We start from the raw sequence: 137,846 nt of genomic DNA on the forward strand, positions 1-137,846 counted from the left end.
GGGGGGGACCTGTCAGGCTTGATCTTTGTGGGTTTGTTTTTGACTTTCTGCTGAGTCTGGAAATGGACTGACAGGGGTTGGGGTGAGAAAGAGGCAGGAAGGCGAGGGAAGCTTTCAAAGCTGTAGCCATGGGAAATGTTTTTATTTTCTGCTTGAAAGAAAAATGCCAAAGAAGGATTAAAAAAAAAAGGAGGGAGGGGGTGAAGAGAGTGAGAGAGGCTCGTGTGTGACTGACACACACACACACACACACACACACACACGCATGCACATCCTGGAAGCCTGTGGGGGTGGGAGGCTCCTGGGAGGCCTGGGAAGCAGGGTTTGGTCCTGCCGTGCCCTCCCTAGAGAGGCCACCACTGGCCTCGGAGGACCGGTGAGGAGCACGAAGACGCAGAGCTGGGTTGAAACCTGTCTGGCTTGCTGGTTGTCACCCAGACTGGGTGGTCTTAGGAAGGCATCTCGCCTCTGTGGCTCCCAGGGACCCTTTGGGTGAGTGTGTCTCTAACAGGGGGACAGACGTGTGCAACAGAAGGTATATGTAAGTAGCAGAACGAATATCTGGAGGAATGCCCAGACTGGGGTGGTGTGTCAGACCAGGAGACCCCTAGGGAGACGGGAGGTGGGAATCTCCAAGGACGTGCTGAGTCCGAGCTCCTCTAGGTAAAGGGAGCCCCAGGGCCCCTGAACTCCTGGGGAGACGGGAGGTGGGAATCTCCAAGGACGTGCTGAGTCCGAGCTCCTCTAGGTAAAGGGAGCCCCAGGGCCCCTGAACTCCTGACCAAAGAGCCCTCCCAGCCGGGAATGGGGACCAGGCTTCTTCAGTCAGCCTGACCTTACCCTGCCCCTACCAGGCCCAGGCCAAAGGGGCTCCCATTAACCTCTGACCCCTGTTGCCTCCCCGTCCCAGGCGAGGGCAGGAGAGGGGCCCCAGGAGAAGGTGGAGAGGGTGGACAAGGTAAGGCAGGAGTGGGGTGGCAGGCTGGGTTAGTGCAGTCGGCTGTGAACCTTTTCTCAGCTAGCTGTGGTCAGGCTTGGGGCTCCCGGGGTGCTGGGACTCCCTGTTGGTATTCCCCACTGCCCCGCGCCCGTGTGGGTCCACCGCTGCTTTCTGCACCTCGGGTTTCTGGTCTGTTAAATGCGCCAGACAGCACCCATATCAGAGGGCAGTCCAAGCCTGCACGGAGTAGAGGTTCGCAGCAGAAGGAATTTTCAGACGGGAGAGCAAGCCTGAGCATCCTGCTGTGGATGCAGGTGGGCTGGGCTGGGTGTGCAGGGGCCACGTGGGGCAGGGCGGTGGGCAGGGGCGGAGACGCCTCTGGGGGGCCAGGCTGCCCGCGGAATTTACTCCAGAGCTCTCAGCATGCACAGGCCTGCCGGGTGGGGGTTCAGAGGCCCAAATGGAGCTGCCAGCCGGCAGCAGAAGAGGACCTGGAGGAGACGGGCAGGCAGCCCCTGGGGGGCACTGACTCCCCATCGAGAGGTGCAGCACCGCCCCCCCCCCTCAAGCACACAGGCTGCCAAGCCCTCCATTAGTCACCCTGGCCGCTGACATACATAAATCCCATTAGTCATAGGCGCACACACAGGCTTGTGGAACACACCCAGGCACACCCAGACAAAGAAGGCCCCCACAGAGGCCTTGCCTGTGCCCGGTGTCCCTTCCCTGGGTGCCTAGAACAGTGTGGGGACCCTAGGCGCTCAATGGACACGTGGTCAGCCTTACCCTCCAAATACTGCCAGCCCCCCACCCCCCCTGCAAATAACCACAGCTGTCCCATCCCCTGGGCACACTAGTCCCCAATAAGTGCCCCTGAATGCTCTTGGCCAGTCCTTCTTCTGCTCCTCTGCGGAGTGGGAGGGGGCTCGGCTGGTAAGCGGGGCCCCTCCCCGTGCCTGTCCCCCAACGGGTCTAGCAGAAGATCCAGTCCCCAAGGTCAGCAGAGCTCCTTAGCAGGCGGCCCCTAGGCTGATTTATTGGCGGTTTATTTGGAGAAACACTATCGCTCTTGGATTCTGGGGGGAAACACACACACACACACACACACACGACGAACACACACACACACACGACGAACACACACACACACACACACGACGAACACACACACACACACACACGACGAACACACACACACACACACGACGAACACACACACACACACACACACACACGACGAACACACACACACACACACACGACGAACACACACACACACGACGAACACACACACACACGACGAACACACACACACACACACACACGCACACACGCACACACACACACACACGACGCTCGCGGTGGACTTTAACCTTGGGCTGAAACCGCAGCCCTTTGTTTTCCGAGGCGCTTCCTGAGGCGCCGCAGGGCTGGGGCCGGGGGAGGCGCGGCCGGAATGCGGCTCAGCCGCCTCTCCACTCCCAGGCTGCGTTCCCACCGCCAAGGGGAGCGCTCAAATTCTTCTGGGCTCGGCCCGGAGGCCTCGTTCCCTTCACTTGTGCTTTTAGAAATTCTAGGAAGGAGCCGAAGCTCCCTGGGTGAGTATTTCGCAGCGAGGTTTCCAAACCCTCCGCCTCCGGCATCTTCCACGTGCCAGTTTGCTGTCGTGTCACTGGCACAGGGAGGATCCCAGGAGGCACGGTGAGTGTGTAAGTGGTGTGTGTGTGTGTGTGTGAACGCCTCCCCCTTCGGCGGCTGTCCCCACCAAAGTCCAGGAGGCTGTCCAGAGGCGGCTGTCCTGATGAATAGAGTGCTCTGCCTGCTGGTCGGCTGCAGAGCACTGTGCGAAGGCCTGTTCCCCGCCCCTCTGGCAAAGAGACAGACAAAGCTGGTGACATTAAGCGTTATTATTGCAAATCCACCCCATCTGGATCGGGCCCCCTCTACCCGCCCTGCTCCTGCCTGGGGTGGAAAGACTGCCGCCCCTGCCGGCTGCCTCCAGCGCGGACCCATTCCTGCTTTCCCGCTGGTTCGCCTGTTTTCGACAAAGAGGGTGGCTGACGAGGGGGCCGAACTGGGTCCAGACAGGGAATAGCAAAGAGGAGATGGGGCTGGCACTGGCTGGGGAACCAGATGAGCCCTTTGCCTACAGGCGAGGCGCCTGCAGACCCCTTTTGGTCCTCGATGCACACAAAAAGTCCCCCTCCCCACATGGTGCACCCAGAGAGCGCTCCAAGGGCAGAAGGGTGGCCCAGAATGGCCGCAGAGTCCGCGCTGGGAGGCTGAGTTCTGAGAAGCCACTGTGACCCAGTCATCGCCCCAGGATGGCACGCACAGAGCCCGAACTGGGCTCAGGCAGGCGCGCCAGCGGGTGGCGGTGCGCGCCCACCGCAGCCTCACCTCGCCTCCCAAGTAGTAAGCGCGTCGCTGGGCGCCCCTACCCCAGGGAGCGGTCAGGGGACGCCCAGGCCCCCTCAGAGTCCCGCGGCCGCAGGGATGGAAGCTGGTGGTGCCCAGTGGACAAGGCTGTTCGTTCCCTCTCTGGCCAACAGGGAAATTTCTGACTTGACTCCCTGCTTAATCTCAGGGCCCCCAGGCCCTGACCTGGAGGACAGGGTGTCCGGTGCGGTCCAGACGCCGGCCTCACCGGGAATACCGGCCCAGGCAGTGGGAAGGAGGCCCCCCTCCCCCCCGCGCCCAGATTTATGGCCCCAGCCGGCCCCCCGCGCCGGAGACTGTCTCCGTCCCCTTAAAGCCAAGCAGTCGAGTGGAAGACCCGACCCGGCCTGGGGAAGAGGCCAGGGCTGGAGGCGGAGCCGAGCGCCGCAGGGATCCGCGGGACCCGGTCGGCCGGCCAGACGCTCTGGGGTCCCGGCTCTGTGTGCAGTTCGTCCCGACCCCTGCGGCTTTCCGGGCTCTGGCGAGGCATCCTTAGGTTTCCGGCGGGTCGGGACTGATTTCGGCGGGACTGGTCGAAGCTCGGCTCGGCGCCGAGTCGTGACTGGGCCAGTCCCGGCAAGGGGATGGTGAGCCTGGCTTTCCCGGGCGGGGCCTCTCCGGGTTTTAGCAGTACCCGGGCCAGGAGCTCCCTGGTCGTCGGATCTGGAACCTGGAAACAGGCGCTTAAAAGACTGCGACACGGCTTCCCAAGCGGGCAGCGGAGGCCGGCGAATTCCCGGGGCTGCCTTCATGGAGAGGCTGGTGGAGCGCGGGGAGTTCGGTCCCACTGCCCAAAGCGGCTTGGGGGAAGTGGTGGAGGTGGCTCGGGTGTCCTCGCCTAGGAAACGATGGTTTCTTTTCGTGGGGGGTGGGGTGGGGAAAGAGGTCGGGGGAGAATGCCGTCCCTGCGGCCAGCCACACCAGCATTCCGGGGAGCGCAGGGTTTGACCCTGAATTGGGCAGGATTGCCCCAAAGCGCGGAACGCTCAGTCCGCGCCGCGACAAAGGAGCGGCCAGGGAGCGCTGAGTCCAAGGTTGGCCTGTCCTTTGGTTTTAAAACAAAGCGAAAGAATATTGTCAGTCGGGCTGCGTCCACCGAACTGGAGACCCGGGAACGTACAAAAGGCCTCGGCTCTGGCGGTCCCGGGGATAACCGCGGACAACAGCGCGGGCCTGGGCGGGTCCTCCGGGGGACTGAGGTTTGGGGTTGCGAGGAGGTTCCCCGCTTCAGCCGATTTTCCGCCCAGCCAGTACAAAACACACGCGCGCACACACACTGCGTCAACACACTCTTTTTTGGCCACGGATCCTGCCAAGTAAACACAAGTATGCGGGGGGGAGGGGTGGAAGATGGCGGCTGGACCCGGGAGGACTGCGGGGCCCGCGCGCTCTGACCCGCTCCACGCGGGGCGTCCAGGCCCGGGTTTATGTTGAGTGTGGCCACCAGAGCGGGAAGCGTGTTACCCCAGACCGCGAGCGCCGGCCGGGGGTGCCCCCGAGGCCCCCTACGAATGGCGGGGGGTCTTGAAAGCAGTTTGGACTGCGCCCACCTCTCTATCTGGGATCCGTCCGCCGCCCTTAAGATGGCTCCCAGCCGCCTGTTTACCCGGCGAGTGCGGGCGGCGGGGCGCCGGCGGAGAGGGGCAAAGATCCGGGCGCACGCAGGTCGGCCCGGCCGGCCCGCACCCCGACCCGCGCTGTAGCTCGGAGACCCGGCACTGCCCCGCACGATCTGTCCGGCGAGCCAGAAGCCGCCGCTGCCACCTCTGGGTTCCCAGGCCCTACACCCGGGCAGCTCTGGCCAGGGGCTCTGCGGGCCGCGGGTATGCGCGGGGAGGGCGGCACAAGGGGGCTGCAGCCCACAACGGTCCGGGGTATGGGGAGGGGAGGGGGCTTACGCTTGCCCCCCGAACCTCGGCCCTAATGAAATGCAGGCTTGGTTCGCCACGCCGACCAGGCGCACACTTGGAGAATGCAGACGCCATTGGCAAATCCAGGGCAAACAGGCACAATTTTTATTAGCAACTAAATGATTTATGGCACACATACCGCGCCGGCACAATTACGGCGTCTTGGAGCATCCAGGGGTGAAAACATTAAACATTTATAAAAATAGGCTTTTGTTTTTTTCCACCCCCGCAAGCCCTTTGTAATCCCTACCCCAACTCTCTCGACATTTTTTTTTTTTCTTGAGCTATATTAAAACAAAGAAAAACATTCCAGATCCCGGGTGGGGGTATTGGGATGGAGGATAAGTGTTTGGGGTCTGAACACTGAGCGATGGGGGCTCGGGAGTGGGAGGGTTTACCAGGAACCCACAAAGGCCTCTGGATAAGACTGGAGACACTCGGCGCCCACCCGGGCTGCGCCCCCACGCAGGGCCCCTTCCCCGGCTTTGGCTTCCAGCAGCCTCGCGCAGCTCAGCTGCATTTACTTTACTTCTGCAGTCACCCCCCTCCCCCAAGGCACACAACACAATACCTCCTTTCTCTAACCCCCCTCTCCTCTCGGTCTGTGCTCCCGGCCGTCCCGGGGCTGCAGTGGGAGCCTCCGGCCGCCCCGGCCGCCACTGAGACCTGCTTGCCCTGCTCCGCCACTCCTTCCCCTCGGCTCCCGCTATTTTCGAGGCTTTCTTTCCTTCTCTCCCCTCCTCCCCGCCCCCCCTCCCCCCAGCACGCAGAGCTCCAGCTTCCAAAAGAGGGCAGCCTAGAAACCAGCGCAGGAGGCTCCAGGAAGGGCAACTTGAAACTGCCCTCAAGAGGCTGAACTTTTTTTTTCCCCCAAAATTTATACTGGAATTAAATTAAGACACCCCCAGTTCGCTCTCCAAGCCTACCCCCTTCTTTTTCTAAAAGTGGAGTAAAGAAAATAGAACGAATGGGCGCGAACTAGCTCATTATCCCCCTCCTCCAGAAAAGTTGCCTTAAAAATGGATTGGGGGAAAAAAAAAAAACGAACAAACGATGCAAAAACGCTGAGTCCGCAGCGAGGGGCGAAAGAGCGGGCTTCTCTTGTTTTAATTAAAATCTAATCACCACGGTCGGTCTCTGAGGCAGGATCGGAAAGGATTTCTGCCCCTCCAAGCTTCCTTTCGAGGGTACGTAATGCCTAGCTGGGCACGGGTTCCTGCGGAGCTGCGGAGGGTGCGGGCGCCCAGGACGGCCCCTACGACCGCGTCCGCACTCCTCGCGCCCGCAGCCAAGTAGGTTGCCGCGGGCAGCTCCCGGCTACTCAACCCAGAAAGGATTTTGCTGAAAGCGCAAAATAAAAGTACAAAGTCTGGGGGATTGGGGCTCCCCTCCCCCTCCGGCCGCTGCGGCCAGCCAAGCACTTTTTGGGCTTGGCTGCTGCTTCCTCTGAGCTCAACAGATTTTTTTTTCCCGGTCTCCCTGGAGGGGGCGCGGCGGATGGAAGGCGAGAGAGGCCCCCAGCCAAGAGGTTTTTAATATTACACTTTAATAGGTTTCAGAAGGCCCCGTGGAGAAATGCTAATAGGCTGAAATGTCAGAATCGAGAGGGAGTCAGTTCGCGCTCAGCCGATCTAATCCTTTTTTCTGCTCTGATTTTTTTTTTTTTTTTTTTGGTCGGGGGGAGAGAGAAAGGGAGGAGAGCGCCCACGCAAAGAGAGCCTTTGGGGAGGGGCGCGAGGCAAAGCGCCGCAATCCCGGCCGGGGCGAGCGGGGGGCGCGCCCTGGCCCGCGTTTCTATAGGAACCCCCTTTTAGAAGATTAGAAACTCACCCGCTGCCCGCCGCCGCGGCCTCTCCAAAATATTAATCAGTAACCATCTGACACCGCGTTTCAGGGAGGAACCCGCAGACCAGGGCTAGGAAAACGGCCTTCTCGCCAGCCCATCCCACCCAACCGCGCTGTTCGGGGAGAGGGAATGAATCGCTGCTTTGTTTTAAAGCGAGGTGGGGGGAGGAGGGAAAAAGCCGCCCTTGTCCGTTTTGGCGTCTTCCACCGCGCGTTCTAGAAGGCGCGCCTCGGGGGAGGTGGGGAGCCGGGGGGCCCCGGGCGCGGGGCGCAGCCCGCCGGGCCCCCGGCCCTTGCCGGCTCGCTCGGCTTGTCACCTCCTCCCGCGAGCAGGAAGCTGACAGGCGGCCCATTAAACCGCGCCTTGCAAAGCCCAGGATTGCGGCGACAACCATCTTCCTCTATTCTGATCACTCAGCCCAGACGCTGGGGGAGGGGGGAGGAAAAGGGAGGAGGAGGAAAGGGGGGGGTCCGAGCTGGTGGAGGGGGAGGGCTGCCTAGAAACGGCCCGGAAAAATTCTCACCACCAGTTTTGATCATTCAGCCCCGCTGAGGGGAGCCTGGAAACTGCTGGAGCCCCTTGGTCCGTAATTGGTTTTATAGGAATGGCCGAGGGCCAGGGTGTTTACATGCGCGTGATGGGCGGCGCGCGCGGCCAATGGATGGCGGCCGGGGGCCGGCCTGCGGGGAGGCGGGCACCCGGGAACAATGCGTGTTTCTTTGCCGGAGAGTGTTCCCCTCCCCCAGTCACCCCCCCCCCCCCCCCCCCGCTGGTTTTTTTTTTTTTTTTTTTTTAGATCCAGCGAGAGGAACTTGAAAGGGGGGTTGTGTAATGTACCTTTTCCAATCCCGGGCTGTATATGGAGATTTGGGATTCTTTAAACCGGCGCTACCTGGATTTTATTAAAAAGCGGGGAGCTCGGCGGGAGGAAAGCTGGCTTTTCCGGGGGCTGCGGGAGCCCGGCCGCGGGAGGGCGGAGGAGTTGGCGCGCCGAGCGCTCGGCCCGGGGAGCGGTTTTCTACCAAAAAAAGGAAAGGCGGGCAAAAAGTGTGAGGCGGCTGCGGGTGGCGAAGGGGAGCTGCGGCCGCAGGATGGCGGGCAGCACGGGCGCTTAGCCGCGCCGGGAGCCGGGGCCGCCACCGGAGTCACCGTCGCCGGAGCCCGGATCTGGAAGCCCCGCCGCGCCAGGTACGCCGCCGGGCCGTCCGCCTGCCCCCTGGCCGGGCACGATGGTCTCCAAACTTCTCCAGATGGCCCCCACCCCACCTCTCCCTCGGGGTGCGCCGGGGATTCCCGCAGCTCTCCAGCTCTGGAGAACAGAATCGGGGGGAACCAGGGCTGGCATGGTGGGGCGCCCTGGGAGGGGTGGGGGCGAGTCCCTGAACCCTGGGCACCCGCCTGAGCCCCCAGCCTTGCTCTAGCCCGCCCAGCCCGGCCGAGGGGCGTCGGTTCTCTTCTCGGTTCCCGGCAGGCGGCGGGGGAGCCAGGGACGCCTAGACGTTTTCGATTATAGGCTGTTTTTAATTAAAAGCCGGAATTCAGCCATTTTAACTGCATTTAAGAGGGGGAGAAAAGTAGGGAGAACGCAGCAGAGCCCGCAGATGGCCGAACGAGCTTCTCTACCAGAGCAAGGGTGTTGCGGGGGGCTTCACCCCGACTTCCCCAAAGTGGGGCGCTGGGGTATGCCCCGAAGCGCTGGCTTTTAAACGAAAGCTACACAAAGAACATTTTTAAAAAATCACGGAAAGCTCATCGCCTCCTTAAGACATGTATCTTCGGATGTGGCGATCTTAGATTTTTTCCAAAGTAAACGCGGATCTGGTAACCAGAACCTGATGGGAGGCAGCGAGGGAGGGAGCGGGTGTTTGTAACCAAGACCGGGTTAAAATAAGCACCCTTAGCAAACTTGGGGAGGGAGTCTGGAGGACCCCTGGGTGGGGGTGGGGGTTGTGGCTGAGAGGGTCTGCAGGTCCGGGGCCTGGGAGGCAGCCTGTCGCGGGGCGCAGGGCGGTTAGCCGTGAGCCCGGTGGCTTTGGCGAGATCGGCGGCTCTAGGAGCGTCCCGGCCTCTTGCAATCAGGAATCCGAGCTGCCGCGGGCAGACGGAGGGCGAGGGCAGGGTTGGCTCCCAGACCCCCCTCCCGCCCCCTCGGGAATCGGCAAATCTTTTAAACAAACAGCTTTAAACTGGAACTACGCGGGGATTTGCCCAACGCTGGGGGAGGCGCCCCTCGGTCGGCCGGCGCCGCCAAGGTTTTCTTTGTAGGTTATTTTTGGGGTCGGGGGCAAGCTAGGGTAGGAGCGAGACCCCTGAGTGCCTCCCTTCCTCTCTGACGCCCCCCAAATCCCCCGCGCTAGGCCACGTCCTCGGGCCGCAAGATTCCCAGGCCAGGGCGTTGGAAAATGAAACCAAAGCTTGTTTTGAAGGATTCTTTCCAGTCCTCAGGCGAGAATGCCACGTCTCGGGTCCTCGGACTTAGACTGTACGACTCATAGTGGCCCGAGGCGGGTGGCGAGAGGGGGCGATGAATCTCTTTAAAAATGAGAAACCCACTTAGTACTCTCTGTCGTGAAAAAAACTAATTCCGCGGCTCGGGGCGAGCTTAGGGAAGCCAAACTCAGAAAAGGAAGACAAGGGCCCCCAAAGGTTAAATATTAAACTTTTCGGATCAGATAGTGACATAGTGTTTAGGGAGAGATTTCGCACCGCTCACGGGAAGGTTTCACGATTTGAAACCCTGGAGCATGTGACGCCCAGGAATCCAACACACTTCGGAGGTTTGTATTGAGGCGCTCCGGGCGCGGCCGAGGGGCCTTCCTCAGTTTCGGGAGCACCCGTGAGCAGCCGAAGCAGAGTCCAGGCTGGCCACTTTTTGAGCCGGGTGCGCAGGAGCCTGAAGCCGCCGAAGGGAGGAGCATGGAATTGAACTTTTTATGGAAAAGGGGTTCCTCCTGGTTTGATTTCTGGCCTCTTCGGCAGCCCCCGGTCCCGAACGGCAAGACGACTTTCTGAACTTTGTTTCTCTTTTCCCCCCTCCTTTTCTTTTCTCCTCCCTTCTGCTTCTAACGCGGCCCGTCTCCTCTCCCCGCCAAGACGCCTTGTGCGCCGCCTCGCGCCGCTCCGCCTGGCCGCCCGGAGGGGCCCCACCGCCGGCCGGCCGTGCGCCTCGGGCCGCGGGCCCGCAGCCGAGCGCAAGCCCCGCTGGCCGCCGCCGCCGCCATGCACGCCGCGGAGCCCCCGCCGCCAGAGGACTCTGGGACTACGCCGACGCCGAACTTTTAGGTCCCACTGAACGAGGCCCGCGGGCCGGGTGGGGGGCTGGCCGCGGCACTCCCGCGGAGGATGGATGGCCGAGACTTCGGGCCCCCGCGGTCCGTGCACGGCCCCCCGCCGCCGCTGCTGTCCGGCCTGGCCATGGACAGCCACCGCGTGGGCGCGGCCACGGCCGGACGCCTGCCCGCTTCAGGCTTGCCCGGCCCGCTGCCGCCCGGAAAGTACATGGCCGGCCTCAACCTGCACCCGCACCCGGGTAAGTGCCCTGCGCAGTGCCCGCCCCCTCTTGTCCCCTCGGGATCCTGCGGGGGAGGCCGGCCCCGGGGAAACTACCAGGTCTGTTCCCCCATCCCCGAGTTCGCACTGGGGATTCGGCCCCTCCTTCTCCCCCGACCGATATACTGGGTGCCCGCGAGGTACGGTCAGGCCCAGGGGGTCTCTCCGCGGGGGGCAGAGGCCAGTCTGGAAGCCCTGACGGACATGGGCGGTCCACTCTGTAGCCTTCCCCGGCGCGTCCGGCTCTCCCGAGGCGCTCCAGTCGGCAGAAATGGGAGCCACCAGGGGCGATTCCAAACCCGGGGCTCCTGCAGTTGGAGCCTGGGCTGGAGTTTTCAAAATCTGGGCGAGAAAAGAACAAACCCCGCTCCACACCCTTTGGAGACGTCTGCACCAGAGCTGCAATGCTTTTCTTGGCAAATGTCCTTTCAGGCGCCGGGCGTCCGGAGTCGGTCCTTAGCTTCTAGTCTCGTGTGGGGTCTCCAGCTAGTCCCGGCGCCTGGTGTGTGTGTGGGGGTGGGTGGTGGGCAAGAGAACAGAGACCCCCAACACTGGGAACTCGGCCTTCAGCGGGCGGCCGGCTGCCCTTGAGAAGACCCCACGTCCCCGGGGAACCGTGGCAGGACCCGTAGCCCGGGAGGAAGGCAGCACCACGGCCCTGGAGACCCCTTATTCTCCGGCAGCAAAGCCGGCGGGCCCCGCCGCAGGGATGCAGACACTGGGCGGCCGCCATCCCGAAGCTTGGGGACGGAAGCGGCGCGGGAGCCGATCGGCCGGGCACGATCCGCGGCGGGAACACCCTGAATCTGACATGGAAGCGCGGGCGGAGAAAGCTCGCTGGATCCTGCCGTTTCCCCAGCGGAGCTGCCCAGGCTCGGTGGGGACCGCGCGGGAGAGGGGGAAGCCTGCCTGGGCCGCTGCGGTCTGGCGGGGGCACTCCCTGACACCGGGACCCCAGACCTGCCTTTAGCTGCTGCGGGAAACCCAGCCCCTGCTCTCCGGCTGCCTCCAGCCTCTGTGCCTGGCGTCCCACCTTCGGCTTTTAAATAAAAAAAAAAGAACAACCCACCTCTCCCACCACCAAGTGTAGTCTAGGACTCTTGTGAGTTCTCCGGGACCCCCTGACGCTCCCTTGGCCTTGGGGTCTTGGAAGGAACACCTCCGGCTGCAGCCGCCGCCGTGGCCTTGCCCCACCGACCCTGCCCGCTTTGCTGCTCTCGCTTTTTTTTTTTTTTTGCCTCTTTCTTTGATTTTTCTCTTGAAACTTTTCAGGAACCTGAGTTCCAGGGCTCGGCGGGACAAAGGGCCTTTGTGAGGCACCGGGCGGGGGAGGGGCGCGCGCGCAAAGATCCCTGTCTGCGGGGGGCGTGTGTGTGTTGGGGGGGGCAAAGAAACGGGTCGTGGCCTTGGGGCGCGCGTGTCCCCCAAGAGCTGCCACAATGAGGGCCAGGGTTTTCTCCCAAGTGCTGCACTGCGGACCAGGGAGGGGTGCCGGAGACCCTAGCCAGAGGAAGGACCGGGGCTATCCTTTTCACGCGCCCCCAGAAGCCGCGGTCATTTTTGTGTGTACGCTCCGGGAGTCTCTTGGCCCAGCTCGGGGAGGTGGCAGGGTGCTGCAATCAGACCTCGGGGTCTTTCTGACGGGCGGGGCCTTCCCTCGCTTTCCAAGAGGCTTGGGAAAGGGCGCCGCAAGCCTCTGGTCTCCTGTCTAGGCCTGGCCCGGCAGCCGCCAAGTCTTCTAACCAGAAGCCGGGGGAAAACAGCCGCTGCTCCAGGGGGCCCCTGCGTGCGCACACCAGGCCGGCGCGCTGAGCCCAGCAGCAGCCAGACCCGTTGGGTGCCCATTAGGTAGACGGGGAGACTGAGGCACGGGGCGAAGAGGCTTGGTGAAGGGGCAGGCAGGACGGGGAAGTCCAGCGGGAGGTGGCTGCAGAGGCCTGTGCCGGCGCCTTGTAAGTTAGGAGCGGCCTGAGTTCTGCGTGCTCGGCGGCTGAGGTCATGGAGGAAACAGAGCCGGGCTCGGGAAGCGCTACCCCGGCAGGGCGCGGAGGCCGCCGCTCAGGCCGGTGCAGCCGCGGAGGGAAGGCTGGCTGGCACTGGCTCTCGCTCCCTGCACCTTCTCAGTACGGTGGCCATACTGAGACCTAGGGACCCCAGAAACCTAGGGACCCCAGGCCAACACCCAGAGCGAGCCCAGGGCTAATCCCATTAGCCAGGCGGTGGGGAGCGGCTCCCCATTCACTGTTTGGGGTGGGGCTGGATTACAAATTCCTTCACCGGAACGTCCCGCCCTTCTTGCGGGGTGCAGGTGCTAAATTTTCTCTTTCAACGGGCGCATCACCTTCTTGGCTGTCAGCTCTCTAAGTCTCGCCAGTGTTATCTGCCTCATCTTTATTTGTTTATTTTTGTACTGGGAAGCCTGGAGAGGCTCAGCTATTTGCCCGGGGTCACACAGCCAGAGAGGCCCAATTACCTCTGGACTCCAGTGTGGGCGGGAACTCCGGGTAGATCCAGCTTTCCAAGGCAAGAGGGAGCTGGCCCAGTGGGGAGAGCTCAGAGCTGTAAGGGCCCCCTGGCTGGGGAGGTGGTGGTGGCTGGGACCCCATTCAGGCAGGTAGTGACAGGGATTGTGGCGAGTGAGGGTCTTCAGGGAGGAGATGAGGTCTGGGCGGAGAGGGGTGACTCCTTGTTCTGCTCAGGAGGAGGTGAAATCAGGTATAGATGGGGCTTGGAATGAAGAGTCCCAGTTCTCTTCCCCATATGCTTGAGTATTGTGAGGTGTGTGAGCCCTGAAATGTTCACAGCAGTGGGTGAAATGGACAAGTAAGTGACAAGCACCTGGTCCGCCAGCCCCTCTGCTCTGGGTTTGGGAGGCCTGGATTCAGTCCTCCTCACCATTGCAATTAAAGAGCTGTTAGCAGGATTTTGTGTTTGGATGTTTATTCTCCCTGCCCCCGACACCCGGGCCTGGCCCCTGGAGGCTGTGTGAATGTAAAGGTAGGAACCCAGGATCAGGTCCCGCACTTTGGACTGACCGGTGGACAATAGCTGGCTGTGGGCCTTCTCCAGGGTCTGATCAGCTCTGTCTCTGGAATCCAGCCTGTCGGCCTACTGGGATTGATTTAAAAAGCTTAATCAGTGGGACTGGCTGGTGGAGTGATGCGATCCCCAAGATAAGGGAGATTTGCTAGGTGCATCCTCCTCTGGGCAGAGGCCCAAGGGAGGCCTGAGGGAGGTTCTAGAATCTGGAAGGGCCTCTGCAGCCCTCCCCTCCTGCTCTCTGAGCCTCCTGGTTCTTTAGCTCTCAACCCCACGCTTTCTTCTTTCCGCACTTGTTCATTTGTTCTGCAGAGGGATTTCCAAGGGCCTCCTGCGTGCCAGGCACTGCTCTAGCTCTGGGGCTCCGTGGTGACCAAACACAGAAGTCTTTGCTGTCACTGGATCTCCCGTCTTAGTGTGCAGGGGGCCAGGCAGTAAACATAAGTCCAGCAAGGAAGTCATTTTAATGAGAGATAGAGGCTGTGAAGAAAGGGAAATGCCGAGGGTCTCTATTTGGCCAAGTGGTGACTGGCTGGAGCCCTGAGAATAGCCGGAGCTTGGTGGGGTGGGGAGGGGGGATGAGAGGAGGGGAAGGGGAGTAGATGGGACCCTGCAGGTCCCTGAAGGCCAGTAATGAGGTCTTGGAATTTCAAACTGTGAGGAGTGAGAAGGCAGTGGAGGGTTTTAAATGGAGGGAGTGACTCAAATTGAGGGACATTTTATGGAACCAGTCTGGACTCTTAAACAAAACATGTCGTGGAAGGCAAGATGAAGGCTAAGGACTGTTCCTGGTTAGAGGAGACGGAAAAACAGACAGCAGGAGGCCCTGTGTGGCCCTCAATTGGATCTTGGATCCGGGAAGAAATTGCTCTAAAGGACATCACTGGGGCAATTGACGAAATTGGAATATGAACTGTAGATTAGCCGATAGCACCCAGTCAGGATCACGTTTCATGAAGTCGTACTGTGATTATGTAAGAGCGGCCTTGCTCTTCTGACGAGAGACTTTCAGGGGCAGGGGGTGTGAGGGCTGCAGCTTAGGCTCAGGAATGGCTCAGGAAGAGGAAAAAAAAACCCATCTAAAATGTTCAGATGTGGCAGACAATGATAAGTCAGATGACTTCAGATAACACGTCGGGTGAGAAAGCGGTTCACAGTTGCTGAACCTCAGGGAGGTCATAGGGCAGTTGGACTGTTTGTTCGATGTACTAGTTCAGACTTTCCTTTGAAATTATTTCCAGGGAGGTGTTTAACAAAGTTAGTCTGGATTGCTGGAGGCTGGTAGACGGGAGAGAAGCTGGGGACTTGTCAGTGATGAGGAGGCTATCAGGATGATGTTGGAGACCCGGGAGGGGAGCTGGAGGGGAAGGCTGGGGTGTGGTTCCTTGGGAGGGTGGGGCCTTGGAGATAGATGTGGAGGGGCTGATAAGGAGGACAACAGGCGGGGTTTTTGGTTGGTGCTGCTTTTGCAGGAATGGGGAGGAGCGGATTTGAGGAGATGGTGGTGATGGAGCCTTCTTGATTTGAACGTGGCCAGCTCGGGGCATGCTTGGTTCCTGGCGTGGACCAGTCTGATCTTAGTGACCTGCCACCAGGTCCCTTAAGCCCTCTCTTTGGTCACATGGGGTCCTGTCATGAACCTCCCCTGTCCTTCACTTCCCAGCCCAACTTTGGAGGGCATAGGCCTTAGGCCTGCCCAGGGGCTTCGGGGAAGGGGGACCCTAACAGGGCCCCCCCAGGGCTAGGGTCCTTGTTGCACCAGCTGCCCGCAGAGGCCTGGCATTTAACTTTGGAGGACGTCAAGGCCATTTAGTGGGGATCATAAAAGCTCACTGCCTCTGCAGGCTGCAAATGTATTTACCGTCTGCATCCCAGGTAACGAAGAGATGGACCCTCAGCCCAGAGTGAAAAACCTGCTTTGCACACTTGTCATGAATAATTGTGTATGGGCTGGGTCTCCATACACCAGCTGGGGCTCTGTCTGCAATCTCCAGATAACTGCTGAAGGCTGGAGGGCCTAGGACTGAGGTTGGATTGCTGGAGTTTTGATGTTTTCCTCCTCGCCTTGCTGGGTGATGACTCTACACCTCGGTTTTCTTATCTATGAAATGGGTTCATTTAGTGGCCCTGAAGTGCCTAGCACACAAATAGCCCTCTGCAGAAGTGGCAGTAGAAGTGATTGCTGCAGTTAAAATATGTCATTCACCGTGAATCCCTGGCTCTAGTCTGGTCCTCTCCGAGGGCCTCTAGGATGCTGTTGGCCCCTCTGGATGGTCCATAGGCTCCTTAGACTCCAGGGTCCCATCTGGAACCCATCATTTTTATTATTCTCATTTTTGGGTGTAGTGAACATTCTGTAAAACGCTTCAGTCTCGAATGTTCAGTAGTTGCCCTTTCACAAATCCTACAAATGGGTGTGTAGAACACACCACGTCACCACCAGCCAGCACAAGGTCATGACATTTCCTATATCCAGAGGGTTCCCTCTGCGCTCTTCCGGTCACTACCCACCCCCACCCCCAGGCTCATTTCTGTACCTTGGTTTTGCCTGTGTTTGAACTTTCTGTAAATGAAATCGTGCGACCTGTCCTTCTTGATCTCTGGCTGTTTTCACTCACACTGGGTGTGTAAGATTCGCCCATATCTGCAGCGTGAGGCAGTCATCGATTTCTGGTTGTTATATAGTATTCCACTACGTGAATACAGCCAAGCTCACTCGGTCCTTCGTTGATGGACATTTAGTTTCTTTGCAGGATTTACTATGAATAGTGCTGGTATGAGCGTGGCCTTTTAGCCCATACAGGTGCACATTTCTTTGGAGAGAGAGAGAGAGAGAGAGAGAGAGAGAGAGAGATATGTATATATATAGTATCTAGAACTGGAATTGGTGAGTCAGAGTGTGTAGCTTCAGCTTTTGTATTGGTGGGCTTTCCAGTGGTTGCACCGTTGTACAATCCATTCCCTGTCTTCCCAGCCCATGAAATTGTCAGTTGCTTTAAATTCTATTCATTCTGGTGAATCAGTAGTAGTATCTTGTGCATGTATCTTAAATTGTTCTTTTTTTTTTTTCCTGTATTTGTATTGAGGAATACTTTGCATCCTATAAAATTCACCCAGTAAGAAGCATATGCTTCTGCATTATGCTTGGTATACGCTTTAGAGTAAAGTTAGGTATCATTTTAAAAGTCAGATGGGGGGACTTCCGTGGTGGTCCAGCGGCTAAGACTTTGTGCTCCCCATGCAGGGGGCCGGGGTTTGATCCCTGTTCAGGGAACTAAGATCCTGTGTTGCGCAACTAGGAATTGGCATGACGAAACTAGAAAGATCCCTCATGCCCCAGAGAAGAGCGAAGATCCTGAGAGCTGCAGCTAAGACCTGGTGCAGCCAAATAAATAAATATTAAAAAAAAAAAAAAAGTCATATAGTGCTGTTAGGATTATAAAGAGAACCAGCAATCTCTTGTCTCCTGTCTCTCCGTTCCTGGTGCCCCTTTTAATTCTCTTGGCTGTTTCTTTTGGCCTTTTCATCCATATTTCTGTGTAATAACCTGCTTCTACTGCCGGTTACTTTTTAGAGTTTGAGATTCTTTACTGACTTCTATGGAAGATGAGGATTTTGCATAGACTGTCTAAAGTTTCTTTTCAGACTCCCATTTATTAATATTGGCATGAGACCAAAGTCAAGTTTCTTTGCCTCTCCTGCCTTGGTTTTCTCATCTGTGAAATGAGGATAATAATAGTATCTGCATCATGAATCGTTAATACCTGTAAAGCATTAGAACAGTATCTGGGAAATAATAAGCACTTAGTAAATGTTTATTGTTTTGTTGCTGCATCCTCTCCCCTGCCTCCATTTCCACTTCCTTTCTCCTTCCAATATTTGTGAAATACAATTTTGTTTAAACCAGTGTTATTATTCGGAGAAGGCAATGGCACCCCACTCCAGTACTCCTGCCTGGAAAATCCCATGGACGGAGGAGCCTGGTAGGCTGCAGTCCAAGGGGTCGCTAGGACTTGGACATGACTGAGCGACTTCACTTTCACTTTTCACTTTCATGCATTGGAGGAGGAAAAGGCAACCCACTCCAGTATTCTGCCTGGAGAATCCCAGGGATGGGGGAGCCTAGTGGGCGGCCGTCTGGTCGCACAGAGTCGGACACGACTGAAGCGACTTAGCAGCAGCAGCAGCAGTGTTATTATTACGGCTTTGGGTTTGTAAATATTGTTGATATTTGAGTCAAGCGGTATAATAAAATTCATTTCTTTATTTCCTTGAGTTATTAATTGCATCTGCCCCCCCCCCCCCCTCATTTGCAAGGATTTCTTAGAATCTCTGTCTTCTCATTTCTTGGTGTACTTTTCATTTGGTTAAATCTGTTGGATGAACTGCCTCTTTCTTTTCATGGGGATTTCCTTTCTGCACTTTTTCTTCCTGCTCTAGTCTGGTTTGCCTGGTGCTTAGGTCTGTTCAAACTCATTGTTCCTTTGTGCTGTGTTGCATCTCCTGCTTCCTGATTTTCATCCCTCCCTTTTTTCTGCTTTACTTCCTTGTTTTGCTGGAGCGTATCTTGCAGTAGCATTCTATGAAAGGGTACACGGAACGCACATTTTATTGAGGCCTCATATACCTGAAAATGCCTTTACTCTACCTTCACACTTGACTGGCAGTTTGGAAATGATTTGAAGGAATTACAATGCCACCTCCTAAATTCCAGTGCAGCTTTTTGAGGGTGTGATGTTATTTTGATTCTTGTCCTTTGTATGTGAACTTTCAGTCTTCCCTTTTACAAGTACTTAACCTCTTCTAGAACCACAGAATAGTCAAGCACACGGGCTCCAGACTTCCCTGGTGGCCCACTGGTTAACACGCTGAGCTCCCAATGCAGGGGGTCTGGGTTTGATCCCCGGTCAGGGGACTAGATCCTGCATGGCACAATGAAGATAGACGATTCTGGTAACTAAGTCCCGGAACAGCCACAGAAATAAATATTTTAGAAAGCGTACATCTTTAAAAAAAAAAACAAAAAGGAAGCAATGCTAACAAGCTGATGGACTGGGATCCAAGTGTGGGACTTGTTGACCTTTGTGGAACTTTCTGATGGAGTCTTCGGGTCTTCCTTGCTGTCTTTCTCAGTCTCCCAGGCAGGAGTCCTAACTGGTTGCAGGGAATTTAACCCTGGCCGCCCCCTTCCAAGAACTGAGTGTACATTTCAAGGGTGAAGAGTTGTACTCTGGTTGCATTTGCGTTTTGGTCCCCACACCAGCCCTGAGAATCTAGCCAAGCCCCTCAAGCGCTCCCTAGTGATCAACACGTTCCCTTTTTAAACCGTGTTAGTGTTATTTTTGTGACCTTCCAGCATCCGGGAGGGGATATTTTTTTTTTTTTTTTTTGGTGGTGGGAGCGCTGTTCTGTGCAGCTTGAGGGATCTCGGTTCCCCAACCTGATACTGAATCCCTGCCTACTGCTGGAGAAGCGCGGGAGTCCTAACCACTTGACGGCCAGGGAAGAGCCTGGGACAGAATTTGTCCTGCTCGGTCTTTGTGGGAGCCACCCCCCTGTCCTGGGGTCCCTCTCTTTCTCCGCCTTCCCCGCTGGGACAGACGCCCCCACGGTTCCTAGAACGCCCTCCCTCTATTCCTGCCTCTACTTCCTCTTGGCTGGGACCCCCGTTGGCGGGGGAAGAGAAATCAATGGGGAAATCCTCTGTAATTGCTTTCGAATTGGGAACGTCTGGAGCCCTGGGGCGAGGCTGGGGTGGATGCATTTGCATATCATTGGCCGGGCTGAGGCCTTGACCACTCCGGGCTGCCTGGGGATTCCCTTTATTTAGATTTGGGCCTCTACTTTTGGCGTCTGGTGGGACCTAGGCAAAGGCCTAGCCTCCGGGGGTAGGGGGCAGGTCCTGGGCTGGGGGAGGGGCTGGGGTTACACCCAGATCACCCTTCTCTTGCTGGGGAGGGGCTGGGAGGTCTAGAGTGACTAAAAGGTGCCCGTCGGGATCTGACCGTCAGGGGGTCGTGGCGGGCTCCAGCTGGAGAGGAGGGAGCTGGATGAATAAAGCCCCTCCTGCCTCCCTCAGGCCAGCCCTCAGGCCCAGCCAGACCGCTCCCCACCTAGAGGGGGCGGGGCAGGTTGATCTCGTGGCTTCTGAGCCTCTGCTTAGGTTAGAGGAGAAACACGATTCTCAGCCGGTTACTGTAGGGATGGGAGCCTGGGGACGTCGATCGTGGCCACAGGTCCTGTGGGCCAGTCACAGGGGCGAGAATGTGCAAGGTAAGCCCCCCTCCCCACCCCTCCGCTCGCTCTGACCCTAGCCTTGCTGGTCTGTCTGGGGTCACCTTCCTCCAGGAAAGGGGAATGACGCCAAATAGAGGAGACAGGCATGGCCCCAGTCACAGATTCCTTCCTTTCTTGCCTGCCCTTCAGTTCGCTTTATTTTTAATTTCATGTTTTAAAGGGGAGAGCTTTGCATGATTATTACTAACACACTGTACAACTTGCGGGATCTGTGTCCCGACCGGGGATTGAACCCAGGCCGTGGCAGTGAACGCCTGGAGCCACTAGTCCACAGGGGACTCCCCGTTTTACTTTGGAGGAAAGTTCGGTTCAGAGAGGTTGTGTCCCCTCCCCAAGGTCACACAGCTGGGAAATATGGGATCTGGGGGCCAGACCTGAGCTCTCTGGCCAGAGAGCCAGGGGCTTAGCAGAGGTAGCAGGTATGAAAAAATTTTTTCTTTCACTTCTCCTTTTCCTTTTGGGGCTCATTTTTATTTATATATTTGTTTTGGATTTTGCAAGTTCTGTCCATGTCAGAGTTCCATGGAAATTACTCAGAGTGTAACATCTTTGCACACTTGTGTTCAGATCTGCCCTCTGCCCTCCATTTTTTAAAGGATATTTTTCTATTGGGGCTTAAGGGACACAGAAATCGGCGGAGATCATAAACGTCCAGTTCAGTTAGTTTTTTCACTGATGGAACCAGGTTAAGGAAGAAACCCAGGCGTCCAGCCCCGTCACCCTGTCCCAAGGTGACCCGTACTGTGACTGAGACCTTCAGCTCTCCGAGTTGTGTCTCGGCGCCCTTCACGTTTGTGGAAGCATGTAGTGTGTTCCCGTCTGTGTGAGGTCGTGAGCTTTATCCTGCCCTGGTCACTCTAGTGCCTTCTCTCTGAACGGGTTCCCTCCTATGACATTGTCACAGTTTATCCAGCTCATCGTTGGAATTTGAGTTATTTCCCAGTTTTGGTGATTACTAGTGGGGAAGATCTCTGAATTCCAACTTGCAATCTTTTCTCCGCATACCCGCGAGGGCGTTACTGGGTCAGAAAGGTGTCTAGAGTCTGCCAAACTGTTTGAGAATGGTTGTACTAATAATTTATGTCCTCTCTGGTTGTGTATTTTTAATATTGTCTGTCCATTTTAACTTTTCTGACATGTTAACTCTTCCGGTGGGTGTGTAGAAGTTTTCATTCACACTTCCTCCATGGTTTAAGAGGCTGAGAAGTTATTGGTAACTTTGATGTCCTTATTTGCCATCCTCTTGTTGAATCTTGCCAGTTTTTACATTGAGTTGTCTGTCTTTTGCTTATTGATTTGCAGGTGCTCTTTATATATACAAGCCCTTTCTTGGGAGCACAGGTCTTTTTTTTTTTTTTAATGTGGACAATTTTTAAAGTCTTTATGGAATTTGTTATAATAATTCATTCTGTTTTATGTCCTGGTTTTTTGGCCAAGACGCATGAGGGATCTTAGTTCCCCAACCAGGGATCGAACCTGCACCCACTGTATTGGAGGTGAGGTCTTGACCACTGGACAACAGGGGAAATCCTAGGACACAGGTCTTTTTCCACGAGGTGGTTCACGTTTTCATTCATCCAATAGTGTGATGTGACGAATAGATGTTCCTAATTTTCATATACTTCAGTATATTGGTCTTATCTTCATGGTCTGTGCTTTCTATGGGGTCTTTAAGAAATCCTTGGTTGGCCTTGATCCACTAAGGAGTTTTCCCATGTTTTCTTCTGGAAGCTTGTGCCCTTCCTATGTGGATCTGCAGTGCTCCTGGAGTGGATTTTTATGTATGGTGTGAAGGAGGGGTCCGGACTCATGGCTTTTCCCAGATGGGTGGCCGAGGGGCCCAGCAGTGTTTATTGAAAAGACCATCTTTCTCCACCTCGTGGGCCTGTTTCCTGTCGCCCTGGTCCTGTTTGTCCCTACCCACATGCCCACGGCACACCGGCTGCATTGTTGGCATCTGATAACCTAACTCTCCATGGGGTCGCAGAGTTGGACATGACTGGACGAATGAAAAACGAAAACCGAAGTCTTCCACCGTTTTCTTCATCTGGAAGGCAGCGTTGCCTTGGCTTTTCTTGACTGTGTGTTTCTGTATCACTTTCTCTTTTAACTAGTAAAACACATACAACATACGCCTAGCCTTCTAGCCATCTTCACGTGGACAGTTCGGTGGCGTTAAGTGCTTTCACACTGTTGCGTGACCATCACCCCATGCATCTCTAGGACATTCTCGTGCCAAACGGAAACTCCCCCTTAAACACTAACTCCCAGCCCCCCTCCCCCAGCGCCTGGCACCCCCCCTTCGACTTCCTGACTCTGTGGATTTGACTCCTCCTGGGATCTCCTAGACGTGCAATCATTGTAACAATATTTGCTCTTCCATGCCTGACTTATTTCGCTTAGCATCCTGTCTTCAGGGTTCATCCAAGTTGTGTCAGGTGTCAGAATTTCCCTTGTTTTTAAGGCTGAATAAAGATAGACCACATTTTTAACATTAAAAAAATTTTTAATCTGATAGACCTTTGAGTTGCTTCCACCTTTTGGCTGTTGTGAATAATGTTCCTATAAAACATGGGTACGCAGGAATCTGTACAAATTTTCAGCCTGCTTTTAATTTCTATGTCACTTTAGAGACAGGTGTTCAGTTTCCATCCTTCCCCACCCAGCACACCCCTCTTCCCCCCTGAGATTCGGATCGGGATTGCTTTACATCTCTGGGTCAATTTGGCTGCGGTGGGCATTCTCAGGAGGGACCCCCGGAAACGGGTCCAGGCTTTTGATAATCTGCTGATTTATTTCCAAAAGCTGAAGATGTTGGCTCCCTCCTTACTCCCCCTGGGTTGCTCCCCTCCACCCTCACCCTCCCCACAACTGAACCACAAATATGCTGATTTGGTAGATAAATATGATGTCATCCTGTCTCAATAGCGATACTTTTACCTGAATTTACTGTTCTTCATCTGTGAGTTGCTCGGGATTCTTACTGAATGATAAGGCTCTTTCTTTATAACACAGAGCATTAACCCTTTCTCCCGCCTACATATTCCAGAAGTCTCTTGGGGTGAATGGGAGTCTGAAGGTCATTTTATCCAGAGGGTCCTCGAACTATTTTCCGCCGCTGTCATAGAAACGGTTAAGTCACATGTCCATGCTCTGGGCTAGAATGGACTCTTTTTTTTCAGGTGATAACCTTGATCGGATTGTGCTCATAAGATGTTCTGATAGCCTTTGGTGACATCTTTAAGGGATGTAGTTTCCTTTGCGAGGCCAAAACCTTCTAAGATAGGAAGGGGGAAGAAAAACATGTTTGTTCTGTGTTTGGTTGGGGAGGGTTCTCTTGAGTAAAAAGATGAAAACAGGGTCTTGAGTCTGGGTGGTGTGGCTGAGTGGAAAAGTGTAGATTTCGGGGGACAGAGCCTACTTCTTCCTCTATGAAAGGGATAAGAACCCTCCCCACCCCCCAGAGTTCATGGTAGGGTTGGGGGGGGGTGGCTTACGGACAGAATGAAATGAAGGGTGGAAACTGTCCTCTGGCTGTAAAGTGGGACCCGAGAAAGTCTCCTCTTCGTCCTTCATTCAGTCCTAGCTTATCATGACCTTGCCCATCCCTCCCACTCATAAATATTAATTGAGCACCTACTGGGTACAGTGGGGGGGCCCGGGGGGTGGTTCCAGGATGGAGTAAACCTTCACTGTAATGGGTGGGTCTGCAAACTGCAGCCAAATGCGGCCCATCTCCTTGTTTTTGTAAATAAAGTTTTATTGGGACAAAGCCCAGTCCTTTTAAGTATTGTCAGGCAGGCAGAATAGGCCTGCGATGCCTGAAGTTTTAGTTATCTGGCCCTTTCAGGAAAAAGCCTGCTTTTCTACTCCTGTTCAGTGGGTGGAGAGGGACAATCAGCAAGGAACTCCAGTGAAGAAGGAACTAGCCTGGATTTGGTCTGATAAGTGGTGATAAGCACAGTGGAAAAAATAATTCAGGAAAGGGCGTGGGAGGTGGGGTAGGTTGCCGCATCACCTAGACTGTAAGAGAAGGGGTGAGGTATGTACCGATGGGAGCAAACAGATAACCTCTATTCTGGAGGAGTGGATTCCGGGCTGAGGTGCAAAGGCCCTGGGGCCGTGGGGCTCTGCTGGTCCAGGTTCCAGTCTAGGCCATGATAAAGTCCTCTGAGCCCATCTCTGTTTACCAGACCTCTGTACCCACTTTGATCTCATTGAGTCCCCTCCCCGCCCCCACCAGCCAGGACTTCAGGTGCCTGAATATTCACTTATATATAGTCAGCTTAGAGTCACTTATATAGTCAGAAGCTTATATAGTCAGCTTCTGGAAGGATCCCCAGGGACTCCATGAATTGCAGGGGCACGATCCCACTGGCCGGCTCAGGTGGCCTCACCGGCGTCCTCTCTGGGGACTGCCGGCAGGTGAGCACCGTGCAGCCCCTTAAGGGGTGCATCCTGGTGGTCTTGTTCCAGCCCTAAGCATCCAGGAGCTGCCCCGCCTGAGCTGTGACGGGAGGAAGGAAGCATCTTTTCAGGATTCGAGTTCTGTCTCCTGGTGACCTGGCCAGCCTTGGACTTGCAAAGCCCTGAAGCCCGTCCTGTGTTCTGGGTGTCGATAAGCGGGGGGCAGCGGTGGCGGAGAACAGGCTGGCCTACTCCCCAACACCCGTGGCTCGCTGCTGTGTCCCCACAGTGCACTGCCTGGGGTGGGAAGGGCTGGGATGGTGGTGGGTCCCAGCGAGGGGTGGGCCTGTTAGCTCAGTGCTGGAGGGGACACAGATGGGGTTGGGGCGCTGAGGCTGGGCGGAGTGCCCAGCTTCCTGCTGCTCACATTCCAGAGGGACCCTGGACCGCTTCCTCAGGCAGCGGCAGGAGCGCTTTGCCCATCGCCAGGCCTCAGTGTCTCCTTTCTCGCCCCCGGGATGTCCTTCCTCTCTCACTGGGGACAAGAGAAGACCTCCGAGGGCCAGGCCCTGCGTGTGTGTGTGGGGCTCCCTCCGTCAGGGTCCAGCTGGGTGGGGCTCCTGAGCTGAGGTCTTGGTGTGAGGTGTGCTTGCAGCATCACCCGAGGGACCTGATTGCCCAGGCTTGGTGATGCTGGGTCATCTCTCTGAGCCTTAGTTTGAGCCTTATAATGAGATTCCTGTACTATCAGGCCTGTGGGAGGGTGTGCCAGGATGGGAAGGTGCCCGTCTGGGGACCCCTGAGCCTCGAGGCATCCTGGGGAGTGGGGTCTGGGCAGTGGGGTCGGGCAGACCCGGGGGGGATTCAGAGGCAGAGAGGAGCTTGTGTGTATGTGTGTGTGTGTGTGTTTCAAAATCGAGGTGAAATTCACACAGTGTGCAGTTCACGACTTGCAAGCGTGTGGTTCAGTGGTAGCTGTGCCTGTGTGTGTTCAGTCCTTCAGTCGTTTTCGACTCTGTGACCCTGTGGACTGCAGCCCGCCGGGCTCCCCTGTCCATGGGATTCTCCAGGCAAGAATATGTAAAAGTTAAAGTGAAGTCGCTCAGTTGTATCCGACTCTTTGCGACCCCACGGACTGTAGCCTACTAGGCTCCTCTGTCCATGGGATTTTCCAGGCAATAGTACTGGAGTGGATTGCCATTTCCTTCTTCAAGGGATCTTCCCAACCCAGGGATCAAACCCAGGTCTCCCGCATTGTAGACGGACGCTGTACCGTCTGAGCCACCAGGGAAGTTAAGAATACTGGAGTGGGTTGCTATTTCCTATTCCATGGGATCTTCCTGGCCCAGGGGTTGAACGTGCATGTCTCTTGCATCCCCTGCATCGGCAGGTGGGCTCTTTACCACTGCACCACCCGGGCAGCCTTCGTGGCAGTTAGTACATTCATAATGGGCAATCACCAGTCCTCTTGAGTTTCAGAATTAAAATTTCATTTTAAGGAATGACAGATGGAATTTGGGTAGAGGTGGTGGTTCTGCTCAGACCCTGAGCTTTTTATTTTAATATTTATTTGGCTGCTCTGGGTCTTAGTTGCGGCGTGTGGGATCTAGTTACCTGACTAGGGATGGAACCTGGGGCCTTCCCGCCTTGGGAACACTGAGTCTTCACCACTGCACCATTAGGGAAGTCCCCAGACCCTGACCTTGAGCAGTTGCTGGCCTTCTCTGAACCCCAGGTTGTTGCTCCTCAGCTGCTAAGTCATGTCTGATTCTTTGTGACCCCATGGGCTGCAGCACACCAGGCTTCCATCACCAACTCCCAGAGCTTGCTCAAACTCATGTCCATTGAGTCAGTGATAACATCCAACCATCTCATCCTCTGTCGTCCCCTTCTCCTCCTCCCGCCTTCAGTCTTTCCCAGCATCAGGGTCTTTTCCAGTGAGTCAGCTCTTCGCATCAGGTGGCCAAAGCATTGGAGCTTCAGCTTCAGCATCAGTCCTTCCAATGAGTGTTCAGGACTGGTTCTTAGGATTGGCGGGTTGGATCTCCTTGAAGTCCAAGGGATTCTCAAGGGTCTTCTCCAACACCACAGTTCAAAAGCGCCACAGGTTGTGTGACTATGAATAATGAGGCGCTTCACGAAAGTATTTTGCAGACGTGAACTCATTTAGTCTGTGTGCCCCCTTGGAGGGGACGAGGTTCCTGTCACCCTGCTCTTCAGCCTGGGGAGGTAAAGGCAGAGTCCCAGAACCCTGGGTGTGCGGGCCAGGGTGCGTCTTCACTGTCTCCTGGGGGCCCCCTGTCACGCCCTGTTCTGGTGGGGGCCTGGCCTGCTCTGGTTTCCGGCAAGGAGGAAGCCTTCCACCAAGGCTGTGGCTAAATTAAGTCTAAATTAATTAAAATTTAATAAAATTGAAGATGATGTTCTTCAGTCTCATCAGTCACGTGTTTCGAGGGCTTGGTGGCTTCTGAGTGTCCAGTGAAGATCCAAAACAGGTGTGGGTCCTGCGGGTCACCGGCCGGCGGGGGGCACTGGTTGGCCGGGCCCTCGTCTGTCCACGGTGACGGGCCGGCCAGCGGGAAGGCTCTACCATGGGGGTCCTGGGGGCCACGTTTGTCTGCCCTGTAGGAGGGGGTGTGGGCTGCAGGGCTCTGGTTTGGCCCTGGCTCTGCCCCCCGGCCCAGGGCTCTCTGCCCCGCGGGAGGCCTGGGAGGAGACTCTGAGCACCTTCGTGAAACCTGGGGTCTGCTGGAGTTGGGCTGGGTTCCCCTTTCTGATTGTGAATGATGATACTTCATGATGGGTGCCCTGTGTGTTCCACAGGCCTGGAGTTAAGACGCTTGCGTGGGTGGAGAGCGGCACAGAGGCCTGTAGTCACCAGGGGGCGTCCGGGGACCAGGCAGGGGGACCAGGCCCCCCTCAACCTCACTCTGTGATGAGAGGGGTGGAGACCACCCCCAGCCCCCCACTGCAGGCTGTGCTGGAGGATTTCCAGTGGAGTCAGTGGGCTCTTGTTTGACTCTCACTAACCTTCCCTCCGGAGCCCTGGGGGGGCCCCCACCCTTTTCGGGGAACCCAGGAGGCTATGGCTGTATCCCTAGGGGGTGGGTGTGAGGAGAGCTGAAGGTAGCGCTGGGGGTGTGTGCGGAGCTCAGAGGCAGTCTGGAGACGCCCGTGGGGTTGGGGTGGGGGTCAGCTGCCCAACTTCCACCCCAGGGGTCAAGGCGGGACGCCCGGGCTGGCGGTGTGTCCTCGGGGGTCAGGGCTGTGTATGCCAACCCTGACATGTGTCCATCTGCTTTGGCCCTGAGCGGATTACATACAACGCAGCCCCTTTAGGCCAAGAGTTGATGCCTGCTCTGTGCCAGGCCTTGTGTGCCCCTGGAGAGCCCGCGGCCCCGCTCGCAGGGAGGGCATCCTCCCCTGGGCTCATGGCATCTCCATTGCCAGGTTGTCCTGGGCAGGGGGCTTCTCTGAGGCCCGGGGGAGGCCCCTGAGGTGGGAATGAGCGGAGGGTCCGAGTGGAAAAGGAGGCAGCGGCTGGGGTTATCTCCTGTGGGCTCTGAGATCTGACCCTCTGCTTCAGGGGCGTCACTGGGGAAGTGGGTGGGGACACTGAAATTGTGCAAATAAACGCCAGCGTCCTGGGGCTGGTAAGCCCGTCTTACAGACTTGCACGCTGCTCTGGGGGAGTGGGGGACACAGCCCGCCTGCGTGTCCGGGCCAGGGGCCCCCAGGGAGGCAGTTCGGGACGCCGTTGAGCCCTGTGGCAGGCGGGAGCCGTTGGTGGCATCCGGGCCCCAACGCCCTGCCAGGCCTGGGGTGCCGCTGGGCGGGTTTCACAAGCTGGGGCAGGGGCAGGCCCGGGGCAGGAAGAGCCGGGGGCTGATGTAAGCCCTTGCGCAAACCCCTTCCGGAGCCGGCCGCCCGCCTGCCTGCCGAGGAGGAAGCCGGGGCCTGGGCGCCCCGAGGCCCCACTGCCCAGGCTGGGGCCACACGGGCCGCCGGACTGGCCACCATGGCCCTGGGGCCTGAGGGCTTGGCGCTGGAGTCCGGTGAGGGGGCCAGCGGGGCTGGCACTGGGGGGCACCAACGGGGTGGTGGTGACGCCACGTGTGGCCAGAAGGTGTCCTCCGATAGCTCTGGGAGACAGGGAGAAGGCCCTGCCCCTTGCACCCTGGGGGGACGCGGTGGCCGTTCAGGGTGCCCTGTGCCCCCTGGGAGGTGCTGAGGGGGGTCTGCAGGCCCTCGGGGTGGGTTGAGGGCTCAGGTCGGGTGGGGTCTGCAGGCCCTGGGGGCTGGGCTAGGGCCCCTGGGTACCCCGAGTCTTACGTTGCCTGCGTCCCCACCGCCACTTTGCTCTGGGCCGATGTAAACAGCGGGCTTGGAGAGGTTACCTGGGGGGCACACGGGGAGCGCTCATCTCGGATGCCAGAGCTGGCGCTTGGCACCCTCCGTGGGCTGTGCTGCTGTTTATCGTTGTCACCAAGTGCACCCTTCTTGCTTCACCACACTTCTCAAGGGAGGTCTTATTCTCTCCGTTTTGTTAATGAGCAAACCAAGGCCAGGGAAGGGAAGCCACCCGCCCAGGTCTTGTAGGCATCCCCCTGGGCTGTGAGCAGGGGGCCTGCCAGGGTCTCCCCCTAAGGGCGGGTGTGGGGCAGGAAGGAGGAGGCCTCCCTGTGGGCCGGGGCGGCAGGGGCGTGGCCGGGGTGGGTGTGGTTTCCACCCTGGCAGGCTGGCTGTCCCGCCTGCCTCCCCTGGAGGGACCCCAGTGGAGGGACCCCTGGGCTCCTTTGCCTGCTGCTCTCATCCCTTCTCCGGCTCACTGGCTCATTCCTGTGGTCCTGGGTTGCCTTAAGAGTCCCTGCTCACAGGTCGTGGGGGTCAGGCATGTCCTATCTCAGCCTCAGCATTCTCATCTGTTAAATGGGCACACTGTTCCTCCCGCACGGGGTTGGCTGAGAGTTGATCCCGGCGCCTGTCCAGGGTTGCCGGGGGTCCTTGGAGGTCCTTCTCCAACTGAACCAGGGGTTCCCCCGGGTCCAGGCACTCAGAACCTGAGTCCCCTGCCACCGTGTCATTCTGTGTCCTCTGGAGGTCCCTGCTCCCACACCCGTTCCCCAGCCCCAACTTAGAGCTGCAGATGGGGAGAACCACACCCCCTCGGCTATGGGAAAGATAACGCCCATCTGCCAAGAGTGTAGGTACTCTAGAGGCACCTGGGGTCTCTTTCTCCAGCCTGGAGTCTTGCTGCGTTGACCCAGGCTGGTCCTAAAGTCCAAGGCGCTGGGGTGGGGCAGGGCGGAGGCGGGGAATTCCGGGCGGTGGGCTGGGCGGCGGGGGCCTGCTGGCTGCCTGACGGCCCCCTTCTCTCTGCAGGCGAGGCCTTCTTGGGCAGCTTTGTGGCCGGCGGGATGGGGCCGGCGGCCTCATCCCATGGGAGCCCGGTGCCCCTGCCCTCTGACCTCTCCTTCCGCTCCCCCACCCCCAGCAACCTGCCCATGGTGCAGCTGTGGGCCGCGCACGCCCACGAAGGTAAGGAGCGAGCCGGGCGGGCGGGCCCGGGCCGCTGTCCCCAGCACTCCCCAGCCTGCCCTCTCCCCTTTGCCCCACCGTCACCCCTCCACGCTGTGTGTGGCCTGCGGGGCCCAGCCCTGAGCCTCCGGCCTCCTCTCTGCGCTTCAAGTGCTCAGCGACAACTCCGGCTGCCGCAGGGCCTTCACACGTGCTGCTCCCTTGCAGCCCCTCACCCCAGCTCACGGGCTTGGCTCACCTCCCCCCGCGCGTTCTCCTACTCGCTTGTGACCACACATTTCATCTGTGTGCTTTTTCATGAAATACCTGTCTTCCCAGCCGGCCGAGCTCCTAGGGCCGGGCCTAGTTTGTTCCGCTCACCGCCGTCCCCCTGGCGCGTAGCTCGACAGTAACTGTAACTGTGGGAGCAGTGGGGCCAGGCACCACTGGGCTCTCTTGCTGCCGTTCTGCAGTGACACCCCTAAACGTGGCTGGGGGGTTTGCTGGTTGGCTTCCTGCCGGGCCTCCCTGGAGCCTCAGTTTCCCCTCTGTCACTGAAAGGATGGGCCTGGGGGTCGCCGCGTTCCTCCCTGCCCTGGGGCTTGGGTGGATTTTACACGCTGGGTGCTCACTGGCTCCTGGTGCCTCCTTGGGCATCCTGGGGTGTGCGCCCGGCTCCCAGAAGATCGGGGTCTTGGGAGCAGCTGCTGCAGGTTCAGGCTTTCCTGGGCCTTTCACCGCCCGCTGTCTCCCTGCTTTCTCCTCTGTGCCTCGTCACTGAGCACTTCCGTCACTGTCCTGACTTGTGGGTGCCCCACACAGAGGGGGCCATCCGCCTCTGGGTCTGGGACGCTGGGCAGTCCTTCCGGGCTGGGGTCCCATCTGAGCTTCCTGCTTCCACTAGCCCCGGGGGGTGGGGGTGAGTGAGGTGGGGGCTACCTCTGGTGCCTTGTGCTATCTGCTTGCCCCCCTGCTTTCCCTGGGGCTTCCCAAATGGCGCTAGGGGTAAAGAACCCGCCTGCCAATGCAGGCGACATAAGAGACGCAGGTTCAATACCTGGGTCGGGAAGATCCCTTGGAGGAGGGCATGGCAACCCACTCCAGTGTTCTTGCCTGGAGAATTTCATGGAGAGAGGAGCCTAGCAGGCTACATACAGTCCGGAGGGTTGAAAAGGGTCGGATACAACTAAAGCAACTGAGCTCTGCCTTCCCTGACTCCCTTTTCTCCTTTGCCAACAAATACCAGTAACCATAGTAATGATATCGAATGCGCAGTGTGCTTCCGCTGCACAGCGCGCGGCACAGTGGAACCCTTCATCCTCAGAACAAGCCGTGAGGGAGGGACCGTCATGCCCATTTTACAGATGCAAAAGCAGCAGGGCCAAGCGCTGTTTCAGTGATGAAATGACCCATATCATGTTCCTCATTGTTTTGTGGTGGTCGTCGGCGTCCTTGCCGTGGGGCTGCGGGAGGAGAGGCGGGCCCAGTGTGGCCAGGGATACTCTTGCCTTCCTGGCCTTGGAGGGCGTGGCAAGGGGGCGTGGGGGACCCAAGCCCCTCAGGGATTGCCCGTGGGCCCGGGGTCCTGTATCACCCACAGCCCAGGCTGAGAGGCTGCCCCCCAGGGCCTGCCTGCCTCCTGTATCACGCACAGCCCAGGCTGAGAGGCTGCCCCCCAGGGCCTGCCTGCCTCCCTGCCTTCTGGGCCTCCTTCTCTTGTGTACTCTTTTAGGCCTCTTGTTTCTTTCTCCGTGGCCACTCTTCTGTCTTCTGTGGCCTGTAACTTCCAGCCCTGGTTCTGGGCATCACAGGTGGGAGTGGAGGGGGCTTGAGAGGTTAGGAGGATCCCTGGTAGGAAGAATTCCTTCTTAGCAACACCTGCCTGGGAGACCCAGCAGCTGGAGATTATGCTGGGTAGGCTGAAGTTCAGAGAAGGCAAGCGACCTGCTTGAGTTACACAGGAGAGAAGTTAAACCAGTACACCCTTCAAACAAGGTCCATGTTGGGCTGAGGTTAAGAGCCCTGGTGACCTCAGTTCAAAGGCAGGCTCCTCTTTTAGGGGTGGAGTGGGGAGGGGGCCTTGGGCAAGTGGGCCTTTCTGAGCCTCAGTTTTCTCATCTGTAAAATGGGGACTTTAAGAGTATCTGCCTCATAGAATTTTTTTTTCCTCCCTGAAATGTGAGTGGGAATTGAACAAAGGCAAAGCAGTTGAAAGGGCTTGGCCTCTGATGAGGACTGCCGCCTGCGCCATCATCATCATCATCGCCCTCCCCTGGATCCAATTTGATTCCCTTCCCGGGGGATTCAGGAGTCCCAGGGGCTGCCTGGGACGGGAAGGAGGCCTGGCGTGCCAGGACTGGGAGGGGGCCGTCCTTGCCGTGGGGAGCTGGGGCTAAACCTCCGCTCCCAGCACCAGGGGGTGGGGCTTGGAAGGAGCCCCCTGGGGGGCACAGGGGTCTCAGCTGTGCCTTTCTCTCTTGCAGGCTTCTCCCACCTGCCCAGTGGGCTGTACCCACCCTACCTCCACCTGAGCCACCTGGAGCCCCCCAGCAGCGGGAGCCCCCTCCTCAGCCAGCTGGGTCAGCCCAGCATTTTCGATACCCAGAAAGGTCAGAGGGCAGGAGTGGTGGGGAGACTTGGGGGTGGGCTGTGGAATGGGGTTGGGGGGAACCACTACCCCAGCACTCCAGACTGCACCCTGGCTGTGTTTCCCAAGACTCCAGCCCCAGGCTCCCAGGGCCACCCATGGCCTTCTGGGACCTCCTAGCTACTGGGTCCTCATCTTATCCTATTGGGCCCTCTGCGCAGCTCTTAATTCTGGCCTCTCCCCCTTTCACAGATGAGGAGACTGAGGCTCAGAAAGGTTAGTAGGTGGCCGAGATGAGGTTTCAACTTGTTGTTCATCCATTTCTAGAGCTGTCCTGTCCCAAGCCACACTGCAAGCAGTGCATGTTCCTCCTCTGTGCCTCGGGGTCCAGGGTACCCTTCCCGGCCTCCCTTGGCTCTGGACCAGGCAGTGGGGGCATTGGCTCAGGTCTGCGCTCTTTCTTTGCAGATGGCTTCTACCTGCCCGCCCCGGGGGCTCCGGGCGCCCCGGGCACCCTGCACTCTCATGCGGCCTCCTCCAGGACCCCCGGCGGCCACTCCTCGGGCACCTCGACCAAAGGCGCTTCTCGGGAAGGTCCAGCCAAGGAGAGGACGGGCCGAAGCGGGGAGCCGCCCCCCCTGTTCGGCAAGAAGGACCCGCGGGCCCGGGAAGAGGCGGCTGGGCCGCGCGGTGTGGTGGACCTGACCCAAGAGGCAAGGGCGGAAGGCCGCCAGGACCGAGGGCCCCCACGCCTCCTCGAGCGCTTGTCCCCCTTCCTGGCCGAGCCGGGGCCCCTGCGGGCGCCGGGTTCAGCCACCGCCGAGTCGAAGGGCAAAAACCCGCCGCCGCCACTGTCGCTGAGCCTCTGCAACGGCACCGGCACGGGGGACGTGGGGCTCCCCGCACTAATAGCCGAGGGGTCCCGCGGCACCAAGGACATTGCGCGCCAGGACGAGAGCGCGCGGCTGCGGCGCGCAGAGGCCCTGCTACCTGGGCCCTGCCCGTGCCCCTCGCCACTCCCGCCGCCGCCACCGCCGCCAAGCAAGGGTCCGCCTGCGCCCTCTGCCGCCTCCGGGGCCTTCGCCGCGCCGCAACCCGCCCCCACTGGCGTCTACACCATCTTCCCCGCGGCGGCCTCGCGGGAGCCGGGCCGCGAGCACCGCGTGGTGGCACCCACCTTCGTGCCTTCCGTGGAGGCCTTCGACGAGCGCCCGGGGCCCATCCAGATCGCGTCGCAGGCGCGTGACTCCCGGGCCCGGGAGCGCGAGGTGGGCCGGCCTGGGGTCCTGCAGGGCCCGCCCGGGTCTCCGCGGCCACCCCCGGACCGGCCTGAGAGCCTCCGGGAGAAGAGCTCCGTGATCCGCTCCCTCAAGCGGCCGCCGCCCGCCGACGCCCCACCGGCGCGGGCCGCACGCGCCTCCCCGGACCCCCGGGCCTACCTCCCCGCCAAGGAGCTGCTCAAGCCCGAGGCTGAGCCCCGGCCCTGCGAGCGCGCCCTGCGTGGCCCCGCTGCCACCGCCGCCTCCCAGCAGGCCGCCAAGCTTTTCGGCCTGGAGCCCGGGCGGCCGCCCCCGCCCGCCGGCCCTGAGCATAAGTGGAAACCTTTCGAGCTGGGCAACTTCGCCACCACGCAGATGGCCGTGCTGGCCGCGCAGCACCACCACGCCAGCCGCGCCGAGGAGGAGGCCGCCGCCGCCGCCTCCAAGAAGGCCTACCTGGACCCCGGGGGTGCGCTGCCCCGCGCTGTGGCCACCTGCGCCAGGCCAGGTGCCGACATCCATGCCGCGGCCCACGGGCCTGGAGAGGCCTCCGCCATGCAGAGCCTCATCAAGTACAGCGGCAGCTTCGCCCGCGAGGCCGTGACCGTGCGCCCAGGCGGCTGTGGCAAGAAGAGCCCCTTCGGAGGCCTGGGCACCATGAAACCCGAGCCGGCGCCCACAGCTGCCCCGCGCGCCCAGACGCGCCTCCCGCACCCGGGGGGCCCTGCAGCATCCAGCGGCCGACAGCTGAAGCGTGACCCGGAGAGGCCCGAGAGCGCCAAGGCCTTCGGCCGCGAGGGCTCCGGGGCCCAGGGTGAGGCGGAAGTGCGACACCCGCCTGTGGGCATTGCTGTGGCCGTGGCCCGGCAGAAGGACAGTGGCGGCAGTGGCCGGCTGGCACCTGGGCTGGCGGACCAGGAGCGGTCCCTGTCGCTGAGCAACGTTAAAGGTGAGTCCTGGGTCCCACCCCCACCCCCTGCACCTTTAATTCCCCTTCACCTCCCCACCTCTGCGCTCCTTTCTGCTTGCCCCCCCCCGCCACACACACACACTCTTCCCTCCCAACCGGCCTGGTTCTCTATTTGTCCTTTATTCCCCTTGTGGGCTATGACTGCTATTTAGGGTTTATTGCTTCTTCTGTTACGCACGTAGAAGAATGTGTAAAATGCAGGAAAGGAGAGGGAAGTAAAGGGACCGTTAGATTTGTTTCCATGACCCTGAACACCTAGAGATCTGCCAGATTCATTTTCCCATCTGATCTGCAGAGCTCCCCTTGCACTGTGATCTTGGGTTCTGCTTTTTTTTTTTTGCCCAGGTAAGTAGGCTCTTGCTGTTGGAAACTATAAGTAGCGGTTTTGATGGCCCCTGTTGTTCTGTCCAGAGCACTCACCATAGCTACCTTTGCCATTCCCTAGTGGCGTTTCAGCTTTCGCTCTGATGTTTTTGTGTTTAGGAAGTGGCTCTGAATATTTTTGTGCATTGCGCCTCCCTGATATTTTGAGTCATTTTCTAAGAATAGATTCCGACGAATAGATTAGCTTTAAGCTTTCAATTCTAAGTCCTTGAGGGAGGTAATCGTGCCTTACTTACCTAGTTCTGTGTTCCCAATACCTAGCGTGGGGCCTGGCGCATAGTAGGTGTCTGATACGTGGGGGAATGGGTGACTGAGTGTGACCGCTGGAAGCCAGGGACCCCCGGCGTCCCTGTGGTATCGACAATGGATGCCTTTGTGACTTCTTAGGTGGTTAGAGATTTCTTTATGTTTGTTTGAACTCTTTCATTTTAGACTACTCAGAGTTGTGTTTTACTAAAAAAACAAATGTCCTTAAGCTGGGTAGGGAGTAATGGTACATTTCTCTTAATTACTGGTGAAGCTGAATATCTTGTCCGAAGGGGGTTGATTGGTTACATTTAGTTTTGTCCCTTGCATATTTTCCCAGTTGGATTCCTTCCTGGAATTTTGCATAGTTGATACTTACGGCATTTTGGTTGGAACTCTGGGCTTGGGCTGCCCAGAGAGAGCCCAAGTGAAAGTGAAGTCGCTCAGTTGTGTCCGACTCTTTGCGACCCCATGGACTGTAGCCTGCCAGGCTCCTCTGTCCATGGGATTTTCCAGACAAGGGTACTGGAGTGGGTTGCTATTTCCTTCTCCAGGGGATCTTCCCAACCCAGGGATCGTAATCAGGTCTCCCGCATTGCGGGCAGATGCTTTACCATCTGAGCCACCAGGGAAGCAAAGAGAGAGCCCAGCGTTGAGCCAAAGGCCCCACCTGCAGGTTGGGCGCCGAGGCCGCTCTGCTACCCCAGGTGCGTCAGTGTGTGGAGGTGCGGGCATGGCCGGCCGGGGCCAGAGCCCTGGAAGGCTCAGAGCCGGTGACGCTCAGGGAGCCTTTGTTAAAGGACCGACTGAAGCCGTGGATCTGCGTGGAGCACCCTGCCTGGAGCCAGAGGCTGCCCTCAGACCCCAGGAGCTCACGAGGCCTTGCCTTACTTAGTCTGCAGTCGAGAGTCTGGGTGTCATCCCTTGGCTTGGAGGTGGCTGGGTGGCTGGTGGACAAGCCCTCTTACTAGGTAGATCCTTCTGGGAGAGAAAAGACCTTTTGGGGGTCCTTTTTGTAGAAGAATGCTCATGAGAAACGATCCCTCCTGCTGGGATCACTTCCTGATACCTAGCTTGCCTGTCTCTGCCCCAGGGATCTGCGTCTATGGTTGTGACTGTGTGTGCACGAATGTGTCTGAGGGAATGTGTGTGTGTGTAAGAGTATAGGTGAGAATGTGTCAGAGAGTGTAGGTGAGAATCTGTGTGTTTAAGTGTGTGTATGTGAGAATGTTTGTGTATGAGGGAACGTGTGTGAGAGAGAGAATGTGCATGAGGAGACGTGAGTGTGAGAATGTGTATGAGGAAATGTGTGTGTGTGAGTGTATGAGGAAATGTGTGTGTGTGTGAGAATGTATGAGGGCATGTGTTTGTAAGAGAGTATAGGTGAGAATGTGTAAGAGTGTAGATGAGAATGTGCGTGTGTGTGTGTGAGAGAATGTGTATGAGGAAATGTGTGTATGTGTGAGTGTAGGTGGGAATGTGTCAGAGAGTGTAGGTGAGAATGTGTGTGTGTATGAGTGTAGGTGAGAATGTGTGTGTGTAAGAATGTGTATGAGGGAATGTGTGTGTGAGAATGCGTATGAGAGAATGTGTATGAGGGAATGTGTGTGTGAGAGTGTAGGTGAGAATGTGTGTGTGTAAGAATGTGTATGAAGAAATGTGTGTGTGAGAATGCGTATGAGAGAATGTGTATGAGGGAATGTGTATGTGAGAATGTGTATGAGGAAATGTGTGTGAGTGTAGGTGAGAATGTGTGTGTGTAAGAATGTGTATGAAGGAATGTGTGTGTGAGAATGCGTATGAGAATGTGTATGAGGGAATGTGTGTGTGAGAATGCATATGAGAATGTGTATGAGGAAATTGTGTGAGAGTGTAGGTGAGAATGTGTGTGTGTAAGAATGTGTATGAGGGAATGTGTGTGTGAGTGTGTATGTGAGAATGTGTATGAGGAAATGTGTGTGAGAGTGTAGGTGAAAATGTGTGTGTGTGAGAATGTGTATGAAGAAATGTGTGTGTGTGTAAGAGAGTGTAGGTGAGAATGTGTCAGAGTGTAGGTGAGAATGTGTGTGTGTAAGAATGTGTATGAAGGAATGTGTGTGTGAGAATGCATATGAGGGAATGTGTGTGTGAGTGTGTATGTGAGAATGTGTGTGAGGAAATGTGTGTGTGTGAGTGTATGAGGAAATGTGTGTGTGTGTGAGAATGTATGAGGGCATGTGTTTGTAAGAGAGTATAGGTGAGAATGTGTAAGAGTGTAGATGAGAATGTGCGTGTGTGTGTGTGAGAGAATGTGTATGAGGGAATGTGTGTGAGAGTGTAGGTGAGAATGTGTGTGTGTAAGAATGTATGAGGGAATGTGTGTGTGAGAATGCGTATGAGAGAATGTGTATGAGGGAATGTGTGTGTGAGTGTGTATGTGAGAATGTGTATGAGGAAATGTGTGTGAGAGTGTAGGTGAGAATGTGTGTGTGTGAGAATGTGTATGAAGAAATGTGTGTGTGTGTGTAAGAGAGTGTAGGTGAGAATGTGTCAGAGTGTAGGTGAGAATGTGTGTGTGTGAGAATGTGTATGAAGGAATGTGTATGTGAGAATGCGTATGAGAGAATGCGTATGAGAGAATGTGTATGAGGGAATGTGTGTGTGAGTGTGTATGTGAGAATGTGTATGAGGGAATGTGTGTGTGAGAATGCGTATGAGAGAATGCGTATGAGAGAATGCGTATGAGAGAATGCGTATGAAGAAAAGTGTGTGTGTGTGTAAGAGAGTGTAGGTGAGAATGTGTCAGAGAGTGTAGGTGAGAATGTGTGTGTTTAAGCGTGCGTATGAGTGTGAGAGTGAGTGGGAGCCGAGAGCAAGGAGGGGACAGTCTGGGGACGCAGCTTTCAGGAATCTTGGGGCTGAGGCTGTTTTCCTGTTTCCTGACTACAGTTGGAAAGTAGGTGATTGGAACCTTGATGTGAAAAAAGGTGAAAATGTTGATTGCTCAGTCGTGTCTGACACTTTGCGACCCCATGGACTGTATAGCCCACCAGGCTCCTCTGTCCCTAGGATTCTCCAGGCAAGAACACTGGTGTGGGTTGCCATTCCTGACCCGGGGTGGAACCAGGGTCTCCTGCATTGCAGGCAGATTTTTTTTTACTGACTGAGCCACCAACTTTCCTCAAAGAGAAGTCCCCTTAAGAAGTGGGTTTTCCCCTACTCTGGATGGCCTCAAGGGAGGAAGGAGCTGGCACCACTCTGACTGAACCGTAGTTGTCAGCCGGGCACTGCTGGGTCCTCCAGCCTCCTGGCTCCTCCTGGGGAGTGAGCCCTTTCCCTGGCAGTGGGTTCAAGTCTAGGCTCTGCCTCTTGCAGCGGTGTGCCCTTGAACCAGAGGCCTAAGCCCCCCGAGCCCTGGTGTCCACGTTCACTGCGTGGCGCTAGGAGGGCTGCCTCATTCCCTGGCGCCAGGTGGGCTGATGGGCACGCAGTAGGTGCTTCATACACGGGTCTACCTTTTCTCTGCTCATATTCAGAGTCTTCAAGGCTCAGAGTTTCTGCCCTAAGCCTGAGATCTTTTTTGAGAAATGTCCCGAGTGGGCTCATTCAGGGTCTGGTCTGGCTACTGGGATCTCGGACCCTGAGATGGATGAAGGATGGGCCTCGTGTACGCCTGTGAGCTCCAGACAGCGGGCCCGATGCTCGAGAGGCCAGCAGACCAGCACTGTCCCTGCCATTTAGCCGGGGGCGGGTGCAGGCAGGCCCACATAGCCCTGGCCAGCGTCTCCTCCCACAGCCCCCCAGCGGAGGATCTGTTCATCCCCCAGCTTCCAGACGGGAGAGCAGGGCCTGTGGAGGTGGAGTGACACACCCTGGGTCACTCGGGCTAGAACAGGCGGGCTGAGCTTGAACCTGAAGCCCAGGGCTGTGCCTCCCGCCTCTCCCCCTTGCCTGTTGTCAACTCTGTGGTGGTGTAAAACTGGGGACCAGATCTGGGGGGCTGTGATGGTGCTCCCTGAACCCTGCTCCACTGTCCATGTCACCCAGCAGAGCCGGGGTCGCACTGGCTGTAAGCTGTGGTGTTGACCCCAGACTTGAACGGGCATGGGGTCAGCCGGAGCTGTGGAAATGTGCAGATGGGAGTCCAGGAGGAGGTTGCCATGGCAACCGGGCCTCAGCCTGGGCAATAATGGCTGGGATTAGAGGCTATGACCCACGGAGAAGCTGTCACTGCTGGGGACGCGGGCCCCGGGGCGGGGCTGCAGACAGGCAATGGCTGTGGGGCTGCCGTTTCCCTGGCGCTCACCCTGTGCAGGCTCTCTGCTTGGGGGCCGTGCACCTGCATGGGGGGGCGGCCGGACAACTCACTCAGACCCCAGTGCCAGCTGGGCCCCTCCTCAGCAGTCAGGAGTGTGACCTGGGCAGTGCCTCTACCTGTCTGTGCCCGGTTTCCTCATCTGAGGTGGCTGGTGTGAGGGCTGGAAGTCCTCTCCTGGGTTGATGACTGGATAAATGTGTGCACGGAGCGGCCCTCGGACCCTGCTGGGCACAGGCGTGGCTTGAAAATCACCAGAGCTCAGGCCTCGAGGGCTGGGGAGGAGGGGGTCTTCTGTGTGTGTGGGACCTTGGGCTTGGCTCCCCTCTGCCCCACACATGTGCCTCCTGGAGGAACTGGCCCCCGCCAACCTGAGCTCAGCAGAGACAAGCCAAGGGCCCTCTTGGTTTGCTTGTTCGCAGGCGGTTTTCAAAGCCTTAGTCAGGTCACGTCTCATCCCTGCTCAGCACTTCCTCTGGCTTCTCCTTTCACCTTGGACGGAGTCTCAACCACATTCCCTTCCACGGCCCACAAGGCCCTGAGTGCGGTCTGCACCCCGCCCTTCCCCTGCCTGCTTTCTTCCTTGGCATTCCCACCCTGATGAGGCAGGCACACTCCTGCCTGAGGGCCTCTGCACCTGCTGCTTGTTCTCTCTGCATCGCCCTCTAGATGTTCTCACGAGTTCGTTCATTTGCACTCCCCATGTATATGCTGAGTGCCTTCCTGTGTCAGGCGTTGTGTAAGGGGAGAGGTAGATACCTCGGAGTGGGACTGCTCAAGCCAGAGCAGTGCACTGTCTGATGGAGGAGACGGACGATGAATAACCACCAGGCAGAGTGGCTGTGTGATGTTCTCAGTGTAGTGAGGGAGACAAATAAGGGAGCATGATAGAGGAGAGGTGGTCTGGGAGGGCTTCCTGGAGGAGGTAGCATACGAGCTGAGGTCTTCCTGGGGAGACTGAGTACTGCAGGGGCCGGGCACGAGCACTCTAGGTAGAGGGAACAGTGTGGCCCTGAGTCGGCTGGGGGTGCACTGGACAGGACAGCTGGGCGGCCTGGCACTCGGTAGGAGGGACAGGGTGAGCAGGGGTTAGAGGGAACAGTTGACGCAGGAGGTCGGGGTGGTGCCCGGGCTGCGGTGGTGGAGGGCATGTCACATTTCTTTGGACACCAGCTGAATTTGGAGGGAGCGGTCTGGGGCTCTGGCCTGAGGGACCCTGCAGGTGGTGGCTTCTCCAAGCTGGGCTGGCCTGCGTGCGGGCTTCTGGTGGGGCCTGCAGTGGGAAGCCCCTGAGGCCTGTGCAGTGACCACCAGGGCGGTGGAGAGGAGTCAGGCCTGAGGACTGAGCTCTTGGGGACAGGCCACACTCCAGGCACGTGACCCTTCTGGGAGCACCAGGAGCTCTTTGCCAAAGCCTGTCCCCCAGTGCAGCGTGGCCCCGTAGATGGAGGGCCCTTGGGGTGTCTGTGGGCCTGGGAGGCCCTCCCCTGGGAGAAGGCGTGTGCTCTGGTTTCTCAGTCCAGCCGCAGGACTCTGAGTGGCCCTGCCCAGAAGTGTGGCCGCCCTTTAGGGCCTCATTCCTGAGGTGGGGCCTGTGAGGAGGGCCCCTTCCAGCCCTTGGTGAAGGGGGTGGGCGGGAGGGTGGGCGCAGGGTACCCTTTGACTTGGGAACCGCACTGACTCTGGCGGCCTGGGTATCCTGGCTGGGTCTCACCTTCTCTCCCACCGCCCACCTTTCCCCTCTGCTTCCCGGCCTCCTGCCACGAGCTGGGCACAGTCATGGGGCCTGGGCGCTGGCACAAACAGAGGGTCTGCTCTGGCCCTGTGTGGAGTGAGGTGGTGGGCGGCCTGGGACTCGCGTCTGTGACCCACAGGGGCCAGATGGGAAAGACTTCTTCACTCATTCTCACCCCGCCTGCCTAGTGCCCCAGCTCACTGGTTCTTCTCTCCTTAACCGTGCATGCAGCTTCCTCGTTGCCCCAGGGGCTTCTGGAACCTCCTGGGCCTGCCCCTGGTCCCCCCCAGCCCGTCTCCAGCTGTCTTTTGAGGCGTATCCCTTCCCCGACCTGCTTGGTCCATCGGGCATATGGGCTCATGGCTGTTCCTCCCTGCCCACTCGCCTCCTGTTCCCAGCGGTGGGCTCCCACCTTCCTGAAAGGAAAGCTCCTCCTGGGGAACAGTTCTCAGGAGGTCTTTGGGAGTTCCTGGTGTTGAGGGTGCAGGAGGGAAGAAACGAGGGGAGAAGCCAACGGCAGTATGCCAGGTTGGATCCCTGCCCCCAGGGGCTGTGTGGGGCTGCGGGGCCTGCTGGTGGATCCTGGAGAGGGGACCGGGACACTTGTCTGCAGCAGAGTAGTAAATGACAAGGTCCACGTGCTGGCGGGCCTGAGGGCGGCTTCCTCCCTGAGCGCATCTCTGGAGCTCCAGGTGGGTGGACGCTGGCCCCAGGGCAGCTGATCCTAGGGAAGGAATTAGTCCAGCCTCAGTGGGTTTCTTTTTTATTTTTGGTTGCTGCACATGGACTTAATCTTGAGTTGTTACTACTGGGGGCTTCTCTCTAGTTGAAGCACACCGACCTCTTGCTGCTGTCGCCTCTCTTGTTGCAGAGCACGGACTCTAGTGTGCACGTGGGCTCGGTAGTTGGGGCTCTTGGGCTCTGGAGCATAAGGGCTCAGTAGCTGTGGTGCAAGGGCTTCGCTGCCTGGTGCCATGTGGGATCTGCCCGGCCCAGGGATAAAACCCATGTCCCCCGTGTTGGCAGGTGTATTCTTTACCTCTGAACCACCAGCAAAGTCCTTGGTTTCTCTTTTGAGAAAAGTCTCGGCTGCTGGCTGAGTGGTCTCTGCCGCTAGTGGCCGTACCTGCCTCCTGGGCCCTGGCCTGCCTCCGCAACTGTGCACGCTCTAAATTTTGGCTCATGGTGTAGAAGATAACCCGGGGATGAGGGGCTGGGGAAGGTGGCGAGCGAGGAGGGCTGAGCTCTTGTGCAATTGGTCAGGGCTTTGGGAGGGGTGGAGAGCCCAGGGGAGGTGCAGCGGGACCAGCTGTGGGGGGCTGGGGGTGCCTCCTGGGCACCAGGGCCGAGATGGGCCAGTTGGGGGGCAGCTCCCCCTCCAGTCGCCACCCCCCCGTCCCGCCCCACGCACGTAGGGTTCTCCAGTTTCAGTTTTCCGACTTGATTTTGAAGAGACCAGCCACACGTGTGCAACCGCCGCAACCATGGCGGGGCCTCCGGGTGGCGGCTGGCTCCCTGTGACCCGGGCTTGGCTCCGCGTCTGCATAGCAACCGCGTTTTTGGGTTGTGGCTTTCCCTCGTCTTGACCCGCCCCCAGCACCTACCTTTCCGGCACTAAAGGAGGAACCCTGTCCGCGAGTGCTGCTCGGTTCATCCTGGGTTACGGCACCATCTGTTTTACAATGTTTTCCTGCAGCTTCCCGGTTACCTGGGAGAGTTACAGGTGGGCTCTATGAGGGTGGTGGAGGGTCGTTTCTGGGCGCAGAGGACGTCTGGCCAGGGTGAGGGACCCGCTCAGATGCTGAGGGCTTGCTGGGGGCTCTGAGTCGGGCTCACTTCCTGCCCTCCCACCCACCCAGGGCACGGCCGAGCCGACGAGGACTGTGGCGATGACCGGGCCAGGCACCGCGAGGAGAGGCTGCTGGGGGCGCGGCTGGACCGAGACCAGGAGAAGCTGCTCAGGTGAGGCCTGGGGGGCCCCCTGGGGTGGGGTGGGTGGCCCTACGTGGGCGTAGGGTGGTCCTGAGCGTGTGGGACCCCTCCCGAGGAAGGCCCGGGGCCCCTTCTGGTGAGCCCCAGCCAGCTTTTCTGCCCCTGGGTGCCGAGCAGTGGCTTGATGTCCACCGGTCCCTTGGGGCGCCCCTTTTTTTGTCCCCCTCGTCCTGGGGCCGTCCCAGACTCACCGATGCCTCCACTCCCCTTCCAGAGAAAGCAAGGAGCTGGCAGACCTGGCCCGCCTGCACCCCACCAGCTGTGCTGCCAACGGCCTGAACCCCAACCTCATGGTGACCGGGGGCCCGGCGCTGGCGGGCTCCGGTCGCTGGTCCGCCGACCCTGCGGCCCACCTGGCCACTCACCCCTGGCTGCCCCGCTCGGGTAGCACATCCATGTGGCTCGCTGGACACCCCTATGGTGAGTGGGGGGTGGGGATAGCGGAGGCCTGAGTGTCTCCGTTGGAGCACGGTGCCGGGGGCTGGTGTAGGGTGGGACCCCTCCTTTCATCCCCGTAGTTCACCTCTCTTGCTTGTCCGGAGTGGGAAAGTGTTAGTTGCCCAGTCGTGTCCGACTCTTGTGACCCTGTGGACTGTAGCCCGCCAGGCTCCCTTGTCCATGGGATTTCCCAGGCAAAAATACGGGAATGGGGTTGTCATTTCTTTCTCTGGGGGATCTTCCCGACCCAGGGATTGAACCCAGGTCTCCTGCATTGCAGGCAGATTCTTTGCCATTTGAACCTCCAGGGAAGCCCAAGCAGGATCATTATTGATGGCCCTAGCCTCGTGGGGTTCTCTGCCAGGCCTGTTGGTGGACAGTGGTCAGAAGGGGTGATGGGGGAGGGTTCACAGCCAGCCAGCTCTTATCCTTGGCTTCCTCCGTGAAGACCCAGGAAGAGAAGGGGAGTGGGGAGTGGCCCCCAGCACTGACTTGGGCCTGGGTCTCTCCTAGGCTTGGGCCCCCCTTCTCTGCACCAGGGCATGACGCCTGCCTTTCCGCCTGGCCTGGGGGGCTCCCTGCCTTCAGCCTACCAGTTTGTCAGGGACCCCCAGTCGGGCCAGCTGGTGGTCATTCCCAGCGACCACCTGCCTCACTTTGGTAAGTGGTGGTCGGTGGTTGGGGGCAGGGGCTGTGATGGCCTCATACAGTGAGATTGTTTCAAATGCCATGGGCCTCCTGTGGTGGGGAGGGGGTGTCCACGCCGCAGAATGGGGTGGGGGTGTCACGGAGCCACAAGGGTCCTTGTTCTGATGAGTTCCTACCCAGAAAGCCCATGTGGAGAACCCAGGCAGGGCTGCCCGGGGCCTGGACTCCGCCTTGGTGCCCCCAGCCCTCAGGAATCCAGTTTGCAGAGCACTGGGTGTAGCGGGAGGAGGTGTGGAGTTGCCATGTTGGCCACTCCCACTGTGTGGCCTCGGGGCCCCCAGGAAGCACCCAGAGGCCCAGCTGAGCCCGTTCCACCCCTGTGAGCACGCAGTCCCTCTCTGGGCCTCGGCTTCCCTGTCTGTGAAGGGGGGTGACAGGAGTTGGGAGCTGGGTGCAGCCTTACGGTCTTCTTGCCCACAGCGGAGCTGATGGAGCGGGCCGCCGTGCCGCCCCTCTGGCCCGCCCTGTACCCGCCGGGCCGCAGCTCCCTGCACCACGCCCAGCAGCTGCAGCTCTTCTCGCAGCAGCACTTCCTGCGGCAGCAGGAATTCCTCTACCTGCAGCAGCAGGCGGCCCAGGCCCTGGAGCTGCAGAGGAGCGCCCAGCTAGTGGTGAGTTGGGGTGGGGGCCGTGGAGACCCTTCCCGGAGCCCCGTCCCATTGACGGCGAGGCAGAGGGGTCAGCCGGCAGACAGTCCAGTTCTGGACTGGGAGGGAGAAATGAGAGGCTGGTGGTCAGGGAGGGCCCCCCGATGGAGGTGACGTCTGTCCAGAGACCTGAAGAAGTCGGTTGTGGAGGAGCCCTCTGGCCAGAGGGGATGGGGTGAGCAAGCCCGAGAGGCAGACAGAGCCTGGCAGGGTTGGGGAGCCATGGGGAAACCAAGGCAGGAGAGGTGGCCCCTCCTGTGGATGGGAGGTGTTTGCCTGGGAGCTGAGGGGATCCCAGTGGGCTCCTGGCGTCTCCTGAGCCCCGCCTGGCCCGGCCGGGCACTGGGCGGCCTGGGCCTCCCTCTCGGCCAGGGCTGGCCTCTGCCCGCGTTGCTGGTCCCGTAAGATGGCGACACTCGGTGTCCCCCCGTGTGGGTGGACTCCCCGAAGCCCACAGCCCTCCTGCCTTCTCGAAGGCGTTCCTGGGCGCTTGTCCTCTGCCCGGCCGCGTCTCTCCTTTTTCGTGCGGCAGCCGCTCTGAAGGAGTCACAGGACGACGTACGGAGAAAGGGGCCTGGTTTTGAAGCTTTTAGTTCTGCCGTGCCTGACTGAGTGCCTTCGGGCGAGTGAATTCACCTCTGTGGGCTCCAGGTTTCCTCCTGTGGAAATGGAGCGGCTGTAATTTCTGTGTCATCGAGTTCTTTATTGAGATTTCACAGCGGTGAGGGTGGGGGGCTTGGAGCCCTTCTTCATGGTGTTTTTGTGTACGGGCAGCCCGCTGGGCCTGGGCTGATTTTGAGCCGTTTCCTCACAGCCCAGGAGGCTCATTGTCGGAGATGTTTGAGACCTCGCTGTGATAAGGCAGGAGAGGGCTCTCAGGTAGTGAATCCTCCATGCAGGCAGCTGTCCTCGGCCCATGGTGGAGCCAGGGGTGGGACAGTCCTGCGTCTTCAGGGGCCTCTCACCTCTGCCTGGCCCCCCGCGCTCTGTCTCTGGGGGTCCTAGGGGAGGGTCAGGGTCTAGACCAGAGGTTCCCCCAGCCCCGTGTGTTGGAATTCTACAAGGAATGCTGTGCTTGTTACGCGAGCCGGGACGGAATGTCCATCTCAGGCAGGGTCCTGCAGCCGCCCACCCTGCCTGGCATTCTCTGTGGGCTGGGGGGAGCCTGGGGGGACGGGGCCGGTGCTGGGTGATGGCTCCTGCTGCACTGACCCTGCCTGCCGGCCCCCTCCACAGCAGGAGCGGCTGAAGGCCCAGGAACAGCGGGCAGAGATGGAGGAGAAGGTGAGCAAGCGCAGCCTGGAGGCCGCGGGCAAGGCCGGCCTGGGCGCTGCGGGCCCGGGGCTGTTGCCGCGGAAGCCCCCTGGCCTGAGCACCGGCCCCACGGGCACCTATGGCAAGGCCATGAGCCCGCCGCCTTCTCCCCGCGCGTCCCCTGTGGCTGCCCTGAAGGCCAAGGTCATTCAGAAGCTGGAGGACGTGTCCAAGCCGCCCGCCTACGCGTACCCTGCCACGCCCAGCTCCCACCCCAGCAGCCCGCCGCCCGCCTCCCCACCACCCACCCCAGGGATCGCCCGCAAGGAGGAGGCCCCCGAGAACGTCGTGGAGAAGAAGGACTTAGAGCTGGAGAAGGAAGCCCCCAGCCCCTTCCAGGCCTTGTTCTCAGGTAAGAGCCGGTGAAACGGGTGTCCCGGACACCACTCACTCATTGGTTCAGCCGCTCGTTCCTTTCCCTGTTGAGCGCCTGCCATGTTGGCTCCGCCAGGAAGTTCCTTCTGGTGTTTTGACCAAAGCGGTACGCGGCCTGCTGCCAAGCTCTGGAACGAACCGTCTGCCCTCGTCTCTCTAGTCTTCCCTCGGTTGGAGGGTCAGGGGAAACGGGTGTAATGTTAGAATTAGGTCCTGAGTTCAGAAGGCCTTGTTCTGAGCATTGAACAGAGCAACGCCTGTGAGGTATTCAGCACCGCCTGACAACAACAGTACCTTCCGGGTCAGACCCCCGCCCACGTGCGGCGTGCGTGCACGCACGTGCCTTCTTCCCGTGTCCTGTGTCCATGGGGACACGCAGTGGGTGGCCTCGACGGGGCCTGAGGCTTGTGTTCCTCGTCCCATGCGAGGACGTGAGTTCGAATTCCAGAGTTCAGATTTCAGCCTGTGGGATGCTGTGTGTGGTCTCGGGCCGGTGGCGTCCCTCTTTGGGGAGAGCTGATGTCTTGCTAACGGTCGAGTCAAGTGTGGAGCACGGGCCAGGCTGCGGTGCGGTGGGGGTGCTCCGTGTATCTCTCTCCCCTTGTTGGTTCCTGTTCAGCCCTTACTGCTTGTGCCCCCCCCACCGCCCCCTGGACGGAGCCTGATGCTGCAGAGTCAGCTGCACACCACCCTGCTCTCCGGGAGATTATACTTTGTGGTGGGGGGAGGTCGGAGGTAAAAAGGTGGGGCGGCACAGTGTTACTGTCAGCGTCTGAACAACTTGAACTTCCCGACTCTGCTGAAGAAGAGGTGGGGCTGGTGGATTCTTGAGGGACGGATGGCAGAGTCCGCCGGGCTGGGTGGGGACCATTTAGGGTCTTTTTTCTTTTTAATAACTTCATTTATTTTGGTTGTGCTGGGTCTTCGTTGCTGCGCAGGGCTTTGCCCTAGTTGTGGGGAGCGGGGGCTACCCTGTTGCGGTGCACGTGCTTCCCTCGTTGCGGAGCACGGGCCCTAGGGCGCGTGGGCTTTGGTCGTTCCGGCTCCCCTGCCCTGGAGCCCGGGACCGGTAGTTGCGGTCCATGGACTTAGTTGCTCTGTGTCATGTGGGGTCTTCCCAGAGCAGGGATCGAACCTGTGTCTCCTGCACTGGCAGGTGGTTTTTTTACCACTAAGTCACCAGGGAAGCCCCTTGTTTAGGATCCTATTACCAGGTTCTTCTGGTCCAGCTTTGTGCCAGATGCTGAGATTAGGGGCACCAGAGACCAAAGCTTCTGCCTTTGAGACCCGAAGACCCTTGGGGACTGCAGGGTGGCCATTTTTTTCTCTCTGGGGCTCAGATGTGCAGAGACGCCCTGGGGTTCGTCAGGTGCCATTGGGAAGGGCCTCCAGCCCTGCAGGGCGGCTGAGGAGAGAGGGTGGTGGGCAGGTGGGTGTTGACGGGGACACAGTTGTCGCACAGGGCCAGAGGGGCCCCCACTGACCTGCGTATCCTCTGCAGATATCCCAGCCCGGTACCCGTTTCAAGCTCTGCCACCGCACTATGGCAGGCCCTACCCATTCCTGCTGCAGCCCACGGCGGCTGCTGACGCCGACGGCCTGGCCCCCGACGTGCCGCTCCCAGCCGACGGGCCCGAGCGCCTGGCGCTCTCCCCTGAGGACAAGCCCCTGCGCCTGTCCCCATCCAAGGTCCCAGAGCCGCTGCGTGAGGTCCCGGACGAAGAGCCGCTGGTGGAGCGGGAGGTGAAGGCGGAGGTGGAGGACATGGACGAAGAGCCCGCCCAGCTGCCCTCACTGGAGTCCCCACTGACGCTGCCCCCCGAGGACGCCCTGGCAGCCCCGAGCCCGGCGGGAGGCCTGCTGGAGGCCCAGGCACTGAGTGCCAGCGGCCAGGGGCCGGAGGAGCCCCCCGGGTGCCCGGACTTTGCTGAAGGGGCCGAGGCACGGGTCGATTCGCCGGGCCTGACAGAGTCCTGTGCAGCCGCCCCGGACTTGGGGCCGCGGCTGACGCCAGAGCCGCTGGTGGAGGCCAAGGAGGAGCCAGTGGAGGTGCCCGTGGACATGCCCGTGGCCGTGCCTGCACCCTTGGCGGAGGTGGTGCCCGGCGAGGAGGACCTGGCCCAGACGGCCCCGAGTGAGCCCCGACCCAGCCTGGAACTGCCGGACTGTGACGTGCCCGCTGGGGAGGGCGAGTGCCCAAGACTAGAGGCCCCCGAGGCCGGCCCTGTGCCCGGCGGTACCTGCTTCCTGGAGGAGGCAGGCTCTGAGGAGTTCCTGCCCAGCCTGGAGGACCCGCTGGCCGGCATGAACGCCCTGGCGGCTGCCGCAGAGCTGCCGCAGGCCCGGCCCCTGCCCTCCCCAGGCACTGGAGCCCCGGCCCTGGAGACGCTGGAGGCCGCGCAGAGCCTCGTCCTGGAGCAGAGCTTCCTGCACGGCATCACCTTGCTAAGTGAGATCGCCGAGCTGGAGCTGGAGAAGAGGAGCCAGGAGGCAGCAGGTGAGGCTTCTGGGGGCTGCTCTCCCCTCCTTGGCCTATTTTTTAATTGTTATTTATTTTTGGCTGTGCCACCAGGCTTGTTGGGATCTCAGTTCCCCGACCAGAGCACAGAGTCCTAACCACTAGGCCACTGGGAAATTCGTGCTTTTTCCCTTCCTATAAAAAACAAAAACAAAAACATATATTTTTTTAAGTGGGATTTTTAAAGTTTCAGAATCTCTAGAATATGGTTTGTTTCTCATCACTTTTTTTCCCCTTTGTGAATTAGTTTTTAAAAATTGTAAAATACACGTACCGTAAATTTTACTGCTTTAACTGTTTGGTTTTTCGGCTGTGCTAGGTTTTCATCGTGTGGGTTTCTTCCAGTTACAGCAAGCGGGAACTGCTCTCTAGTTGCAGAGCGCGGCCTTCTTGCTGCAGTGGCTTCTCTGGGTGCCGAGCACAGGGCCTGGGGCGCTTGGGCTTCAAGAGGTGCAGCTCCAGGCTCTATAGTTGTACGGGCTTAGTTACTCCGGGGCATGTGGTATCTTCCTGGATCAGGAATGGAGCCCGTGTCTCCTGCATTGGCAGGCAGATTCTTTACCACTGAGACACCAGGGAAGCCCCGCCTTAACCATTTTTAAATGTACAGGGCGGTGATATGTAGTCACATTGTCGTGCAACCAGGTTTCTTAGTGGTGAAATTTCTCCTTGTTCTGTCAGTGGTGAATTAGCGGGATGCTTTGCACTAGGAGTGACCAAGACTCACTGGCCTAGAAAACGTCGGGGAAATTTTATTGGCTTGTGGAATCACAATATGTCAGTAATGAGGTAATGTTTCAGGTATGGCTGGATCCAGGTGCTCAAACCAAGTCAAGTCATCAGGAGTTCTTTTTTCCCTCTTCCCTGTCCCTCCCTCTCATAGTTTCCCTGCTTTCTATTGGCTTCATTCAGGGTGGGTCCACTTTCCTCGTGGGGGTCACTGGTACTTCCTCCCAAGCCCAGGGGCCCATGGACTGTAGCCAGCATACACACAGAAGAGGCCACCTCTCTCCTGGTAGCTCTGGCGGAGATGCTGTGATACACTCATTGGTTGGCTGACTGTGGTTCATGCTTTTTGCAGAAGCAAAGTCTGTATCCCAGGAGATGGGATGGACTGGGCTGATCCTGCCCAGCCCTGGATGGGGGAGCAGTCACTTCCAGGATGTAGGTGTGTGTGTGTAGGTGGGTGGTTATCCTCAGAAGGAATGGAGTGCCTTCAGCAGAAAGAAAGTGTCTTCAGTGAATTCTGGGCTGGCACAAAAGCACTGATGTTCAACATAGAAATCGAAGTGCTCCAAGAAATATGTAAAGAGCCAAAGAGTCAGGCGCAGCCTTGCCAGTCTGCAGTCCAGCCAGAACACTCGCGGGGGCGGGTGGCGCTCAGCTGCGGGGAGGTCGTAAGAGTAGTTCCGGGTGTTCAGCTGTATTTCCTCTAGAACATCTTCTACTTGTTCTAGAAGTAGGAGTTTCTATAATTAAGACCGTTTTGAAGCAATGTTTTGTTACCTGCCTTTTCCACCTTGTTGTTGTTCTGTCGCTACGTTGTGTCCGATTCTTTGTCCGATTCATTGTGACGCCGTGGACTGCAGCACGCCAGGCCTCCCTGTCCATCACCAACTCCCAGAGCTTGCTCCAACTCATGTCCATCGAGCCGGTGATGTCATCCAACCATCTCATCTTCTCTTCCTTCAACCCCTTCTCCTTCTGCCTTCAATCTTTCCCAGCATCAGGGTCTTTTCCAATGAGTCAGCTCTTTGCATCAGGTGGCCAAAGTATTGGAGCTTCAGCTTCAGCATCAGTCCTTCCAGTGAATATTCAGGGTTGATTTCCTTTAGGTTGGACTGGTTTGATCTCTTTGCTGTCCAAGGGACTCTCAAGCACTCTCAAGTCTTCTCCAGCACCCCAGTTTAAAAGCATCAGTTCTTTAGCACTTAGCCTTCTTTTTCCCTTAGTATATCCTTTATTAAACATTTCAAAACTGTGCGTTCTTAAACATTTTTTTGGAACTACGCAGTTTTCTGGCCAGTGGAGGCTCCAGACTTCAGTTGACCCAATCCTCAATTGTCAGGCATTTTAATTTGCCTTCTTTTCTATAATTTTCTTCCCTTCCTTTTGCTGTTGTAAGTAATGTGATGATTACTCTTGGAGAAAAATCTTTGTCCACACCTCTGCTTTCCTAGGGGTTTGTTCCCAGGAGTGGAATTGCTGGGTCAGAACCAGATCTTTTTCGTCATCAGGGTCCAACGCCCCCTTTCCTGGAAGCTTGGACGAGTGACACGTCCTTCCCCGCAGGCGTCTGTTGTTTTGTGGGGTTTTTTCTTTTCTTGGTTGCTGTGCTCGGGCTTTTCTCCCGTTGCAGGGGGTGGGGGGCTGCTCTTTGTTGCAGCGCTCGGGCTTCTCGCTGCGGTGTCCTCTCTTGATGCCGAGAAGGAGCTCTAGGCGAACAGCCTTCAGTAATTGTGGCGCACGAGCCTAGCTGCTCTGCAGCACGTGGGATCTTCCTGGACCGGGGATTGAACCTGTGTCCCCTGCATTGGCAGGTGGATTCTTAACCACTGGATCACCAGGGGGAGTCCTGTTGTTCAAGTTCATTGTTTCTTTTCTTTCATTTAAATAGTTTAGTACAAATTTCCCACCCCCACCCCCAGAAGACAAACCTCTCTTGATCCTGCCAACTGGTGGGTTTTCAGTGGGGACCACACAGGCCAAGGGGCCTCTGGGAAGGAGAAGGCCGAGGATGGGTCACCAGGTTTGGGGGCTTCTGCCTGCTCTTGCCCGTCTTCACGCTGCTGCCTGATTCATGTATTCATTTAGCTCCTCCTGTACTCCCGGCAGTATTGTGTACCAGCAGTGAACCAGGCTCTCCACGTGCAGCCCTCAGCACTGTTGGGGTGACAAGCGGGAGGCCCAAACAGTCGGGGGGGGACAGGGCAGGGGTGGGAAGGTGGTCTCCCATAGCAGATGGCCAGGGAAGCCCCTCTCAATAGGTGGGGGAGGGAGATTCTTCAGGGGAAAGCCATGCCAGGCTCAAGGAAGAACAAATGCAAAGGCCCTGGGGTGACTGTTTGCCCCAGGGTAGAGCAAAGGTGAGGAGGCCAGGGGCGGGAGGGGAGCCCCGAGGGGAGAGTGGGTGCTGGGAAGTGGGGTCATTGTTGGGGTCAACTTTTACTCACTTGGAGTGAAATGAGAGGCCGCTGGAAGGAGGATTTGCGTTGCAGTGATAGGATCAGACCTCACTGAGGTCTCTTTGGGGGCTGTGTGGGGGCTGATGCTGGGGTGGGGAGACCCAGTAGAGGCTCCCATCTGCATCCAGGCCCAGGGTGGCGAGGGGCGCACAGGTGCGGGCAGGTGGGTTCTGGGTGGAAGTTGGAGCTGGCAGGCTTTGTGAAGGGACTGCAGTTGGGTGTGTAAGGACGAGGCTGAGGCTTTTGACCCGAGTTGCTGGAAGAGAAGAAAGGTTTCTGAAGTGGGGAAGCAGTGGGAGGGGCGCATTCAGGGGGAGCCCAGTGGCCGGCGTGGACACGGATGCTCCTGGTGGTGCCCTGCAGTGCCCTCGGCACTCTGCAGTGCAGGTCTGCTGGCCTGAGCGTGGGCTCTGTGATCCCGGGGTGGGGGCCGGCGTCGGGCTGGAGCAGGTGCTTGGAGGCGCCGGCGTGCAGGGGAGGGCCTGGGGGCCCTTTGCCTCCAACGGTCATGGACGGACCCTAAGCATCAGTGCCCTGCCAAGGGCCCACAGGCCTGGGCCGCGAGTGGTCCAGGGCTCCAGCTTGCCCCGCGGCCCCATCACTTCCTGGCGCCACTGGCCCCCCCGCTTCCCCACTCCTGCCCCACGCAGCCACCTGTGGGCAGCAAGCACGGGTGTCCCAAGGCGAGCAGCCGTCCTTCCCGCCCTCCGGCACCGTAGTCTCTGTGATGGACGCCTGGTCCCGTGGAGGTTCCAGTGAGTGTTGGCCTGGTTCCCAGGTCACCTCTGTGTTGGTACAGCCGCAGGGCTGGGGTATTAGCTCGGGCTGCTGTAATAAACATACAAGCGCGGTGGGGCGGGGGGCAGGGGGACGAGTCTTGAGTAACAAGAGTATGTGTTCTCATGACTCGAGAGGCTGGGCGTTCTAGATCCAGGTGTCAGCAGGGTTGGGTTGGTTCCTCCTGAGGCATCTCTCCTCCGCAGACCTGTGGACAGCCACCTTTTCCCTGTGGAATTCTTCCACGTGTGTCTGTGTAGCCAAACGTCCCCTTTTATGATGATGCAGTCTTGCTGGATCAGACATCGCCCACCCTGACACCCTCGTGTTAACTTGTCCCCTCTTGAAAGGCTCTGCCTTCCGAGCTGTGACGGTGTTAGGGCTTTCCATGTGGACTTGGGGGCACGCAGCTGCTGCCCTCTGGCCACCAGGCTCCCCTCTGTGTCCTGGGGACCCCAGCGAGGCTGGTGCATTGGAGAGTGAAGCAGGTGATGGAGTCACTGTGTGATCTCCTCTGATGAAGCAGCTCTCCCCTGCCTTACCCAGCGACTGAGAAGCTTACGGCTCGGAGGACCTCGAAGGGACTGGGGTGGGGTGTGTCACCTGGGGCGTGGGCCACGTGCTTCAGTCTAGTGCCAGCGCTTGAGGCTGGTGGGGTTCACTGCTTTGAGGCCTCAGTGTCTGTCCCAAAGACACAGAAGACCAGAAGCAGGGGCTCTCACCTCAGCACGGGTGACGTGTGGTTGTGACTCGAGGGGAGCACTGCTGACACCTGGTGGTGAAGGCGAGGACGCCTCTCAGTGTCCCAGGATGATGCCCAAGAGCCGCCCTGCAGCAGAGACTCGAGCCATGGCCATGTGAATGGCGCCTGGGGTCAGAAGCCCTGATCTGGGCGATACACTTGTTAAGGTTGAAGTTAGGGAGTTCTGCACGTTGGTTGTAAGCAATATACTTTTCCGGCACTTCCCGGGTGGTCCAGTGGCTTAGACTCCGCGCTCCCAATGCAGGGGGACTGCGTTTGATTCCTGGACAGGGAAGTAGATCCCATGTGCCCCGACTAAGAGCTGGCATGCCACAACTAAAAGTTCTGCATGCCACAAGGAAGATGGAAGGTTCTGCGTGCCACAACTAAGACCCAGTGCAGCTAAGTTAATAAATACTTTTAAAAGCTCTCTCTTTTAAAAAGAGAACATACTTTTCCCCTCAGATACACACAGACCGTTCTCAAAAATTGATCATGTTACATCACAAAGGAAACATCAGTTGGAAAATGAAAACTCATGTTATTTTGGTAGAAAGACTGTGGAAAAATAGGTTCTCAGGTACCACCGTTGAGATCCTGAGTTGCTGCAGCGTTTCTGAAGGGCAGTCGGAATATTCATGAGAGATAAACGCACACACCTTGATCATGTTAATTGCACAGACAGGAATTTTCCGGAGACAGTGCCTGTCTGTTCACTACAAAAAAAAAAAACAAAAAAATCTGGAGCCACCTGAATGCCATCAGCAGGGGATTGTTTAGGTAAATTAAAGCTTATTGATCCGAGAGAAAACTAGGCTGCTGTTACTCAGTTTCGCTGCATAAAATTGCTGATATTCTAGTGGTTCTGACTTACAGAAATGGCACTTTCTGTTCGGGTTCAAGCTATAGCATGCATGCGTATTTTTGTGCTAATGGGAAAACACGTTGAGTAGCAACGAGCAGAGGGTGATGTGGTGTGTATTGATGGGTGCCGATTTCTGCTTGTGAAACTTGAGGACTTCCCTGGTGGCTCAGATGGTAAAGCGTCTCTCTACAATGTGGGAGACCCAGGTTCAATCCCTGGGTCGGGAAGATCCCCTGGAGAAGGAAATGGCAATCCACTCCAGTACTATTGCCTGGGAAATCCCATGGACAGAAGAGCCTGGTAGGCTACAGTCCATGGGGGTCGCAGAGTCGGACATGACTGAGCAACTTCACTTTCACTTTCTGCTTGTGAAGGATGCCTGGGTGTTACCCATGTTTGAATGTGTGTAAAAGTTTCTGGAACCACCTACCACGCAGTGTCTGCAGAGGCATCCTCTGGGAGGGGCCTGGTGGTGGGAGGAAGAAGTCTTGTGTTTCATGACACTTCTTTGCTTGGTTTGTGGTTTTTATCATGTGCACATGTGACTTTCGCAATTTACAGAACTTATCATGGGGTTATTTTTTTTCTGATGGTGAAAACCACGCATAGTCCTTGTGGAAGATTTTCAGGACAGATAAGCAGAAAGAGAGTTGCCTTGTTAGGGCGTGGCTCTGCCGTTCTCTGGTGACCGCCTGCGCGTCTGAGTGGACGTGCTGTGAAGGACAGGACCCTGGCCTGTGTCCTCTTCCCAGGTAGGGATCTGAGGAGGGTCGCCGAGGTGCTCGTGAGCCCGGCCCCCAGAGCGTGGGCTCACTTGCCTCCTCCCGCAGGTGCAGAGCGGGGCCCGCCCGTGCGGCCCTCGCTGGAGAGCCTCCTGGCGGCCAGCAGCCACGTGCTGAAGGAGGTGCTGGACGGCCCCTTCGTGGATCCGCTCAAGAACCTGCGGCTTCCACGTGAGCTGAACCCCAACAAGAAGTACAGCTGGATGCAGAAGAAGGATGAGCGGGTGAGGCGTCCCGGGCGTGGCTTGGGGGAGCGGGCTGGGCGGAGGACGGGGTGTGCCCAGAGAGGCCGCCTGGCCTGGGCCTTGGCAGGCTGCACGCTTGGGGGAACCTGTTGCACTCCCAGCTTCCACCACCACCTTGTGGGGTGGTCCCCGGCGAGTTGTCTCCTCTTCCCTGGCCTCAGTGTACCACATGATCACGTGTCAAGGGTGTGTCCCGTGGGCAACAGCTTGGGGGCTCAAAGAGAGCAGATGTGCGTGTGACAGATGCCAGCCCTGCCCGAGAGGCACTTGCGGGCCACCTCAGCCTGGACACGGCCCTGCAGGGTTGGCTTTCCGGTCCCTGGCGTGCACACGGGGAGTCTCGGTGAGGGTGGCGTCCCTGCTGTGAGACCCCGCACTCACCCGCCACTCCCCGCAGATGTATGCCATGAAGTCCTCCCTGGAGAGCATGGACGCTATGGAGCTGGACTTCCGGATGCGGCTGGCAGAGGTGCAGCGCCAGTATAAGGAGAAGCAGCGTGAGCTGGTGAAGCTGCAGCGGCGCCGCGATTCCGAGTGAGTGCGACCCGCCGCCCGCGGCCGGGCTCTGTAGGCGCCGCGCTCAGGAGGTCCGCCGTGCAGGCCGCCAGGTGTGCGTGGCCCCGAGTGACGTGTGCGCTCCGTGCGCCCCCTTCTCCGCGCCCCACCCCACCCCCGGGTTCACAGCCCAGCGTGTGATTCTCTTTAAGGGACAGGCGCGAGGAACCCCATAGAAGCTTGGCACGCAGAGGCCCTGGCAGGCCGCGGAAACGGACCCACGCCCTGAGCGCCCTGTCGCCCCCCCGCAAGAGAGGGAAGAGCCGCATCCATAGCGGAAAGTAAGGCTGGCCCCTCGGTGGGTCGGGGACTGGCACAGAGCTCGGAGGGGAGGCGCGCGGGCCCGTGCGGGGCCTGTGTTGGCGCCAGGGACCTGGCGTCCCTCAGGCTCTGACCCGCCGGGATCGGCAGCTCGCGGGCAGCACGGCGCGCTGCCCTGGGCCAGCCAGGAGGGCGAGTGTGGAGCGGACAGGCACACCCACCCCAGCCAGCAAGTCGAGTGTCACCCCAGTCAGGCCTGTCTTCCTGCCGCACCGGCGTCTTCTGCGGCTAGGGCCTGCTTCCCTCTGTAATGGGCGGCGTCACTCCCGGGCTCCTGGTGCGTTGTGCCCGGGGTGCTCCCTGTGTCCGGGGCCTCCGCCTCCACGCACGCTGGGGAGAGGCTCCTTGGAGCCACGTGTGGCCGGAGCGAGAGCACTCCCTCTGGGTTAGCTGTGGATAGAGGAACGCTGCTGAGGTTTCCCCGGGCCTCCGGAGCACGCCTTGGCCTGGGCCAGCAGGGCAGGCGGCCAGCAGGGCGTGGGTGAGGAAGCAGAGGGGCCACAGGGTACCTTCACAGCCGCAGGAGAGGCCGTGGGTCTTCTCAGGAGAAGACAGCCCCAAGAGCCCCCCTGTCTTGCATCTAAGCTTGGATGTCCCTGACTGACCAGAGGATGCAGAGAGAAATACCCTGTTACCAGCCACAGGCGGGTGGGGAAAGCCGCTCCTGGAGGAGCGAGCAGAGGCTGGGGCTGCCCGCGCGTGGAGCCGCGGGGGGTGGGTGCGCCTCCTGCCGAGCCCAGGCCTGCTGCCTTGTGACCTTGGGCCAGGCGTTCGCTCTTGTAGGTGAGCGCCTTCCTCCGTGAAGAGCAGTGTGTGGAACCAAGTGTTGTTTTGTGGTTAAAATACAGACACGGAGTGAGACGCACGGTAGAGACCTGGTAAAAGTTACTTCTGTCTTATTAGTACTTGTGAGGCTTTAGCGTGAAGCGGGCCACCGGGACCCTGGCCTGACTGTTCGGGCACAGCACAGCGAGGCGCTCCTTCACAGCAGCTCTTGATCGTAACCCCCGCCCCATCGTGGTGGATGTCTGTGGCATTTCTGGTCCGTGTTCTTGGCGTGCTTGGGTACGGAGGTCTCTGACCATGACGAGATGTGTGTGTGTGTACGTGAAGGAGCACAAGAGAGAAAGGGGCCGGCAGACACTGCTTTCGAGAAGTTCTTTTTTCCCCCATTAAACGCTCATTCTGCCTCCTTCACAAGTGTCCCAGAGTCCTGGCACCACAGTGCTTCAGACTCGTCAGTCTGCCGTCAGTCTGTGCTTCAGCATCCAGAGCCCACCCTTCAGGGCCATGAGGGCGGACCCCCGGCCCGTGCCTGCTGCCTGCCGGGCTGCTGACCGGTTCCATGTCTGGGTTTCAGGCTGAGCGGCAAGCCCCTGCTGACCTCAGACGACTACGAGCTGGGAGCGGGGATGAGGAAGAGACACAAGGGGCCTGAGGAGGACCACGACGCCCTCGGCGGAGCAGGGAAAGCCCGGGGGAGGAACCAGCCTTGGGACGAGCACGAAACCTCGTCAGACTTGATGAGTCAGGTTGGTCGCCCCATCTCTCAGGTGTGCTGTTGGCTTGGGGCACAGGGTCTGGCAGGGCTGCCGGGGCTCACACCCCCCCTTTGCGGGTCTCCTGGCCCTGTTGCACAGACACTTTGGGAGTACACTCAACTGTGGAATCACTATGGATAAAATGGAATAGTAACCTGGGCGCAAATGCTTTTGTTGGGGGTGGTTGCCTTAGTGCCAGAGCCACTCCTCCAGTCTTGGTCATTGTGCAGAGCAGGGGAGGTCAGAGAGCTGGCGAAGGAACACAGCCCCAGGTGGACTGAGGCTGAAAGCTCGTCCTCTGTGTGTGCTCCGTGACCCTCTGCTGAAGCGCAGAGGAGAGACTGCGAGTTCCTAACCCGATAGTGCAATTACTCAGTTGTTTCACGGTATAATTATTTAATGAGCGGCTTCACCATTCTGGAGTTTGAAGAAACAAGGGCTTGATGCCATTGTAATTTCCTCTGGGAACTCTCCTGAGGTAAAGGGGCGAGCGCCAACGCCTTGAGTTTTCTTGTTTCTGCAGAGCATTGAAATCACCCACTTGAAGGCCCTCATCACTGAATACTAACATACCTTGTTGTCCCTCCCAGAAAAACCCTGTGGGAGGGGGCTGTTACGGTTGACTCGGGCGTCAGAGAGAAGGACCTACATAGGGGAGAGTGGGTCCGTGGGGAGGGGAAGAGAGCCAGTTTGTAGTTTGTACGTCAGCATCCTTTGTACTCTCGAACCTTGAAGGGCACTCTTGTTGTCTAATTGACACTATCCCAACTTTTTCTCTCCTTATGAAATGTTACCTGATTAGAGAGAAAATAGCAATGAGATGTTCAAATGAGGGCCATTGAAGCTGCATGTTTCAACAGCAAATGACTCCAGCTGATGGGAGACGCGCAAGCAGGAATTTATCTGTGAAATCTCTAATCATTCTTTCTGCTTCAGGCGTCCAAGGCACACTCAAGGCATTTTCTTGGCAGCTTCAGCCCATTTAGCTGGATGGCCTGGTTTAGGCTGGGAGGCCATCTTCATCACCTGCTTTAGGCAGCTGAGATAAGCAGATCAGCTGTGCTGTGAACTGGGTTTTCCATCTTCAGGTTCATCCCTCCTCCCTTAATCCAGCTACCTTCTCCCCCTTGGCTCCCTGGCAGCACTGTTTTAGGCGCTCCCCACTAGGAAGCACAGCACAGCCAGCCAGTGGCGAAGAGAACTGTAACCACAGTAAGAGCTCTTTAATAAGTGCTTCAGGTGCCTTTTCTCAGTTCATCTGCAGCACAGCCCAGTGCTGCCTGTGCGTAATCACCCCCATTTTACAGGGTAGAGGAACTGAGGCTAAGAGGAATTCAGCAACATGTTAGAAAGCCACGGAGGCAGGGAGGAGGAGCCCGGGTTCGTCTGAGCTCATGCGCTGAGACCCACTGTGGGTGTCAAATGTCTTAACCCCACGACTTCCCAACTTCCCTTTCCAGCTAAAGATTAAGAAGAAGAAGATGGCTAGCGACCAGGAGCAGTTGGCAAGCAAGCTAGACAAAGCCCTCTCCCTCACAAAGCAGGACAAGTTGAAGTCGCCCTTCAAGTTCTCAGATGGTTCTGGGGGAAAATCAAAAGCGAGCGGGGGCTGTGGCAGGTACTTGACGCCCTACGACAGCCTGCTGGGCAAGGACAGGAAGGCGCTGGCCAAAGGCCTCAGCCTGTCTCTGAAAGCCTCGCGAGAAGGTAAACACAAAAGGGCCGCCAAAGCCAGGAAGATGGAGGTGGGGTTCAAGGCCAGAGGCCAGCCCAAGTCGACCCACTCCCCCTTCGCCTCGGAAGTGAGCAGTTACTCCTACAGTAAGTAGTGGGCCGCGCCGCCTCAGGGCTGTTCTTCCTCCCTTTCCTTCCTTTCTTCCTCTTTTGGCCTTGAAAGCTCCATGGCCTCTGGTGATGGTCTCTTTTTCCGCTTTGGCGCCGGTACCAGGCCGGAAACGGAGGTGGTTGTGATGAATGGGCACTGTTGTTTGGGCGGCCACCTGTGATTGGTGGGTACTCGTGATTGGCGGGCGGGTGGGAGCGGAAGTCCGCCAGCCCTCCCGTACCCGCCTTCCGTTGGTCCGCGCTAAGGCCATCGGTGTGGAGGCCTTGTGCTACAGAGTTGGCGGTTGCTCAGCCTAGAGCGGCCGCTCGTGAAAACCATAGAGCTGACCGGGCCGCTCCCGCCCTCAGGCGGCTGCCAGTCCTCCAGCTCAGTGTTAGTGAGGAAGGCGTCTATGGAGCACACACCAGGGCGGCCTTTCTTGTCTTTGCGACGGCCCTCCACGTGGTTACCCGGTTTGTTTCCGAGGATAGATGCTGAGGCAGGGCCCAGCCCGTCAGATTGAGCGGCGCGGGATGGCCCGTCACGATGGGCGCTGCCTATTTGCAGCCGCATGCGGCTTTCGGGCCCCTGAAACGTAGCAGCTGTGGCACTGAGGGACCGAGTGTACGCGGAGCCTGCGGCCTCGCGCTTCTTGTCTGGGAACTGGGGGAGCGTGGGCTTCCGGAGCCCGGACGGCCTTGTCCTCACCCCCACCCCCGACACCCTTCCGCTGGCCCAGAGCCCGCCGCTTGGCACCTAATAGGTGCTCGGTAAGTACCTGGGCGGAACGTGTGATGCCAGGATGGCTGCCCAGGGCTGGGGTCGTCGCAGCAAGGCCGGGGAGGGGCTGTTTGCCTCCAGGCATCTGTCCGCGGGTTTCTTCGAGGGGGACCCGAGGCTGCGACTTGGGTAGAAAGCTTTCTCCTTAGTGACTGCGTGCGTCTGTATGACTGGGCCTTTCATCGGCTCTGTCTACTTCATGGGGTCGGGGGCGAGGGTGATGACTGTTAAGGGCAAGAAATGGTGTGTGTTCTTAAGGAAAGAAAGTCTCTATAGAGTTAAGATACCATGGCCTGCCCCCGAGTGCTGTCCAGAGCCCTAAGTGAGCTGGCTGGGTGGGTGAACAGCTGGGAGAAGGCATCTGGCGTGAGATGAAGCTGCTGCTGTTGTCTTTGGATTTTAACGTTCCTGGTTTTGGTTGTCCTGGGTCTCCAGCCTTGATGCTCATGGGTGGGGGGGCGAGGATCTACTTTTGTGTCTTATGTCCCCTGGGTGGGATCAGTGGCCGAAACACCTCAGATTCAGATGGGTGTGAGCTGAGCGGCACTGCCCAGGCCCCTGGCTGCCTCGTGCCAGTTCTAGAGACTTGTAGTTCCGAAGGAGAAGGGAAGGGCTTTCCTTTGCTTGTTCTGGAATATCACAGAGAGAGCAGGGATTGCTTTTCCTTTGATCTTTCAGTGGATGTGGCCTAGCTGGTGTTGGAAGGATCCTCTGCTCTCCCCCTCTTACAGGGGATGAGGTGGGGTTCAGGCTAGAGTCCAGAGAGAAGCTGAGGTCTTTGCAGGGGGGAGGGGGGCTCTAAGCTGCCAAGTCCACTGCGGCAGATGTGTGTAGGCACGCAAAGCAGTGTTCAGATTGCTCATCTCTGTTGCGCTCTTGTCTAAAACTGCACTGTTCAGTTGAGAGAAGTGGGTTAATGCTGCCACAGGTTGGTCAAAAGGCCTGTCTGCAGTTAGCTGGTGGCTATGATGTGAGAGTGGAGAGAGTGGCTGGCTGTGGAGAGAGTGCATCTCTTCTATTTTTCGCATTAGTCTTTTTGTCTTCCCTGTAAATGCCTGCATGCAGGGTCATGAAGAAGTCGAGGTGTTTCCTAGCCTTGAGATGCTGTATCAGGAGGAGAGAACGTCGCCCTCCTGCATTTTCACTGTGGGTTGTAGGGATCCGGTGGCTTGCTTGGGTTCTGGTGGGAAGCCAAGTTGGTCCTTGTCACGCACGGACTTGTCCAGCCTGGCAAGTGGCTTCAAGAAGGACAGGATGAAGCACACAGGAGGGAGAGCTGTGGCTATGGGACAGGCAGAGGCGTGTCCTCGTCCCACCCAGAGTTGCCAGACTATCCTGCAGTTGGGTGTTGAGTGGAAAGCATAGATGTTGGAGGAGGCAGCCAGAGAACCCCTGCCCCCCAGCATATGCGCGTGCGCACACGTGCACACACATACACACACACTCTCTCTCTTCCTCCTTCTCTTGGACTCGGGGAGGGCAGCTGTGTTGGTTAACGTCTTTGGGACGGATTTGACGAGATGAAGGGATTACAGCCTTTGGCTGCAGAGCCTTTCCGTCCTATGGAATCTCGCTCACCAGCCTCGCGTGTAGAACAGACCAAAGTGGTGTGAGTCTGCCTGGGGAGGGATTGGAAGGGGCCAGAGCTGTGCCCACTTGACAGCTCCCTCCCCAAAGCCTCAAGCAGCTCCAAGGCTGGAGACGTGTGGGAGGCCAGAACCAGCATGCTGGTCCCCCCTCTCAGATAGGAAAAGAAACGGGGTAGGGCTGGGAGCTGCAGTGTCATTCGTCAGATGCCGCTGTGCTGACTGCCGAGCAGGAAGCTGGGTTGTGAGTCTTTACACGCTTGCCCCGAATACCACTGCGAGCTGGTGTTTTGGGAAAGAGGGGCTTTACCTGAGTCTTCCCTTCTTAGGCTGCTTCCCTCCCCACGAGGAGCCCATGGGCTGGCTGCAGTCCTGTGGGGTGGACTGGACTCGGCAGTGACCTCCCTGCGCAGGGCAGAGACCTTCCTGAGAGTGGGGCTTCCACCTCCTGCAGGGCCAGGAAAGACTGTTCGCCCTGTGGCCGTGTGGTGGGTGGTGCTGGCAGCAGCGGCCCAGCCAGGGCCTGGGTCCAAACCATGCAAGATGGGTTGTGTGGGGCCTGCGGCTCAGAGGCCTCCCAGGTGAGAGATGAGGCCCGGATGGGGAAGAGCGTGCCAGGTGGTGGAACTCTGCCGAGTCCACGGCCGGTGGGCGTTTGGACCTCGGTTCTGGCGCGTGGCCGAGTGTCCTCAAAGGTGCCGAGGCTGATGGAAGAGACCCTAGCCCCTTCCTTCCCTGGCTCTGTGACTTATCTTTATTAAAAACTACTTTGACTGCAGATACGGATTCAGAGGAAGAGGAGGAATTCCTGAAGGACGAGTGGGCTGCCCAGGGCCCCTCCAGCTCCAAACTGACACCTTCCCTCTTGTGCGGCATGGTGGCGAAGAATAGCAAGCCAGCCGGTGGCCCCAAGCTGACCAGGAGGGGCCTGGCAGGCGCCCGGACTCTGAAGCCCAAGCCGGCCGCCGGCAGGAAGCAGCCGTTTTGTTTGCTGCTTCAAGAGGTCGAGCCCCGTTCCTCCTTCAGCGATTCCTCGGAGGACTCGTTTGACCAAGGTTACTAGCTCCAAACACAAAATAACCTTCCATGTTTCCTATCGAGCGAGTGAGTGCGAGAGCGAGAGCGGAGCGCGAGCGCAGGGAGGGCGGCCGGGAGCCGCCGGGATGGCCTGGCCAGGGCGGCCGTCCAGTTCTTGGCAGCGTAGCCTGCTGTATCAGCCTGGGTCCTTTAATTTTTGTTTTTATTTGTACCTGTATCATTGTGATAATACCATTGGCTGGCTCTTTTGGAGCTTCTATATGGACTGTTTTTAGTCTTCCTCCCCTTCTCCCACCTCCGCCCGCCTGCCCCTCCCCTCGTCTTCCCGTCCCTGGACTGCAGGCCTGGGTGGGTCCTCCTGGCGTGGCCATGGCCTCGGAGGCCTCCCAGGGGACGTTTTGTAAATGGAATTCTGTCGTGTGGGCGTGTGACTTGATGTTTGTACCGCAATTTTGGTAATACCAAGCTTTATTAAACATACCGAGTTCATTTTTAACTAAACCCGTGTGCCTTGTCTCTCTTGCTGTGTCCTGACTGGACCATTAGGTTGCCGCTTCCCTCATTTGTTCCCCCCTCCCCTCCTCCCCACCCCACCCTCACCCCCACCCCACCCCACCCTACCCCAAAAGGGGTAGAAGGAGTAACGCAGTCTGCGCTCTCTCTATTATTCAAATATCCCTGGTAGCTGTTGGCATGCCTTTCATTTTCCAGGTTTAAAGTCAACTGCTTTCACCTCAAGCTTCATCTTTTTTTTTTTTAAGCTGCTTGTTTGTCTTTTGTTTTCTTAAAGCTGTTTATGCAACAGTGGTTAAAAAACTTGCAAACGCTCATTTTCTAACACGTTGCTGTTTTGGAGGGCATGTAGGCAGTGCAGGATCACGACCACTCTGCATCCCCGAGCTCTGTTGTGAAATGCAAAGGCTTCATTGCCTTGTGGGGCAGAGCTCAGAGGAGTCCAGGAGTCCCAGGCTGGTCTGCCCCCGGCCTCACTTAGGCAGACAGGGTTGGTTTCGGCGACCCCTGTGAGCTCCCTGGTAGACTGACTGGTCCCAGTCTTCCAGGACCTCCACTCCCAGATGTCCTGAGGTGGGGGTGAGGCTTTCCAACCCTGGTTTAGGGTTTGCTTCAGGGCAGACCCCTTTCAGGGACCCCAGAGCTGGTGGGGGGATCGCAGAATCCTGGGGGGTCTGAGCCTGACTGGGAGGCGTTTGGATGATCAGGAGAGGATGGAGCCGGTGCCTCGGGGCTCAGGCTCCCCGTGCGGCCGCCACACCTGATTGAGCACAGCCTGGGCCGCTAGGTCTCCCGCCGGCCTCGTCTTGTAAGGCCTTTGTGGACACGTCTGGCTGGTTCCTCATTCCCCTCTCGCCTCCCCGGGGCTGGGTCCCCATGCCTCCTCCCCCTCAGAGGCCAGAGTTCCAGCTTCCAAGGTTTGGAGCTCCCACCCTAGCCCAGACCCCACAGAGAAGCAGGCAGCATCCCAGATCTCGTAGCCACGGGCCCACCCACCAGGGCCAGACCCAGCAGCAGACAAAGCCCGTGCAGGGGGCAGGCGGGTCTTCGCTGCACCCAGACCGTTGGTCAGGTCTCGAAAGGGATATTTGGGTAATAGGGCCTTCCTGATGCCTGATACTAAAACACCTAACTGGCTTGGCTTTTCTGGTGTGTCTGCTTTCTCCCCCCAGCAGCTTGGCCATACCTTCACCCTTGACCCCTCCCCATGACGCTTTGAATGTCTGTTTTGGTCTCTCGCATTTGCTCTCACGCTGCACTCTGGACGCACAGCGAAGGCTGGGAGTAGGGCAGACGCGCAGCGGGTCACTGAGCTTGGGTGCGAGCCGGGCTCGTTGCTCCGTAGGTAGGCACAACCCCTTTCTCTGTGTCCCCTCTGCACCCCCCACCCCTCGGGGTTTGCCCCCATCGGCTATGGCAGCAGCGGATCGCTTTGGCATTTACGGATCGGGTTTTGAAAAACCAAGTGACAAGAGCCAACCCCCACATATTGAGCCAACAGGTTTTTTTTTTTTTCCTCTGGGAAAAAAAAAAAGTTTTTCTGCATTTCCTCAGGTTTCTTTGTTGGGACTTTTTCCTCCCCTTGCCCTTGGCAAGCTCTGTCGCCTCAGGTGTGGACAACTCCCGAGTGGCTTCCGTGGTCCCGAGACACCTTCCCTCTCTCAGCTTCCCCTACCCCCTTGGGCTCTGGCCTGAGCGGACTGGCCACCCTGGGAGGAAGCCAGGGCTGGCCCACAGGCTTGCGGGAGCAGGAGATAGGGAAGGGTCTCAGGAGACCAGGGTGACCCAGTCAGCATTTCTTTTGTGGGAGACACGCCCTTTATTTTGGCCTTTTGCTTCCCAAACATTCTTCCATCTCGTGGTGCCGGGTTCAGGCTACTCCTGGCTTTCTGGGATCCAATGCAGACAGACGTCCCGGACATCCAGAAACCCAGAGCCAGACCAGGAACCCTGGGTGGGAGAGAGAGCCGGAGTCTCCACACCTGAGCAGCCCCACGCCCACCCCCAGCCCAGCCAGCCCCCTGCCCGCCACCCTGCTCAGACTGGCCAAGCCCCAGGGTGGAGGGGGGCCTGCCCGAAGCGGGGGACCCAGGCGCTGCCAGAAGTCTGCCTACACTTAGCCTGCTTTGCCGCTGTGGCCCACTGGGCGGAGACAGAACCATGTGGCGTCCGCAATGTGAATGGATCGCAAGTGTGCACGGCCTGCCTGCCGCCTGCCCGCCCCGCCGGCCTCCATCCCGCTGCCCCCATCGCTCAGGGAGCCGGGTCTCCGTCCGCTCACCCTCCTAACAGCCCTCCTCTCTGCCTCCTTCCTTTCTCAGCCCCTTCTGGGCCTCCCTCAAGCTCTCATCCGCCTCCCTCACCGAGGGCTCCCTCGGCTGGGACAGGCGGACCAGACCCCCCCCGCCCCTCCCCCACCCCTCGTCCTCCCTGGCACCCCCGAGGCCGCCTTTTTGGGCCGCTCACTGCAGTGCAGCAAGCAGGCGGCTGGGGGGCGTTGGCAGGAGAATGTGGAGTTGGCCACCGTCTAGGGCTCGTCCGCCCCTGGACCCAGACTCCCGGTCCCCAGACATTGCAGAGAGGCAGTAGCTCATAGTCCTCCTTCCTCTTCTTGGCGAGTCCCCTCCAGGCTCCCAGTGCCCTTGGGCAGACGGGCACCTCCTTGGTCACAGCGCCTTGCGGGCAGACTGGCCGGATGCCCTCCCACCCACTGGCCTGGTGGGGTCAGCTGAGCTGTCTCCCCAGAAAGGCGGGGAAGCTGGCCTGTACCTCCAGGCCATCTCTCTTTCTGGCGGAGGACTTAATTCACGTGCACGGAAGGTCACCTTCCCTGGTGCGACCTCCAGCCCCACTGCCCTCCCTGCCTTTGTGCCAATGGTCCGAGCTGGGCCAGTTCTTGGGGAGAAGCACCTTTCCGTCTCACCACCCAGCGAGGTGGGCTGGGGCTCTCCAAGAGTCTTTTTCCCACTAGGCCGTGGGTGGTGAGTCGCCAGCCCCGTGTTCAAGTCCCACTCTGCCGCCTAAGCACCTGACCGTGTGGAGCAGAGTGGGCCGACGAGCCCGGCCACTCCCTTCCTGGCCCCTGGAGGTGTAGCCGGCTGTGGCTCCCTTGGCTGAGCCAAGCTGAGATTCTCACAGATAAGGAAACAGCAGCTCAGAGAGGACTGTGGATTTGCCCCAGGCTTCCCCAAGGTGCTGGGCCTCAGCTGTGGACCCCAGAGCCTGTAGAGCATTACCATCATGGGAGCCCCTGACCCACTCCGAGATGAGACAGAACTCCACCTTCTGCTGCCAGCCAACCCCCAGGCCTCCCACGGGCGAGACTGCCCCCTGTCCGCCCCCACATACTCTGGGGCCAGCGCCCGGCCTGCGCCCGCAGGGTCCTCCCGCCCCCTGCCACCCGCCCTGCCCTCACCTCCCTCCTCCTCCTCCCGCCTCCTCCCCCAGCTTTCACGTGTGTGTTGGGTTGTGTGCGCGCGTGTGTGCGTGTGAGACCGTGGAGAGCGCTGTCTCCAGTCCTCGTCCGTGTGTCCGTCCCCTGCCCACAGCACAGGTGCATGTTGGTGCTCCCCTGCAGAAACATTTGCCTCCCAAAGCCGCCGCCCACCTCTGGGCTGCCAGGTTGCCCAGGTCTTGGGCTCGCTTTGACGGCTGGGGGCGGCAGGGGGTGGGAGGCGTGTGGGCTGGTGAGTCCGGAGCCAGGCTGGGGCCGCGGCCCCCCCTCGCTGGCGCTGTGGCGGCGTTGGGGGCGGCGGGGGGCGGCGCCGGCCCGGGCCAAGGCTCTGACTCGTGCCCTGTTTTCTGCACGCCAGATGAGAGCTCCGAGGAGGAGGACGAGGACGATGAGCCGGAGGAGGATGAGGCTGCTGGCGGCTATAGGCTGGGCGCCCGGGAGCGGGCCCTGTCACCAGGCCTGGAGGAGAGCGGGCTGGGCCTGCTGGCGCGCTTTGCTGCTAGCGCCCTGCCCAGCCCCACTGTGGGGCCATCCCTGTCCGTGGTGCAGCTGGAGGCCAAGCAGAAGGCCCGCAAGAAGGAGGAGCGGCAGAGCCTGATGGGTGAGTCCCGGCGGTGGGCTGTGTGGCGGCGGGTCCCACTGCCCGGCCTGCAGGAGGGGCTCAAGAGAAGGACGGGAACTCCAGGGCTGGGCCAGGCCTGGGTGGACGGCCCTGGTGATGGGGGCCTCCCTGGCCTCCCACTCCCTGGGGAGGGGTCTCCAGAGCTGTGCCCTGACCTTCACTGGCGATGCTCCCAGCAAACAGGACCTCAGGCGCCCAGAGGCAGCTCTGGGGTCTGCAGAGGCCTCGGATCTGCACGCTGGGGGCTGTGGGAGCCCACCGGAGGCCCCTGGCCCAGCCCAGGGGTAAGGGAGACCGCTGCAGGTTGGCGACACCCAGGCTGAGCCAGGAGAGAAAAATGGGAGCTGGCTAAGGCGATGTAGGAGAAGTCGAGGCGCACGTGGCAAGAACAGGCCGCACGAAGGTCTGGAAGAAGGGGAAGCTCTTCACACTTAGGGCAGTAGGTGGGGCTGGTTTATTCAGTGAGATGCGTTGGCCCAGACAGGGCAGATTTCGTGGGCCTGGGGTTGCAACCCAGCGGAGGTCATTAGTGCGGGTGACCAGGTGCCGGCTTACCGTCTCACTGCCCGGCTGGGCAGACAAAGGCAGCAGGCACCAACCCTCGGGCAGGAGGCCTAGCCGTATCCTGGCCCTGCGTCCCTCCTTTCTGCGTCTCCAGTCGTATCTCTGTCTTCTTGGGACAGACAGACACCTTGGGACCGTCTCCTGGGCTCACTCCCATTCTCACGGGGCCACTTTCCCCGCGTGGACCCAGCTCACCTTCACCGGGGGTTAGTGTTTGGGCTGTCAGCTCCCTTTGCCCTTTTCTGAGCCTCGGTGGTACACATGAGGCCCTCCTGGCAGGGGCTGGAGCATGGGAAATGGGCCCTGCTTGCCACCCTGCCACCCCGACCCCCTGGCCTCCCGCAGCTGCCCGGACTTCATGCACCCCAGAGCGCATTCCCAGTGGCCCGCACCACCTCCAGAGACCACGTCTGTTCAGGGCTGGATGGCCCAGTGCTTTCTGTGCTGAGAAACGTTCCACTGTCAGGACGGACCACAGTTGGTTTCTTCATTCACCTGCTCAAGGCCCCAAAGGACGTCTGGGTGGCACCGTGGTTCTGGCAGTTTTCACTGAAGCTTCTCTAGACTTCTGTGTGCAGGTTTTTGTCTGGACCTGTTTTCAGCTCCTTTGGGTAAATACCAAGGAGTGTGATCACTAGATTATATGCATATGTTAAGATCACGCTTCGTTTTTTAAGAAACTGCCAGACTGTCTTTCGAAGTTAACCACCGTTTTGCAGTCCCGCCAGCAGTGAATGGGAGTTGCTGCTGCTCAGCACCCTCACCAGCGTTTGGTGTTAGTGTTTTGGATTCTGGACGTTCTCGTTGTTTTAATTTGCATTTTTCCTAATGATACGCTGTGGAGCATCTTTTCTTATGCTTATTATTTGCTATTTGCATATCTTCTTTGGTAAAGTGTTTGTTAAGGTTTTTGTCCCATTCTTAAATTGGGTTATTTAATTTAAATCTTAATACTGAGTTTTAAGGGTTCCTTTTGTATTTCAGATAACAGTCAGATGTGTCTTTTGCAGACATTTTCTCCTGGGTCTCATCTTTTCATTCTCTTGGCAGTGCCTTTCACAAAGCAGAAAATTTTAATTTTACTGAAGTCCAGCTTATCAGTTCTTTTTTTTTTTTTTTAATGGATCCTGCCTTTGGTTTTGTATCTAAAAATTTACCGCCATACCAAAGGCCATCTAGATTTTCTCCTACATCATCGTCTAGAAATCCTGTATTTTTGCAGTTCTAAGTTTAGGCCTGTGGTCCAGCGTGAATTAACTTTTGTGAAGGGTGTAAGGTCTGCGTCCAGGTTCTGGTTTTTTTTTGCACGTGGATGTCCAGTGGCTCCAGCACCGTCTGTTGAGAAGATTCTGTCTTTTCCATCGTATTGCCTTTTCTCCTTTGTCAGACGTCACCGGACAGTTTGATGGCAGTCTCTTTCTGGGCTCTCTCTGCTGTCCCATTGACCTGTTTGTCTATTCTTTTGCCAATATCTCCCTGTCTTGATTACTCTACCTTCACAGTAAGTCTTGAAATGAGTTACCTTCAGCCCTCTGACTTGGTTCTTATCTTTAAATATTGAGTTAGCTGTTGTGGGCCTTTTGCCTCAATATACAAACTTTAGAATTGGTGTCTACAAAATAACTCGCTGCATTTCTTACTGGGTTTATTACATTGAATCCATAGATCAATTTGGAAAGAAATGACACTTTGACAGTATCAGTTCTTCCTGTTGGCAATGGACTAGCTTTGATTTCTTTTATCAGATTTTTTTTTAATAGTTTTCCTCATTTGGATCTTTTACATATTTTGTTAAATTTAGCTTCCTTCATTTTGCGGATCGCTAGTGTAAGTAATACCGTCTTTTAAGTTTCAGATTCCCACTTGTTCATTGCTGGTATATGGGAAAGATCCTTATCCACTGTGCCACCAGGGAAGGCCTTTAGGATGCTATTGTAAATGGAATTCTGTTCATTTTTGCAGTGCTTGCTGCTAATGTATAGAAATGTAACTGATTTTTGTAAATTGATCTTATATCTTACATCCTTGCTAAACTCATTTGTTCTAATAATTTTTTTAAAGTAGATTCCTTAGGATTTTCTATATATAAGATCAGTTCAGTTCAGTGCAGTCGCTCAGTCGTGTCCGACTCTTTGCGACCCCATGAACCGCAGCACGCCAGGCCTCCCTGTGCATCACCATCCCTGTCCGTCATCCGGGAGTTCACTGAGACTCACGTCCATCGAGTCAGTGATGCCATCCAGCCATCTCATCCTCTGTTGTCCCCTTCTCCTCCTGCCCCCAATCCCCCCCAGCATGAGTCTTTTCCAGTGAGTCAACTCTTTGCATGAGATGGCCAAAGTACTGGAGTTTCATGCCATCTACAAATAGAGGTAGTTTTATGTTTTCCTTTCCAATGTATAGTCCCTTTATTTTCCTTGCCTAATTGCTCTGGCTAGGATCTTGCGTTCAATACTGAGCAGAAGTGCTGAGAATAGATATCTTTGTTTTTTTTTTTTCCTGTCCTCCCTGCTCCATAGATATCTTTGTGAGAAAGCTTTCATACTTTTTTCTATTAAGTATGATGTGGTTGTTTAGTTGCTAAGTCATGTCCAACTCTTTACGACCCCATAGACTGTAGCCTGCCAGGCTCCTCTGTCCATGGAATTTCCCAAACAAGAATAGTGGAGTGGGTTCCCGCTTCCTTCTCCAGGGTATCTTCCTGACCCAGGATCTCTTCCATGAACCCAAGTCCCCTGCTTGGCAGGTGGATTCTTTACCACTGAGCCACCTGGGAACCCCAAATATAATGTTAACAGTGGTTTTTTTTCTTCATTTGTCAGGTTAAGGAAGTTTCCTTCTGTTTCTCATTTGTTGAGTGGTTTTATCACAAAGGGGTACTGGATTTTGTCAGTTGCTTTTTCTGTGTCTGTTGATGTGCTGTTCATGTGGTTTTAATGTTTTATCCTATTAATATGGTGTATTATATTGATTTTGTAAAGAGTGTCCAAGCAGCCTTGCCTGCCTGGCCTGTGTCTCACGGGGTCACGGTGTATAATCTTGCCTGTGCGTTTCTGCGTTGCATTTACGTCTGTTTATAGTTATGTTTTCTTGATGGATCGATCATTTTATCATTGTGAAACGTCCTTCTTCTTTCTTGATTTCTGTCTTCAAACCTATTTTGTCTGATAATAGTAGAGACATACCTCACAGATCATGTGGGTTTAATTCCAGACCAACGCAATGTTGCATTTACCCAATATTGCAGTAAAGTGAGCCACACAAATGTTTTGGTTTCCCAATGCATATAAAAGTTGTGTTTATACCATGCTGCTGCTGCTAAGTCACTTCAGTCGTGTCCGACTCTATGTGACCCCATAGACGGCAGCCACCAGGCTCCCCCATCCCTGGGATTCTCCAGGCAAGAACACTGAAGTGGGTTGCCATTTCCTTCTGCAATGCAGGAAAATGAAAAGTGAAAGTGAAGTCGCCCGGTCGTGTCTGACTCTTAGCGACCCCATGGACTGCAGCCTACCAGGCTCCTCCATCCATGGGATTTTCCAGGCAAGAGTACTGGAGTGGGGTGCCATTGCCTTCTCTGGTTTATACCATATTATAGTCCTAAAGATGCAGTAGCATTATATCTTAAGAAAAAAAGCACCTACCTCAGTTAAAAAATATTTTATTGCTAAAAATCGACAACCATCTTCTGAGCCTTCAGTGAGTTGTAGTAGTAACATCAAAGATCACTGCTCACAGATATAACAAGCATGGTATCATATAATGATAATGAAGGAAGTTGAAATCTTGTGAGAATTACCAAAATGGGACACAGAGGCATAGAGGGAGCAAACGCTCTTGGAAGACGATCGCCCACAGACGTGCTCGACGCAGGGTTGCCACCGATCTCGAGTTGGTAAAAGGTGCAGTTTCACAATGAAGTGAGGCCTGTCTATACAGCCACTGCAGCTCAACTTTGGTTACTCTTCGCATTGTATGTCTCTCTTAATCCCCTGACGTTCAGCCTATTTTTGTCTTATTCTCTTCTCTACTATTTTTTGTCTGTTTTCTGGGCCTGTTCCTTTTTCCTCCTTTCTGCCTGTTTTTTTGGGGAGGAGGAGACGTTTCACTGGACGCTGGTTGGGAATCAAGGCTGGGGGTTCTGCTGCCTGCTCCGGCCTGTCCGCAGTGAGGCTGCGGCAAGACGCTTCCGTCTCTGCGGGCCTCGTGCTTGTCCCCACCGCGGGGCCTGACGAGGCCGTGTCCTCTGTTCCCGGCACTGCTTGTGCTGCCCCAAAGGCTCTTAACTGTTATCTTCCTACCCGATCTTGCGGTGAGCAGGAGGCCCCAGCCCCTGCTCTCCAGGCGAGGGTCCAGTCCCGCCCGCCGCCCTGCCCGCGCCGGCTCCCTGTGCGGTGCGCCTGCAGCGGTCTGTGTGCATCCTGGATTGCAGGTGGCTTTCTGCAAGGGACCTGTCATCAGGTGGGGTCTCAGTCCCTCATACCCAGAAGCAGAGCTCACAGACCAAGAGTGTTTTATGGCCTGCACCCTAATCAGCCAAGAAAGCCCCAGCTGTCTCCCCTGCAGCAGGAAGTCTGTTAACAAAAGATGAATTAATAAGATCATCATTCTTTGCAAGTGGTTCCTTCTCCTGGAGTGTGGCCCCTCCCCTGGCCCTGCCCTTGCCACCGAGGCTGCATCTGTTGGGGTGATGGGTCTCAGCCTCCCGCAAGAGCCTTTGTGGCCAGGCTGCTGGCTGCCCAAGGGTCAGTAGGCCTGAGGTTCAGCCCTGGCTTCTCGGCTGACCTGGGGCAAGTCCTTCGCTGGGGCGGTCAGCCCAGGACTGTCACAGACATCTCGTCCCTGGGGTCTGCCTGGAGGAGGCAGGCCCCTCTTCATTCCCCTGATGGGGAGAAGCACCACTCACCCCCATTTAGAGTCTTCTCCTGGCCACCAGCTCTGGGCCAAGCTTTGCGCTGTACCACTCTGGGGGCTCCAGGAGAAAGTGGGGATCTACTTCTTGGAGTGGAGCACGCCAAGATAGACAAACACAGACGGGACCTCTGCAGTGTGCCGTGTACCTGTGGTGAGGAGGGGTGGCCCGAGGACTCCCCAGGGCGCGGAGTGGGTCTTCTCAGAAAGGAGGCTGCAGTCATCCAGGTGGAGGGCAGGGAGAGATGGTGGTGTGGGCAGAGGGGCCAGAAGGAGCGAAGACCAGGGGGCTTACAAGGACAGAGGACAACGGATGTTGGGGAGAGGTTGTGCGTTCAAGGAGCCCAGGAGCTGGGCGGAAGCTGGGGGCTGCCCTGCAGCAGAGGGAAGTGGCCCCCTGGCTGTGGGGAGGGGCTGGGCCCCAGATCTGTGTGGATTCTGGGGAATCCTGTCCTCTTGAAAGGGGACTGGGTGTCTAGGACCCCCAGTTTTGAGAGGCAAGGCCGTGCTGGGGCTTGGGGATTTTGTGTGGACTTTCCCGCCTACCTCCCTTAGAGCTGCTGCCCGTGCAGGTGTGGGGCTCTCCCCGGCTCACCCTCCCAGGGCTCCTGGATGCTCGAGGAGGCCCAGGAAGAGCTGGGAAGCTCACACGTGGCCAGGCAGGAGATGCCACATTCCCAGACAGTGCTTTGGGGCAAAGGGTCTGGAGCAGAGTCTGGGCAGCCTGGGGTGATTCGGGATGGGAGTGGGCCACAGTCCTTCGGATCTTCGGCCTCAGGATCCTCCCTGGAAGCGGCGGAAGCCTCCCTGGGTGGCCTCGTCCCTGCAGCAGGGGTGGGGTGGCCAGGGTGGGAAGTGGGGGCCGCAGAGCGCCCCGTCCACAGCCGCCCCCCTCACCTGCACGCAGGCACGGAGTTCGAGTACACCGACTCAGAGAGCGAGGTCAAGGTGCGGAAGCGGTCACCCGCCGGCCTGCTGCGGCCCAAGAAGGGGCTGGGGGAGCCAGGTCCAGCCCTGGCCGCGCCTGGTGCGCGCACCCCCGGCCCCAGCAGCCCCGACAAGGCCAAGCTGGCGGCCGAGAAGGGGCGTAAGGCCCGCAAGTCGCGGGGCCCCAAGGAGCCGGGCCCGGAGGCGGGGCCCGAGGCCAGCGACGACGACCTGTGGACGCGGCGGCGCAGCGAGCGGATCTTCCTGCATGACGCCTCGGCGCCCCCCGCGCCCAGCAGTGCCGCGCCCACCGCCGCCAAGCCTGGCCGCTGCGCCAAGGCCGGCCTGCCCAGCCCGCGCAAGGACGCCGGCCGCGCCAGGGACAGGAAGGACCCCAGGAAGGTAGGCCTGGGACGGGGAGGCCGGGCGCCCGGGGGGCAGCGCGATGCTGAGACCTCCGTTGGTGGTGGGCACTCCTCTGGGTGCCCCTCGACGGGCGTCTTTGGTGAGGACACCCGGCAGCTGGGCCAGTAAGTGCCGTCGTGTGAAGCGTGGTCTCAGGCGGTGTTCCAAGGCCTCTATGGGAACTGTCGCATGCTCCAGGGCAGTGACTGCTGTCAGTGGCAAAGGCTCACCCCAAAGGAAAACCTCATTTCTGGAGAAGTTAGTGAAAATAGAGCTGGGATTTTTTTTTTCCCCACCCGAGGGAACACCTCCCTTTTGAGAACTCTGTGAGAAGTCTGTATTGATGGGGCCTGCTGCCTTTCCAGCTGCACTCATACCGTACAGCCAGCTCACAACATGGGTCTCTGGCTCAGGCCCCTCTGCCCTGCGTCCCCCACACCACAGTGTCATTCTCGAGAAAGCCACCCAAAGAGACGGAACTCGGCGTCGGCTGGTAGGGGAAGGGGCTGCGTTTGGGTGGCATCTGCAGGGACCCCTTATTCGTGACCCCTCACGGCCGAAGCCACCTCGGGTTTTTCTGGAGAGAAGATGCTGGAATAATGCATGATGATGACCGTACTGGGGGATCCGCGGTGGGGGCCCGGCATGTCCTAATCGCTCTGCCATGGACACTGCATGTGCTGGTGGGGGGACGCTTATGTCCTCTGCTGAAACACTCTGACTCCAACTCCCCTGAGCTGGCACAGACCCCACAGGTGGAGCCCTCACCCCCGAGGCTGGGCACAAGTCCCAGGTGGTCAGTTGTGCTCTTTGCCCAGCTGGCTGTAAATCAAGGATTTTCATGACTCCACCCCCGCCCCCCACTCAGGTCAATAATTCCCCAAAATGACAACTTGGGAAGACACTTGATTTACTGGTCCAGTTTATCGTAAAAGATGCAGCTTGGGAGCAGCCAGATGGAGGAGACGTGCGGGGCAGGGTGTGTGTGAAGGGGCGTCGAGCCCCATGCCCCCTCCGGCACTCCTCAGTGTGTGGACCAGCCCTCTCGTGGTCGGAGCCCCAGCGCTAAGGGGTTTTCGTGGTCGCTTCATCACGGAGGCACGATGGAGAGCAGTCACTCAGGCTCCATCCAGCCCCTTGCTCCTCTCCCAAGAACGGGGATGAGGCCGAAGTTTCAAGTTTGGGTCGTGGCTGGTCTTTCTGCAGACCAGGCCCCATCCTAAGGCCATCCACGGGCTCATCACATGTCCCCTTCTTAGAACAGAAGATGTGCCTGTGACCCCGGAAATGCCAGGGCGCTGTAGGAGCGCTGTATCAGGAACACAGCAGGGGGCGGGGAGAGACCAAGTACATACTGCTTTTGACATCACAGGCCATGTAAGGAGGGTTTTACAAGCCATATAAGGAAGTCTTAAAAACTGTACCTCACAGGTAGCCCCGGAACCGTCCCAGTCAGCCCAGCAGCTAATGATCATCAGAGCTGAGCTTACACTGGAGGCCTAGTGCCTGAGCCCCTAACCACAGGGCTCCCAGCCTCTCTGAGCCTTTCCCAAAAAGGCAGCTTCCCTTAGGAGAGGGCCAGGGGCTCACCTGATCCCAGCCTCCTGACGATACAGTCAGAGGTGGAACGGAACAGATTAACTGTCTAGGGCGTCAGACACGAAGGAAACCGCTCTGGGGCCAAACAGTTCACCGTTTGGTGAGGTGCACTTTTGTATTCTGCTTTCTAGATTTGGAGTTAGATCTTGTGCATTCCCACATGCCATCAACTTTTTAGCTTACTTTTCTTTCTTTCTTGTTTAAAGTCACTCTCTAAGTGAAGGAATAGCATCCCACCATCTGGCCATCCTGTGGTTTTCAGTATCTCCTGCCAACAGCCACGCTGGCCATCGGTGATCTGGTTGATGGTGGTGTTTGCCATGGCAATCATCCCAGCAACAAACATCTCTGCTCTGTGTACAGAACTCGTCACCTTCGGAATTCTTTTCTTTTTTTAAAAGAAGAAATGTTTCTTAGATATGGGCTTTCTGGTTAGTGGGAAAGAAAGTTACCAGTTTTATCTGATTGTAACAGTAATTGGATGATAAAGAAAAGGAAGAAAATTAAATTCCACGCAGCGGTAACTTTTTTTTTTTTGCTGTCAATTTCCCTTTCTTCCTGAAGATGCAACTGCAAAGACATGCCCCATAAGACAGGCTGTCTATTTAATAATAGAAGTCAGGTGGAAAAGGAGACACGACCACATGAAACACTGTCCTTCCACCCCCAAGATGCCTTCTGATTTCAGAAATGGGAAGAGGATTACAAGACACATCAGAAATAAGAAAACATTGTGTGTGTGTCTGTGTGTGCGCACACGCCAAGTTGCTTCAGTATATATAAAGCTGTATATATATACTTCTCCCCCTAAATAGAGATTAAAACGAACGCATTTATCCTTGTAACATTCCCCACTTTGTTCCTTTTAACGCTGTTGGCTTTGAATTTCACTCGTCTCTTGTGGAAGCTGTGACTTCTACTGCTGTCTTGGTAACATTTGCCCAGTCTTCTTTTTTTCTCTGTCTTAATTTCCGTCTCCCCTGGCCCGTGACTCGGTCATTGGTATCAGGCACGTCTCTTCTAAAATGCACCAAGTGACCCCTGCCCTTGCTCCCGTCACCTCTGTGGCCTGAGCCTGCTGCCTGCCCCGAATATCATCACGTGCATCTCCCATGCTGTCACCTCTTCCTTGGCACAGGGCCTTGGCCCCTGGGATAGAAGCTTGTAACTGTGTCTGTGGACACTCCAGGTTGCTGGACATCTAGGTTGTTGCCACTCCTTTGCTCTGATAAGTGGAGCTTCGCACGGTCCCCGTGCACTGGCCCACTTTCCAGTGGAGGGAGCATCCCGGATCCACCCTGGGGGCTTTGAGCTCGGTGTCCCCCACTGCTGGGGCAAGAGGAAGGTAACCGCTGGTCCCCAGAAGTGCCCTGGGCAGTGGGGGCACGGTTCTGCACGCTCCTGCCAGGAATGTGCCCGCCTCGCCGAGCGACGCTGTCGTCATTCTTGGCCTCATTCAGCAGAGGGAAAAAGCAGGCGGGCAGCCAGATGAATTTCAGGTCTCCATGCCAAGGCACCTCGGTCGGCTGGTCACAATAAAAAGGGAGGCCTCTTCTCCCTGTCTGCCAGATACACTTGGCAGAGGGTGGGGGGAGGGAGGCTGCACAGCGGAATTTTCGGTAAATTCCCATCCGTGTTTAAGGAAAAAAAAGTACTGTGTGTGCACAAATGCGTTTGCGTAGCCTGTGAGTTTACATGATTGTGTGTGCTTGGGGAAAGTTCTGGAAAGGACACGCCACGCTGTTGTCATTCCCTCTAGTCACCTCTGCGGTTGGTGGGCTCGTTGGAGAGGAACTCAGCTACATGCACGTCGATATTCTTTTTTTTATAACAAGTAATGCATAGTGGTAATAAAGCCAGATTAAAACCGGAAATGCTTGCCAGGGGCGGGAGGGTGAATGTGGGGCCTGGGCCCGCTCTGCCCTCTGACAGCCACTCTCTGGCTTCATCCCCAGAAGAAGAAGGGCAAGGAGGCCGGATCTGGAGCCTCGCTGCCAGCGCCCCGCGTTCCTGCCCTGCCCACCGAGGCCCGGGCCCCTCATACCAGCTCCGCAGCCTCTGCCAAGAGGAGCAAGGCCAAGGCCAAGGCCAAGGAGGTGAAGAAGGAGGTGAGGCTCCCCGGGGACCTAGGCACGGCAGAGTTGCTTCGCTCGGTTGACAAATGCGGGCGATCCTGGGTGCCCCTCCCAACCCCAAGATCTGTGTGCAGCTGGAGGTGCTCCCTCAACCCGTCTTGTCCTCCTCCTGGCGCTCAGGTGGGATCTGGCTGCTGCTCTCTGTGCCACGCTGCATGGCAGCCTGATGGTGACACCGGGGTCCGGCCCGGCCTCAGCCGTCGGTCTGTCCTGCTCTGTTCTCAGAACCGGGGCAAGGGAGGAGCCGTGAGCAAGCTGATGGAGAGCATGGCCGCTGAGGAGGACTTTGAGCCCAACCAGGACTCGAGCTTCTCCGAGGACGAGCACCTGCCCCGAGGCGGGGCGGCAGAGCGGCCGCTGACCCCAGGTGAGCGCCTGCCATGCCGTGTTGGCGCGGGCCTGGAGTATGGGGGTGCAGGGGGTTCCCCGGAGGCAGCTGCCAGCAGGGCCCGAGCGGGCCAGGCCAGGCTCGCATAGAGAGGGGACAGGGTGACGGGGGATTGGCGTGTGCAGAGGCCCCAAGGTTGGACGGGAGCACAGCAGTGCCCGAGGTAAGCTGCAGGAAGGCCAGCGTGACTCTGGGCTGGTCAGTTAGGGCGGGAGAGCGGCTTTGGACTGGGGGCAGGCAGAGCAGAACCCCTTGTCTTGAGGGCCTCGGTGGGGGTTTGGGCTTTGCCCTGAAAACAGTAAGACGGAGGTCAGGGTGGTCAGGTTGGTTTCACGGTAAGCTCTTTGGCTGCTGTGTAGACAGGGAACTGGAGGGCTGGGGCAGGAAGTGGGGGCCAGGAAGATGAGTTAGGAGACTGCTGGGGGATCTGAGTGAGCAGCAGTCAGGGTGGGCCAGGGAGTGGGTCCAGGGGTGGTGGGACCCTGTGGGGGGAGCCGGGGCACATGGGCGGGATGGAGTGTTCGAGGGCTGTGTGAGCAGATGCGGGGAGGCAAGGCCTGTGCACAGGTGTTGGCAGGTGGGGGCAGCTGTCACTGAGGTGGGTCACAGAGGGAACCGCTGGGCTTTGTTGGCTGGGGTTTGGGGTGCCTGGAGGACATCCCAGGGCGATGACTTCCAGTAGGCACTTGGACCTGGGGGTCTGGAGCTTGAGATTAAAGAATGTAAATTGGGGGAGTACAGTGAGAAGAGCCAGGCCAGCCCCGAGGAGCTTTGTCACCTACTGGGGAGTGTATTTGTCAGCTATCGCTGTGTAACGACCAAGCATGCAGACTCAGTGATGGTTGGGAATAGGCTGTCAGCAGGACGGCAGGGTGACCTCAGCTGGGCTTGCTCTGGTGATAATGGGACAGCTAGCAGTCCATTGACACCAGGGACAGGTCTGCCCAGCGTGGGCCTCTGGGCTGCTCAGGGCTTGTTCTCTGACAGCCCTGCTGTCAGAGGCTCGAGAGGGACCGGAAGGCCTCTGGAGGGAGGCCTCCCTTCAGATTCAAGCTGTTCTCCCCTTATCCACTGGCTAAAGCAGGTCACATGACCATGCCCAAGGTCAAGAGGTGGGAAGCCATTGCACCCATGCTCAGGCTGTGGCAGGGGTGTGGGTGCAGGCGGGGACCGAGACCTGGGCCCGTCATTCCGTCCATCCCAGCCAGTGATCTGGGTTTCTCTGAGTGAGGTGACAGCAGTGAGGGGCTGGGTCCAGGGTCCTACGGAGGAGAAGACTGGGTCCAGGAGTCTGAAGCAGCATGGGTGGGCCTGGAGGAGAATGGAGGGAAAGAAGGAGCGGCAGTCTCGGGCCGGGGGCTGGTTGGGGCAGGGAGCCCAGCCTTGGGGGTGTTGCTGCCAGAACAGGCAGTGCTCCTCGTGGGGAAGGCTGGAGACTGCAGCTGAGGGGTGGCAATGGGGTCTGATGGCACAGAGCCTCCAGCTGAGGCTCAGCAAAGCGCTGGTCCTTGCATGGGCGTCACCTGCGTTCCCACCTGCCTGGGGTCTTTGCAGACGCTGGGAGGGGGGCGTGTGTGCGTGGGCACACTGCAGAGAGGGGTGCTGGAGTGGCCAGGTGGGCCCAGGGGGCGTCTCCAGGCGGCCCCCTGCTCCAGCCTCACCTCACCACCTGCCCTCAGCTCCTCGCTCCTGCATCATTGACAAGGATGAGCTGAAGGACGGCCTGCGTGTACTCATCCCCATGGACGACAAGCTGTTGTATGCGGGGCATGTGCAGACCCTGCACTCGCCAGACATGTGAGTGGGGATGGGCCGCCCCGCACAGAGCCTCAGACCCCCACCCAGAGCCTTGCCGGGCTGCTGTGGGCGCCTTGCTTCAGCTCTCTGAGCTGTGGCTTCCCCGCTCCCCCCATAGGATGGGGGCTCAGGCAGGCTTGGAGAACAGCACACTCTGTGGGCGGGCCAGGGGGCAGGGCGGACTCCCAGGTGGCCCCCAGGTGGACAGGGCTTAGTGGGAGGGAGCAGGAGAGGGCGTGCTGGCCTTCCCTGCATCTGTGACCCCGCCTGGTCATGTCGAGGAGATGGGCCCAGAGTGGGGAGACCAGTCCTAAGCTTGTGCAGCAAGTCAGCAACCCCCCAGCTTGCACACCCCATCCTGGTGGCCCAGGAGGTAGAGCTGGCCGTGGGCTGAGGCGGGGTTGCCTGGGGGGACCTCACGTCACCTCGCCCCATCTTTGCAGATATCGAGTGGTGGTGGAGGGTGAGCGTGGGAACCGGCCCCACATCTACTGTCTGGAGCAGCTGCTGCAGGAGGCGGTGAGGGCGGGCCCGGGGGCGGGGCCGCTGGGCCGTTGCAGGAGGCGTGGTGGGGCGGGGGCGGGGCGGGGCCGCTGGGCTGTTGCAGGAGGCGGTGGGGGCGGGGCTACGGGGCGGGGGCGGCCAGCCTGGCGCTCATTCCTCCCCTCCCCAGATCATCGATGTGAGGCCGGCCTCCACGCGCTACTTGCCGCAAGGGACCAGGATCGCAGCCTACTGGAGCCAGCAGTACCGCTGCCTCTACCCTGGCACGGTGGTCCGAGGTGAGACCCGCCCCCAAGACCCTCAGGGCACCCCCGTTTCCCAGCGTGTCAGCATGGATCCATTTGGTTCCTGAAGGCCAGCTCAGACAGACTTAAGCATTGAGTTTTATTGGCGTTGGTTGGAGCGGGGACTTTCCCCTGGGGTCATCAGGACTCAGGGTCCCTGTGTCCGTCAGCCATGCTCTCAGCTGTGCTGGCTTCACGCCCCACCCCGAGGACTCCTCACCTTCTGAACAGACTGTCCTCATGGAATGCGCCGCTTTCCCATCTGAGCCCCAGGATGGAGTCGCACTGAACTGGCCTGGTCACCTGGGTTCTGTGTCTTGCGCTCGTCCTTGCTAACGAGTGAGGCAGCTTCCTGGTTTTGCCTGTGGACTGGAAGAGATGGGAAGGCGGCTTCCCTAGGGAATCTGACCGTGTGAACAGAATAAGAGGTTGACAGCTGGGCAGACAAAGGGTAACGGTAGCCCAGAAGACGTGAGTGTGGATACAGACAGAACTCGCAGATGAGCAGGTGGTGGACACTGAGCTAGTGCAAAACCAATGCATCTGGGAGCCAGGAGTCTGGGCGTGTGTTACAGTCCCAAGTCAAACCCGGGGGCAAAGGGAGTCCACCTGTCGGCGGCCTAAGTCACCTGTATGTGCCCAGGAGATGGGGATGGAGCGCTGGGCCAGAGTCCCCTGACGAAGGGAGCCGTGCCTCCCCATCCAGCTCTCCTGGGGCTCCAGCCTCCTGAGCCCCATGGGCTGGCGGCTGGGACCTGCGCTTGCAGTCCTGCTGAGAATTCCACCTCTCTGCTGTGCTGCATCTTGTGTCTGTTTCCCTTCTTGTGGCAGAGGACTTTCTCATGGCTTCCAGAGAGAAAGGGTCCGTGGGAGGGAAACTCCTCAAGTACACACACGTCCGAGTCTGCTTGTTCTCTCCCAGTCTTTAGAGGTAGTTCATGGGTATAGATTCTACATTGGAAATCACCTTCCCTCGCTTTTTCTGAAGTCAGCATTCTATTGTTATGTGGACTCTGATGTCGGAGGTATCCTATACCAGAGTTATTCCCAAATCGTCATGGGAGACTTGGCACCGTCCCCTTACTCCCAGATCTGGAATCTCATGTGGCCTCTCTCTCTCTGTTTCTTTCTCTCTCTCCTGTGTCTGTCTGTCTTTCTTCTTCTCTGTGTCTCTGTCCGTCTTTTCCTCCCTGTCTCTCTCTCTCTCTCTGTCTCTTTCTGTGTCTCTCTGTCTGTGTGTGTGTGTTCTGTTGGGCATTTGGGGGAAGGGCACTTTAGTTTGGAGGAAGATTTCCAGTTCCTGGAGATTTTTCTCGTCTCTCTTCTTGGAGAGTCTCCTCCCTCATTTACCCTCTTTCCTTGGGTCTCACACTTGTCTGGTGGCCCTCTCCTGCTGTCTTTTGCCCATTATCATCTTTTTCTTTATTTTTTTCTACTTTCTGGGAGATTTCCTCACCCCTGCCTTCCGGTCCTTCTATTCCGTTGCATTTTTGATGTGTCTGCTATTGTTTATAACATTTCTAAAGTTCTTTCTTATTCTTTGATTTTTTTCTGTTTTTAGTGATCTCTCTTTGTTTCATGGATTCCTTTTTTCCCTGAGGCCATAGTGTTTCCATTTGCGGTTTCTTCAGCTCTGTTTCCTTCTGCAGTCCCCTTCCCGTCTCTGCGGGCTCCTGTCTGTACCTCTGTCCTTCTACTGTCTTTTGCTGGAGGCTGTTCTTTCATCACTGGCGATGCTCAGCAAGGGGACTGGAAGCTGTGTGTGGGCAGGACCTGACGGCGGGGGCGCCAAGTACGAGCGCCAGCGGCTCCTCCCGCCAGCCCGCCCGTGGCACCATCCTTCGGGACTTGGGGCTCCGCGTCCAGCACCTAGGAGTGGGGCTGGGGGACACCATTCAGTGTTTGGACTTCCCTGTCACCCTGGTTGGTGTGGTGCCCACCACTCTCCTCTGCTGTGCCAAGTGTCCTGGCGTGAAGCTTGCAGCTGCCGTGTGACCCCTAGTCTGCCCAGTGACCCCTGCACCCCAGCCTGCAGAGGCGCTCAGTGCTCAGGAGAGGGGACCCCAGGGCTCCCCTGTGAAAGCTGGCTTCCTTCCCGTTAGCACAGCGGGCCCAGCATGGAGGAGTCCTGCTCATCCACTCAGGTGTCATCTTCCGAGAGGCCACATTCTTGCAGCTGCTGTCCTCCAGCCCGCTCCCTCTGCTGTGTGGTCCCACGCTCGCTGTTCCTTCATCACTCTGGGGAGGGCCTTGGATAGGTGGACATGGCCACGTGCCTGGCTGGACAGGGGGAGCCCACGCTCCCGGGACTGCCCGGCTCAAAGCCCACATCCTGCTCCATTGCCCACCTGCCCTCATGCGTCCTGCGCCCGGGGCTGCTCAGTGGCTGGTGTCTGCTCCCCTTTGCCCCGCGTCTGCCAGGGGGCCCAGGCCCGTGGGCCTCCCCTGACCCTGCCCTCCTCCAACAGGCTTGCTGGGCCTGGAAGATGACGGGGACCTCATTACCGTGGAGTTCGACGACGGGGACACTGGGAGGATCCCCCTCTCGCACATCCGCCTCCTGCCGCCCGACTACAAGATCCAGTGTGAGTGGTCTGGGAGCCCCCTGCCCCTTGACCAGTAGGAAACCCGGGCTTCGGAGGGGAGATGCCTCATCGCGGCTCCCTCGACTAGTCAGAATTAGGACGGGGACACTGACCCAGAAGTGCCAGGGCTGCAGGGCGTTGGATCCTCCACATGGACCACTAAGACCACAGTCAGCCCTGCCTTGCTCGTTTATTCGAGGAAGCCTCATTGCACGCAGGTGCAGACCCCCAAGCTGCGCTCCTGCAGATGGGCCTGCCGCCTGACCACGCAGCGGGTGCAGGCCACGCTGCAACGTCCGATTCCCCTCCACCCCTCTGCCCATGGACGGGTGACGCTCCAGCAGCAGTGGGGGGCGGAGGCCGGGCCTGAGCCGCTGTCTGTCCTGCCCTGCAGGTGCGGAGCCATCTCCGGCGCTCCTGGTGCCGAGCGCCAAGCGCCGCAGCCGGAAGACCAGCAAAGATGCCGGGGAGAGCAAGGACGGGGCCGCACCCGAGGAGCCCGGCGCTAAGGCTCGGGGTCGCGGGCGGAAACCCAGCACCAAGGCCAAGAGCGGTACGTTTTGGGGACCGACCTGCCGGCACGCGGGCCCTGCCGCACTCTTGTAGTGTCTGCACCGAGACCCCCCACCCGCCTGTGCGGGAACGTTGACAGGAAGCAGGCTCAAGGAGCTCGTGGGTCTTTCAGAGGCAGAACCGAGGTCCAGGCAGGCATGTCCTTCCAGAATCCAGTGCAAAGCTTCCAGGGCAGTGGGGATGGTGCAGTGTGAGAGCCGCTCATCCCGAGGACCTGAGAAGGGCCCCCAGCTCCCCCCAGCTCTGCAGGGCCAGGAAGGACATGGGCTCGCTGGCCCCCCAGCCCTGACTCACCGGGCTGCTCCTCCTCTCTTGCAGACAGAGCTGCCGTCCTGGAGGAGGGGGGCTCAACAGATGACGTCCCCAGTACCCCACTGGTTCTGGAGCCCGTCAGCACCCCAGGTTCCAAGAAGAGCCCCCCAGAACCTGTGGACAAGCGAGCCAAGACCCCCAAGGCTCGCCCGGCGCCCCCACAGCCCAGCCCAGCACCATCCACCTTTGCCAGCTGCCCGGCTCCCGAGCCCTTCGGGGAGCTGCCAACCCCTGCGGCGGCCCTGGCCCCCGCCCCCCTCGTCACCGTGCCCATCACCATGCCTGCCACCCGCCCCAAGCCCAAGAAGGCCCGGGCTGCCGAGGAGTCGGCCAGCAAGGGCGCCCGGAGGCCAGGGGAGGAGGCTGAGCTGCTGGTCAAGCTGGACCACGAGGGCGTGACGTCGCCCAAGAGCAAGAAGGCCAAGGAGGCCCTGCTTCTGCGGGAGGAGCCCAAGGGCCTGCTTGGCCTGGGCAGCTATGCGCCGGCAGCCGGGAGCCCCGAGCCCAAGGCCGCCCGGCCCAAGGCTGCGGATGGCGACCTGGCCCAGGAGCCTGCGGTCGGGCTTGCATTCGAGGACTCTGGGACCCCCAAGAGCCCGGACAAGGGCCAGGCCGAGCAGGACGGGGCTGAGGAGTCGGAGAGCGGCAGCAGCAGCAGCGACAGCAGCAGCAGCAGCTCCGAGACAGAGGGCGAGGAGGACGGCCAGGGCGGCGGCGGCCGGACCTGCAGCGCCTCCAGCTCCAGGGCCTCGTCCTCTTCCTCCTCCTCGTCGTCCTCGTCCTCGTCTTCCTCCTCGTCCTCATCCTCCTCCTCCTCCTCGTCCTCCTCGTCCTCGTCTTCATCTTCCTCCTCCTCCTCCTCATCTTCGTCCTCCTCCTCCTCATCTTCGTCCTCCTCCTCATCCTCCTCCTCCTCCTCCACTACAGACGACTCCTCCTGCAGCTCGGATGATGAGGCCGCCCCCGCCCCCACGGCTGGTCCCTCCGCCCCGCCAGCCCTCCCCAGCAAGGCGCCCAAGCAGGCAGGCAAGGCCCGCTCCTCAGCCCACTCCCCCGGCAAGAAGGCGCCGGCGCCTGCGGCCCAGGCTCCCCCTCCGCAGCCCACGCCACCTCTGCCGCCCAAGGCCCAGGCCGGGGCCAAGAGCCGGCCCAAGAAGAGAGAGGGTGTCCACCTCCCCACCACCAAGGAGCTGGCCAAGAGGCAGCGCCTGCCGTCTGTGGAGAACCGGCCCAAGATCGCCGCTTTCCTGCCCGCCCGGCAGCTCTGGAAGTGGTTCGGCAAGCCCACCCAGGTAGGTGCGGCGGGGGGGTCATCTTTCTCTGTCGTCCCAGCAGCCCCATGGTGGAGGGTTGGGTCACAGCTGTGGAGTCCATGTGACTCCCGAGTCCCACCCATCCCGGAGCAGCACTGCCCCCCTGGTCCCGGGGACCTAGACCCACCCTTGGAGGCACCCGGTTGACCCACACAGTCCTGTGGCAGGCCTGTAGTGACCGTGCGGCTGGTCTCAGAGCCACATAGCCATGTGGCCTGAGTTTCTTTTCTTCACTTTCGGGCCGGCCAGGTTAGCAGTCGTAGCAGAGGCACTGCTTTCCCTCTTTGCAGGTTGAAGTCCAGGACTGAGTCTCCTGGGCCTGGCTGGGTCCCTGCCCGCCCTGAGCTAGTCAGGGGAAGGCCCAGCATTCTGGCTGACTGGGTCTGAGGCACGTGGCCGCCCCTGGAGTGGGTGGGGGTCGGTTCTGCAGAAGGACCCCTCCTGGCCCACCCTGTGCCTTGTGCACACACAGACACACTTGCACATGCACACACCTGCACATGCATGCACATGCGTGAAGCTTCTATATGTAGAAAGGGAACAGTCCAGAGGCCCGCAGTCCGCCCCACGCCCCTGGGCAGGAAGAGCTGGGCCCCTGGCCCATGGGAATAGCCAGTCGGGTCAGGCTTGCCCGCGGCATCCGCTGCCCTGAGCCAGGGTCCTCTGAGGCCACGCGGGAGCCAGGCGCCCTGCTGGTGTGGACCTCTGTAATGCCGGTGCTGCCAGGCAGGCAGGCTTTAGGGGTTCGTTTCTATGGTGATGTATCGAGACTCGCTTGGGGGTTTCTGTCTTGGCAGCAGCCTTTTAGGGCTAGCCACTGTGCCAGCCAAGGGCGGTTGGATCCCCTGGGGCGGGACAGACAGCTCCACCTGGCCCCAGGCTGCACCCCCAAAGACTTTAGGATAGGGTGGGGGATCCCCCTTTGTCAGACAAGGGGGTGTCCTCCCACTCCCACAGCTCTTGCTCTCCTTCTGACATCCTTGCCTTTGATTCGTCACCTGGGGTCATCTGGGGCAGAAGATCTGCTGCTTGACCCTGCAGGGTGTGAGCTATCTGACTTTCATCCACCTTGGATTGCGGGCTCCAGGCTAAAAGCGCCTCTCTTGGCAAGGCCACTACTCGAGACAGCAAACCGGGGTATAGGGATTCTTTTAGGGTCTTTGCTGATGAGCCACACTCAGACATTCCTGACCAGGCCCGCCAGAGCCCTGATCCAGGCAGACACTTCATCCAGGGTCATATCGAAGAGCAGTGGTTTCTGAGCCAAGGACAGGCTCACCCTCACCACCCTGTCCCCAGGGCGATCGGCCAGTTCCTTATCTTGGCATCTGCTCTCTGCACATTCCAGTGTCACTGTTACTGAGTGCACTTACTGCTGCAGAGGTCGGAGCACAGGGCCAAACTTAATAGAAAAGTCTGCGGTTTCCAGCTTCAGGTCCAGCTGGATCCAGCAGCCCAAAGGCTGTCTTCAGATCCCTCTCAGACCCGTGCTCCCAGCTTTACTTTCTCCTTTCTCTCTCTGCCCTGCTCTCCTTCTCCGGCAGCTCCTCTCCTCTTGGCAGTAGGCAGCCCCGTAGCTTTCAGCTGACTTGCTAGCTCAGAAGTGACAGTGGGAAGGAAGGATCTTCTTTTAAAAATTAGGGTTCCAGGGAAAGTGGGTGGAGCCTCCTTTCTCTTAGGGCCTGAGCACACCCCTGAGCCAATCACAGTGGCCAGAAGGAGGGTGGGCTGTTTGGATTGGCCAGATCAGGTCCCGTGTTGGCCACAGAGGCGGGGTCAGCCCCACTAGGCACTCCATGGATCAAGGGGGCATCTCTGAGTCTGAAGAAGGTAGCCTTTGGCGCCTGAAAACATACCTGCTGTCAAAGATGAGCCGGCTTAGAGGTCTTAGCCACCTATCTCACCTTAAATCAGTTTGTAACATGCCTTGAGCTGAAAATAATTTGAGCGGTTTACAGAACAGGTAAGAAAGTCTGTCAGGGACTTCAGGACTCCCTGCTTCCACTGCAGGGGGCACAGGTTTGATCCTTGGTCGAGGAACAAAGATCCCACATGCTGTGATGTGGCTAAACAAACAAACAAGTCTCACCAGGGACTCAGTGAATTAAAAGTAGAAAAGGGTCAGCCGGGTATGGTAGGAAATTAGTATGCAGGTTTTCCTTGTTTATACCAAAAAAAAAAAAAAAACCCACACCCTTGGCGCCGCCTAGTGGCCAGTCCGAGAAGGGAAAGGCGGGTTTTACAACTCGGTTTGAAGGGAAGGCGCAAGGGCTCCACTGGAGGGCAGAGCAGAGCTGCGCCGGCTTGGCTCCTGGGCAGCATTGGCCTGGGGTCAATGACTGGTCGCGGGGCTGCCTCGGGCAGAGTTTGGGCTCCGATGGCTGGTCTGTTGACTCATTGGAGCCTGCATACCAGCCTGTCCCAACGCTGGAGAGGCAGGAGCGCTGAGAGGCCGCCAGGGAGTGTTTATTGCGAGAAGAAAAATCCAGCCACCAGCCCAGGGCTGGATCCTGTTGGCCAAGCTATGATCTCTGTCAGTGGCTTTCCTGGGGTAATGTGTGGGGCAGTCGGCTGTGCCTGGGGGTTAACACTGTCCAGGCCCTCCTCCCGGAGCAGACGATGGCACCCCACTCCAGCACTCTTGCCTGGAAAACCCCACGGACAGAGGAGCCTGGTAGGCTGCAGTCCATGGGGTTGCTCAGAGTAGGACACGACTGAGCGACTTCACTTTAACTTTTCACCTTCATGCATTGGAGAAGGAAATGGAAGCCCACTCCAGTATTCTTGGTTGGAGAATCCCAGGGACCAGGGAGCCTGGTGGGCTGCCGTCTATGGGGTCACACACAGTTGGACACGACTGAAGCGACTTAGCAGCAGCAGCAGGCCACCCTCCCTGGCCTCTGGTAGGGCCCACTGGTGCAGAGACCCGGCACTGCTCACTGTTCAGGGTGGTGTATGTAGATTGAGGCTGCCCGGAGGGCGATGGGCTTTGCAAGTGTCGAGTGGAATCTGTGTCCAGTGGAGCAGAGAGCACGGGGCTGGGGCGACCTCCCCATCCGTCTGGAAGTTGGGGGTCAGCAGGGGCCGGCTCTGCCTCAGGGGCTGGTGTCAGGACCCCGCAGGAGGAGCGGGGGCCTGCTGGGACTCGGCAGTAGGTGTGGCGTCTGCAGCACTGTGGCTCGTGTGGGCGTCCCAGGGCCCTCTCCACCCCCCCCCCCCCCCCCATCAGTGCCCACCCGGTTCTCAGCACGGAGTCTTAGTTCATGTAAAGTCCCTTTGGAGGCCCACTCTGCCGCAGGGGTGAGCCGGGGCTCCCGATCAGGGCAGGCAGGGGCCTCTCGCCCTGCACTGCCGCTGCAGAACCCAGGGCCTGGGGTGGGGGAGGCGCACCCGCCCTGACCCGCCCGCCCGCCTGCAGCGCCGCGGCATGAAGGGCAAGGCCCGCAAGCTCTTCTACAAGGCCATCGTGCGCGGCAAGGAGATGATCCGCATCGGGGACTGCGCCGTCTTCCTGTCGGCCGGCCGCCCCAACCTGCCCTACATCGGCCGCATCCAGAGCATGTGGGAGTCGTGGGGCAGCAACATGGTGGTCCGCGTCAAGTGGTTCTACCACCCCGAGGAGACCAGCCCGGGCAAGCGCCTCCACGAAGGCCAGGTGGGCCGGGCTGCCCTGCTCTGGGGTCTGGGGGCCAGGTGCCGGGTTGGGGCCAGGGGTCAGGCAAGGCCGGGCCCAGGCTCACGGCAGCCCCTCGTCTGCGCACACAGCCCTGGGACCAGAAGTCCGGCCGCAGCCTCCCCGCCTCCCTGCGGGCCTCCAGCCAGAGGAAAGACTTCATGGAGGTAGGAGCGCAGGGGTGGGGCCTCCTATGACCCCGCCCACTCGGGGGGCTCCCGACCCGCACCGCTGCCTGCTGTGTCCCGGTCTGCGCCTCTGCCGGCCTCTGTCGCCCTTGCTGTCTTCTTTCTCAAGTCCCTGGGTCTCTGTGTGTGTCTGTCCCTTCCTTGATGTCTCAGTCTCTGTATCTCTCTGTATCCGTCTCTGGGTCTCTTTCCGTCTCTGCCTGTGTCCCTGTCCCAGGGGCTCTCTCTGGGTCTCTGGCTGCCTTCCTCCTCTGCCCGCCGTGTTTCTTGGGTTCTCTCCGGGGCTCCCTTCTGGCCCGCCGTGCCCTGATGCCGCCGTGTGCCCACAGCGCGCCCTGTACCAGTCCTCGCACGTGGACGAGAACGACGTGCAGACGGTGTCGCACAAGTGCCTGGTGGTGGGCCTGGAGCAGTACGAGCAGATGCTCCAGACCAAGAAGCACCAGGACAGCGAGGGCCTGTACTACCTGGCGGGCACCTACGAGCCCACCACGGGCATGATCTTCTCCACCGACGGCGTGCCCGTGCTCTGCTGAGCCGGCGGCCCGCCTGCCCCCCACTGCCAGGGCTTGGCGGCCGCGTGCGCGGGCTGTGTGCATGCAGGTGTGCCCGTGGATGCCCCAGCGTGTAAGTGTGTACATGTGTGTGCCCGTATGCATGCACGTGCGTGCTCACATGTGCACACGTCCAGATCCCCTCCCCTCTCAGCGATCAGGGTATGGCTCTGCCGGCCCCTTGGGGCCCCCCAGCACCTTGTAAGCACTTGGCCAGGCCAGGCCCCAGGACCCTCAGGCCGACGCCAGCTGGGGATTTGGTGGGAGGGGGTGTCTGAGCAACCAAACTCATGCTTGCTCGGAGGTTCCCACTGCTGGTGGGTCCTCCTGGTGCCCCGCCCCCTCAGCACAGCACGCACCCTGAGCCTCCCACCGCGGGGCCGGGCCAGCCTCCTGCCCCCAGCCTCACTGACCCAGCCGGGCCTGCGTGGGCGCCTGCCTGGGGTCTGGCCTCCACCCTCCACCCTCTCAGGATGGCCTGGACTCGGGGAGCAGAGCCAGGTTGGGGGGTGGTCCAGCAGCATTGGCCAGGTGCCAGGGGGAGCGGGCTGCGTGCCCTGAGGCCCCGGGGAGGGCCCACCCCACCCGCCGGTCCAGACCCTCACACTACAGACAAGCCCATGGTGCTGAAACCTCGTCCCCATGCCCGCGGGGAGGCGGCAGTTCTTAGCCTGTACAGTTTTATTGTACCAAGAGACTCTTCCCTGTATCATACGCCTTTAAATGGAGTCAACTTTTTAATTATATATATAAAGATAAATATATATAAATATATATAAATATAAACTTTTTAAAACTGTGAAAAAATAGCTACGAAATTATAAAAAAAAAAAAGCGAACACATTCTGACGTGCAGAATATTATTTTTTATTTCCTGTTAGATTGTGAGTGTCTAGCACCCCGCTTCACGGGCCCCCGTCCTGTCCCAAGCACACCCCCCACCCGCCCCCAGCCCAGGTGTACTGTACTCGCCCCCACGATGGAGAAGGACCTAGGGAGAGCAGAGGCTGAAAGGGCAGATGGCCCCGCTCAGCCCACGAAAGCACTTAGCAGCCCCCGCGCCTTCCAGGGGACGGGAGGCCTCGTCCAGACAATCTTAAGGGAAGGAAAAGCCAGACTTCGGTTTTGTTTTTTGGGGGAATTATTGTTTTCCTTTTTTTTTTTTAAGTTTCTTTTGGAATTTTGTTTGTTGGCGAATTCTGTGTGATCTTTTTCATAAAAAAAAAGAAAAAAGAAAAAGCTATAATTGGAAAAGTACGGTTGTCTGGCGTGGTTCATTTCAGGGGCTGGGGTGGGCCTGGTGTTGGGATGCAGCTCCTGGAGGGAGGCTGACATTTCCAGGAGGAGAGCAGCCAGCGGCTGCCTGCGATTGTTGGCGGGCGAGCCAGTCTAGCGGAAATGGAAAGTTCCCTAGCCTCACCGACGCTGTCCTCGCTGACGCTGGTCAGCAGACACAGTCAGTGGCTACCGGGCGGAGGCTGGCCTGTGTCCGTCGGTGCAGAGTTCTCCCAGCCAGGCTGGAGTGGGCCAAGACGGCAGAGCATAAGGACCCGTGAGCACACCAACATCACAGCTCTGCGGAACAGTCATCAGTGAAAGGACCAGGACCTACCAGAAAGATCTGCAACTGAAGACGTAAAGAAGGAACCACAGTGAGACAGGAGGGGTGGACACCCCCAGGGGCTGAGCCGCACACTGGAGAAGAAGGACTTCTGCAGGAGTGAGCCTCTGAGCCGCACACCAGGCTCCCCTGCTCGGGGTCCTACTCTGGGCAGACACGCCCCCCAGCATCTGGCTTTGAAGGCCAGCAAGGCTTAATTTTGGGAGTTCCACAGGGCTAGGGGGAAAAACTTCACCCTTAAAGGGCACACACGGAATCTCTTGTGCTCCAGGCCTCGGGGGCGAAAGCCATACCTTGATGGGAGATTGGCCAGGTCTCCCAGGTCTTGGGGCGGGGGAGGTCTCCTGGAGAGGCAGGGGGTGGGCAGTTATGGCTCACCCTGGGGACACAGACGCGGGCAGCAGCCATTCTTGGGCACTCCAACGATGTGGATGCTGGTGCGCACAGCTGCACAGCTGCGGGGCACCCCCTCCAAGAGCTGGTCCTACCCAACAGCCTGTAGGCCCCAGTGTTAGGACATTGCCTCCCGAACAACTAACTGGGTGGGGGATGCAGCCCCACCCATCAGCAGACAGGTGGCTTGTAGACCCGAGGCCAGCACAGAGCCTAGCTCCCTGGTGCCAGCCTCTGGCCCTGCCCTCCAGGAAGCCGGCTGCAGCCTCAGGCCAGTCTCACTCACCAGGGGGCACACACCACACAGGCAGCAATTCCACTCCGGGGCACAGATTGAGACAAAACCATAGAATTCAAAAAGACACACGCACGCCTACATTCATAGTAGCACTGTTCACAACAGCCAAGACGGGGAAACAAGCTACGTGTCCATCGACAGATGAATGAATAACAGTGTGGTCCATACATGCAGGGGAATGCTGCTCAAGCGTAAAAAAATGAAATAACGCCATTTGTAACCAGAAAGTATTATACTAAGTGAACTCAGGAACAGAAATATCATACGGTATGACATGTGGAATCTGAAATATAACACAAATGAAACAATCACAGACAACAGACTGATGGTTGCCAAGTGGGGAGGGATGGAGGGGCAGGTTGGGGTCAGCAGACGTAAGCTTTTATATAGAGAATGGATAAGTGACAAGGTCCTACTGCACAGCACAGGTAACTTCAATATTCTATGATTATAATGGAAAGAATATGTTAAAAGATATTAACTGAATTGCTTTGCTGTACAGCAGAAATTAACACTGCAAGTCAACTATACTTCAATAAAAATGTTAAAACTGAAAAAAAAGCACCCAAAATCTATAATACACAAAAAGGAATACAAACATTAGAAACAGGCATCATATCATAAGAGAACAAAAGAAAGTTTAAAAAAGAGACCTATAAAATGCAACTCCCAAGCAATTAGCAAGAGGGCTATAAGAAAATATGGATAACTACCTTAGGGACTTCGCTGGTGGCCCAGTGGTTAAAAATCCGCCTTGCAATTCAAGGGACGCAGGTTCGATCCCTGGCCAGGGAACTAGATCCCACATGCCTCGGGGCAACTAAGCCAACGCTCCACAACTAATGAGCCCCTGCAACAAGAAACCTGCGCACTGCAACTAGAGTAGGCCCTGCAATTGTAGAAGGTCCACACGCAGCAACGGAGCTGAACTACAACAAACGACCCCGCGCTGCCAAAAAACCTAACGAAAACCTATGGAGCTGAATGCTCCCAGCTGCATCCACTCTGGAAGAGATAACGAGGGTGCTGACGGTCTGCGGGGCCCTGAGCCGGCGCGAGATGGAGGAACCGCACTCTTGCGGGGGTTCGGGGGATGCTGCGCCGGGGTCTTGGCGCTGACCCCGCCCCGCCCTGCCCCGCTTCCCCCCCAACCCCGGCACTGGGAAGCTCAGGCCGGACCCAACGGGCACACGCCCAGCGCCCCAGCGCCCCAGGCGTGCATGGGACACGGATGGCTTTGCTGTTTGAGGGCGGTGCGTGGAGGGTACGGTGTGCCGATGGCGAAGGCAGCCAGCTCAGCGTCTGCAGAGCCTGGGATGGGCTCCTCCATCTAGGACGGTCCTCGGGCTTTAGAGAAACTGAGTCACGGGCTGGTGCGCGCTCCCCCTCCCCCCTCCCTCCACCTCTTCCCCTCTCCTCCCCGGAGCCCCGAGGAGCGGCCCCTGTGGCATCGCCCCGCGTGGGCTCGGCCGGGTCCCCGCCTCCCCAACCCTCCTCCCACGCGCCCACATCAGAGAGTACACCGACCCGGTTTTCGGGGAGACTGAGACACGGAACAGCGGAGGAATCTGCTCCAATCACAGTCTGTCAGCGACAGAGCCGAGACCTGACCCCGGAACGCCCCCCAGCCCGCTTCCTCGCTCTGACCCTGGACGACAAGGCCGAGCTGCCGTCCCTTCTCCTCCCGCGTTTCCAGTGGGCCGCCCTTGAAAGCCCACGCGCATCCTGTCCGCGCCCCTCCTCACAGCTCCGTCCTGGGCCCGCCACGTGCGTGGGGGGAAGACTGGTCCCAGTCACCGCCAGCCTTGCCCCACCAGGACCCCTCCTCCCACCCCGGCGGGCAGAGACGGCGGTGGCACAGACGTGATTTCCAGGCGTTGGTGGGGCAGAGGCTCTGCCTTCATCTTTAATGGCCAGTGCGGTACAGTCAGTGGACCGACGGGTGGACGGGACCCGGAGGGGGTGGGAGGGCACCTGTCTTACCCCTGGAGAAGCCCGCCGCTGGCAGGATGCCCCGGGAATCCCCCCAGCTCGGGGTGCTGAGCCAGCCTGGAGCCCTGGAGGGACCCCCCCTTCTATTTGCCAGGCACCCCTGGGCACGTCTGTTCCACACCCCCCTGGACAGGGCTCAAGGCTAGGTCGTGGGGTGTGACTCCAGCCAGGCTGTGGGCCCTGGTCATGGCTCTCAAACTGTCTCCTCCTGTATCACAGGCGGCTGGAGGAAACAGGGAGGTCGACCGGGCTCCCTGGGCAGACAGACCCCCAGGCCTGTGGCGTCAGGGGGGTACCAGGGTGCATGGGTGGTGCTGGCGCGGGGTGGGCACACCCAGGCTGCAGCCCCCTCGTAGCGGGGGTGTGGGGGGAGGCCTGTGGGAGTGGGGTCCCCAGTGGAGGGGGAGGTGCCGCGGACGGTGGGGTCAGGGCCGTGGGGCCCTCAGAGAGGACCCAGGAGGGGACACGGGCTGGCGGTCTGCTCTCCCGGGCGGGGACGGCTGTGAGTGACCCAACAGAGCGGGGCCGGGCGGACACGGGCGGGGGGCGAGGGCAGGCGTGAGACGGAGCGCGGAGCACAGCCGCATCCGGGGCGGCGCGTCCAGGCCTCCGAGAGCGGGGCGGAGCCCTGGGGCCGGAGCGCCAGGAGGTGGTGGTTTCCGCACAGGGAGGCGGCTGGGCGCCCCCAGGCACTGCAGGCAGGGGTGGGGAGGGGGCCCCGGCGGCCCTCCCTGGGCGGGGCTCAGAGGCCGGCAGGGAAGGAGGCGTTGGCGGCGGAGGGGCGCAGGCAGCTCCGGTGGGCGTCCCGCGTGAGGCTGTAGGTGCAGTAGGCCACGGCCGAGCCCAGCGTCAGCCCCGTCATGTAGGACACGGTCATGGTGTTCCCTGCGGTCAGGACCGGGACTCAGCGGGCGGGGGTCGGGGCCCCTGGGGGGCGGCGGGCCAAGCCTGCACTGGAGCCGAAGCCCCGCTCCTCGGGGGGTGAGGCGGTGACCACGGCCAGCTCCTGCCGCCCAAGGGCTGCCCAACCTTGACAGAACGTGCTGGGCGGCCCAGCCTGGCCTGCGCCGCCTCCTCTCCAGCCTCTCACCTTGTCAAGGACGACCTGGGGTGCCCACCAGGCTTCCCGCAGTAACCCTGACCAGAACCCACCTCCAGTGCCCCTTCCCCACTCAGCCCCTCCTCTGTCTCACTTGACAACCGTCCAGCCTTCCTGCCCTCGGCAACAGGCCCAAACTTGGGCGTCCTTCTTGACCACACCCCTGCCCCCGCCCCCTTCTCATGCTCCATCTCCCAGTCAGCTGGCCCTGCAGGCCCTACAGTCAAAACAGATTCTGGAACCAGGGCTTCCTTCCAGGCTCCTCCCACCTCTTCACCACCTCCCTGGCCCACGCTGCTTCTGCCCAGGGGCCTTTGCACATTCTAGTCCCGCCGCTTCCTTTGCACCATCACGTGGCTGGCCCCTCACGCCTTCCTCCAGGGCTCTGTTCACTCGGCCTCCCCAGTGATGCCTTGCCAGACTGCCCTGCTTCCACAGTGAGGCCCGACCCCGACTCCTCCATCCCATCGCTGTTTTGTATTCCTCCAGCACAGCACATCTTTGTGTGCCGTGTCAGCTCTGGATGGTCAACCCCACCAGCACAGGGACCGCTTATACTGTCGCTGTGTCCCTGGAGCCTAGGACAGTGCCTGCCTCGAGGCAGAGGCTCACCGAGCTGTCGTGGGATGAATGAGGAAGGGCTTGATGAACGTCCCAACCTACACGCTCTGAGCTGACTTGTCCCTGGGACCCAAACGCAGCTGCTTGCGGTGTGGCCTTGACTTTTATGGGCCTGGATTTCCCTGCCTGGTGGTGGACAGTCTCACAGGCAAGTGGGCCGAGGGGGGCCTTACCTGCCAGCTCCCGCTGCTTGGGGCCCACTTTGCCCGCCGCCAGGATCATAGGCACGCTGCCAAAGTAGCCATTGCTGATGCCCATGAGGAGGGAGAGGACACAGGGCCAGGCCGGGTGGCGGAGGGCGGGTGTGCCGCTGGGGTAGACGCAGAGGATGAAGAGGGGGATGAAGACCACGCGGAGGCAGGAGCAGGCCAGCAGGTGGGTGCCCCGCCAGTCCATGGGCAGCGCCGCCAGGATCTGCAGGGAGATGGACCTGTGGGCCCCAGCCTCTGCCCTCGCCTCTCCAGACCCACTCCTGTCCCTGGACGCTCCCGGCTCAGGCCGTGTCCCTGTCCTTTCCTGTTTTTGCCCCCGAAAACTGACCAAACCCCTCACTGTGGCGACACACAGGCCTTGCGGTGTGCTTGGCACCCAGCTAAACACGACACGTGTCCTGCATCAGTCCTCACAGCGCCCTCACCGGGCAGGCTCACGACCCCATTTGAGAAACAAGGACACGGCGGCCCAAAGAGTCAGGCCCACCTGTGTCAACTTGTAGGAAGCGGCGGCAGCTGGACCCGCTAACTAAGCTTGGCTTGGAGTTTCTCAGACCTCCCTGCTGTGTGACCGCAGGCATGTGGCTTTCCCTCTCTGAGCCTTGTGTGCCTCTAGAAAAGCCCAATGACAGGCTAGCCAGTTCTGGGTGCTCCTGCCCCCTTGCTTGCATCCACACCTGTGCTACCAGAGACCCCTCCACCAGTGAGCCTGGGGCCAGTGCCAGGTGCCCCTCCTCTTGCCCCTGGTCTGGTCCATGGCTCGGCTCCAACCCTCCCCACCCGGAGCCACATGCATCTTCAACTGGGGGCGCCCTCCCCTCCGCTGGGGCGGGGCCCACCTTGCCCACGAAGTCAGAGAGGTTGAACACGGCCATCAGGAGGATGGGCAGCCACTCGCCCAGGATGCAGTGGCGGATCTCGGACTCGAGACCCGGGAACAGGCACAGCGTGATGAAGTAGGTCACAGCGATGGACAGCATGTCCGCCCAGATGACGCGGGCCACCACGTAGCGGTGCAGGAGCAGGGCTGTGGGCGGCCAGCGGGGTCAGAGGGCGGCGAGCCCAGGAGCCCCTGCCAGCAGCCCGTCGGAGCAGCCGCCCCGCCCCACGCGCAGACCCGACGCCGGGCCAGGCCCGCCCACCTCGGAAGGAGGGCCAGCTGCGCCTGATCCTTGGCCGAGGCACGTCGAAGCGCGTGTAGGCGCCCCCGCCCGTCACCTCGTGGGCCGGGCTGTCCTTCGGGGACCCGCCGTTGGCCAGTGCTGGGCCCTGGTGCTCCTGGAGGGAGGACGGAGTGGGGGCCGGGACTTGCGTGCGGGTCCCCGCAGCCGAGCCTCTGGGCCTGTGCTCCCCTCCACCCCCAACGGCCTTCCGGCCGCACGGGTCAGGTCTCAGCCCAGAGCCATCAGGGGAACCTCCCTGACCATCACGGGGGCCTCCCGTGGGCCGGTCTCTGGCTCACTCGTGTCCCCAGCCCAGGGCCCAGCGAGGGCGACTCGCTGGAACAACTCCTTTGAGAACATTCTGGCTCCCCTTGCCCTGCCCTTCTCCTAGGCGGCTCCCCGGCTCCCCTGTGCCTAGCCCCCACACCTGCCATCCCTGGGCCCTCTGCGGGCTAGGCGGCCCTGCCGCCACCAGAGCGCGCCCCAGCCCCCAGGACAGCTCGGCACGGACCTCAGGCCGCAGGTGTGGTCCATCACAGCCGGCGTGGGGGAGTGTTAAGGCCTCAGGGGTGGGCTGTCGTATCCAGAGGGGGCTCAGGCCCCAGACATGTGTGCCACCGGGGGATGGAACCGTGGTCCGCGTCAGGAAGGAGGGCCCGGCTGGGACAGGGTGGCGGCCGTGCCCAGGGCCCCCAGACCCCGACCTCGCGACTTACGAAGTGCACGTCCTCGGCGGCCACGTCGTGGTGCACGCGGTAGCCGGCCCTGCGGCTCGGGCGGCAGTGGCGGGGCCTTGCTGTGTGGTAGAGCACGAAGCGGCTGCCCCGCACCAGCAGGTGCAGCAGGAAGCAGAGCAGCTCCAGGCCCGCGGAGACCAGGAAGAAGATGAGCGTGCCGGCCCGCTCGTCCGGCAGCAGCAGCTTGGTGAGGATGCGGCTCAGCGAGACCATCACTCCTGCGGTGCCTGAGGAGGAGGGGCCGTGACGCCCGCCCCGCCCTCCCTCTCGGCCCCGCCCTCCCTCTCGGCCCCGCCCTCCCTCTCGGCCCCGCCCTCCCTCTCGGCCCCGCCCTCCCTCTCGGCCCCGCCCTCCCTCTCGGCCCCGCCCTCCCTCTCGGCCCCGCCCTCCCTCTCGGCCCCGCCCTCCCTCTCGGCCCCGCCCTCCCTCTCGGCCCCGCCCTCCCTCTCGGCCCCGTCCCACAAGCTATCCCGCAGCCCTAAGACTTGCCCACAGGACGCATCCACGCAGACCGCCCCTCCCCGGCCCGCCGCCTGCTCACACCCTCTCCCACTCCACTGGAAGTGTAGATGGAATGCCTGTTGTGTGCCTAGCACCGTACCGCCCTGAGGACACAGTGGGGATGATGCACACAGGCCCTTTCCTTAGGAGGCTGGAGGGGAGAGACCCCAAGGTCGCAAAGAAGAACACCAGGATTTGGGGGTACAGGCAGGGGAAGAGGGCATGAACTCTGCGTGTTTCTATTTGAGGAGCTGAAAGGAAGTTGTGGGCTTGGAACCAGGTGGGTGGGGAGTCACAGCAGGCCAGGTACCTTCCTGGGGGCCCCTGCTGCTTGGGGCTGGATGGAGGGTGGAACTAACGTTGTGTGGAAGGGGGGCACCGCATGAGGGGGTCAGCTGCCTGGACCGGGGGCTGGAGAGGCAGGATCAGCTGGAGGGCAGGCAGGCCCACACAACTTGCAGAAGGATGGGGTGTTGAGTAACTTTCAGGTTTGAGCGTGGGGGTGCAGCTCACTGAGGCCGTGGGAAATGACACGGTGGGCTTGGGGTAGTGAGTCTGAGATGCCAAGTGGCGGTGGCTCATGGGTCTGGGGCTGCAAGGAGAGCCTGGTGCTGAGGGACGGCACTTGACATGACATGTGTGGATGGGCTGACCGTGCACACACGCGCGCACGCATGCACACACAGACACAAAACGCATGCCTCACACAGGCGCTCCGAGACACTCTAGACCCACCTGTGCCTCACATCCCAGAGGACCGCACACCAAAGAGGCCATGCCCTTCACAGCCACATTCCTCGTCTGGGAGTCCTGCCCCTGCTTCCAGCCAGGCATTCCCGCCGCATGTGCCCAGGGCTCCTGAGCCCCACCTCAGTCCCAGGGAGAGGGTCTCAGAGCCCAGAAAGCCCAGCGCCCACTCCTGGGGTTTGCAGATACTCACTCTCCCCCGTCATCACCCCCTGCGTGTACCTCTTGGGCAGCATCCCTGTGTACCCGTAGAAGCTGGATTGCTGCACTTGAGAGAGAGAGAGAGTAGTAACCGTGAGACACCACTTATCACCTGTTCAGAAGTTCAAGAACACTCGTGTTGGCAAGAGAGTGGGGAAAGGACATGAACACCACTGGGGGCAGAGGGAGGTGGTCCAACCACCGCGAGGGGTGTGGTGGAAACAGCATTGCCTGCCTTCCGTGTCCCCACCCTGGACTGGCCAGGCTCCCCCACCTCCTCTGGTCACTGACAGCCAAGCAGAAATACATACATCACTCCTGGACCAGGCAGGCAAAGCCCACGTGGTCTTCCAGTCTTTTTTTCCCCCAGGGGCAGCTACAGCCAAGGCCACGTGTTACAAATGGAGAGCCACTGTCAGCACCAGTGAGCGTGCAAAGTACCCCAGGCACCGGCTGGACATGTAGCAAGAGTCAGGAGTAAGACTGGTTCTGCGAAGCCGCTGAGATTTCTGGGCTCATTTACTACCAAGCATAACTTCTCTCATCCTGACCAATAAGACACAAGTGCAGGGACTTCCCTGGTGGTCCAGGGGCTAAGACTCCATGCTCCCAATTCAGGGGGCCTGGGTTCAGTTCCTGGTCAGGGAACTATTAATAGAACCCACCCACCACAACTAAGACCCGGTGCAAGCAAAAATATATATATATGAAGACAGAACTGCAGCCGTGTCTGGGGAAAAGAAAGCCACACTGGCTCACACCCTACAGTCTAATGACTCCATGTCTAGAAGGAAACCCTGGAGCAGGATAGGCAAACTGGGATCTCGTGGTTGTCACCAGGATTTTTTAAAAAACAGAGCAGACCTGTGTACAAAGCCTGGATTGAGAATATTATCTCACAAACCTTGATTTTATTTATAAACACACACACACGTTTGCTGAGTCATAATGTGAAATGCATTTCTTCACGGAAGGCATTATCAACAAAACTACTGGCCTGGACCTTTGTAAAAGTTGCTGCCATAAAAGACAGAGGAAAACTGAGGACCACTTGGATTAAAGACATGACCAGTAATGCAGCATGTGGCCCTGGGTCAGAAAGACAAAAATTATAGAGGACATTATAGGAATAGCCTGTGAAATCTTTACATGGGTTATAGATTCGATGACACTGCTGTATCAGTGTTCAATGTCCTGATTTGGGCAATTGTAGACACGGTTCTAGGGGAAACGTCTCAGGTTTAACTGTTACCACAGTGAAACGCCCTAAACTGTTAGTATTATGGCAAAAAGTGTGACGATGTCTGGAGTAACTCCTGAACGGTTTAAAGAGAAAATGTTCATTATTTTACATTTATATATATGTACGCGGAAATTTATATATACAGCTACTTTAGAAGTGGGGAGAGACAGAGAAAGCCAGAGAAGGAAAGAAAGCATTTGCAGCAAAATATTAACAACTGGTGAATCGAGGCAATAGTGAAGGGCGGGAAGCCTGGCCTGCTGCCCTCCACGGGATCACAAAGAGCTGGACGTGACTTAGCGACTGAACAACAATAAGAAGTTAAAAGGTATATGCGAACCCATTATATTATTCTTGCAACTTTTCACAAGTGTGAAATAGTTTCAAAATAAAAAGCTTTAAAAAAAAACAAAACTGGAAAGCTACTGCCCAAGAGAAACACTGACACAGAAAAAATGCCTGAGAGTTTGTGAGGCACAGTTTATACCTGAGAAAACCAGGGAGGTGCCTTAATGTCCACATAAGGCTTGGGCGTGTGGACATGTGCGCGGTGTGTGTGCTCCAACACTGCGTGCCCAGCGCACACAGCCCTGTGGGTGTGCAGTGTGCGATGTGTGAAAATGGACATGCCCGTGTGCATGTGGACACACACCAGCCCTGAGCCTGGCTCACCCTGTATAACACGCCCCTAGCACACAACTCAACCCACCCTGGCCCCCTGACCCTACCTGTGCAGCCGAAGGCCACGGTGCCCACAGCGGCCAGGTTGATGGCGTAAGCTTGGTCCCTAGAGAAGAGCTGCAGCCAAACGTCGCAGATGCTGATAAAGAGGAGGGGCCCCAGGGCTAAGAGGTAACCTGTGTCAGGGGAGGCCAGAGAGGGAGCAGTGAGCAGTGGGCTGGGGGAGCCCCCTCACCTCCACACAGGGCCAGGGCTGAGTGCTCTCTCTCTGCCATTCCCCTTAAGACTGGGAGGGCAGGACGTCTTACAGGTCTCAGAGGGGCACCTGGAAGACTTCCTGGAGGAGGCGCCTTTTGAGCTGGACTTTGAAGCTGAATGTTACCATGGAGACAAATGGTAGAGAAAAGCAGGGGAGAACAAGGGCCCCGGGACACATGTGGGGCACACAGCAGCCTCCCCAGGTACGGGCATCATGCCAGCGTGCACTGCACCCCTCGAGCCTGACCCGGTTTTCATAGTGGAACCTATGACATTCCTAGGAGGAAGTGCACCCATCTTACAGACAAGGAGAGTGAGGCGCAGGGGTGCGTGGTGGCCAGAGGGGAGGGCTGGGGGCCGGGTGGGCAGTGGGCAGCGTACCCGTGGTGATCCTCGTGTGCAGGCTCAGCCTCTCCACCAGTGCGTTGTTCAGGAGCACGGCCACCAGCGCCACCAGGATGTAGGTGAGGCTCATGTCAAACACAATCGAGGTTCCTGCGGGCGGTGGGGGGCGCTGGGGGGGCAGCCGGGGCTCAGAGGAGCCCCGCCCTCTGCAGCTGCCCCCACAGAGCACTGCTTCCTCCCTCTGCCCCAGAGAGTGTGAGGGGCTGCCCTGGGGTCATGCGGCAGTTCACAGCCGAGCTAGAGTTTGAAGAAAACGGGCCCCCGGAGCAGGGTGCCGCCCGAAGGGTTTCTGGAGGGCAGCTGGCCCGAGCCGAGCGAGCAGGGCAGCGTGGATGGCAGGACGCGGCCGGGGCCCACCTGGGTACTTGTGGTGCAGGTAGTCCACGTCGGTGATGAAGCTGTTATAGGGCAGCAGGAAGCCCACGCCCGCCAGCAGCATCGCGAAGTAGATGGCGTGGTAGCGGTCATCAGGCGCCGGCTCCTCTGCCGACAAACCCAGACTTCAGGCGAGAGGCGGACAGGCCCACGCGTGGCCGCGGCCACCACACTGGGGTGCAGGCCGCCGCCACGGGCACAGTGAACCACACCACCCCCCATCGTGACCACCACAGCCGTAGCCACTCAGTGTCACCCTAACCGCAGACGTGGCATCCCACCATTCGGTGCCTCTGCCACCTTAGCCGCCATCGTGGGCACCATCAGCATGGCCACTCCTACCATATGCAGCCACTGAAGCCATCATGACTGTGGGCTCTCTCCAGCCCTACGGCCACAGCTGCCCGCACCCCTGCCAGCACGGCCAGTCTCAAAAGTTACAAAGCACTGTGGCCCCTGTCACCATCGGACCAGCATCACGCCCACCATCACTGTACTGTGGTCCCTCCTCACGCAGGCCGCAGTCACCACGGCTGTCATCACCCCGGCTGCCATCCATCCCACAGCCGAGGCTGGCAAAGCCAACTGTGCATCGCGGCTGTTGGCATCACCATCACAGCCACTAGAACCAGGGTCACGGTCACCGGGCCACTGTCCACCCTCGTGGCCACTGCCGCCCGAGTCGTCACCATCGCGGCCACTAGATCTACAACCACACACGCCACGACCACAGCAACCCTCACCACGGCCGCCGTCCGTCACCAAGAGGCCCCCATCTCCACGACCCCGACCGCCACCGTGACCCTGACCGCCTCTGTGACCCTCCCCGCCTCCGTGACCCCCACGGCCACCATGACCCCCACCACCACCGCGACCGCGACCCCGACCGCCACCGTGACCCTAACTGCCTCCACGACCCCGACCACCTCCGTGACCCCGACCGCCTCCATGACCCTCTCCGCCTCCGTGACCCTCTCCGCCTCCTTGACTCTTATCATCATGGCCACTGAAACACCTGGCTGGACAGAATGCTGAAATGGCTTTTTGCAGACTCAGTACAGGGCCAGCTGGGTGTCAAGAGCTAGTGGGGCTCAGACAGTGTTCTCTGGGAAGCTGTCTACGCTCTAAGTCCGTGTCCAATATATGGTCCAGGTTCTCCTGGAGTTAGCGTTCTCATTCCCACGAACCACGGCGGAAGTGAGAGCAGGCCGAATCACCACAACCGGCAGAGGTCCCCGAACTAGTGACATTGATGCTTTCCAACTGCAGTGCTGGCAAGAGTTTTGAGAGGCCCTTGGACTGCAAGGAGATCAAACCAGCCAATCCTAAAGGAAATCCGTCCTGAATATTCATTGGAAGGACTGATGCTGAAGCTGAAGCTCCAGTCCTTTGACCATCTGATGCAAAGAACTGACTCACTGGAAAAGACCCTGATGTTGGGAAAGACTGAGGGAAGGAAGAGAAGGCGGTGACAGAGGATGAGATGGTTGGATGGTATCACTAACTTGACGGACATGAGTTTGAGCAAGCTCTGAGAGATGACGAAAGACAGGGAAACCTGGTGTCCTCAAGTCCATGGGGTCTCAAAGAGTCAGCCACAACTGAGTGACTGAACAGCAACGCAAAACGTTTGGTTCCCACCCCCATGTCTCCAGGCTCTGCTGGTGCAGGGGGCTTCCTTCTAAAGGGCGGGACGGTTCCACCCCAAGACACTGTCCTCTGCAGTGACCCTGCAGAGGACAGAGTTGCTGTGCCCACTGGGGGCGGAGGGGCTGATCCTGACCATCACAGGGACACCCGGGTGCTCCCAGATGTGTGGATCTGGAAGACGGGAGATTCCTTACGGCCTCTCTCAGGATGTCCGCTCTATGTGATACAGTCCATGGAAAATGACCCCAACCCAAGTCTAGCAGGACTGCTCGTGCTCCAGAGCCTTCCGGAAAAGAGCCCTGACCAGCTCAGGTGCTGGTGGAGGGCACAAGGAATGTGGGTGGGGGTGGGTGGGAGAAAGTGGCTATAAATACCAGCTACAGTCGTGACTAGCCAGATAGGAGGACTGACTGCCCGAGCATTTCTTCCTTATTTTGATATGAATACGTGTGTATATATGTATTAGGGCTTCCCTGGTGGCACGGACGGTAAAGAATCTGCCTGCAATGTGGGAGACCTGGGTTGGATTCCTGGGTTGGGAAGATCCCTGGAGAAGGGAATGGCTGCCCACTCCAGTATGCTTGCCTGGAGAATCCCATGAACAGAGGAGCCTGGCGGGCTACAGTAGTCAAATGTTCTTATTGTATTCACTTTCTCACCCCTGTATCATCTAACATTAAGGTGTGCTCGTAACAGCTCTGCATCTCAGTGTTTAAGTTTCGGGGAGCAGAGGTATGGACTTTGCAGCCCCTGGGGAAAGGGTGAGTGTGTTTTCGTGACTTGCCCAAGGTCCCTGAGCAGACAAAGAGACGGGAGCTCTCTGGAACCCAAATCTGCCTGACTCCAGACCCACATGCTGCCCGCTCTGCAAGTCTGCCCTATTTCCTCCACCGAGGGAACCCGAGGCTCAGAGGCGGAGGTCTTTGCTCTGGGACACACAGTCAGGGAGTAAACAGGGTCCTGGAATCTCACACCAGTCCTCTTTTCGGGGACTTTGCTGAAGTGAAGCAAGGCTGGCTCTGGCCAATGAGTGTGGCCACACAACAGACGTCGCCTGCAGACAGCAGTCCACACACGGGTCGGTGCGCCTGCCCCCGTGGAAGCCCACATTAAGACGGAGGCTTCCCTGAACACACCTGGACACACGGTGTTGGCGAAGGCACTGGGACCGTGGGCTCCTTTGTCGCCGCAGCAGGTCTAATCCATCCTGGCCAGTGCTGCCCCCTAGGCTCAGTGATCCCCCCCACCGAGGTTCCCCATCCCAGGAAGGCTCGGGAGGACTCCCAAGGCCGACCCTCCGCTGCCCCTCACTCACCAGAGTCCGTGAAAATCGGGATGCCCCTGGTCCTACCGCCCTGGGCCTGGGTGGCCCCGGCCACCGCCTCCTCCAGGTGGCCGCTGTCGAAGCTGAAGCTCATCACCACACCCCCGTGTGGCATGCTTGCCACGCTGGCCTCCCGGGGGCGCTGGCTGCCCACCGAGCCCATGGCGGCCACGCTGCAGAGAAAGCAAAGGAGGCCAGATGGGGAGCCCAGGAGAGGACCCCAGCCCCACTGCCCTGCTGCCAGCCCGCACCCCCCAGGGCCATCCGTCCTCTCTATTCATCCCATCCCCTTTTTTTTCCCTCTTTTTCCTTTCTTTGCCATGCCACATGGCTTATGTGATCTTAGCTCCCCGCCCAGGGATTGAACCTGAGCCCTCAGCACTGAAACAGCAGAGTCGCTGGATGCAAACCCAAGCGGACACGTGATGCCATGTGACTTGTGTCTTAAGATGCTCCCTGGCTGCAGCAGGGAGCAAGACTGGAGGCCTGCATGAGGGCGGCAGCGGCGGGCACGGTTGAGAGGAAACAGATGCGGTGGTGCAGGAGGGGTGGTTTGAGCATGTGTGTGCCAGTGCTGCACTCAAGTGTCCCATGAACCACTGCCCTCTGGAAGGAGGTTCCAACATCCACTCATTTGATGGCCGATGAAAAGGAACGTTACTGGGTGAACAGCTCCTCTGCCCCGCCACCCCGGTCTAACAGGCAGTGAGCGGCGGGACCTAAATCTGGACCCAGGCCTGTGGGTCCCCGCGCCCCCACGGCCCATGTACTGGGGCCAGCCTCGTGGGGTGGCGGGAAGTCCTTTCTCTCCGGCTCTTGCCTCAATTCAAATCTATATCTTTGGAGGAAAGGAGCTAACTGATCCTCAATGGACGTTGTTGTTCAGTCACTCAGTTGAGTCCGACTCTTTGTGACCCCATGGACCGCAGCATGCCAGGCTCCCCTATCCTTCACCATCTCCCGGAGTTTGTTCAAACTCGTGTCCATCGCATCGGTGATGCCAGCCAACCATTTCATCCTCTGTCGCCCCCTTTTCCTCCCGCCTTCAATCTTTCCCAGCATCAGGGTCTTTTCCAATCAGTCAGTTCTTCCCATCAGGTGGCCAAAGTATTGGAGTTTCAGCTTCAGCATCAGTCCTTCCAAAGAATATTCAAGACTGATTTCCTTTAGGATGGACTGGTTTGAACTCCTTGCTGTCCAAGGGACTCTCAAGAGTCTTCTCCAGTACCATTGGAGAAGTTGGGTGTCTAGCTTTTTTCCCTAAAATACTGACCAGTTTGTTTTTGGAACAACCTTTAATCGTTTATCTGATTGCCAAGAGGATACACACTCACTGTAGGGAACCGGAGACAGAGATGGGACGTGGCAGCATCGGGCACTGAGTGTGGCGCCCCTACTTCCTGATCCCCTCCCCCTGGAGCATGGGTCAGGGCACCCACAGAAGCAGCAGGGAGAGGGACCGCTCCCCAAGGGACCTTATGTGCCCTCGGCTGCTCCGATTCTCTCTGAGCTTGGCCCACAGCCATGCCCACTCCCGCCTCTGCCTGGTTCATCTCCTTTCCTCCAGCAGCCCCGCCTGTCTACCTGCTCCCCAGCCTCCCCTGGGCTCCCCCCGCTTCTTTGCTCCCCACAGAGAGTTTTAGTTGGGGTCTGAGAGTCTGGAGCCTTCTTTGCTTCCAGGTGGGTCTTGGGGAAATTCTGTCCTTGCAGGCTGGGGGCTGACCGGCAGATGGGCACCCAGAAGCAATGTGTGTGTGGGGGCCGGGAAGCCAGGCGTGACCCCCCTCCAGGCTCAGTCCTGGACCTCCTGCCACATCCGGAGCTGAGGGGCCGAACGGGACTCAGGACGGAGCTCAGTCGCGGGTGAAGGGCTGTGGCCCTGGGCAGGGTCCTGCACTGGAGGCTTGGACACCCTGGGTCCCCCAGCCACCCGGCCTCCCAGGTGGGCCCAGGACAGGGTCTGCAACGACGAGCACCCCTCCCTCCAGCCTTGGAGGGTGTCTGCTTCCGACCCCCTGGCCTGTGTTTCCGAGACAGACGCGGCGCCGGGGACACGCCCGGCCTCTGCGCTGAGGTTTCCGCCTAGCCGAGAGGCCACGCCACCCGGGAGGCGGACGTGCTCCGCATGGAGCCAGGAGGCCACCCCGCTGCTCCCAGACACTCTGCGGGCGAGACGGGCAGCCGCCACTCACATTGCCTGGGCCACTGTGCCCTTGTGCTCCTCCAGGCCCCCTCCTGGGAGGTGCTCAGTGGCCCCAGCACCCCCGATATGACCTCCCATGTTGGCAGGGCAAGGGGGGTTGGCTGGAGGGGGCTGCCCCTCCCTCTCCTGGGCTGCAGGCCTCCAAGCCGTCCCCCCAGACCCCCCCACGCCCAGCTCCACCCCACACAGGCAGGCCTGAGCCTAGCTCTTCCCCCAGCCCCTCCTCCTTGGGTCCTGCTTTAATTAAACTTTATGGACAGGCACAGGGGCACAGGGGTCTTCTCCACACCCCAGCAGTCCTGAAGGCCCCCACTTCGCATTAAGAGAGGCTGAGGCACAGAGAGCCGGGTCCAGGGGCCACACAGCACGTTCTGGAGCCCCGCCAGGCCGGCCGCCTTTGGCTCCCCCCATTTCAGAGGCAACTGAGTTCTAACTGTGCCCCCAGGGCACTGTGAAGGCTCTGGGTGTCTGAGCCTCTCAGGGGCTGCACTCCAGCCGGAGGGCACAGGGAGCCTGGGATCTGCTTGGAAAGCCAGCCGGCTAGTCTTCCTGGGGCCTCAGGCTCATGCGAGCCCCTGGCCCTGGCTGGCTGGACGCCCTTGGATGGCCCTGCCCCCGGACCCCCTATCTGAGGCAGCCTGTAAGTTCTCTACCGCTCTTTCCGCAGCCAAGCCTTCCGGACTGGCCCAAAGTCCTCCCTGGTGGTTCTGCCCATAGGAAAGTGGGTTTCCAGGCCCACGGGCCACCCCCTGCCTGGAGCGGGGTAGGAGGCAGGCTCAAAAGCATTGGCCAACCGGCCACAGGCGCCAGCCGACCGGGGTGCCCGGCCCCGCCCCTGGCCCCTGGCCTTGGTGCTGCAATGCCCCCAGCCCCGGCTCCCTCGGGGGAGCCTCCACAGCAACGCAGTCGGTTCGCAGGCCAGCGCTCCTGGGCGAAGGACAGACGGTAGGACCCCTGGGAGGTGACCTCTGGGCGCAGGCCCCACCTCTTTCAGCCGCTCTCCCAAGAGCTGGGAGGGGGCGGGCAGGGGTAGGGGCGCGGTGGGGCGGAGGAACTTCCAAGGAGGAACTTCAGCTGGAAGGATGCTGGGCTGTGCCTGGGGAGGAGGTGGCGCCTGGCCAGGCAGGGCCTGGAGCCGGCGGCCACTCTCCGCTTCCCGGGTCTGGGTCCTGCGCTCGCAGAGGGGCCGGTGGCGGGCTGGCCCGGTCCGGAGGCTGGACAGGGTGCGCGTGGGAGCCCGCTCATCCCGGGATGGAGTGGGAGGATGAGGGTCTCGGGCTGCCCGGGGTCACGCGCCCGCGCCCCAGGACTCGGCGGCCGGAGCCGGCGCGGAGTGGGGGGGAAGCACGGAGCCGGGCCGCGCGCGCCTCAGACAAAGGCTCCGACAGGTCCCCGCGTCCCGGCCGGCCCGCGCCCCGCCCGCCGCCCCCGCGATGGCAGCTTACCTTGGTCCGGTCCGGTCTGGGGGTGGTGGGGGTCCTCGGGGCGCCCGGCCCCGCCCGCGCCCGACGCCCCCGCGCCGGGACCCCTGGGCGCGCGTGCCCCGGCCCGCTGCGTCCCGCTCCCCGCACCCCGCCTCGGGCCCGGCGCGGCCGGCGTCCTCCGCGGGTCCCAGTCCGCCGGCCCCCGGGTCGGCGAGCGCGTCCGGGGGGCGCAACGGCCTCGGCGAGCACAGCGAGGGACCCCGCGCTCCGCCCCGGCCCGCCCCCCGCGCGGAGCCCCGCCCCTTCCCCTCCTCCCTCCCGCCCCCCAGTCCCCCCCTCCCCGCCCTCCGAGCCCGCGGGGAAGAGGAGGGGCGGAGACTGAGGTCTGGGCCCCCCCCCCCCCCGCGACCTCTGGGTGACCTGTGGCTGATCTAGCTACCACTGCCCATGCCCACCTCCCTGCCTGGGTGCCCAGGCCTACTCCCCTCCCCATCCCTGCCTTGCCCCTTCACCTCCTCCAACTACTGTCCCCTCTCGTGGGAGGCCTGTGGTGCTTGAAGAGTGGGTGGGACAGGTCAGCCGGTGACCAGATTCAAGTTTTGAAGGATGAGAAGTCGGCGAGCAGAAGATCCTGTGCATTCCAAACAGATCTAGGGGCTTCTGCAGCCTTGGTCCCCATTCCTGCCCTGGGGTCCTCCTGCTCGCTGCTTGAGATCAGACGCTGTGGAGGCGGCTTCCCGTCTCGGAGCCTCAGTTTCCTCCCGGGTGGATGGAATTACAACCCCCCCAGGGCTGTTGGCCCCTTGCGCACCTCTCTGGGAGCCTCCCTTTGCTCATTTGTGACCTGGGAGGAGCCCACCACACTGGGAAGGGAGGGAAAGTTCTTTGTCAGGAGAGGCGTCCAACCTCAAGGGGAGGAGAGGTGGGAGGTGGAGGAGCAAGCCCGTGGGAAGCCCCCCACTCAGGGCTGAGCCCCCCCAGGAGGGATCCACACAGGTGCCTGGCAGAGACCATGCCAAGCCCCTACCTGGATGTCATCCCCTCACTTCCCACCAGACTAGCCCCTCCTCCTGTCTGGTGACCCACCTCTGGCGAGCAGAGAGTGGGCTGGGAGACAGGGCCAGTTGTTCAAAATCATTAATCTTAGAGTTAATGAGTCTGGTGTCTCCCAGGGCTCTAAAGCATTGAAAGGGCCAATGCGGGAGGCCATGGTGGAGCTGCCCTGGTGCAAGGAAAAATTATTCAGTGCCTGTGAGACATTGTTCCAGGTGCAGGGAACCCATCAGGGTCCCTGCCCCCATGGGGTTTCGCAGGCAGTAAGCAAGTGCAATCATTTCTGGAAGCTTCAGATGCCTGGAAGACAGAGAGAGAGTGGTGGGAGAGACAATGGCATGTGCCTACGGGGGTGGGTGGGCGTCTAGTGGTCAGGGAAGGCCACTCTGAGAAGGTGACACTGGACGGGAGAGACTTGCCCCTGGTGGGGAGATTTGTGGGAAGGGTGCTCTGGGCAGACGGAACAGCCAGTGCACAGTCCCGAGGCCAGAAAACCTCATTCTATTCAAGAACAGAAAGAAGGTCAGTGTACCTCCAGGGGGGAGGAAGGGGGGCAGAGGGCAGAAACCAGCCTGAGGGGGCTCCTGTCGGAGCCCCTGGCGTGTCTTCTTTCTTTATTTTGGCCACACCTAGCAGCATGTGGGGTCTTAGTTCCCTGATCAGGTATCAAACCCACATCCCCTGCAGTGGAAGCAAGGAGTCCTAACTGCTGGACTGCCAGGAAAGTCCCTGGAGTGTTTTAGTCGGAGGAGAGTTTTAAGCCTGGATTCCTAGGGTGCGAAGCGAAGTTGCTCAGTCGTGTCTTTGCGACCCCATAGCCTACCAGGCTTCTCAGTCCATGGAATGTTCCAGGCAAGAGTACTGGAGTGGGTTGCCATTTCTCCTGGGGTAGGGGGATGTGAATTGGAACAATCCTCCCAGAAAGTAAATTGGCTTAAAAAAGATGCCTTTGATTCGGAAAATCTAGCCTAAGGAAATAATTCTAAAAATACAGAAAAGGCTTTCTAAACAAAAACATTCGCCATAATAGCCAGACATTGCAAATAGTCTGGTTATCCAAGAAGAGAAGATAAGGAATATTCATCATGGTGGGAGACAGATGACATGATTGTTATATTTGAAAAAAAAAAAAAAAACCAAGAAAACTAGTGGAATAATCTGTCACCACTAGGATGTACCGTTTAATGTGGAAACTGGCCATGTGAAAGCAAGCGGCATATCAACAGGAAGTGGGAAGAAATACAAAAGATACTTGGCACTTTGTGGCCCAGATTAGAAAAACTGGATAAAAGATTTTCTGGGAAAATAAAAATGAGCAGACAAGCTGCCATCAAATAAGAAATCAGATCTAAATAGAACATTTACTGGAGAAGAAATAGAGAATTTTGTTAAAGAACTATGTCTTCGCTGCTCCCAAACTCAGGTGTGGGCAGTTTCACAAAATTACTGATTCTACCCAACTTTTAAAGAAAGGAGAGCCAAGGCGCAACGTCATCCTTTCAGAGCACAGGAGAAAAGAAAGAGTGTGGTAAACCTGAAGAAGTTTCTCTAAGAAAATAATAGGTGAGCCTCACCTGTGAATATCAGCTTAACACCCTAATAAAATAGTACCAAATAGCGATTGCTTCTGAGAAAGGAGATGGTGGGGGCAGGATCAGAGAAAGGACACTGATTTTTTTTACTGTCCCCTCTCGTACACTGAATTTTTTAACATTATTTGGACAAGCCTGATACACAGTTTCACACAGTATATGTATTCTGCATAGAGGAAAGACTAGAAGGGAATGCAGTAAAATGTTAGTCGCCATTGAATGTGGGGACCGGAGAGGCATCATTGTCTTTATTTTTCTGACTTTTTTTTTGGTTATGCTGCAGGGCATGCAGGACCCTAGTTCCCTGACCAGTTTCCCTGCGAGTGGAAGCCCGGAGTCCTAACCACTGGCTCTTCAGGGAAGTCCCCTGCCTTTTCTATTTGCTAAGAAAAGTTTCAGTTTGCTAAGACAGGGAAGAGACTTCAGGGTTTAGATGAGGGCCAAGGTCTGGGAGGATGACTGATGTTGCTCGTGTCCAGAGGACCTTAGCAGGAGCTTGCGATATCATGGGGGTGATCAGGGCTGTGTCGTGGGGGCTCTAATGGGCCTGGGAGAGGCGGATGCATTTGAATAGGACTCGGAATTGAGAGGGGCCAGGCCACTCCCACATCTTGCCACATCAGGACCCTTCCTCAGGGTCAGTCCAGCCATGAGCTCTGTAGGGCTCACGTGAAAGCCACACACACCTCCTGTCTACGCCACTGACCTCTGGAGGGTGTTTGTTACGCGGCATGGCCGTGGTTGTGATAACTGATACACTGGCTCGTGCTGTGCCCTCTGCCCTGCTCTTGAATGTCTCCTTGTCGTGCACCATACCATGGGTCTCATGCCCAAGGACCTTGCTTTACCCTCTGAGGGAGATAGGAAGACTTCATTTCCCCCACGGGGACCCTCAACCCTCAGCAGCTGGCGAGAGCTCAGCCTTCCTGCTGTGTGACCTGCGGCCACTCACCGCCCCTCTCTGTGTCTCAGCTGGAAAAGGAGAGCTGGAAGGACTGTTGTGAGGGGTAAAAGATCTAACATGCTTCACCAGGGAGGGGGCACCGACGCTTGTTGAGATCTCAGTGCACATTCAGAGACATCCTTCCCCTCCCCCCGCCAGCTGCCCTGTGCCGGGGACCCCTAGAGCCATCCCCATTCTACTTGTGGGCAAACTGAGACCCAGAGAGGTCCCAGCCATCAGGTCAGAGCCGAGTCTTTGGCTATGCCTCCTGAGGGTTCGGGGCTGAGTGGCAGGCCCAGGAAAGTGTTCTCTGTGGGGGTACCGGGCTGGGTGAGCCCCAGGACCTGGCCCGCTGTCACTGCTGACGACACCCCAGCCTCACTGACGGCAGCAAAGACCCTGCTCGTCGATGCCTGTGCTCCCATCCCTGTGAGCAGCCTTCCCTTGGAGAAACGCCATCTGCCAGGCTGAAAAACGCAGCCAATTAAGGCCCACTGGAACAAGCAGGTGACGGGCTGTGGCAGGGGTTGAGGGAGGGGCCCGCTGTCCCCCCTGTTCTGTCACCCAGCCTCGTGAGGGCGGTGAGGTGGCACAGGGAGAGGCTGGGGTGGGGTCTGCTTCATGCCCCAGAGTGACCTGCAGCTGCCACCGCCGGGGACCAAGGCCCCTGCCCGGCCTGCACTCGACAAGTGCTGGGCGCTGCTCTCGGTGGCCTCGGAAGCTCCCCCCAAAGTCACCTGTCAGCGGAGTGCTACCAGGGCCCCCTCCCTGGTCTCCTGGCCTCCCGCACTGTGCCCTCCGACCCAGCTCGCTAGACGGACAGAGCGAGCTTCCTGAAAGCTAACCTGCTCGTACTGACTCTCCCAGGATCCCTCAGGGTCTGCAGGGGTAACACCCAGAGCCCACCCTGTAACCTTCCCCACACGTCACGAATGGGTGGGAAGGTGGGTAGGCTAGTGGGTTCTGTCCCAGCAGCAGAGATTTGGCTCAGCTGCTCAGCCCAATCTGATATAATTGTTTTAAAAACGCTTTGGGCTTCCTATGTATCAAATTATAATCCGTTCCACTATTAATAGGTAAAAGCCGCACCCACACATCTCTCAGTGCTGGGCTGAGGAACAAGGTCCCCACGATTTTTAGAAGCTCTCTAATCTAACGGACTTCCCTGGTGGCTCAGACGGCAAAGCGTCTGCCTACAATGCGGGAGACCTGGCTTCAATCCCTGGGTCGGGAAGATCTCCTGGAGAAGGAAATGGCAACCCACTCCAGTATTCTTGCCTGGAAAATTTCGTGGACAGAGAAGCCTGGTAGTCTGCAGTCCATGGGGTCCCAAAGAGTCGGACACGACTGAGCAACTTCACTAAGTTCACTAATCTAACAGAGAAAGTCTGAGGTGCCTGCTTTTAAGATTCTTAGAAGCCTTTTCATCTATCTGAGAGCATTTCAAGCCACTACCTTAAATATTTCTTATTAAAAAAATATATGTCACAACCAGGTCTTGGTTGCGACACATGGCGTCTTCGATCTCAGTTGCAGCACGTAGGATCTTTTAATTACAGCATGTGGGACCTAGTTCCCTGACCAGGGATCGAACTGGGGCCCTCTGCCTTGGGACTACAGAGTCTTAGCCACTGGACCACCAGGGAAGTCCCCTTAAATATTTCTTAACCATATCATCTACCCTGACAATAGTACTTTGAAATTTTGCTTGACCCAAGACCATGGTTTGCTGGTAATACTCTACATTCGATCTTTCCCTAGGGTGATGGCTTTTCTGGAGGCTCTTGGCTTTGTTCCTGCTGGTGGCCCATCTAACCAGCCCTCCAGGTGGGTGCCCTTGTGCACGAATCTCGGGGGATACACTTTGGGCCCAAAGTGGACGTTTTAGAATAACTCCCACCATTGCAGTGACAACAGCTACCAAGCCTGCCCGCTCACTGTCCGTCCCTTCCCAGGGAGTAGGTGCCTCCTAGACCACCATGGCCCCCCAGTGGGACGCCGTGTGGGGGTGATGTGCTCAGCACAAAGACCAGCGGGTGTATTGGGGTATTTTCCTGTCCCCTCCAGCTTCAGGGTGGGCTTGGTTTGTTTGGAGGGAGGGACGGCCTCAAGGTAATCTCAAAAATAAATGTCCACAAAAAGGCAGATACAGATTTTATGCATAATAGCAGAAACCTGCAAACAGCCTGGGGCCTTGCGAGGGAAGATGGTTAAACTGTGGTCCAGTCCCACCATGGAATACTACTCAGGAGTGAAAAAGGAGCACGCTGCTGCTACCCCCATAACCGGATGACCATCAGGTGCAGTTATGCTGAATGGAAAAGACAGACACAGGAAAGATAGGCACAGAATTCCTATCGTGTGGTTCCATTCACATGAAATTCTAGAACAGACAAGATGAATCAAGGGAAATCCGGTTGATGTTTACCCTTCGGTAGGGAGAGGCATCAGGGTGAGCAATACTCTCTATTTTGATAGAGATTTGGCTAATTCAACATGTCCATCTGTCAAAACTCAGCAAATGTTCACTTTAGATTCGTGCCTTCCACTGTTGGTAAATTTTGTCTGAAAAATCCCCAAATATTGACCTCTAGCTACCGCTCTGCCGGTGTGGGGGAGAAGTGTCCTGGTGTCTGCAGTTGGCTTTGAACTGCGTTGAAGGAAGGTGGGTTGCTGGGTGGAGAGTGGGTGGAGAGCTGGACTCTCAGAAACAGAGCGGAGTCCAGGCAGGCTCCTCTGGGGGGGCCGCTGGGGGTCCCCAGCATGATTCTTCCGGCTCTTCCTTATGTTGAAAATGTTTGCAATGATACATTGGGATGCTGGGGGTGGAGGGATGCAGAGAAGGGGCCAGTGGTGCGCCCCGCCATGCCCCCTCCCTACCCTGCCCCACCTCTGCCAGGGCTCTTCCAGTCCATCTGCTTCCCGCAGAGCCCAAACCTAATTTATTCCCAACTTATTAACTTAAAGCCCATTAGAATCTTCCCATCGACCGGGACATGCAGCCAAGAGTCAGGCAGAGACTGTCAGGAGGGGCTGGGGAGGGAGAGGCAAAGGCCCCCCCGGACAGAGGCTGGGTGCCCACCCGGGCCCGCCAGCTACCGCGCTGGGCAGGCCCAGGCCTCCACAGACGGTGGAGGGGCGAGGGTCTCCCCGTGGCACCTCCCCTCTCACCTCCTCTAATTTGTGCAGGGGCCTGGGAGCGCCCTTTGAGAGCTGGGGAAGCCAGTGGGGCAGTGGGGAGGCGGGGGTGAGGGAACAGTGGGTCTTTGCACAGTCACGCCATACACAAGCTGGATTCCACGCTCACAGTGACCCCAGGACACGGGTGATGTCGGTCACCTCAGGGCAGGCCCCGGCACCAGGCTTCTGACCTGGGTAGAAAGGTCCCCTGGGCCGGCCGGGACCCCCCTGCCCGAGCCTTGCAGGCATCACATGCCAGGACGCCATCAGCTCATCCCTGCCTGTGCTCTGCCTTTGAGCATCGTGGTGTCAACTTAGAGAAAATGCAACCCAACCCTCTGGGCTAAAAAGGCAACTTGAATGAATAAAACCCCAGGACTGTCTCCTAGGAGGGCAGGGATGGTGTGTGTGGTGCTGAGCAGGACAGGGTTGGCAGGGGGGAGGTTGGCACTGGCAGCCCTAGGAGCCAGTCCTGGGCCAAGGTCATTGCTCAGATCCTCACAGTGAGTCTAGGAGGGGAGGGGCCTGGCTCAGAGAGGCCAGTTGCCTTGCTCAAGTCACACAGCAAGGCCAGGCAGATGTTGTCCCTTCTCAGCCACCCCTGTCTGTCCTAGGTGGGGCACACTGCTCCCCAGAACCCCCCAGACCCCTGGGGTTGGAGGTCAGAGGGAGGCGTACCGGGGGCCAGGTTTCCGGGACCGGGGCCCTGAGCCATCATGGCATCTTGGGGTCCGCCCCTCAGGACACCTCAGGCCAGGCAGTGAGTGGGCATAAAGGCTCCCCGGGGCCCTGCTGGAGGCTGGCCAGGGCGGCGGCAGCTGCTGGCCAGGCTCCAGGAGCTTTTAGCTGGAAGAGCTCTTCATTATAGCCACTGAGGATGGTGGGGGATGGGAGCCTCGGCAGACCCTGGGCTGGCTGCTGCACCCCGAGCTCTGATCTCCGCCTCCCGCAGCGCGGAGCCACCCCCCACGACGCTCCCGCCCACCCCCCAGCCCCTCCCTTGAGCTCCCAGCCACACCCAATTTCCTGAGGCTTCCCCGCCCCCAACAACAAGGCGACTCTTTGCCCAAGCTTTTCCCACCTAGTTCCCTCCACCCCCATCCACACACGCCCTTCCCCATCCCGCCAACTGCCATCCACTCACAAAGGCTCAGCGCCACTGTCCCCCGGCACGGAGCCTCCCCCTGGCTTGGGCATGTCAGGGGTGACCCTGAGTACTCACTGGGGGTCACTGGACCCTCATGGCCTCTGAAGGAGGCTTGAGGACTCGCGAATGTACAGATGGGGGTGAGGCCCGGGTGAGGGAAGCCGTTTGCCCAAGGTCGAATGTTTGCCCAAACTGAGAAGCCTCGAGGAGTCAGCCCGTCTCTGAGCCTTGGGGCTGGGCTTGGAGAAGGTCTCGGTCAGTAAAAGGGTCTGGGTGAACCAGCTACCGCTGGGGTTGGGGACAGAGTGGCACTGGACCCTGGGGCCACCAAGCTGACCCCAGAGGAAGGCAGGCAGGGTGACCAGACTCCCAGATCCTCGGATTCCTGGAGCACCTGAGTGATGGCTTGCATCCGGGTCCCTTGCCATCAACACGCCCATTTCACAGATCAGATGAGGAAACACGTGCCACAGGCTGGCCCAAGTTTTCCCAGCCAGCCTCTGGGGAGTGGCAGGAAAATGGCCCCGAATGGCCGACGCTCCTGGCCACGTCTGGACCACACCAGGCCCACGCCTGGCCTTACTTGGGACTTACCTGGGACTTTGCTGTGCTCTCTCTGAGGCCTCTCCCCCGTGGAGTCAGAATTTGCTCGTCAGACACGCGGCGCGAAGGAGCCTTTGTACTCTCTATTTACAAGAGGAGCCTTGTGAGCAAATTAGCAGGGTAACCAGGGAAATGTTTGGCTTCCGTGGGTGGGAGTTGGAGCCATCTGTTCCCATGTGCTGAGAAAACACCCGAGCAGTCAGTCTCTGGGGCCGCCGTGCCCAGCAGAGCCATGCAGGGTACCGGAGGACCCTGCGGGCTGTGTGTCCCCGGAGCCGCGCCCCCACCCTCTCAGGACCTGCCCTGGTAACACTGAGGGGGCCCTCCAGCCTTGGCACTCCTGAAGGCTTCCTGCCCGCCTCCCTCGTCCTCGCCATGTAGACGAGCCCCTCCCCAGCAGGGGGAGGCTGCCAGCCATGAGGACAGAGTCAGCCTCCCCAGCACCAGACGTTGGGGTTGGATCTACCACTGCACTCATTTGTTCCCGAGCTGAAAATAGCTTTATTGTCTCCTCTGATTATACAGATGATAATTCGCCGATCCAGAAAAGTCAACCAAGCAAGGTACACCTCTCCCTGCATAGATGGATTATCCATCCAGGAGAACAGCTGTCTAGACCGCTCTCTAAGTAGTGTTGGAGGGGGCGGGGATCCCTGTAAGGGGGAGGTGAGGTCATTGACTAGGATGTTTCAGAGATGGAAATAGAAATGGAGATGCAGACAGAGAGAGGGAGGGACTTATCAATATTCCCCTCATCCCTGGACAGTTTCGCTGCTTGTTAAGATCCCCAGAGATTGTGGCCTGCGGCACACGGCGCCCCGCCATACGTTGTCGTCCCTGCTCGGGAGAGCAGAGAGGCTAGATCTGAGCCTTTGTGTGCCTGCGTGCTAAGTCGTTCAGTCATGTCCAACTCTTTGTGACGCCCTGGACTGTAGCCCACCAGGCTCCTCTGTCCACGGGATTCTCCAGGCAGGAATCCTGGAGTGGGTCGCCATGCCCTCCTCCAGGGGGTCTTCCCGACCCAGCGATCGAACCCGTGTCTCATGTCTCCTGCACTGGCAGGCAGGTTCTTTACCACTGAGCCTTGCCATCAGACAGATCTGGGTTTGACTTGAGTCTTCCACCTCCCAGCCGTGGGACCTGTGACGTTCCTGAGCCTTGCTGAGCTGAGCTCTGTTCCCCGTCTGTGAAATGGGCCGACAACAGTAGCTATGTCACCGCAGCTAATTACGTTAGTAACCTGTGACGGCCGTCAAGCCTGCCACTGGGGCTGTTGACCGCGATCTGCAGAACCAACAATAAAACAACAGATTGCAGGAAGCTGGCGCCCGGCGAGCAGGACTGCTTGGTGAGGCTGGGCTGTCCCTCCCGGGGGCGGACTTGGACATCCAGCTCGTTTCCCCGGGGCTGCTTTGTTGAGGGTAACAGCTTCAGCGCAGAGGGCTTGTGACAGCTGACCAGTGTCCGGCGTGGTCTGGTGGTGGCAGATACCCCTCCCCCTGGGCAGTTGGAGAATATTCAGCCTGTAGGGTGGGGTGACCACAGCCAGGGCAGACTGAAGCTGGGGGTCCCCCTCCCCTTGCGGCGCAGCAGGTGGGGAAAGGAACTGCTGGGCTCTCAGAGCATGTAGCAGGTGTGGGCTGGGCTGCGGGGTCTCCACCAGGGATGCGCATCTGCATCTGTGGGCATGGTTGGCATCTGGGGCCAGGCTGTCCCTCAGGCAGGGGATGAGGCTGGAGGTGGTCCTTGAGGGTCAGTGGGCACAGTCCCCCCATTACCCCCACCCCCTACCCCGCCATGCACTTAGTGAGGGAACCTTCTAGATGCCACACTCCAGCTTCCCGGCGCCATGCTGGAGGTGCTCCTGTCAGCCCTGCGAGCCAACAATTACCTTCTTAGATAATTCTGCTCGACGGTTGTTGAACTCAGCCATTGTTAAAAGTTAATTAAACGGTGCTGAAGCTGAAGCGCCAATACTTTGGCCACCTGATGAGAAGAGCTGACTCACTGGGAAAAAACCCTGATGCTGGGAAAGATTGAGGGCAGGAGGAGAAGGGGGCGACAGAGGATGAGACGGTTGGATGGCATCACTGACTTGATGGACTTGAGTTTGAGTAGACTCCGGGTAACGGTGAAGGACAGGGAGGCCTGGCGGGCTGCAGTCCGTGGGGTCGCAGAGAGTCAAACACAACTGAGCGACTGAACCACAGCAACCAAGGTGCTACATCCTCGGGGCTTCCCCGGGGGCTCAGTGGCAAAGAATCCACCTACCGATGCAGGAGATGCCAGAGACGATGCAGGAGATGCCAGAGACGTGGGTGCGGTCTCTGGGTCGGGAAGATCCCCTGGAGGAGGAAACGACAACCCACTCTGTATTCTTGCCTGGAGAGTCTCATGGACAGAGAAGCCTGGCGGGCTGCACCCCGTGGGGTCGCAAAAGAGTCAGACACGACTTAGCGACTGCACGGCAACAAGAGCAAGCTTTAGAGACCACGTCCACTCTATCTGGATGGCGGGAACGTTCAGGTGGGCTACTGCATTCCTCTTGCCGACTCTTTTCCATGACATCACGTGGGTGTCCTGAAATCGGCCAGGGCGGGTGCGTTGGCAGAGGCTACAGGTCAGGGCTTGTCACCCCAGAGAGCCAGTCGTCAGTTGCTAAGGTGTCCCAGCACACCACTCTTTCCCACCCACCCCTACCCGACGTCTAGGGTCTTACAGTCCTCTCCTCTGAGGGTCCCTCAAACACATCCCTGACTCCTGAGCCCTGGACTCCAGCCTGGGGTCCCCTCTCCATCCGTCTCCTTGGCCCCTGGCCACTGCTCTGCGCCAACCCCTGCCCCCCGGTCTCTTCTGCCTGTGGCGTCCCTCCCAGCATAAAGCTGACTGTGCTGCTCACGGCTCCAGAGCCTTCTATGGCTCCCACCTGCCCTCAGGACAAACCCGAGCTCTTTAGCCAGGCTCTCGGGGTCCTCAGGGCTGGCCGCCGCCAGCTCCATCCACCTCCCTGTTCACTACCAAATTCTGCCAGGCGGACACTGCCAAGGAGAACCTCTCCTAAGCTCCAGTCTGGGACCCCTGACTCAGGCCACTCCCTGGCTTCCCCCGTCTGAGCAGTCCTAGGCCCCTGATGATAGGCCGCGTGGCTGGTGTGTGGACCCTGAGACCCGGGGGTGACCCAGGGGACCCCTGCGCGCATGTGCACGCAGCGTGCGATGCCTGGTTTCACGCACATGTTGCGTTTCACCCAGCTGGGGTTGGCCAGGATCAGGGTCCAGAGGTCGGAGGTCAGCACAGTGCCACCCGCCATGCCCACATCCTGGCAGGGAGCTCCGCTCATACCTGGCCTTCCAGGTCCTTAGGAAGGTGGAGACGTTTGCCTCACTCTGGCTCTGTTTCCCCCAGCTGACCCCTGCCTCAGTCCCTGCACCTTGAAGAGCAGATCTGACTGCGAATTCCAGACTCTACACCTTCTTTCGTGGGTTCCCAGCCCAGAGCGCCTTGTCCCCGGGGAAGCCTTCCTGGGCTCAGAACACCTCTGCTGTTTTTGGTGGCTGTTATTATGGGCGGTAGCATCCTTAGGCCCAGGGGTGTTTGCTGCGGGGCCTCTATCCTCCAGGGCCTGGTGCCAGCTCCCAGAAGCAAGTGCTGGGGGAGGGCGGTGTTTTGTCCCTGGAAGGAGCTTATCTTGGCTGAATTCTCCTAACCCTCTCAGAGGATTAAGGAACTCAATGCAGGTAGGTCCCCTGATAATGCGTTTAAGGACTTAATAGGCTTCAGGCTTTCCCAGAGAAAGCCCAGACTTGGCCTTGACTCTCTGGATGACCTTGATCTGTGTCTCCATTCGTCCGCCTGTAAAGGAAGGGGTCGGTGGTGGTCTGCGGGCCCTGAAATGCTGGGGGTGGGCTGGGGTTGCCATAGTGCATGTTGGTTCAGACAGCTTCCCCGTCCCGCTGCCCCTGGTCACGCAGCAGCGGGCCGGTCACAGACAGCACCCACTGGAGCATGGTGGTTGGGTGGGGACGGGCATACGGCCTGAGTCTGGCCCACCGGAGCCTTCCTCAGGACAGACGATAGACGTCTGCTCTGTTTTAGTTTGCTAGAGCTGCTGTGACCAAGTACTACAGTTCAGCCTCCAGAAGTGTGACATCACAAGTATTGTCGCTTAAGGAACATACACTCGTGTGACATCTAATCCAAGTCACGGCACCATAGATGTCACGCGAGTGTATGTTCCTCGGTTCTTTGTCTCGTCACAACAAAGATTTGGAGCAACGGACATTAAAGCCCTCCGCAGGTCACAGCTCTCGGGTCTTGGACAAACCGTGCTACAGCTCTTAGGCAAATCAGTTACAGCTCCATTTTATTTAGAAGATAGCAGGAGAGTGAGAGAGAGAGAGAGAGAGAGAGAGAACGCACGCACGCGGGACAGAGAGTCCAAGAGAAAGCACTTTGGCTCCTCCTTTTATATGGTTTTTCCTCCACCTGGGCCTGCCCTGTGCAAATTGGGCTTAGCCAGGAGTGCTGTTTGTTCTGCCGGAAGTCTTCACTCTGGTCCTCGGACCTTCCTTTGACCTTCCTTGTCTTCTAGCCACCGCCATTTTGGACTCCTTTTCCCTATTCTATCTACCTAACATTGGGATTTCCCAGGCAGAGAAATTTACTGGAGCGGGTTGCCGTGTCCTCTTCCAGGGCAATCTTCCTGACCTAGGGATCGAACCCGCCTCTCCTGCAGCTCCTGCATGGCAGGCTGATTCTTTACCGTGGAGCAGCCAAAAAATAAGAAAAAAGAAAGAGCAAGCCCTGCCCTTGACCAGACATTCACCCCTGGGTCCTCAGGCATTTGTCTGTAGAGCCCAAGAGGGCGGGGGATTCAGACAAGGCCTCCCTCCACCCGCCCACCCATGTGGCCGACCCGGGGTCACATGTCACAGTGCCATGGTCTCAAGGTGTCACAGGGACGCAGGAGAGCTGGACGCCCTCCCATGGTTTGCAAAGTTCCATTCTCAGCAGGTTTGTCCTTTGCCTAGGGAGGCTCAAACCTGGGAGCTCCCCGCTTCTGAGGTTTGTGGGTTGACGCCCCACCCCCACCCCGACCTTATTTTCCCTTTTTAGCCAAAGGCCGCGTGGGGTCTGACCGCTTCCAGCCTGCCTGTCTCAGCGCCTCTCAGTTTTCTTGGGCTTTTAAGGGATGTTTAATAATTGATGGCAGTGGCTGCCTTCCGGGCCCCTGGGGGCCCAGGGAGCTGCGGTTTCTCCAGTTTGAGGGGAGGTGGCACCACCCAGGAGGGTCTCTGGGGAGCTGTCTCTCCCAGCTTCGCAGCCTGTGACCTTGGGTGGGTCACGCCTTGACCCAGGCCTTGGCTGTTGCATCCAGGAGACAGTGTGCTGTCGGGGCCTGGGCGGGTGGAGTCCTGATCCTCTGAACCACCACCCAGGGCTATCTTTCCATCTTATGGGCCAGAAGCTGCTCAGGTACCATCTGGAGTCCCCTCCAGGCATAGCCATGGTCACCCCCGCCCCTCCCGTCTTCTCCCAGCAGGGCTTCCGCCCCTGGCTCCTTGTGCCCAGACGCCTCTGCCAGGCCTGCCCCGGGCCGTCGTCTCTGCCAGCATGCACTCCGCTCTGGGTTTGCTGGCTCCTCCTCCCCTGCCTGAGCATCACAGGACACGTCCCCTTGGAGCGGAGCCCCCAGCTTCTTGCCCAGTCGTGCCCACTCCGGTGACCTCCTGCACTGATGGCCCTGGAGGTCGGCGACCCCAGCCCCCAGCCCCGGCCTGGCTTTCTTTCGAGCTCTGGGAAAGCATGCAAGGCCATGGGCCCTGGAGTCCGGACAGCGCTGTGGAGCCCTATGCCAAGGTCACAGGTGCGCAGCCCCACACCAGGGTCGTCTCTGGATCTGACTGAGCCCCATAGCAACCATTGCCATGGGCTCCCCTGATTGAATCTGGCCAGCTTCCTGACCCCGTATTAGGTAAAAACACCCACCCTCACCCATCTCCTAATCCCACCCTTCCGGCAGGAATTTTCTTTGTCCCGAGGCTGTAAACATCGGCTACTAACCCATGAAGGAGGTCAGCTCTCCCGGGGCTGGTGGGAGGTCAGCTCACGGTGCCCTTGTTATCTCTGCTCTCAGTTCTTAATAAACTCACTCCTTTCTGAAATACTCTGGGTCTGGAGATTCTCTTCCAACCCGCGTCCAGACCAGGACAGACGTGACCTCCGCTAACTGGGCTCGGGTTCTCGGCTGGTAAGCGGGGCTGAGCCCTCCGTCCTGGGTCACGGCGGGGCAGGTGTGCGGGTCCCCCGAGGCCTCTCTGAGAGCTGGAGGTGGGGAGGGAGGAGCCAGCTGGGTGTCTACTCTTTACCCGCCTTCCAGTCAGTCCCAGATGCTCGGGCGGCTCTAACAGGATACCACGGGCTGGGAGGCTTAAGCAACAGAGATTTATATCTGTGGTTCTGGAGGCTGAAGTCCAAGGTCAGGGTGCTGGTGGCTTCTGTCCCGGGTCTGCTCCCGGTTCGTAGACGATGGCTTCTCCCTGTGTCCTCATGTGGGGGAAGGGGTGAGGGGGCCCTCTGGGGTTCTTTTGGGGTCCCTTTCTTAAGGGCACTAATCCCATTCTTGGGGCCTTCCCAGGTGGTTCAGTGGTAAAGAACCTGCCTGCCAACGCAGAGACTCAGGTTCAGGCCCTGGGTGGGGAAGATCCCCTGGAGAAGGAAATGGCAAGCCACTCCAGTATTCTTGCTGGGAAATCCCATGGACAGAGGAGCCTGGCGGGCTACAGTCCATGGGGGTCGCAAAGAGTCGGATGACTGAGCTACTAAACAACAGCAACGACAAATCCGGTTCCCGAGGGCGCCACCCTCATGGCCTGAGGGCCGCAGAGGCCCCACCTCCTGACACCATCACACCCGGGGTGAGGGTTTCCGCTTATGAGTCTAGGAGGACGCAGAGTCCACTGCACGTGTGGGCCAAACCTATGCAGCCGGTGTGGGCGCTGGAGAGTCACATGGTCACTGTAGAGAATATGACGGCTGTCGTTCGGCGGGAGGAGCCCCTAAGTGACCCTACGTCCTTCCACTGAACCAGTCCCGTGACAGCGGGTCAGCCGTGATGCCCCAAGCTGTGGTGACTCACTCAGCAGTGACCAGGAGGCCGAAGCCCCTCTGAGCCCTGTTACGTGGATGTGGGAGAGGGCTTCCCGCCTGGGGAGATTGTTCCGTGGCATCTGTGACCACTGTACCCCAGCTGCAAGCGTGAAAGGGCTGCACAGAGAGGCTGATGGATGGACAGAGCCCCAGAGGGCTGGTGACATCTCTGCAAACGCCCCAGTTACGCAAACCACATGTTCGCTGTCTTGCTCAAGGTGGCTGGAACTGGGTTTCTGAAACGTGCAGTGCCAGAGGTCCCGACCAATGCAGACAGACGAGGCCTCTGCCCCCGTGGCTTTCGCAGTAACAGGGAGGCAGATGAACACAAGTGGGTCCCTCTCTTCTGTGGTGACAATTTACACTAAACACGGTGAAGGATGCTGGAGTGGGGTTTGTGGACTGGCGTTCAGGGAAGACTCCTAAGGAGGTGACGCTGAAGCCAGGAAACGGGTCAATGTGTGGAAGGGACAGCTCACCTCCGGCTGCATGGGGCGGGCTGGGCCGGGCCGGGCTGGGGACCCAGATCAGGACCTGGGAAGTTTCAGGGGATGTCAGCCCAGCTCATGTAATCAAACCAGGGCCAGGGCCAGGGCGGGTGGGGGTGGGCATCAGAAGTGGTTGGAATCAGGGACAAGAATACTGGCAGCGAGGGTGAGGGTCTGTCTCTGGCCACCCACAGCTTCCGGCTCATGGCCACCACTGCCGCCTCCCCAGACGCCTGCCCTCCCCCGTTCCCCTGTGCCAAGTCCAGGGGAGAATCCTGGTTGGCCCAGAGCGGGTCACTGGGCTGCCAGGGGGCAGTCAGATGGTCAGATACAAGGCCGGGGGAGCTGGAGGCTCACCTCAAGAAGGGATGCTCTTTCAAGACTTGAGAGGGTGCATTCAGAGTGGGGGGGGGTCTCATCTAGAATATTCTGCAGAGAGAGGAGAGAGCCTGAGGCGTCTTTGAGTTATAACAGAGCCCTTCCAGTCTATTCTGGTGGCTTTGATCCTTATCTGTATTGTCAACGCCATGACAACGCGGAGATGAAGGCTTTCAAGCCTCCAGTGATTTTTGTAAGCAACAAAGTTTATATTTTTATCTCTGTGAATCCTCTCCAATGATCTCATTCTCAAGGGCTGGGGTCGGGCCTGGAGGGTCTCAGAGGCCCGTGGTGCCCCTGGGGGGCTCCTCTGCCCAGGCTCTGACCGAGGAGACCGCCGCAGACTCCGTTGTGTGACTTCGTCTCTCATTTCTGCCGCCACGGCCTCTGTCTGGCTCCCACCCTCCCCCACCCCTCCTCCGGGCCGCAGCCCCACCGTGTCCGCCGTGTCCTTCGCGTCTTCAAGGACGTTTGCAGGCAAACCTGAGCGTCACCTATTCATTCGCTCAGACTGGATTTCACTGGAGCCTCAACCTTCAGCTTGAGAGGCGAGACACACAGAGACACGCACAACAGACACACAGACACAATCACATACACACGATTACACACACAGACACACACAGTGACAGCACCACAATGACACCCAGAGACACGGTGACACACGGATACGGTAATATGCACAGTGACACCCAGAGACGCACACGGTGACACACAATGGCACGCAGACACACGTGTAAGCATCCCTGACACACAGGACAATGCAGCTACACTCCAACACACACAATGATAATGCATAAACACGCATAGACACGTATGTGCACACACACACACTCAGATACACCAACACTCAGTCACACCCAGACGCAACCCTGCAAAGACACCCACACACAAACACACACAGACCTCAACACACACACTGTCCCACACAGACACACCCGCTGTCAGTGTGGGAGGTGCCTAGCTGACGGCCAGCTTTGACCTGCAGCATCGTTACCTGCTGCGGTGTAAACGCTTCCCCGTGGCAGGTGTCCAGCCACCCTTGTGATGTCACTGGACGTGGAGATGGGAGGAGGGCACGCAGTCAGCTCTCGAGCCGCTGATTGTAGGAGCAGCTGCTGTACCCCAGTGACGCTGATGGACCATCGCGCGCACACACACACACACACACACACACACTCTTCCTCTCGCCCTCCTTCCTTCTCTCTGCGGACCAGCCTCTCCATGTTGGTGTCAAGGCGGTCCTGGATCAAACCTTGGCTCTGCTGTATGTCTTTTATCACATTTCTCAACCTCTCAGAGCCTCAGATTTCTTGAAAAACGGGGAAAACCCATTCGGTACTCATGTAAGGACCCCTGGTTGCTAGTGAACGCCCTCCGTGGAGCCTAGCATCCACCTCCGTGGATGCTCAGCAAAAACGGGGCTCAGCCTTGCGAGGAAGCAGAGCTCTCTGCAAGCTCAATATTCTCCTGGAGCCTGAGGCCTGGGCTGGTGCTGACCTCGGTCCAGCTGCCACAGCCCCCAGGTCACACGGGCCTGTGTCTGCCAGCCCCTTGGTGGGCTTGGGCTGCAGATCTCCACTGCTCTCGAGCAGGACTTGGGATACATCCAGGGTGAAATTTGGGGCCCTGCCAGTCCCCTGCAATCTTGCCCCTTCCTTACCATCCCCCATGTTCTACAGAACACCCAGCACACCAGCGATCTGTGCCTCGGGGCCTTTGCACAGCTGGCCTTCCCCTTGTCTGCCCTCCCCTTTCTGGGCCATCAAAGTCCGTTTGTCTGCTCCTGCTCAGGGGAGCTAATCCCTGACACCCGCCTGCTGGCCTCAAAGCAGGACCTGGGACGACGTTCACCTCCACACTGAGCTGGGGCTGTCTCTTCTGTGTCTGTCTTCCCATGAAACTGCCAGCTCCGGAGCACGGAGGCTGGGCCTGAGTCTGCCCCCAGAACCAGACACTCCGCTTGGCATGTGGCTGGAGATCAAGGTTCTCAGGTGGGACCCACTGGGATCAAAGACTCAGTGATCTGAGGAGCTGCGGGCAGGCGGCTTTGGAGCTGGCACTGGGCGGGCATGGGGGTGGGGTGGACCCAAAAGCCCAGAATGGCTCTGAGCTGGCTGGACACCAACAAAGGTAGAGCCTTGTCCCCCTGCTGTGGACACCCCCAGCCAAAATGTGAGGTCACAGAGGGGTCATAGGTCGAGGGGTCCTGGTGCATCAGCTGGAAGAGACTTTACTCTTGACCAGGCTCTGCTGGCTGCATCTCCAGGCTTCCAGGGGTCCCTGCCCCAGGCCCAGCTCTGCTGTGATGGCCCGAGGATGCTGTGGGGGTCTTGGCAGCCAGCCTGTCCAGCGCCCTGAGCTGGACTCTGACGTCGAGTTCTGAAAGAGGTGCCAGCATCTCCAGCAGCTCCAGAGCCTTGGTTCCGGGAAGCGCACAGCCATATTGTCCAAATTGACTTGAATTCCTGCCAAACTGGCTGTAGCATTAAGGGAAGGAGCCACCGACTCAACCTCAAGGTGAATAACTTTAGCAAATTGTGACCCAAAAAAGCTCCACAAGCCGGAAGCAAAATGGTACAGCCCCTTGGAAGATGGTATGACAGCTTCTTACAAAACTAAGCACAGCCTTTCGACATGATCCTGAAATCACACTCCTTGGTATTTATCCAGAGGTGTGGAAAATGTCTGTCCACATAAAAACCTGCTCATGGATGATTACAGCACCTTTGTTAAAAAATGGCAGAACGTGGAAGCAACCTAGATGTCCGTCGGTCGGTGAATGGATAAACGATGGTCCATCTGGATGATGGAATATTGTTCGGGGATTAAAAAGAAATGAGCTACCAAGCCTTGAAAAGACATGGAGGAAACCAAATGCATATCATTGAGTGAAAAAAGCCAATCTGAAAATCTACATTCTGTATGATTCTAATTATAGGACATTCTGGAAACGACAAACTATGGAAACAGCAAAGGAGTCGTTGTTGTTAGGGTTGCGCGGGGGGAGGGGAAGGAAAAATAGGTGGGGTACCCGGGATTTCTAGGGCATCGAAACCACCCTGTAAGATACCGTAATGGTGGGTGCAAGTCATTATATGTTTATCCGAACCCACAGAATGTACACGCCAAGCGTGAACCGTGATGTAAGCCGTGGGTTTGGGGTGACTGACACGTCGGTGTCGGTTCCTCCGTTGTAACGGATGTACCTGCATCAGGAGTGGGCCTGGACAGTGGGCGAGGCTGTGCCTCTGCCAGGGGAGGGGGTGAGTGGAAAATCTCAGCACCCTCCTTTCAATTTTGCTGTGAACCGAAAACTGCTCTAAAAAAAAGTAGTCTTTTTAAAAATAATCCACAAGCTGGTCTTTTTCCTTATCCAACCACAGAGCAAATATTTATGGAGCAGTTCAGGGAAAGTCTCTGGTGGAGGTTTTAAGATGTGGTTCCTAACTCTGCGACACCCCTCCCATCAAGAAGCAGGTCCACGGCCCCTCAGGCTTGCGGGCCAGGGGTCATGGGGCACCGGATGCTGGTGACATCGGGGCTGAGTCATGGAGGCTCTCTTGGCCTCCACCTGTGTCTCTGCTCTTGGAGGGGGGTGGGGCACCAGCCTTGGTACCACCTGCCATCCTGGACATCCGGCCCCATCGAGCTCTCAGATGAAAGAGCTCCCAGGGGACATGTGATTGTCACTATATGAGGAACCCCCAGTTGAGCCCTTCCTGAGCAGGATAAAATGGTGTTTCACACTGCATGTCAGAGTTCATGTCAGTGACCAGGCAGGAGGAAACATACCCCGAGACGGGTAGGAGTATACCCTGTCTTACAACAGGGACCCAGCTCACAAAGAGAGAGGGGATTGGAGCCTTGATTCTGAAGTCGGAGGCCTGGCTCCTGTGCTGAGTTGTCTGTCAAAGTGATTCTCTCGATGAATGAGCCCTCAGTGGTCAGGCACTGCTCTGACCCCCGGGCTGGCCAGTGTGTTGATGTGGGCACTGCTGGACACTTGGAGGTGTGGGCAGCCTGCCGGGGACCCTCAGCAGCACCCCGGGAGGATGCCCCCACTTTAAGTATTCAGCCAATTGCTTGGACCACATGGCTTTTCTGGAGACCCAGGGCAGGAGGCCAGGCCAGCCACCGCCCTAAGGCTCTGACCTCGTCAGGGTCACCTGCCTCGTCCTGCCCCAAGCACCTCATTCACATCCCCCTTCAGCCCAAATTCCATCCAGTAGGTGAAGCTGGCTCATATTAGCCCTTGAAAGCTGATTGTTAAATTTTTAGAAATGTTGCAAGCTGGTTGTCACATGAATCACTTAAGAATGAAATGATGTAAAATGTGTGATTAAACAGATGACACTGAAAGTACGATAATAAATATTTTGATGAGGCCACGAGAAGAGACGGCCTCTGGTGAGCCCAGCCAGCAGGCGACAGCCTGCTCTGGGCCCGGCTGCTGGGCTGTGAGGGTTCCGCTGAGCCAAGGGGCCTTCTCTACACTCACACGGCATCCAGAAGCTTTCAGACAGAGATGCTGGAGCAGAAATGATTTCTTCTGAGATTTTAGAGGCGGAAGAGATTTCTCACCTTCCGGAGAGGTGGTTTCAGGCCTGTGAGGTGACTCCAGCTGCCATGGCCCAGAGTGGAGGCTGGGGGTCTTGGAGGGAGGTGGGCGGGCATCTGCCACAGTCTCTAGTGGGAGGGCACGACCCTGACACCCCCCCCACCCCCACCCCCAACCGCCACGATGCAGGATCCAGAAACGCCCTCCCAGCTCTCAGCTCTGCGCCCAGAGGAGCTGAGAGGCGCATCCTTGCACAAACACTTCATGCCGGCGGGGGGATGGCTTCCTGTGAAGTGGCTCTTACAGACTCTCCACGGGTCCCTGACCTCAGGAGAGGGCTCGGACGCTCTGGGAGGTTAGAGGAAGGAGTGTTTGCTGTGTGGACAGAATAGCCTGACCGGGGCGCAGGGCTGGGGGCGGGGCACAGAAGTGGGGCGGGGTACGGGGGCGGGGCGCGGTGGGCGGGGCCCAGGGTGGGTGGGACACAGGGATGGGGCGGGGCCCAGGGGACGGGGCCCAGGGGCGGGGTCTAGACCCCTCTGGCCTGCTGACCTCGCCTCTACCTCGGGGGAATGAATAGCTGGATTTCACCGTGCTAACCAGCCTGCTGCCGGCGTCTGCCGCGCCCTCCAGGCACCTCGCCCTGCCCCCCACTCCCCCCAGTCCTGGAGGACAGATACTGCGCAGAGGACCGAGGACACCGGTGGGAGGGCGGGGGGCCACAGTGGCTGGGGGTCCAGCCGTCAGGCGGCCTCTTCTGCCCGCAGACCCCAGGAAGCAGGACTTTGTCCTGGTGGACGGGTGACCAGGGATGTCGGGACAGCAGGGCTCAGTGACCAGGGCCAGAGTCTGAGCTGGGACTCGGAGGCCGTGTTTCGGCTGCTAGGGCTGGGAGCACATCGCCCTTTCCTGTCCCTCTCCCTGTCTGTCCTCTCGCCCCGCCCCTGCCCCTCTGTCTCTCCTCCATCTGCCCACCCCGCCCCCAACCCCGCTCCCGCCAAACACGTCCCCCACATCCCTCTTACCGGTCTACCTGCGAATACCTGAGCCCCCCACCTGAGGGCGCCCGTGGCCCAGACACGCAGGAAAACCAGTGTTCCAGGAGCCGCTGGTTCCAGGAGCCGCTGGTCCTCTGAGTGGCAGTTGGTGAATAAATCTCTCAACTTCCTCGTCCTTGCGGTGGGACAGCTCAGAGGCCTCCGGGCTGAGTTCCGTGGCCCGGAGCTCCTTCTGTCCCCCAGGGAGATACTCTCTGGTTCTGCCTTCGGGGCCGACACAGCCAGCCCCAAGTCATTCTTACAAAATGTTGAAGGAACATCGCAATGAAAACCTCTATACACGAGTATATACACGAGTATGTACTCATGTATAGTATGTATATATAGTATAGTATATATTGAGTACATACACCTCAATACACGAGTTGTTAAGAATGTCATCTTTCACTGTTGATGTCCAGTGTTCTTTTTTCAAGCAAAAACACCTTAACAATACCAAATTTATTTCATATAGAATCATTCAGTTCAGTTCAGTTCAGTCACTCAGTCATGTCCAACTCTTTGTGACCCCATGGACTGCAGCACATCAGACCTCCCTGTCTGTCACCAACTCCTGGAGTTTACTCAGACCTCATGTCCACTGAGTCGGTGATGGCATTCAACCATCTCATCCTCTGTCTTTCCCTTCTCCTCCTGCCTTCAATCTTTCCCAGTATCAGGCTCTTTTCAAATGAGTCAGTTCTTTGCATCAGGTGGCCAAAGTATTGGAGTTTCAGCTTCAGCATCAGTCCTTCCAGTGAATATCCAGGACTGATTTCATTTAGGATGGACTGGTTGGATCTCCTTGCAGTCCAAGGGACTCTCAAGAATCTTCTCAAATACCACAGTTCAAAAGCATCAGTTCTTTGGCACCCAGCTTTCTTTTTGGTCCAACTCTCACATGCATGCATGACAACTGGAAAAACTGTAGTTTAGACGGAACTTTGTTAGTAAAGCAATGTCTCTGATTTTTAATATGCTGTCTAGGTTGGTCATAGCTTTTCTTCCAAGGAGCAAGCATCTTTTAACTTCATGGCTGCAGTCACCATCTGCAGTGATTTTGGAGCCCAAGAAAATAAAGTCTGACATTATTTTCACTGTTTCCACATCCATCTGCCATGAAGTGATGGGACCCGATGCCATGATTTTAGTTTTCTGTATGTTGAGTTTTAAGCCAACTTTTTCACTCTCCTCTTTAACTTTTATCAAGAGGCTCTTTAGTTACTCTTCACTTTCTGCCACAAGGGTGGTGTCATCTGCATATCTGAGGGTACTGATATTTCTCCCAACAATCTTGATTTCAGCTTGTGCTTCATCCAGCCCAGTTTTTTTCATGATGTACTCTGAATGTAAGTTAAATAAGCAGGGTTACAATATACAGCCTTGACATACTTCTTTCCCAATTTGGAACCAGTCTGTTGTTCCACGTCCGGTTCTAACTGTTGCTTCTTGACCTGCATACAGATTTCTCAGGAGGCAGGTCAGGTGGTCTGGTATTCCTATCTCTTGAAGAATTTTCCACAGTTTGTTGTGATCCACACAGTCAAAGGCTTTGGCATAGTCAATAAAGCAGAAGTAGATGTTTTTCTGGAACTCTCTTGCTTTTTCGATCATCATATCTGTTTCCTCTGCCTTTTCTAAATCCAGCTTGAACGTGTGGAAGGTCACAGTTCCTATACTGTTGAAGCCTGGCTTGGAGAATTTTGAGCATTACTTTACTAGCGTGTGAGATGAGTGCAATTGTGGAGTAGTTTGAGCATTCTTTGGCATTGCCTTTCTTTGGGATTGGAATAAAAACTGACCTTTTCCAGTCCTGTGGCCACTGTTGAGTTTTCCAAGTTTGCTGACATATGGAGTGCAACACTTTCACAGCATCATCTTTTAGGATTTGAAATAGCTCAATTGGAATTCCATCACCTCCACTAGCTTTGTTCATAGTGATGCTTCCTAAGGCCCACTTGACTTTGCATTCCAGGATGCCTGGCTCTAGGTGAGTGATCACACCATTGTGATTATCTGGGTCGTGAAGCTCTTTTTTGTATAGTTCTTCTGTGTATTCTTGCCACCTTTTCTTAATATCTTTTGCTTCTGTTAGGTCCATACCATTTCTATCCTTTTTTGAGCCCATCTTTGCATGAAATGTTCCCTTGGTATCTCTAATTTTCTTTAAGAGATCTCTAGTCTTTCCCATTCTATTGTTTTCCTCTATTTCTTTCCATTGACCACCAAAGAAGGCTTTCTTATTTCTTCTTGCTATTCTTTGGAACTCTGCATTCAAATGGGAATATCTTTCCTTTTCTCCTTTGCCTTTTGCTTCTCTTCTTTTCTTAGCTATTTGTAAGGCCTCCTCAGACAACCATTTTGCCTTTTTGTGTTTCTTTTTCTTGGGGATGGTCTTGATTACTGCCTCCTGTACAATGTCACGAACCTCTGTCCATAGTTCATCAGGCAGTCTGTATATCAGATCTAATCCCTTGAATCTATTTCTCACTTCCATTGTATAATTATAAGGGATTTGATTTAGGTCATACCTGAATGGTCTAGTGGTTTTTCCTACTTTCTTCAATTTAAGACTGAGTTTGGCAATAAGGAGTTCATGATCTAAGCCACAGTCAGCTCCAGGTCTTGTTTTTGCTGACTGTATAGAATGGAAAATGAGCTTTTCCATTTTTGGCTGCAAAGAATATAATCAATCTGATTTCAGTATTGACCATCTGGTGATGTCCATGTATAGAGTCTTCTCTTGTGTTACTGGAAGAGGGTGTTAGCTATGACCAGTGTGTTCTCTTGGCAAACTCTATTAGCCTTTGCCCTGCTTCATTCTGTACTCCAAGGCCAAATTTGCCTGCTACTCCAGGTATCTCTTGACTTCCTACTTTGCATTCTAGTGCCCTATAATGAAAAGGATATCTTGTTTGGGTGTTAGTTCTAGAAGGTCTTGTAGGTCTTCATAGAACCGTTTAACTTCAGCTTCTTCAGCATTACTGGTTGGGCCATAGACTTGGATTACTATGATATTGAATGGTTTGCCTTGGAAGCGAACAGAGATCATTCTGTCGATTTTGAGATTGCATCCAAATACTGCATTTTGGACTCTTTTGTTGAATATGATGGCTACTCCATTTCTTCTAAGGGATTCTTGCCCACAGTAGTAGATACAACGGTCATCTGAGTTAAATTCACCCATTCCAGTCAATCTTAGTTTGCTGATTCCTAAAATGCTGATGTTCACTCTTAACCATCTCCTGTTTGACCACTTCCAATTTGCCTTGATTCATGGACCTAACCGTCCAGGTTCCTATGCAATATTGCTCTTTACAGCATCAGACTTTACTTCCATCACCAGGCACATCCACGACTGGGGGTTGTTTTGGCCTTGGCTCTGTCTCTTCATTCTTCTGGAGTTATTTCTCCACTGATCTCCAGTAGCATATTGGGTACCTACCGACCTGGGGAGTTCATCTTTCAGTGTCCTATCTTTTTGCCTTTTCATACTGTTCATGGGGTTCTCAAGGCAAGAATACTGAAATGGTTTGCCATTCCCTTCTCCAGTGGACCACATTTTATCAGAACTCTCCACCATGACCCGTCCGTCTTGGGTGGCCCTACACGGCATGGCTCATAGTTTCATTGAGTTAGACAAGGCTGTGGTCCATGTGATCAGATTGGTTAGTTTCCTGTGATTGTGGTTTTCAGTCTGTCTGCCCTCTGATGGAGAAGGATAAGAGGCTTATGGAAGTTTCTTGATGGGAGAAAGTGAAAGTGAAGTCGCGTATCCGACTCTTTGCGACCCCATGGACTGTAGCTTACCAGTCTCCTCTGTCCATGGAATTTTCCAGGCAAGAGTACTGGAGTGGGTTGCCATTTCCTTCTCCTGATGGGAGAGACTGAGGCAGAAACTGGGTCTTGTTCTGATGAGCGGGGCCATGCTCAGTAAATCTTTAATCCAATTTTCTGTTGGTGGGCAGGGCTGTGTTCCCTCCCTGCTATTTACCTGGGGCCAAACTAGGGTGGAGTAATGAAGATAATGGTGACCTTCTTCAAAAGGTCCCAAGCCCCGACCCTGCAGCAGGCCACCGCCGACCCACGCCTCTGCCAGAGACTCCTGGGTCTCCACAGGCAAGTCTGGGTCGGTCTCCTGTGGGGCCACTGCTCCTTTCTCCTGGGTCCTGGTGCACACAAGGTTCTCTTTGTGCCTGCCAAGAGCCTGTTTCCCCAGTCCTGTGGAAGTTCTGGCGGCTCTATGGTGGGGTTGATGGCGACCTCCTCCAAGAGGCCTCTGCCACACCCAGGTCTGCTGCACCAGAGCCCCCGCCCCTGGGGCAGGCCCCTGCCGACCCGCACCTCCGCAGGACGTGCTGCTGCACCTGAGCCCCGCCCCTGCGGCAGGCCCCTGCCGACCCGCACCTCCGCAGGACGTGCTGCTGCACCTGAGCCCCGCCCCTGCAGCAGGCCCCTGCCGACCCGCACCTCCGCAGGAGGTGCTCAGACAGCTCTGGCTCAGTCTCCGTGGGGTCCCTGGTGCGCACAAGTTTTGTTGGAGCCTTCTGAGCATTTCTGGTGGGCATGGGGTTTGATTCTAAACGCGATTCCGCCCCTCCTACCATCTTTTTGGGGCTTCTCATTTGCTCTTGGACGTGCAGCATCTTCTCACAGTCGCTCCAGCGCCGTGCAGCCGCCGCTCCAGCGCCTACCATCTTGCTGGGGCTTCTCTACAACCTGCTAAATAATTTCTTTAAGGTGAAATAAATGTCTGTCTAACAGCTGGTTAGGTCATGTTGTTGCATTAACCTTCTTCACTCATATTTAGATGTGCATAATACTTTGAATTTATATATTTTTCAATAAGCAAGAAGAACAGTGTTTTTCTTACTAGCCTTTTGTTTTGTATTGGAGTACGGTCGATCAACAACGCTGTGATAGTTTCAGGTGGACAGCGGAGTGATTCCGTGATAGACATTTACGCATCCCAGTGTTTTATTATTGGCAGCACATCTTTCTTTGCGGCGGGGAGGGGCCCATGGCCTGGCTTGTGGGCTCTTAGTTCCCTGACCACGGATTGAACCTGGGCCGTGGCAGTGACAGCACCAAGTGCTAACCACCACTGGGCTGCAGGGAACTCCCGGGCTCACACATTTAAGACCATCCCCGACGAGTCACTATGCTGCCTTTACTTTTCTGTAACCACCGGTACACCTTTATATCCACCAGCAGGCTTCCATGTCTTTCTTCATCATTAACAAAAAACCAACACAACAACAGGACATTTTTTTCTTTCATTCTTTTTTTTTTCTATCCCTCTGGAAAATGTATGCTTATTTACTCGCTCAACCAATATTTCTTGGACAGCTCCAGACGTCGCGGCCCTTTCCCTAGAAATCCTGCTCATTTCTCATCTCACGGTTAATCACTCCGTGTTCCTCACCTTTGCCCTCCTGTAGCTGACAGTCTGTTGGAATGGTTTCTTTCGGCGTGCTAAGTGTGCATGGTGGGTCTGTGGAAAAAATTTGATCGCTAGTGTGACTCTTGCAGCCGCACGCCGAGCTGAGCATTCTTACTGGTTCTAACACAGCCTCAAGGTTTTCCAGGTAGACAGTCACATTGCAGAAAATG

The 137,846-nt window shown here is 58.2% G+C and overlaps 2 protein-coding genes and 1 long non-coding RNA gene across 9 annotated transcripts; 2 read left to right on the top strand and 1 right to left on the bottom strand.

Moving 5' to 3' along the window:
• The first annotated feature begins 7,929 nt into the window (after positions 1–7,929).
• TNRC18 (trinucleotide repeat containing 18) lies at positions 7,930–92,211 on the top strand. 5 transcript variants are annotated; one of them, XM_070780248.1, is made up of 30 exons: positions 7,930–8,323; positions 10,229–10,664; positions 29,810–29,965; positions 32,428–32,553; positions 33,000–34,739; positions 43,279–43,381; positions 43,626–43,831; positions 44,363–44,509; positions 44,978–45,168; positions 46,441–46,870; positions 48,395–49,390; positions 55,811–55,986; positions 56,405–56,541; positions 56,715–56,843; positions 58,244–58,415; positions 59,885–60,245; positions 63,395–63,670; positions 67,979–68,221; positions 74,625–75,046; positions 78,604–78,756; positions 79,009–79,150; positions 80,851–80,968; positions 81,412–81,487; positions 81,642–81,750; positions 84,225–84,341; positions 84,736–84,894; positions 85,233–86,518; positions 89,958–90,194; positions 90,305–90,379; positions 90,730–92,211. In XM_070780248.1, the coding sequence occupies exons 2-30, from the start codon at positions 10,478–10,480 to the stop codon at positions 90,934–90,936; spliced, it is 8,877 nt and encodes a 2,958-aa protein (XP_070636349.1). In that variant the 5' UTR covers positions 7,930–8,323; positions 10,229–10,477; the 3' UTR covers positions 90,937–92,211. The 5 variants fall into 5 exon arrangements, with proteins under 5 accessions (XP_070636349.1, XP_070636350.1, XP_070636351.1 ...); XM_070780249.1 differs by having other exon boundaries at positions 46,444–46,870; XM_070780250.1 differs by lacking the exon at positions 32,428–32,553.
• Positions 92,212–95,143: 2,932 nt separating this feature from the next.
• Positions 95,144–118,701, bottom strand: SLC29A4 (solute carrier family 29 member 4). Of its 3 annotated transcripts, none has more exons than XM_019988366.2 (11): positions 118,612–118,701; positions 106,467–106,648; positions 103,484–103,609; positions 103,103–103,216; positions 102,511–102,639; positions 100,532–100,606; positions 99,070–99,317; positions 98,333–98,468; positions 98,030–98,217; positions 97,152–97,392; positions 95,144–96,143 (listed from the first exon to the last, which is right to left on the bottom strand). In XM_019988366.2, exons 2-11 carry the CDS (start codon positions 106,636–106,638, stop codon positions 96,001–96,003), a joined length of 1,572 nt encoding a protein of 523 aa, XP_019843925.2. In that variant the 5' UTR covers positions 106,639–106,648; positions 118,612–118,701; the 3' UTR covers positions 95,144–96,000. The 3 variants fall into 3 exon arrangements, with proteins under 3 accessions (XP_019843925.2, XP_070636359.1, XP_070636360.1); XM_070780258.1 differs by lacking the exon at positions 118,612–118,701 and adding an exon at positions 110,124–110,327; XM_070780259.1 differs by lacking the exon at positions 118,612–118,701 and having other exon boundaries at positions 103,103–103,235; positions 106,467–106,597.
• Positions 118,702–118,833: 132 nt separating this feature from the next.
• On the top strand, positions 118,834–124,784 carry LOC139179783 (uncharacterized). The gene is made up of 3 exons (XR_011564143.1): positions 118,834–119,183; positions 119,752–121,146; positions 124,163–124,784. It is a non-coding gene; the product is annotated as an uncharacterized lncRNA (long non-coding RNA).
• The last annotated feature ends 13,062 nt before the right edge of the window (positions 124,785–137,846 follow it).

This window comes from Bos indicus, chromosome 25 (genome assembly GCF_029378745.1).
Source record: "Bos indicus isolate NIAB-ARS_2022 breed Sahiwal x Tharparkar chromosome 25, NIAB-ARS_B.indTharparkar_mat_pri_1.0, whole genome shotgun sequence".
NCBI lineage: Eukaryota > Metazoa > Chordata > Mammalia > Artiodactyla > Bovidae > Bos > Bos indicus.

What these genes read in the sequence shown, in the direction of transcription:
- TNRC18 (XM_070780248.1), top strand. Translation starts at nt 10,478, where the DNA reads ATGGATGGCCGAGACTTCGGGCCCCCGCGGTCCGTGCACGGCCCCCCG. An exon ending in AGAGCGGCCGCTGACCCCAG is followed by an intron (nt 79,151 to 80,850) that starts GTGAGCGCCTGC and finishes ACCTGCCCTCAG; the next exon opens with CTCCTCGCTCCTGCATCATT. An exon ending in GCCCGACTACAAGATCCAGT is followed by an intron (nt 84,342 to 84,735) that starts GTGAGTGGTCTG and finishes CCTGCCCTGCAG; the next exon opens with GTGCGGAGCCATCTCCGGCG.
- SLC29A4 (XM_019988366.2), bottom strand. Translation starts at nt 106,638, where the DNA reads ATGGGCTCGGTGGGCAGCCAGCGCCCCCGGGAGGCCAGCGTGGCAAGC. An exon ending in TCTCTGACTTCGTGGGCAAG is followed by an intron (nt 97,393 to 98,029) that starts GTGGGCCCCGCC and finishes ATCTCCCTGCAG; the next exon opens with ATCCTGGCGGCGCTGCCCAT. An exon ending in CAAGCAGCGGGAGCTGGCAG is followed by an intron (nt 96,144 to 97,151) that starts GTAAGGCCCCCC and finishes TCCTGACCGCAG; the next exon opens with GGAACACCATGACCGTGTCC.